Source organism: Eretmochelys imbricata, chromosome 1 (assembly GCF_965152235.1).
Source record: "Eretmochelys imbricata isolate rEreImb1 chromosome 1, rEreImb1.hap1, whole genome shotgun sequence".
NCBI lineage: Eukaryota > Metazoa > Chordata > Testudines > Cheloniidae > Eretmochelys > Eretmochelys imbricata.
This window is the reverse complement of record NC_135572.1, coordinates 335,449,061-335,558,955: the sequence shown is the minus strand read 5'-3', so window position 1 is coordinate 335,558,955 and position 109,895 is coordinate 335,449,061. Positions and strand designations below refer to the sequence as shown.

At 42.0% G+C, this 109,895-nt stretch overlaps 2 protein-coding genes across 4 annotated transcripts; one reads left to right on the top strand and one right to left on the bottom strand.

Moving 5' to 3' along the window:
- Nucleotides 1–1,967: 1,967 nt before the first annotated feature.
- On the top strand, nucleotides 1,968–31,694 carry ARMC10 (armadillo repeat containing 10). Of its 2 annotated transcripts, XM_077835938.1 has the most exons (7): nucleotides 1,968–2,350; nucleotides 5,025–5,170; nucleotides 6,689–6,823; nucleotides 8,364–8,540; nucleotides 15,617–15,688; nucleotides 18,552–18,740; nucleotides 31,027–31,694. In XM_077835938.1, exons 1-7 carry the CDS (start codon nucleotides 2,122–2,124, stop codon nucleotides 31,093–31,095), a joined length of 1,017 nt encoding a protein of 338 aa, XP_077692064.1. In that variant the 5' UTR covers nucleotides 1,968–2,121; the 3' UTR covers nucleotides 31,096–31,694. The 2 variants fall into 2 exon arrangements, with proteins under 2 accessions (XP_077692064.1, XP_077692057.1); XM_077835931.1 differs by lacking the exon at nucleotides 31,027–31,694 and having other exon boundaries at nucleotides 18,552–21,221.
- On the bottom strand, nucleotides 22,557–62,107 carry NAPEPLD (N-acyl phosphatidylethanolamine phospholipase D). Of its 2 annotated transcripts, none has more exons than XM_077835911.1 (5): nucleotides 61,802–62,107; nucleotides 43,025–43,337; nucleotides 30,146–30,792; nucleotides 26,321–26,435; nucleotides 22,557–23,513 (listed from the first exon to the last, which is right to left on the bottom strand). In XM_077835911.1, the coding sequence occupies exons 1-5, from the start codon at nucleotides 62,002–62,004 to the stop codon at nucleotides 23,385–23,387; spliced, it is 1,407 nt and encodes a 468-aa protein (XP_077692037.1). In that variant the 5' UTR covers nucleotides 62,005–62,107; the 3' UTR covers nucleotides 22,557–23,384. The 2 variants fall into 2 exon arrangements, with proteins under 2 accessions (XP_077692037.1, XP_077692047.1); XM_077835921.1 differs by having other exon boundaries at nucleotides 61,929–62,068.
- Nucleotides 62,108–109,895: the final 47,788 nt, after the last annotated feature.

Here is a 109,895-nt window from a genome sequence, read left to right as displayed (position 1 = left end):
TTTTTGGTTCAAAAGCTATGATCACCATTTGTTAAAGTTGCAGTTTTTTCAGTGCAAACACCATAAAAAAACAAACACCCCAAAAATAGAAACAGGATCTAAACTCCTATTTTGTAACTGACTAGATCAGTGGTTCTCAAACTTTTTTGTTTATGGACCACTTGCAAATTGCTGAGGGTCTCGGCGGACCAATTATTGATCTTTCCAAATGTTCTTTGTACCATTAGCTAACTCTGGTAAAGCACTTTGGATAAAAGCGCTATCTAAAAAAAACTTAATAATAATTCACTTTTTTTTGTTCCACAAATAAAAGCACACAACTCATATTTTAATATCAGTAGTCTTACCTTTCTAATGCAATGGATGTGCCCTCTCTTGCCTGCTGGGGCAGCCCCCAAGCTGGGGCTGGGAAGGAGGAGGGTCTCCCCTCATCCCAGCAGCCACAGAGCTGAGGCCAGGAAGGAGGGCCATCTCACCCTGGCAGCCACAGCCCTAGAGCTAGGGAAAGTCACCTCTTTCTCTGGCCACTGCAGCCCTTCACATTCCAAATTCTCCCCACCCCCTCTTCTCACCCCACTGCCCCCTCCCATCTACCCCCTATTCCCTCCAAGGCCACCACCTCACCTTAGATGTGCATCTTCTCCAGGGTGGAGGCACCTAATTAGTGGAGCCACACCTACACAGCTCCACTAATTAGGTGCATGGCCCATTCATTCTCTTGTGTGCAGCCACCCAGGAGCGCACCTTAGAGGGAACTATCCACGGACCACCTGAATGGAGCTTGTGGACCACTCTTTGAGAACCTCTGACCTAGCTCCCAAGGCTATACTGCAGATTAATTAATTTTTTGTGAAGTGATAGGGGGATTCTTAGCCAGAAGGTGTTCCTGTGGCCTACTGGATCCAGCATAGGATTGAGACTGAGAAAATTAGGATTGTAGTCCCAGTTTGGCTCCTGGGTGACCTAGGACAAGTCCCATTTCCCCATCTATAAAATGTGGATAATGATGCTGCCCTCCTTTGTAAGTGCTTTGAGATCCGTCAAAAATTGCTGTTCAGGAGCTGGTTATTACTATATAGTAGTATTAGTAGTTTTGTTCATATACTGTTACAAGTTTTTAAAGTTTCTGCTTAGCTTCAGTTAGTTTTCATGTTTTTAAAAAGGGCTGAGTGAAAAATGAAGAGGTGACAGTGGAGTTTTTACTACCATTTTTCTCTCTTATATCTGATTGCAATGTCTCTCCCATGTGGAGATTATCTCCCACCCTCTTCTTTTGGGGAGATGATTATAGTTGGAGTTTTTAAGTAAGAGCTACCTTGAAAATGTTATTATTTGTATTGTGGTAGCACATAGGAGCCCCAGTCACTGATTAGGATCCCATTGTGCTGTGTAAAAAGAATAAAAAGAAGGTCCAGGCCCCAAATAATTTATAATCTGTGATGGGGGGCGGGCTGCACATGACTAGCCTTGAAATTAGATCAAATCAGATGCCCTCATGAGATTTTGAGAGGGGTTGGTTTTAGTTTCCAATCATGCCGACATTTTGGTTACCATTTAAACATAATGGATCATGCCCACATCTGAGGTACTTTTCCTGGTGTGCCGAGTAGGCTGGGGAGAGGGACCATCACCTGGGCTGTGCAGTAGGCGGTAGGTTTTGGGTGTGAGCAGTGGCGGACTAGCCAAGGGGCCCCGGGCAATCGGGGCGCCCCCTCCGCGCGCCCACCCGGCGCTCCTGCCGGGGACGGCGGGAAGCTCCAGCGCCCGGACCCCGCTCCCCGGCAGGAGCACCGAAGGGGAGAGACTGCGGGGGGGCACAAACCCCGCGCGCTGGGTGTGGGCCGATCGCTGCAGCGCGTGACGGGCGGCGAGTGCCCGCCGGGGGCGTCTGCCTGTCACCGCCTCCGCGGCGCGAGCCGTGGGGGGGGCAGCACGTCAGCGTAGGGGGGCAGAGGTCAGAGGGGAGCTTTGCCGCCGAGCGGTTCCTCAGCGCAGTTGCGGGACGGGGAGGGACGTGTCCCGTTTCCGCCAGGCTGGGCTGAGGCGCGTCCCGCGGCGGTGAAACGGGCGCTTGGGCCGGCCTCAGCCTGGGCGCTCGGCGAGGCCGAGCACCAGCGGGGCATGGGCGAGGCCAGGGGGGCGGCGAGAGCTGGGGCGGCGGCGGCGGGGCTGGTGCTGGGAGCTGGCGCGTGTTACTGTGTTTACAGGCTGACCGGGAGCAGGAGGGCGGGAGCCGCCGCCGGGACAGAAGGAGCCGCTAGCGCGGGGTCGGCCCCCGGGGGCGGTTTGCTGACTCAGGTGTCCGGGCTGTCCGGCCTTACCTGGCGGGGACCCTCCAGCCTCCGCTCAGGTGAGATGCAGAGGGGCTCACGCCGGCAGGCTGTCTGCAGCCAGGCTGTGCCCCCCCCCGACCTCCCGCCCACTGGCGGGGGCTTTGTCCAAAACACCCTTAGTTACTCTCACACACCAGGGGCGTTTTTAAACATTTGTATTGCCGACAAAATCTAGGCTTTGTAACAACGCTGCCTGATGCCTTAGCTGATGTGACCTTCCAGAGGTGGCATGAAAGAAGAGAGGGGAGAGTTGTGGGGGTAGGAAAGTGAGGTTATTTTGTTACTCTTTTGGGTTATTGTATGTTAGCATTTCCTGGTATCCTGACAGTAATGCAGCTAGCGAAGTCTCTGTTAGGGATCCAGCCGTGCTTTACATCTCTTTTCTCACCTAGTGTAGCATTTATTTTTACAGAAAAAGCACTTCTAGTTCATAGTCTTCTTCAGACTACTTGAATAGGTCAGTTTGATTAGAGCTGGATTTACTATCTGAAACTTTAGGCACCTAAATACCTTTGTAAATCTGGCCCTAATGGATGTAAAACTTACATCAGTGAGAGTCTGTTTGATTTTTAAAAGCTGACTAGACTCCCTTGAAATCATGAATCTTACCAGTTGCCTTATTGAAAGTGCTTTATTGGGTATCTTGCTTGCCCCCTGTTTTGTTGTTCATGATTTGTATAGCCTTGTAACTGATAAAAGCACAGATCAGTATAGTAAGGAAAACATTAGCATTTTTGCAGGCTAACTTTTGGATGTTATGTTATCTTCAACTTTTGTTTCAAATGAAAGAATGTTGAAGCATGTGTTGTTATGAGGGAGAGGAAGAATGCATGCACAGGTTTTGAAACCAATAATATAAAGAAGTTAACCAACTTCTGGATCTTCACAGTCTGACAACAGTCTTTTTAAGGGATTGATAATGTGAAAGAAACAGACTGAGACTGCATTGGACACCTGGAGAAAATGTTTTGCCACTTCTAATGTGAGTCTAGATTTGTCCAGCAGGATGGCAGTGGTTCAGTTTCCTGAGCTCTGTTTTTCATAAGAATTTCAGGTTACACTTTGGTCACAGTCTCAACTGAAATGCTAAACTATCTTGCCATTTTTGTAGTTTGATGCTGATGAGCCACTATTTGCAGATAGCATAACTGATATTGGTAAAAATGTAGGAAAATAGGGTTCAGAATAATTGCAGCCTAGTGAGAGTGTAACAAGGCAGTATTTGTTGTAAAATCTTTTTTGTGTGTGACTGTCAGTTTACACTGCCACCAGTCTGGCAAAAGTCAGTAGGATCTGTACATACTCAGTACTGAAAATCAGTGTCTTTTTTTTTTAAGTGGCTAAAGCCCTGGTTCTGCTACTGAATCTACTTGGGCAGACACCTGACCTTGTGTGAAGCCATTCAAGTCAGTGGAGGTCCACAAATGCACAGGAATCCTCCATGGAGATCTGATTGCATGATCAGGACCTATATCTGGAGTTCAATGCTTAACTTCATGCACTTAAGGTTGAAAATTTTAGAATTGTTCAAGACCTTTTAAAAAACCCCAACCTTTGTCACATTCAATGGCTAACCATTGTGCATAAAGATTCAATAATGAGGAATAATGTTAATAAATCAAGAGAGAATCTCATGAAGAATAGGATCTGCTTCTGGGCAAGCTGGGGAGTTTCACAAAATCGTAGTATTTATTAGACTACCACTTCCTTTATCGCAGATCCTGGTCTTCATAAAACCATTTAGCCAGCTCAAGAGCTTCACTCCTGATCTGGCTGATCATGAACTTTGACATTAGTAGCGTTTGCTTTCATGAAGACCAGGTACTGTATGACACTCTTATGGTTAGCTGACTTAGGAGCAGAGCTCTTCAGTTGGCTGAGTGTCTTCATGAAGACCAGTAACCTTAACACAGCAGCTGTTTCTTTGTCAAAGATGCTCAGCTCAGCTCAGATGTCCTTGGACTAGCATATTCTTCATTCACCCTGTTAGTCCCCCAATTCTGGGAGGAATATTACTGGAGATAAGTCAAATTTCTACTCTCCTCCTAAATTGTCCAAAAAAAGTTGTCACATTCCATGTCAGAAATGGAAGTAGCAGACATTTTAAAAAAAAAAATCTCCATTGGATAACTGCAATGAATAAGGATCCAGTTATGATGAATAGTGCTAACAGAATTATTTCTTTGTTAATTAGCAAAATCATTACATAACCCCACATTCTTACAATTTTTTTATACTTTCTACACTTTTGTAGTTTTGAAACTAGAGGGGCTCAAAGTCATGCAACTCAGAAAGTAAGCTTTTTTTTTAAATATTTTTTTGGCTAGAAATCAGAAACTACTTAATTTACTTAAAACCTAAAAAAAAAAAAAAAAAAAAAACACCCACCCACTCACCCCACCAGGCTTTACTCAGATTATATGCTGAAAAATTGGGGCAGATGCATTCTTTTAAAAATATGTGTATTGAAATCCTGTTTTAAATGCAAAATAGAACCCAGCCTTAACTGGTATTGCAGTGGCTCTGCCATAATATCATAGGTGGATCAGTGAATCCTGGGACTACAACTGACATGCTCTCCATAAGTATGTGGGTATAACACAGCTCTGTAAAAGGTGTTATGTGCTTTGGTTCAGTGAAATGATTCAAAGTTGATTTGAATTTTTTTTTTAAATTTTTAAACCTTGGCAGACACCGATCTTCCCAAATCACCCAGTAACTTGGACGCCAATCATCTACAGAAGCTTATTCATTTGCTTGAGTCCACAGATGATCCGTTAATTCAAGAACAAGCCTTGGTCACTCTGAGCAACAGTGCTGCCTTCTCTGTAAATCAAGTAAGTCATGTTCTAAAGAAAGCAATTATATTTCAAAGTGAGCCAGTATAGAAAATGAGACTGCATTTTGCTGAGGAGTAAGCATGAGATAGATCTAGAAACTCGTGTGTTCTCATCCTAATTTAGTGACTGTCACCCAGATCCTCAAAGGTATTTAGGTGCCTAACTCCCATGCATTTAAAAGGGAGTTAGGCACTTAATTTTGTGGATCTGGGCCTCGTTTCAGTCATTTAATCTCTCTGCCTTAATTTCCCCATTATTACAATAGATAGAAGAATAACTACTTTAGTGGGCTGTTATGAGCATAACTAATGTTGGTACAGAGCTTCATATTTTCAAAGTGCTATTTTATGTGGACATTATCACTAACAGTTTTGTAGTGTCAACTGAAGAGTTTGATTTGAGAGGTGCTGAGCACCTGCAACTTCCATTATCAGGCCTGAAATTTGCTATGTCTAACCCCTCTGCTATCAGGGTATTCCTTGGACTGGGAATTCAATATGACAAATTTCTTTGGGAGATACATGGGTACAGGAAAGCATAAAGGGTTAATTTTCAAGCTTTCACACTTCTCTTGTTGAGGTATTTCTCGCAATTGTAACCATAGTTTCTCAGTTATTCTCTGGCCTCTAATGAGAAACTAAAAATATTATTTCTTACTAAAAAAAATCTTTATTCTTTCCCCCCAGACCCCTACTAAGGTGACTGGGGTGTCATGAAGTTCTGAGATTTTTCATAAGGAGAACTAAAACAATTGTGTTGAGTTCAGTTTTGGGGAGGGGAAAGTAGGGTTTTGGCAGGAGGAGTAATATATTTTTAAGAGCATTTGAACTTTGTAAATTTAAAGGAAAATAAGCTAAATTTTAGAACCTGCTAACTAATTTTCAACCTGGTTCTGCAAACCTGCATGCTGAATTCCTGCTGAAATCCTACTGAATTCAAAGGGGAATTCTGACACAGAGGGCTTGAATAATAGAGATATTTTGCTCTTTTAAGATATTATGCCATATTCTAGCCTCAAATGTTTAAGTAGGGCTCCCACTGATTTCAATGAAAGTAGTGTAACCAAAGCCAAAATATGGCCTGTTGATGGCATATTTTACTACACTAAATGAAAAACACAGTAATTGTTTAAGTTGGATTAAACAAAAACATAACTGATGCTTCTTTCTATCTCGAGAAGTGAGCAAAGCTTTCTTAATTCGGATAGTTTTTACAAGATTTGAGAATTTTAGGAGTGACCCTGCAGAAACGTGTATCTGTCCTATTTGTTCTCATTTTATCTATGAAAAAATTTGGTGATAAACAAGGTACATACTATAAATTGGCATAAAAGTTTCACAATGAATGTTGTGCATATTTATTTTGTATAGGCTGGTATGTAAAGAAAAAATATTAAACTGCTGATATTCTCTGCTTAAATATCAGACCAGATCCTGAAGGCTTTACTCCGGCAGAACTCTCATTTGGTTTAAGATTAACAGTAATATCTTATATATTTATCTGTTTATCTTTTAGGATATAATTCGAAATTTGGATGGCCTTTCTGTTATTGGAAAGATGCTCTCAAATTCCATTCCCAAAGTTAAAGAAAAAGCACTAAACACACTTAATAACTTGAGTATGAATGTTAAAAATCAAGAAGAGATAAAGGTAAGTGTACTAAAAGGCACCATAACTGAGGCAAAATTGAACAACAGAATGAAGTATGGACAGCTAGGAAGCAATAAAGACCTTTCAATATAGATGTTGATTAAAAGGATCGTACAGCAACATTTTGGAGAACATGAGTATATACAAATCAGCAGATCCAAATGATCTTTAAACCCTAAGGCCAAGAGAAATAGCTAACAAATTTATTGAACCACTAGCAATTAGTTCTAAAGCATTTTAGAGAACCAGGCTGATTCCAGAGGACCAGAAAGAAAATTAACTTGATACCAATATTCAAGAGAGGAAAAAGATATCCGATGGAGTCAGGATTATTATTCTAAATTCAATCTCAAATATATATTATAAAATCCATTCGCAGATAGTTCTGCTTTTTAAATAATACAAATGCAAAAATGTAAAGGGATAAGGTCAATTTCAGACTCACATTTTCCTAATATTCAAACCTATCCCTCTACAACTGTGAGCCCTTACAAAAGCTATGTTCCATTGTAAATGGAAACTATTGATCAGTAAGTGGAGATGGAGGATTTTCTCAGGAGCTGGACCTGAACTATGGAATCTGTTGCTACATGGTCATTCTTATCTCTTGTAACTAACCCACTTTTGCAACTAAATGCAAAACTCATTTCTTCTGCTTAGCTTTGCCTCCATAAATTTATCACATATACAAATACATAAAACCCTATAAGCAATTCAATTCCAAGTGCCTATTTCTTGAAGTGAAGGAAGAGACATTTCAGTTCCAGTTTTTAAAATACTTGCGTAGGGGGTGTGTTCAGATACTATGGGATGGGAATATAATGCCTAGTCTGACAGAGCCATTCAGTGTTATTACTTTGGGCCTGTCCAAAAGGCCCTTTTAAATTTATGTAGAGCAGGTATTTTTTTTTGTTTAAATCAGAACATATTGTTTAAAGTAGCTCTATCAGAAAACTGATTTTTTTTTAAAAAAAAACTAGTCTTTACAAAAAATTCAAATTGATAGTTTCTGCTAAAATTTAAGGTAGCTTATTTAGCTGCTAGTGTCTTACTTATGTGTTCTTGATCAAAGATGAGACTGATTATACATAGTTTTATTTATCCCCTTGCTGCTGGGAATCATGATTTTGAGCCATCGTGACTACTGACACTGGGATGTTAACTGAACTTCTTTGGCTGGAACAACAAATTGTAGAATCATAGAATATCAGGGTTGGAAGGGACCTCAGGAGGTCATCTAGTCCAACCCCCTGCTCAAAAGCAGGACCAATCCCCAATTAAATCATCCCAGCCAGGGCTTTGTCAAGCCTGACCTTAAAAACTTCTAAGGAAGGAGATTCCACCACCTCCCTAGGCAACGCATTCCAGTGTTTCACCACCCTCCTAGTGTAAAAGTTTTTCCTAATATCCAACCTAAACCTCCCCCACTGCAACTTGAGACCATTACTCCTTGTCCTGTCCCACCACTGAGAATAGTCTAGAACCATCCTCTCTGGAACCACATTTGTACATTTAACCATTTCTTTTTTTGTTCTTTAAGGTATACATTTTACAAGTCTGTAAGGAGATTGAGTTATCACCTTTGAACTCTGATCTGCAGCTAGCTGAACTTAGATTGTTAACAAACATGTCTGTTACCAATGACTACCACCATATGATGACAGATGCAATTCCGTGCTTGCTTCATTTGCTTTCAGAAGGAAACGAAAGGACACAGGTACTGTTTATTGTACTATCATAACCAGATACCAAGGTATTTAACTTTGACTGACATGTCTTCTAGTTTAGATTTGCTTTCTTTATTTAAACCATCAGTTTCTAAGGTACTCTGTGGTGTTTGATTGATTGATTTATTTATTTAAAGAAAAATAATTTTACAATTCAGTAGCTATAACTAGTGGAGAACATGTAAAGGATTTGCAAACATTGCCCAACTGTCCTCTCCGTGGAAATTCCCGCAGGAGGGAAGAGTCCTTCACAAGAATCTTCTTGCAGAGTTTCTCACCCCAAATCATTCCCATCGTGAGGTATTCCCCCTCTCTGGAATGAAGCCTTGTTTTTGCCCCTGTATTGTTGGATGCTTTAGGAGACCAGAGCCATCCACACAGTAGTCCTCTGCCTTTGCACTGGCTCTAGAAACCCCACCACCCCCTTCCACTGTCTGACCTGTCAGGGAACATGGAGTCATGCTACCAGTGCCTCTGTTTCAACTGCCACACGGATCCCATTATAAAGGGGGTTGCCCCTGTACAGAGATGGGGAGAGCATGGAATATACAACACCACAAGCTTTATTACCTTTCCTAGCTAATCTCTGGTGCTGCTGTGGGAAATAAAGCTCCATTCAGCTCTTTTCTGCCTCTGGCCTGTAGGATCCCAGTAAGTAAATAGTGCCATGGAGGTAGGAGACCACCACCACCACCACTTCAGCACAGGGCAAAAGGAGATCTGCATGTGGAGGGTTCCACTGTTGCATGAATCTCTGGGGATAGCGAGCAAGGGTTTGCTCTCAGAATCACATGGTGATCTTAACGAATGTTCTTTATCTAACATCTGTTTATAATATGGCTCTCCTGGAAGTTGTATATGCAGGGAGAGTAGGTCATCACAGTCAACAGCCATCTTGTGAATCTGAGAGCTGAAATTTGCCTTTTGACTTACAGAAGACTCCTTATTATGTAGGCCATAATAATGTGACCATAATTACTAGGAATATAGGATCATCTGAATTTTTGTCAGAGTCCCACTACTAATAGAAGACCTGTGTGCACATGTACCGCTTCTTAGTGGTATTTGAAAAAAGGAAAATTGTATATTTGTAAATTACTATCAGAAATAATGGGAATCTTTTCTTCTCCTTATGATGCTTCCTGGGGGTACCCAGGGTTATGAGGCACCTCGCTACCAACTGCCCTTAGCATGAGGAAGCCTTGTCTGTGTCTGCTGTATCCCCAAATCCATAAGCCATGGGCAACACAAATACTCCCCTTCTAGACTTATGCAAGCCTCACGGTCTCTCTACAGGTTAGTGATGGGCACTCTCCAACTTCTGAGCCCTCTGAGTATTCCCCTCGAGTGTCCAGCCCTTGTTCCACTAGACACTTGCAGTATTCCCAGGTTCACTGCTTCCAAAGAAGCAGTACATCCCAGCTTACTAGTTTCATTCAGATCACTACTCTGCTTCACATGCGGCATGTAGATATGTTTATATTGAAAACAAGTAAGTTTATTGAACAAAGTATAATAAAAACAGTTCAAGTGAAAGTAAGTAAAAGTATTGGAAATAAATGTTTACATATAAAATCATAACATGCACTCCAGAACCTAGACTTAACTCAACATTTTCATGTCCTAGAGCAATGCCCACCTAAAATCCTTCCAGTATTTTACAGCCAGCCTTGGCTGTGACTGTCCATTTATAAGACAAACACTGTTTGCCTCCTCAGTTGAAGGATTCAGGGTATGCCTTTGCATCCCCAGACATACCCCAAAAATCTATTCTCATTTATTTCTTACTGCAAATTTCCTCTTGAAGATTTTGCAATGTTTTGATTGTCATTTGGCTCAGTATGCAAACAGGCATCCATTGTGAGACATATAATGACCAGTATACTCATGGCCAGACAGAGATCTGTCTGTTACCTCCTGCCTGAAAGGAACCTGTCCAAAACATGTCACCTGCTTTAAGGACAATTTTCTGTACAGATGTTACTACTTAAATATTATCCATACATACATTTTGCAGTGATTATGATGACCAGAGGGCTCTAGGCTCTTACTCTTGGTATAAACCTCACCTGACACCCTTTAGTGAATTATGCATATATCTGATCCAGTGGATCCTGGTAAAAAAAACTCTATGCATGCCCTATGCCCTCTGCCAGTTGGCACTATGAGGTTCCTGGGTTACACTCGTCCATTAGGGACAAAATTCAGAGCTAATCTAAGTTGGAGCAATTCTATTGACATCTGTACATCCACTCACACCAGCATTTAAATCTTGCTCACTCTTCTTATATAAATAGTTTCATTGATTGATCAGGGTTACTTACATGAGTTAGACAATCACATTTGGCCCTTAATGTAGTAGTACATGCTTTAAAGTGACATGTCAGTGCTACAAGATGGCAATTCAAGAATATTAGCCTCAGAAATAAAAGGCTAGAAATGTGCTCATTATGCATTCAATCAGAGTTGAAAATGCAGTATTCAAATAATCTGTAGTTATGGCTAACACAAATCCAGCTTGCTTTATTCATTGCAAGTAGTCTCCCAGAGAGACTACTTGCATATGTAAGGCAAGTAGGATTTGGCCCTAAATATCTGACATCCCTTGTCTTTATCAAGGCAACAGCTGACTTTGAAGGTAGGGTCCTTTGATGCAGAAGCTACTGTCAAGTGCTCTGCAAAGGCTAAAGGGAGTTGCTGCCGTGTCTCCAATTATGGTGCTTACTGTAAATCACTGGATTAAATATCTTTCAACAAACAGGCTTTCCAAATCTCTCGCCTCTGTGATTTCACTCCCAGTAACCCGGTGGGCACCAGTCAGATTTCCTTGTTCACTTATCCAGCACACAGCAAGAATCTTAAATTGTTTTAGCTCTGTCGCCCCATATAATCAGAGTTCACTAAGTTTAAAAACTAAACCTTCTTCCTAAAATAGCCTGTTTTATTTGTATCTGTGACACTCCTTGGAGTGTTACTGTAGATGTTGGCTTAGTGAAATGTTGCACAGCACCTCACTGCAGGTACACACGTCTCTAATTTCATGAATTTAGATCTTTCATCCCAAATTCTGGGGATTTCATGAACCCCCTTCTCGTAATACCAAGGACTCTCAAATCCACCATTCCATAATAAGCTAGTCAGCCCAAAGTGTATCACTGATGTAATAACTCTCAATCCTTTCCTGTATAGCTCCTGTTAATAGCTCAGATACTGCACCTTAAGAAATGTAGCATATCTGCATCTTCCCCCAAAAATACACAAAAACCAGATTGTAAAATAATCACGTTTATATTTCCACATAAATCATAGGCATGGACTTGGAAGGATTATATTTTAATCGGGAAATGTCATTAAAGGTAATTTTTTTTTTACTGTACGTACACAGACTGATGCAAAAATATTTTCATCAGTGATACTTCAAATTTCTAGATAAATTCTCAAGCAGCATTTTTTTTACTTTGTCAACATCACGTCAAAATATACAAAATAAATATCCTTAGGCAATGTGTTAACAATTATGAAGCTTTAACTTTTTGAATCTTAATAATTAATGACAAATGTTAAGGCTGCAAGTCTTCCATGGAAGTCACGGATTCTGTGACTTTCTGGGACCTCCGTGACTTCTGCAGTTGCTGGTGCGGCTGACCCCAGGGCTGCCCAAGCAGCTGGGGTGGCCCCAAGGCCTGCCGCACCAGCCACTCCTTGAGCAGACCCAGGGCCAGCCACACTGGCTGCTACTCGGCCGCCGGAGCAGCAGCGCCCCAAGCCACACACCCCCACCTCCCTACCCCAAGCACCTAAGATTTAGTCAGGGGTATTTATAGTACAAGTCATGGATAGGTCACAGGTCAATAATTTTGGTTTATTGCCTGTGACCTGTCCATAACTTTTACTAAAATACCCATGACTAAATCTTAACCTTAATTATGGTCTGCTACCCATCATAATTTCACAATTGAATTAATAAAAATAAAATTAAAAACAAACATGAATATTATCTCTCAGAACTATTTAAAACAAAAATAATTTCTGCAAAGCCTAGTTATGTGATGGGAAAGGAGAAAAGATCAGAGTTAAGCCTTATTTGGCATTTCCAGACACCTATTTAGTTTTTTAATACTACAACATTGTAACAAGACTGTAAATACATATTACTGAAGAAAAAGTTTTAAGATGGGAATTATTTGTTATGCTCACTTCAGCATTAACTGAAGGGCAGTTCAGAACTGTACTGAAGGGTAGAGAAACACAGATGAGTAAGTACATCCTAAGACCTCCTGAAAATGCACTTCTTCTACAAAGCGTATTGATTCCTGTCTTAGCTGCCTTTCAGGGAGTTTGAGAGAATTTTAAAATATGGAATTAGGAGATATGTGCTGAACATCACTTAGTCACTGGCTTTTGTTGCATCCCATTCTTTATCTGCTCATTGTCTACTTCGATTGTAAACAGAAGTCGGAGTTACTCCCCTCCCCCCAAAAGCCCAATTTGCATGGTTGCAATTTTAAAATACTAAGATAGCTGCAGTCCTATATTTAACACTTGTCCTGTGCAAGGCTGGTGTCAGTGTCTGGTATGGCTTATAGCGGAGAGTGCCAGTCTCAGGGCAGACATGCCAAACTGGTGGTATATCCAAGAAGTAGATTTCTTCAAGCCAGTAGCAAACGTACACTGTATTAGTCTTGCCATGGAGCCACAGACAGTCTCCTTAAGTTCTCCAGCCCTTCTTTGCCACCCAGACAAACTGGACTTTATGATGATAGATTATTAAAACCAAGATTCACCACACATTAGGGTACTCCCAACCCCAAGAGGCCAGTCACTTACCCCTGGTCAGTGGATAATCTTGATCTGACCAAAGACAATGCTGTAGTCAATTTCTCTAATAAACTAAAAATTTATTAGCTAAGAAAAAGAGTTATTGAGAGGTTAAAGCAGATAAAATACATTACAGGTGAGTCTAAGTTTGTAGTCCAGTTGATAGCAGAGCTGTAGTATCTGCTAGTTCTCTAAGTTTCTCAGGGTTGCCCAAAATAGCTTTGGGGACCTCTGTCCAATTGCTCAGAATTCCACCCTGTCAGAATTCATCAGTCCAGAGATGGAGAATCGCTCCCCAGGTCCCTTCTTATAGTTGAAAAGAGTCTGGCAAGCGTTCTCAGCACAGCATGGACTCTTGCTTTGTTGACTACGTACAAACGTCTGTGAATTTTCCATTGTTGAACATTGAGACCCGTGTTCTGAAGTTAATGTTTCTTCATTTACAGTTTTGAGGCTTCAGACCCATTTAATGGACAATTTGAAGATAATGCATTTAGTTACAGCCATCCAGACAATCTTTCATAAATTATCAGGGAGTTTTACATATTAAATGAACTCATATCTAAAAGCTAATACATCCGTTTGATCTACAACTAAATAAGTACAAGGTAATTGTGACATAGTTCTGTCCTTGTCTCAGTGGGTCTTGCGTTTCCTGGTGGATTTTGGTAGCCTCGGAGGCTCACTGTGACCCTCCACGTAGCCCTTCTCTCTCTAGAGGCAAGGGTCACAGCCTATTGAGCCATTTGCATCATAAGCCAACAAGGGAGGTGCGGAGAAGCTACCCTCCCTTGCACAGTCTCTGCTGTCTCCCAGTCTCAGTGATTAATCAGGGGCAAAGCAGGGAAGCCCAGGCCTGCCTTCTACTCTGGGCTCCAGCCCAGAGACCCTAATAGTATCAGCTCTGGTAGCTGACTTTTTAAGAAACCGGACACATACAATTCCCTGGGCCACTTCCCCACAACAGCCCTCCTCCTCCTCCTCAAGATCCACTTCACCCTTACCTCAGGGCCTTCTTCCTTGTGCCTGATATGGTTTGTATTTGCTCAGTCTCTCCAACAGCACAACTTCTTCCTACAGCTCCTGACATGCACACCCACCTGATTAACTGGGAGGCTTTTAACTAGTTTCAGCCAACCCCTGATTGGCTTCAGGTGTCCCAATCAACCTAGCTGTCCTCCCTGCCTTCTGGAAAGATCTTAATTGGCCCCAGGTTTCTTAATTGACCTGGAGCAGCTGCCATTTGTTTAACCTGGTAACAGATATATTTGCACAGGCTAAACAAATCCCTGTCTCACATTACTTTACTATAGCCATCTGGCCTTGTCCCATCACAGTAATACATGATGTATGTAATGAGATATCTATAAACCTGTTGACTGCTAAGTGAAGACAATGCCATTAACATTACACTAATTTTCATGAATTTAGAGTAAATGTAATTACCGGGACATATGCCATGTAAATGTAATATGATAACATCTGCCTTTGTTCTGTTCTAACAAGTGAACTGGCTTGAACACACTATGATCTCTTAGCATTTCTTTGATATAAAGACACCAGTCAATTGCCTTATTGCTCTAATCTGAACCAGTCAGACAGCATCAGAGAGCTAGTAACCTGTTAGACAGCATCACAGCTGGTTTACTAAACAGTGGATTCATTTAATGCATAATCCTGCACTACTAAAATCAATGGAAGCTACATCACTGATTTCAGTGAGTGGAGGATCAAGCCCTTAGAGATGAAAGGCCAAGTTCTCCTCTGTTTCATTGTGTAAAAACCAGAGTAGCTCTACTGAACTCAGTAGAGAGAGCACACTGGAGTTACTACAGATTGACACCAATGTAAATAAGAGTAGAATTTGCTCCTGCAGTATTTTTCCTCGTCAGCTGCTTTAGCTACAATGAATTAATTGTTAAAGGCTGACAATTTGCTTCTCTCTGTTCAAAAGCAGTAAATGAAGACAGTCCTGGTACCAAAGAGCTTTCAGATGTAGAGAAAGCAAGGACACACTGAGAAGCTTAGAGGTGGGTGGGAGGTGGCTCTTTTCTTGTGAACATCACTGAAGAAGTTAATCTTTATGTGGAACTAGAGGGTAATAATGTGGCAAATTCTAGTAGGGAGACTGTTTCATGCAAAGCTGCGGGGAGGAGGGAAGGCATGGGCGAAGAAGACAGTGAGTATTAACATTCCCCTCCCCTTATTTTAAGTTTTTCCATGTGAACTATTATGTTCCTCATTTCAGATTCAAGTTCTAAAAGTACTTGTGAACTTATCTGCAAACCCAGCCATGACAAGACATCTTTTCAGTGTTCAAGTAAGACTTCTGCCATTTTCAAACTGCGTCAGTGGTGAACATTTTAGTACAAAAGTTCATGATGCTCTTATTAAATCTACACTTCAAATTGTATGATTCTTAGATAGCTGTACATTTAATGTTAGAATTTTACTTTACATAGCCAAAGCAGGCTGAAATCAAGAACGGTAGCTGAAAGCATGCTAAGCCTCTCCCAGGTTGTGCTATATCAGAGATATCACATTCACATATGAAGATTCACCCAAGTGCATGGTTAACATGTTCACTATATGGCCACTGTTGATCATGCTTCCTGTATATAATGCAGAATGATAGTGGCAGTTTGCAGAAGTCCTTTCTCTCCATCCCTTCCCACCAAACAAGGGCATTGGTTGCTGCTCATACATGAGACACAAAATAACATACCCAATTGTCACTTTTCACCTATGTTCATCTCCAAAGGGAACATATAGCCTGAGGATGTGCTGCAAATCATTTCAAATGCATCCAATGTTACAAATTATTCTCACTTTCTCAACAACTGTTGTCTCAGCTGTCATAACATTTTCAGCTGAGAAAGGTAGAAAATGCAGTATACACAAAACATCTCTATCCACAGATGTACTGTTTTGATAAGACATCTTTATGAACACAGTACCACTCCCAATGCAGCTCCCAAGGCAAAGGCGGTTTATGGATTTGTGGGGCCCTGGGCCAGAGCAAGTGGGGGCCCCTTCCCACCCCTTCCACCTGCAGTCCCCTCCCCATCCCCGCCCTCCTCCTGGCGCTCCTGCCAGGGAAATGGGGCTGGGGCGCGGGGCCTTGCCCTGTTCTGCCCACCCAGCACTCCTGCAGGAGCACCAGGTGGGTGGACGGAGCTGGTCGGGGTATGGGGGCACTGTCCCAAGGTCTTTAATACATGAAGTACTTTACCTTCCAGCACCTGTTGGTGCCCTCAGTATGCAGGTTGTTGCATCCATTTCAGCTATATGCAAAAGAATGTCGATATGGTAACAAATGAAATGTAAACCACTTCAAGTTGCCTTTTAGCTGTACTGTTTTTTACTCTCAAATGAGCTTCTCAAAACAAAATCAGACATCACAATATTTGGTTTCAGTACTCCTATTTTAAAACCCCTTTGTGGGAGTTGCAGGCACAAATAGCTAGTCTGCTGCCCTACAGATACCATGTCTTACCACAGCTCCAGGTCAAAGTAAAAAAAAAAAAAAAAAAGTGGACTTTTGTTCTCGATGAACTTCCACTTCATCTGACTATGGACTGCAGTTTTTTCAAGGGGCATCGTAAGGTCAAATATGAGCCAAAAATGAAGTAGATGTATAAACAAGCTTGTATAAAACCTGAGACCAATAAAAATGTTTCCATTCATTAAAAACAATGTTTACCTCCTTCCAACAAATAAATATTTGTATTCAGTGTTTGCCTCCCAAATGTTGTAACATGATCCTAATACCTTAGAACCTCAGAGAAAATTACCGTTCTTTTTAATCCAAAATGAAAAGGTCAAATAAGTGTAAAGCACGCTTGACTTTTCAAATAATCAGTTTAAATAATCTAAAGCATTCTTAACAACATAAGTAAGGACTTTTAAAAAAAATTAAGCTGACTGTCCACTTAAGAACATCAGTATAATGTATGTTAAATGAATTTATCCATCTCAGTCCAGTCCCAATGGACATGCTCCATAAATCAACATAAATTAGCAACCGTGGTGACAGTCACAGTGGAAGTTATAGATGCTGACTTTCTAATGTGCCAGGGGGTGCTCCTCCCCACCTCGGCTCTGCTCCAGGTCCCACCCCTCTTTCCACCCCTTCCCCCAAGGCCCCTGCCTCTTCCTACTCCACCTCTTCCTGCCCTGTTCTGACCCATCACTGATCAGCAGGGCACTGATTGGCAGGGCCGCTATTGGATGCAAGGCGCTGGGGGGAGGGAAAGGTGCTGATAGGGGAGCTACCAGTGGGTGCTCAGCACCCACCATTTTGGAGTACCCCTGGGGTCAGCGCCTATGGATTCAAGGGCTGTTCCTGTGATCCTCCAAAGACACATGTGCCTAACTTTAAGCATGTAAGTAGTCCCAGTGAACTCAATGTGCATGTTTGTAGGATCAGAGCCTCAATGTCTAGATGACATCTCATTGGCAGGGGCAGGATGGAGAAACTGGCATTGCCACTGCCCATTCTGTGTCAGATCTGTTGATAAGCACACTTCAGTGCAGAATTGTCAATCCAGTACCTTTTTGATAGTCCTGCAAATTAGGATAGTAGTATGTAGTTGTGATTACATGCTAAGGCTTAAGTTTTTGAAAACTAAATTAAAAAGTTAACTGTATTTAGTCTTGCCCCTGATTTTTACCTGAACCAATATTTAAGTAGCCAAGGTCAGTCTTTAGTATACCAAAATAGTATCTTTATCCTGTCTGCACTTTAAAACACTTTCTAAATACTTGACAAACATTCAGTCACTGTTCAAGGCAACTGAAATACAATTCAGAATGAAAACAGTATTCCAGCTCTTATAAATGAAAATGGGAATTTTCCAGACAACCACATTATAAAGATTGAGTACAAAGCATATGTCAGGTTGCAAAACACAAGCCAATCTTTTCCAAAAGGAAAAATGTGCAGTCCTTGCAAGTCTTTGACATGCTTTTATAGCACATGGTAGCTGTAATGTGTATATAGACCTAAGGTTTCTATTTCAGTGAGTTTTAGTTAGAAGCTGTCTGGTATGTGGATCAATATTTATTTATTTATTTATTTTTAAATAAATCATTGCTGTTTGGGGGGGTTACATCAGGAATTTTTCACACATTTACTTCTCAATTGATGATTAAGAATTACTTTTATGTATTTAATGTCATAGGCACCATCATTGCTTTCACTTTTTGACAACTGCATAAACAAAGATATTCTGCTTAGAGCCCTGACGTTTGCTGCAAATTTGAATGAGAATATGAAAAATGAAGAGGGCATCATTACCCAGGATCAATACAGTGAAGATTCAATTTTTTCTCTGCTCTGTGGGCATTCTACCCAATATGCTAAGAAATTGGTATGTTTATTGCATCACCATGATACAGAAGTGAAAGAACAAGTTGCCAAAACAATAACACAATTAAGAGGAGATACTAAGACCAGATACTCTGGTAAATTACAGTAATAGAAAGTGTTTATATTCAGTGCTAAAATGAATTTCCTTTCATGAAAGAGTGAAGTTTAACCCACCACTCTTATTTTGCTGAGCACAATTACATTACTGTAAGCAAGACAGCTTACAATGCATTTAATACACAGTCTGTTAGAGATTCTTTCAGAGTAATGTAAAACAATGGTCTGTTTAGTACTGACAGTCTCCTGACAGCACAAAACTAGTGTGTGTACATGATAGAGGAAAGGCACTTTGGGGCATGGAAATATTTTCATTTCAAATTTACAGTAAGTTATGAAACAGTGAGCTCAACTTTTAAAAAAGTGAACCTTAAAGTGACCTGTTAATTTTGCAAACAGCATTTTCACTTATGCAGCTGTAAACATTCACTCTAGGCTGTAATGTGTGATAGATTTTGAGCAGTGAATTTGTCACTTTAAGAAAGGTTAGGCCATTTAAATTTTAGCAATGTAATTCTATTAATTTTACTATACACTTGCAGGGAAATACTGGAACATCTATTAAGTAAAATTAATCTCCACATTATTACTTGGATGAAAGCATAATGAGATTAGTCAAATTATATAAACATCTTTTGAAGGGAACTAGAAACAAATTTAACAAGTAGTTTATAAGCATTATATTACCCTCTTAATTGCAAAGTTTATCAACTCAAAAAACAAATGCAGACACTTTGAATATAGAATGTAGAACATATAGTAGAAAACATCTCGTACTGAAACTAAGCCACTAAAAATCCTTGAGCAAAGAATTATAGTGGCACAGTTATGTCACTATAGTTAAGGTTGCATCTCGACTTTTGTTTAAAGGTCAGCCTTTCTAAATTCTTTAAAATCAACATGCTTAGTTGGATTCCTCTGAAATTTGGTGTGCCTTGGGCAATGAAGGGCAGGGTTATTGATGTGGAGATATAAGCCCCAGAAAAAGTTAGCATTTTTCAAAATGGTATTTTTGGTTTTTTGCACAGAGCTAGGGCTCAAACTGTTGATGTGGGTCAAAATAGTCTGAGTTTTACACAAGCTAGTGCATGGCACCCACTAAGTCTTAGGGGAGGCCAAAATGAGTGGTATTTAAGAATGTATATTTACAGTGCAAATGCAACCAATACAGAAAAATGTTTCTGCCATTTTATATGCTTTATAGCTCAACTATTGTAAGTGATCTAAAATCAGAAAGGTTATTTGAATGGCTTTGAAATTTGCTGTGCTCATGGGGGCACAGAGTAGTGTTAGTGACCCTAACTTGGAGTCATTTGACCAAGGGGTTCCTGAGTTACAGACCCCCACCCCCAAATAATTGCTTTTGCTGCCATATTCTGTTAAACTGAGAGGTACTAATGACTGGATAACTCACAGACCTCATTGAGATTGATGGGTGTGCACTCCTCCTTCAATTAACATAGCCAAGGATAAGTAAATCACAAGCCCCCACCTAAGACAAATAAGAGATTGTTACAATTTCTGAGTCATGGGTGGCAGGTTGTTGAGGGTTTGTTTTTTTTTTGGTGGGGGGGAATATAATCGTTATCTTTGGATGGGGGCAGGGGGGAAGAAGTAGACATGTGAATGCTTCCTGGGAGGGGAGAGGTATTCAGGGGCAGTGGAATAGGGGGAGGGAGTTATATGGGGATGAGGGAAGTGTGGCACCCCCAAACTGCCAGTGCATCTCAATCTCCCTACACGTCACAACTCTGTCAGTGTGTCCCAACGTATGCACAAACTGCACACACCCACCATTTCAATTAGTCTGTGAGCTCTTTGGGGCAGGGACTGTCGTATAGTGGGGCAGGAGCACCATTGTACTTAAGGTTATGTCACATTTATTTAAAGGTCAAACTTTCTAAGTCTTCTAAAATTGACATGCTTAGTCAGATTCCTCTGAAATCTGGTGTGCCCCAGAAGACTACAAAGTAGGGTTAGTAACCCAAAGGTGGGGCCATTTGAGCTAGGGGATATAGCGATATAGGCCCTGAAAACAGCTATTTTTCAAAAATTTTAGATGGGTTTTTTTGGTGTGTTTTTGTTTTTTGCACAGAGCTAGTACCTGAATTATTGATGTGATGGCAAGTCAAAATAGTCTGTCTTTTGAGTCTTACCCAAGGTAGTGCATAACACCCACTAAATCTTTGAGGGACCCGAATTGAGAGTGGTATTCACCTTTTCACTTGTGTAGATGTGTAGTCTGGAAGGATTGCAGGGAGTATGCACCAAAAAAGAAAAAAATGTGATGGGGTTTCTATGCATCCACTTCACGTTTGCTTCAGTCATCAGAACGTGCCACTGCCATGGCCCTGGTGAACTACCCCCAACTGGTGGTTCCAGTCCAAACCTTTGTACACCTGTGTAATAAAGATTTAATAATTCATCTTGCTTGCTACAATTTGCTCTTATGTTATTTTATGGGGAGGTTTAATTTGAACACAGCAGAATGGTCAGCAGGGAGTCTAGCCAAAAGTTTTGTTGTATTGGATGGGGAGGAACTGAAAAACCAAGGACTTCAGGGGGAGCAGGTATAAGGGTTGTGGCTGCAGAGGGGGCAGGAAATGAGGTATAGGCAAGCCTTGTATTGGTTGTTAGGGAAACATCTATTTCAATAGCTCTGGTGTGGTGGGAGGGCAGATTTATGTAATGTCCCCAAAACCACACAGCATGGAGGTTTGGAACTGACAGCACAAATACCTTGCTTGATGAAGGAAGAGAAATGTGCATGTTGCCAGCATGTGGATTCTGGCTAATTACTGGATCACAAGGTTGCAGCAGTGTGCAGGAGAGCACAGAGGACATGTTCAGATGGGCTTGCTGACAGCAGACTGACTTGAGTGAAGAGAGATGGTCTGTGCTGGCATTTTTCCTACTCTGCAGCATCTAACTACTGACTTTAGAGATTGTGAAGTGGTTCTTCAGTTGTCTGTGGTATTCTTTCTGGGGAGTTGGCTAAGTGTGAATATGCAAAAGGACCTGAATCCTATAGGGCCAGGGGACAACGAGGGTATATGCATACAGAGGCTCTGCATGAGAAGGGAAGAGAGAAGGTGGCAGGGATTATCTATGTTGATGGAAAAACCCCTTCTGATGTAGGGAGTATCTGCACTATGCTGCTGCAGCTGTGCCACAGACATACCCTTGCTCTTCCTTACTGTTGCCACAGCCTTCAAATCTCTCTCCTGCTCTACATTTCCCAAAATATATTTTAGACAAGTGAAAAGTTCAGAAGGTGTAGCTACAATGTATTAAACCACTAACAAGAAAAAAAGTGGGGGAAGTCCACCCTGAGACAGTCAACCTATGTAAAAATTTGTCAGAGGATGTTGTGAAGGCCAAGACTATAACAGGGTTCAAAAAGGAATGAGGTAAGTTCATGGAGGATATGTCCAGCAATGGCTATTAGCCAGAATGGGCAGGGACGGTGTCGCTAGCCTGTTAGCCAGAAGCTGGGAATGGATCACTTGCTGATTACCTGTTCTATTCATTCCCTCTGGGGCACCTGGCATTGGCCGCTGTCAGGAGACAGGATACTGGGCTAGAGGCTCGATGGACCTTTGGTCTGACTCAGTAGGGCCATTCTTATGAATTTAATGTGCAGTGCGCTCCCAGAACAAAACTATCCATACGCTGCAGTCAGACTTATGTTTTGGTATAACTAACAATCCTGTAAGTAGTATAGCAACTTTTTACAATGAAATGTGAGGGAAAGTTACAATTTTGCTGGCAATAACTTTATTTTGTAACTCAGTATGGCAGTTTGATAACAGATGCATTTTGCCAAGTTTTACAATACTGCACAAATTTAATCCCACAGCATGCTTAGTAAAACCATATGGAAGCTGTGAAAAGTCTTCCATCGCCTGTATTTGAGACAATGCCATCAGTACCCCTGGTTATTTGAAAAAAATAAAAAATACAGAAATAAAAGGCTAAATCATGACTTCAGATAGGAGCAAAATGAGTTTATATACTGTACCTGACAAGGAAAACCAACCAATCTCAAAACAATAGAAATATTTATATCTATGATAAAGAGTAATTTTGAAATAATGAAAGAGTACAGATATCCTGGCCAGCAGTAATAATTATGCATTAATGATGCAAATCTTAAGTAATATAGCTCTTTAAAAAGGCACATTTCTTTAGCTCATTTTTAAACTCATTTTTAGTTTCTCCTGAAATGCAAACATACAGGCATTTAGTAAGATCAGTATTTTACTTTAAACATGCTTTCACAACAGTTGGAAGACTCCACCCCATAAAACCATATATGAAAAAATTAAAATAAAGCTTTTTTTGGTTGATGTACATAGTTGAAACAAGGCATTTATAGACAATGTCTTGTACATTAGCCAGTGTTTAAATCATCTCTCAATATGCCATTCAGTTTATAAGCAATTGTGTGATCAAGCAGGTATACAATTTTTACCTTTGAAATTAACAAACCTGGAGTGTAAAAATCCAGTACAAATTTTAGAAAGTTTCATAACCCTCTAATGAAATTATCAATCAAAACAAGCTCAAAGAATTGGCAGATTTTAAATTATTCAAATCCATCATTGTTTATATTCAAGTCTCGTGATTCGCCATGGTGCAAGACAAAGAAATCCTCAGGTTTTAAGCCATATCTTTCAAGGGCTTCATTCAGTTTAACTGGAGGATCCAAGTAATACTGGGGATGGAGGGGAGAAAGAGATACAATACCAGCATTAGATAAAAGATGACTTTCAAGCTCTACACTAGTGGTTCTCAACCTATTTATATGGCCCACAATGTTATTTGGGCCACATCCAATAGTACCTCTGTGGGCCTGATGATGGCTCTGTGTTGACTGGGCCACAGGTTGAGAACCACTGCTCTACACAAACTGTTTACATTTTAGATATAATGGGCAATGTGTACCGGGTGTACATTTTCTGAGATTAGGTGAACATGAAAGTTTTGAGGCTTATTGGAGTTTTTTTATTATTTAAAACACCCCACTGAAATTATACAATTAGTAACAGGCAACAGATGACCTATAATCTTTACAATACTAGCTAAATATGGATCTATCACTCAAAATCCATACTACCTCATACCCTATTTGATAAGAGTTCTTAAATAAACCAGGACCAGCTCACTCCTGGGTTGGGAATCATGGGGAAAAGTTAAATACTGGAGGAAGTGGAGTTGGTGATTCAGTAGATGGCACTTTCTTTCCCAATTTTAGAAAAATGCATTCCCTGTCATATCATTAACAAAAAATAAAGACTTCCCTCCCCCATTTAAAGGTTATTCAGTTTAATTGTTCAAGCAAGCAAATTGTCATTTCAGTGTTATCTGCTGTGAAGTTGCCCCATTACATTTTTAAAAATAAATTTAGATAATATGAACTCTTCATCTGAAGAAGGTATACTATGCACACAGCATTTCTAGGCAATGCTATCTTGAATACAAAGCAAAGCATGTTAAAAAAAAAAGGCTTAGGGGAGTATTCAACATGTATTCAGAATAATGAAAAAAGCACTTCTTATACCTTGGATACTAAAGGCATAGACCAGGGGGTGGCCAACCTGTGGCTCTTCCGAAGTTAATCTGCGGCTCCTTGTCTAGGCACCGACTCGGGGGCTGGAGCTACAGGCGCCAATTTTCCAATGTGTTGGGGCGGTGCTCACTGCTCTGCCACAGGCCCTGCCCCCATTCCACCGCTTCCCACCCCCTCCCCTGAGCCTACTATGCCCTTACTTCTCCCCCTCCCCCCAAGAGTCTCCTGCACACCACGAAACAGCTGATCAAGAGGTGCAGGAAGGGAGGGGGAGGCGCTGATCAGCAAGCTGCCAGTAGGCAGGAGGTGCTGGGAGGGGGTTGATGGGGGGCTGCTGAGGTATTACTGTGGCTCTTTGGCAATGTACATTGGTAAATTCTGGCTCCTTCTCAGGCTCAAGTTGGCCACCCCTGGCATAGACTATTCAAGGTAGCCTGGATGTGAAATGCTGTATTAAAGATACTGTGTTTACATATGTTGCACCCTTAATAGCTCAGTAGCCAGGTTACTAATTACAAGATAAAATCCATATAGATGTTTTAACAATAATTTTCCCTAAACTACAATTTTACAAAAAGTGGCAATATATTACCTATATTAGAAACTTGTTTATGAAGTTAAAAATTGAGCAGTATAACAGGATATGAAATTGTCAATAAAGTGTACCTCAAATAAACTATAAAAGGAACTGTTAATTCTGCAGGATTAGACAGTTAATCACATTTTACATGTTTAGTAAAGTGTTATATACACCTATAATATTCTAACTTTGGCCTGTCTGCAAATGATACAGCAATAAAAGCAAACTTAGCAGTACACATGCATCTGAAGAAGTGGGGGCTTTTACCCACGAAAGCTTATGCCCAAATAAATCTGTTTGTCTTTAAGGTGCCACCGGACTCCTTGTTTTTGTGGCTACAGACTAATATGGTTACTCCTCTGATACTTAGCAGTACACATTTATTCACATTTCTGCTGTTCCTGATTTTAGTATACCTAAATTACTATCCATGTAACAGAACACTCCCATCCTCCATTCCAGAAAGTTATTTCACCCTGTGACTCAATTTAATCTATAGTGGTAATAAAAACCATGATTATCTGTTTTAGTCTTGCTATCTAGCACATTTCTATAATATCTGATGATGTACTATTGTAAATATTTTCCAATTTGGGGCATTCAGATCTGAAGACCAATTGCAGAATTCTTTATCTTCTGTGTCAATTTCTCTTTCTGGATTTCTAACACAAGCTCTTCTTTGTCCTGTCATCTGATCTAGATTTGTGTCCCAAGTGTTTGATGATTCCAGGCATGGATGCAAAATTTCAAATGCTGGACTAGAATTATAGTCTCTCTCTTTCTGGGCTTCTCTTATTCTCTCCCTCAACTCATTTGTCATGAATTCTATTACCTGTATGACTTATCTCTGGTCATTTACTACATAAGCAGTCTCATGTCAGGTTGATGCTAACCCAGTACCACAAATCTGATGACAAGACCTGCTCTTTTAACATGCAGCATTGATCTCTCCTGATCAAGCATATTATGCCTGCCCCTTTTTCAGTACACAAGTTCCTCTGCCAATGGAGCAAGTATTCCAAATCTGCCTGCATAACAAAAGCTCCCAATGTGCTGATATTTTTTCACTGCCTTATCTTGAAGTATTTGACATTTACAAGAAATTCAGCTTTATTGAGAACAATTTTAGTTCAAGGTATAAAATATTAAGAAAACTGAACTAGTTTTTGTATTAAAAGATTGTAGAATTTAGTCTTAATTAAATACATACAATATGTAATTGGTTATGTAAGGATTAAGGCAAAGTAATCTTATAATTCTGAGCTCTAGATAATCCACTTATAGATGTTTGTTATAACATGAGATGATTAAGCTTAATTACTGTTTCCATACTTAGAAAATTTGAATGCATTCATGATCAGCCCAAACTCACCTCATTTGCTAAAGCAAAGGTTCCCCAATGAATCGCTACGGACTTCTTTGTCTGAACATCAATATGAATTCTTACAGCTTCTTCAGGATTCACATGCTGGTATTTCATAAACCACCTAACAAACACAAAATAACTTACATATCTAGTGTAACCTTTTGTATTCAAGATATCTGTTCTTTATTAGGGTTTTTAAATAGGCAAGAGGTGTTAAGATATCCTCAGTTAGTAAAAAAAAAAGTCTAACACCGTGAACAAGTTACAGAGACTGTAGAAATCTATTTGCTAGAAATGACAGTAGCATTCCCTCAGCTCAGGGGTGGCCAACCTGTGGCTCTGGTGCCACATGTGGCTCTTCAGAAGTGAATATGCGGCTCCTTGTATAGGCACCGACTCTGGGGCTGGAGCTATAGGTGCCAACTTTCCAATGTGCCGGGGGGTGCTCACTGCTCAATCCTTGGCTCTGCTGCACGCCCTGCCCCCACTCCATCCCTTCCCGCCCCCTCCTCTGAGCCTGCCATGCCCTAGCTCCTTCCCCTCTCCCCCAGAGCCTCCTGCACGCCACAAAACAGCTGATCGGGAGGTTCGTGGAGGGAGGGGGAGGTGCTGATCAGCGGGGCTGCCAGTGGGCAGGAGGCGCTGGGAGCAGGACAGGGGAGCTGATGGGGGGTTACTGAGGTATTACTGTGGCTCTTTGGCAATGTACATTGGTAAATTCTGGCTACTTCTCAGGCTCAGGTTGGCCACCCCGGCTTCAGCTAATTACAATAGATGTATACAACAGCACTCACATCCACAGAATTTGTAGGGCTATTAGTTCTGTTTATTAATTGGTATTCTTTATAGAGGTGGGAAGTTTTCCCAATATATTCAGCTTAAGGATTTATGGGCCATCTGCTCTGAAGCAAGTTCATGCTATCACCATAATCAATATGTTTGCAGAATCATAGGATACACCAAAAGAAACATGCTTCAGTAGATAGCACTCTTCTCTCTGAGTCAGTATTGAACGAACACTTTGCTTGCTACTGGAGGTGCAGTATTTTGAGTGAGATGTCAAGTCCCAGGGTATAAGGCACAGGATTAAAATTACATTGGTTCAACTTCTAGAATTTGCTATAATTGAATGCGGGCCAATGTCAAAAAGTATTACTAGTGTAGGGGTCAGTGACAGTCCAAGTCTCTCTAAAGGGGAGCACAGAAGCAGATTTTGCACACCAATGAGAATGCTAGCATTTATTTCTGAACCGGTTCATGAGAAATATTGGACTTTAATCTCACCATTCTGATTTCTTTTTTGCTTCCCCAGCCTACCCAGGCTTCATTTCTGACATTTTAGCAACTGTTATCTTGAGAACTGCTAAAGCTAAAAACCAAGGCTATCAAGCGATTAAACAAATTATTCGGATTAAAAAATAATAAAATACCATTTATTTAAATATTTTTGGATCTTTTCTGTGTTTTCAAATATATTGATTTCAATTACAATACAGAATACAAAGTGTACGGTGCTCACTTTATATTTTTTATTACAAATATTTTCACTGTAAAAAAACAAAAGAAATAGTGTATTTCAATTCACCTAATACACATACTGGAGCGCAATCTCTTTATAATGAAAGTTGAACATACAAATGTAGAATTATGTACAAAAAATAACTGCATTCAAAAATAAAACAATAAAAAACTTTAGAACCTATAAGTCCACTCAGTCCTACTTCAGCCAAATCGCTCAGATAAACAAGTTTGGTTACAATTTGCAGGAGATAATGCTGCCCACATCTTGTTTACAATGTCACCTGAAAGTGAGAACAGGTGTTCGCATGGCACTGTTGTGGCTGGCATTGCAAGATATTTATGAGCCAGATATACTGAAGATTCATATGTCCCTTCATGCTTCAACCACCATTCCAGAAGACATGGTGATGACGGGTTCTGCTCGATAATGATCCAAAGCAAAACGGACCGATGTGTGTTCATTTTCATCATCTGAGTCAGATGCCACCAGGAGAAGGTTGATTTTCCTTTTTGATGGTTCCGGTTCTATAGTTTCCACATTGGAGTGTTGCTCTTTTAAGACATCTGAAAGCATTCTCCACACCTCATCCATCTCAGATTTTGGAAGGCACTTCAGATTCTTAAATCTGGGGTCGAGTACCGTATCTACCTTTAGAAATCTCACATTGGTACCTTCTTTGCATTTTGTCAAATCTGCTGTGAAAGTGTTCTTAAAACCAACACGTGCTGGGTCATCATCCAAGACAGCTATAAACATGAATATATGGTGGAATGCAGGTAAAACAAAACAGAAGACATACAATTCTCCCCCAAGGAATCCAGTCACAAATTTAATTAACGCATTTTTTTTTAACGAGCATCAGCAGCGTGGAAGCATGTCTTCTGGAATGGTGGCCGAAGCATGAAGGGGCAAATGAATGTTTAGCATATCTGGCATGTAAATACCTTGCAGTGCCCTCTATAAAAGTGCCATGTGAATGCCTGTTTTCACTTTCAGGTGACATTGTGAATAAGAAGCACTCAGGAGTATCTCACATAAATGTAAAAAAACTTGTTTGTCTTAGCAATTGGTGAACAAGAAGTAGGACTTAGTGGACTTGTAGGTGCTAAAGTTTTACATTGTTTTGTTTCTGAGTGCAGCTATGTAAAAAAAATTCTACATCTGTAAGTTACACTTTCACGATAAAGAGATTGCACTACAATACTTAGGAGGTTAACTGAAAAATACTATTTCTTATTTTTACAGTGCAAATATTTGTAATAAAATAATAATATAAAGTGAGCACTGTACACTTTGTATTCTGTGTTGTAACAGAAATCAATATATTTGAAAATCTAGAAAAACATCCACAAATATTTAATACATTTTAATTGGTATTCTATTGTTTAACAGTACAGTTAATCGCAATTAATTTTTTAAATCACAGTTAATTTTTTTGAGTTAATCATGAGTTAACTGCAATTAATCGACACCCTACTAAAAACCAATGCTTTATCCCATCTGAAAGCTTAGATACCATGTGATGAGGAGGACATAGATGCCCAGACAAACACATTTTTCAAATGCTATAAAGCATTCACAGTCATGTGAGAACTGAAATCGGGAAAGTAACATGGTAATTAGAATAATATAGGAGCACTGTAAATTGTGTGCATGTAAGAAAAGGGATTTCAGACTGGGTGATCTTTGTGGCCTTTCCTATTCCTACTTTCTTTTCATATTAAAATAATGCCAGGCTGTGTGTATTTTTTCAATAGTTTTTGGGGTAATGTCTGATTAAAAAAAAACCACCACATTTCAGCTTCTTTCCCTCTCTTTTCTACATCTTGGCTCTGGTGTACACTTAAAATGTAGATTGACTTAGGTACATCACTCATGGGTATAAAAAAATTCACATCCCAGAGCACCGTAGTTAAGCCGACCTAACCCTCGGTGTAGACACAACTAGATCAACAGAAGAATTCTTCTGTCAGTCTAGCTTCCACCATTCAGGGAGGTGGATTATCTACATTGATGGAAAAACCCCTTCTGTTGATGTAGGCAGCATCTGCACTATGCTGCTGCAGCACTGCAGCTGTACCGCCCGTAGCACAGACATGCCCTTGCTCTCCCTTATTACTTCCACAGCCTTCAAATCTCTCTCCTGCTCTACATTCCCCAAAATATATTTTAGACAAGTGAAAAGTTCAGAAGCTGTAGATACGTTAGTATTAAACCACTAACAAGAAAAAACGTTATTTGAAGTCAGTATATCATTTCATTGATATAGTTTACATATCTTTTGGTCAAACCCTTTGAAATTTGCTTACCTTGGCTCATAAGCTCCAATGGGAATAGCTGCAAGATCAAAAGGTCCAAATCTTTTACCTATCTCTTCAAAAGCAACACAGTAACCAGTATCCCCTGCAAAGAAAAACCTATTCCAGGGCCCCAAGACAGACCAGCTGCCCCAAAGAATCTTGTTGTCATCTGTTGCAGTCCTCTTGCACCAGTGTTGAGAAGGAGTAAAGACAAAAGTAACTGCGTCATGACCAGGGACACAGTTCTCTTCCCACCAGTCCAGTTCAATCACATTTTCACAGCCACATTTCTGCATCCATTCTAAAAGACCCAGGGGCACAAACCATCTCAAGTCAGTGCCAAAGCGCTCGTTTAAACGCTCTACAGTATTATAGTCCAAATGGTCATAGTGGGTGTGGCTGATCATCACTGCATCTATTTTTGGCAGCTGATCTACTGTGCATGGAGGTCCTCGGAAACGTTTTGGACCCACAAACTGTGCTGGGGAAGCCCGCTGGCTGAAGATGGGGTCAGTAAGAATTACAAGTCCATCCATTTCCACCATAACTGAGGCATGTCCTAACCATGTGACTCGCATGCCAGTTCCAGTCTTACCAACTAGTTCAGGGTTTGGAATGAAGTAAGGGTTTAACACAGGAAGCTCTTTATCAAGTTCCTAGCAAAACAACAACAAAAAAGTTAGAAAGCAAAGCACACACAGAACAAAAAGCCCAGAAGGCACCAATCACCAAACAAGGCTTGTACTTCGTGTACATCTTTAATTTCTAGGAAACCTGCAAGTAGGTGCACAGAGATACCATTTCCAGTGACTCCCATTCCCAATAGCTTCCTATTAAATTAAAATCATTAATCTTATTTTTAATAATCATTTAATCTTTCTTGTCTTTAGAACATGCTTTCGAGAGCAGGAGAATTAGGCCTGCGGCTCTACAAAGGAAACAATTCAAAGATGTGCTGAAAACGACTTGCAGACTTTTACTGGAATGAAATAGAATTGCTCAGAATTAGCAACAAATTCTGATATCTTGCCCCTATTGCCCTGAAAGAGAATTTTAGTGCTGCTGCTGCTACTACCACCACCATCTCTTGGAGTTTGGCCTTTAGCTTAAATATTAGAGCTATAGCTTGTGGATCTCAGCAATATCCTTCCAGAGTCCCAGCACAGATAGATTTATTACAAGGTACTTATTAGATTGAAGAGACTTTAATCTGCTAGGCGGACCACTAATATGCTACCAGCAGTGTCATAAATATAAAGGGAAGGGTAAACCCCTTTGAAATCCCTCCTGGCCAGGGGAAAGCTCCTCTCACCTGTAAAGGGTTAAGAAGCTAAAGGTAACCTCACTGGCACCTGACCAAAATGACCAATGAGGAGACAAGATACTTTCAAAAGCTGGGAGGAGGGAGAGAAACAAAGGGTCTGTCTGTCTGTATGCTGGTCTTTATCGGGGATAGACCAGGAATGGAGTCTTAGAACTTTTAGTAAGTAATCTAGCTAGGTATGTGTTAGATTATGATTTCTTTAAATGGCTGAGAAAAGAATTGTGCTGAATAGAATAACTATTTCTGTCTGTGTATCTTTTTTGTAACTTAAGGTTTTGCCTAGAGGGGTTCTCTATGTTTTTGAATCTAATTACCCTGTAAGATATCTACCATCCTGATTTTACAGGGGGGATTTCTTTATTTCTATTTACTTCTATTTTTTATTAAAAGTCTTCTTGTAAAAAACTGAATGCTTTTTCATTGTTCTCAGATCCAAGGGTTTGGGTCTGTGGTCACCTATGCAAATTGGTGAGGCTTTTTATCCAACATTTCCCAGGAAAAGGGGGGTGCAAGTATTGGGAGGATTGTTCATTGTTCTTAAGATCCAAGGGTCTGGGTCTGTAGTCACCTAGGCAAATTGGTGAGGCTTTCTACCAAACCTTGTCCAGGAAGTGGGATGCAGGGTTTTGGGAAGTATTTTTGGGGGAAAGACGCGTCCAAACAGCTCTTCCCCAGTAACCAGTATTAGTTTGGTGGTGGTAGCGGCCAGTCCAAGGACAACGGGTGGAATATTTTGTACCTTGGGGAAGTTTTGACCTAAGCTAGTAAAGATAAGCTTAGGAGGTTTTTCATGCGGGTCCCCACATCTGTACCCTAGAGTTCAGAGTGGGGGAGGAACCTTGACATGGTGGCTGCGGTGGGATTAACCTGAAATCATTTTGAGATCCAGTTGAGATTTTCTGAACTAGAAATACAGATTTTAAAAAGAAATTTTTTTTTTTCCTGTGGAAAGGAAGTCCAGAAAGCAGCTGAAACTGAAAGCAGCTTGTTTTTTCTCTGCTTTGTGGCCAAGCAGAGACAAAAGGGGATTATCTTGTGAATTGCAGGTTTTCTTTGCCTGGAGGCAGGGTACTTAACTCCTGCAGGGAAATTCACAGTCTTCCAACCCAGAGGTTTTTTTTTTTTTTTCTTTTCTTCGTAAAAGTAAATAGGGTGTGTGTGTTCTACCCATTTGCTTTTTCTTTGGGCTGGGTAAGCAGGTTTCCAAGTAGTTGGAGGTTTTTTGCTTTAATTTGGGCCCAGAGCAGAGACAAGGGAATTGTCTTTTTCTGTAGGCTGACAATCACTATCAGAGAATAGGTATTCTATTCCAGCACAGAAAATTTTACAGCCAAGTTTTGTTTGTTTATTTCTAAACCTCGGGTGTAAAGTTAGTTAAAAACAGAGAGGTTAGAATGACCAAATCCACAGCTCGACTACAGCTGGAATTAGCCAAATTTCAGGCTGAGGAAAAACAAAGGGAACATGAAAGACAGATAGAACTCATGCGGCTGGAGAAGGAGGTACAGGAGGCTGCCCACAAGAGGGAAATGGAGGCAAGGAAGCATGTGGAGGAGGAGAAGGAAAAAGAGAGGAAGCATGTGGAGGAGGTGGAGAGGATAAAGGCCCAGCAGAATATACCAACAAACCCTAGCAATCCTTCTCCAGGTACCACTTCCCATCCCAGAAAGTTCCCCACCTACAAGGCAGGTGATGATACTGAGGCCTTCTTAGAAAACTTCGAAAGGGCCTGCCTTGGGTACAACATCTCTATTGACCAATACATGGTAGAGCTGAGGCCGCAGCTCAGTGGACCCTTAGCTGAGGTGGCAGCTGAAATGCCTAAAGAACACATGAACAAGTATGAACTGTTTAAATCCAAGGCGAGAGTCAGAATGGGGATAACCCCCGAGCAGTCTCGTCGGAGGTTCAGAGCCCTAAGGTGGAAACCAGACATGTCATTTACCCAACATGCCTACCACATTGTGAAACATTGGGATGCCTGGATATCAGGAGCAAGTGTTGAATCTCCAGTAAATTTGCCCTTCCTAATGCAAATGGAACAATTCTTAGAGGGTGTTCCTGAGGAAATAGAAAGATACATCCTAGATGGGAAACCCAAAACTGTAATCGAGGCAGGAGAGATTGGAGCCAGATGGGTGGAGGTGGCAGAGAAGAAGAAAACTGGTCGCAGTTGGAGCGGAGACCAGAAGGGACCACCCCAGACCACACCCTATTACCGGGGGCCGCCCAAGGCCCCACCTACCTCCCAAAGAACCCTCCAGACCCCTTATCGTCCTGCCACCCCATTCTCCAGCAACCCTCCTCGCCCCAGTGACCCGTCAGCTGGACGATGTTTTAAATGTAACGAGCTGGGGCATGTAAAGGCCAACTGCCCCAAGAACCCCAACAGATTACAGTTCATTGCACCGGAATCACACCAGAGGTCCACAGGCCCAGATACCTCCCAGATACCCTTGGAGCGGAGGGAAACTGTGAGTGTGGGCGGGAAGAAGGTCACCGCGTGGAGGGACACCGGAGCACAAGTGTCAGCTATCCATGCTTCCTTAGTGGACCCCAATTTAATCAACCCAGAGATCCAAGTGACGATTCAACCCTTCAAGTCCAACTCTTTCAATTTGCCTACAGCCAAGTTGCCTGTCCAGTACAAGGGCTGGTCAGGAACATGGACTTTTGCAGTCTATGATGATTATCCCATCCCCATGCTGTTGGGGGAAGACTTGGCCAATCATGTGAAGCAGGCCAAGAGGGTGGGAACGGTCACCCGCAGCCAGGCTAAACAAGCCGTGAGGCCTAGCTCTGTTCCGGAAACTTCTATCAGGACCCAGTCAGAGGTGATGGACCCGGACCCCAGGCCAATGTCTGCAACAGCAGTAGTGGATCCAGTCCCAGAGACCCAGACGGAACCAGTCCCAGAACCGGAACCAGCCGAACAACCAACACCAGACCCAGTGTCAGCACTGAATCCAGTACTTGCAACCTCAACACCAGAGGGCCCCACCGAACCTGAACTGGCAGCAGCCGATAACCCTACACAAGAGGCTCAGCCGGAGCCTGAATCCCAACATAGTGCACCAGCAGAGAGCGGTTCACAGTCAACAGAAACAGCTCCATCCCCTATATCGCTTCCCGAGGGAACAAGCCTAGGTCCCCAATCCAGTGAAGAACTGATGTCTCCAGCATCAAGGGAACAGTTCCAGACCGAACAGGAAGCAGATGAAAGCCTCCAGAGAGCTTGGACGGCGGCACGGAGCAACCCACCGCCTCTCAGCTCTTCTAATCGATCCAGGTTTGTTGTAGAAAGAGGACTTTTATACAAGGAAACTCTTTCTGGGGGACTCCAGGAAGACTGGCATCCTCAGAGACAGTTGGTAGTTCCAACTAAATACCGGGCCAAGCTCTTGAGCTTAGCCCACGATCACCCTAGTGGCCATGCTGGGGTGAACAGGACCAAAGACCGTTTGGGGGGGTCATTCCACTGGGAGGGAATGGGCAAGGATGTTTCTACCTATGTCCAGTCTTGTGAGGTGTGCCAAAGAGTGGGAAAACCCCAAGACCAGGTCAAAGCCCCTCTCCAGCCACTCCCCATCATTGAAGTTCCATTTCAGCAAGTAGCTGTGGATATTCTGGGTCCTTTTCCGAAAAAGACAGCCAGAGGAAAGCAGTACATACTGACTTTCATGGATTTTGCCACCCGATGGCCGGAAGCAGTAGCTCTAAGCAACACCAGGGCTAAAAGTGTGTGCCAGGCACTAGCAGACATTTTTGCCAGGGTAGGTTGGCCCTCCGACATCCTCACAGATGCAGGGACTAATTTCCTGGCAGGAACTATGAAAAACCTTTGGGAAGCTCATGGGGTAAATCACTTGGTTGCCACTCCTTACCACCATCAAACAAATGGCATGGTGGAGAAGTTTAATGGAACTTTGGGGGCCATGATACGTAAATTCGTAAATGAGCACTCCAATGATTGGGACCTAGTGTTGCAGCAGTTGCTCTTTGCCTACAGAGCTGTACCACATCCCAGTTTAGGGTTTTCCCCATTTGAACTTGTATATGGCCGTGAGGTTAAGGGGCCATTGCAGTTGGTGAAGCAGCAATGGGAGGGATTTACACCTTCTCCAGGAACTAACATTCTGGACTTTGTAACCAACCTACAAAACACCCTCCGAACCTCTTTAGCCCTTGCTAGAGAAAACTTACAGGATGCTCAAAAAGAGCAAAAAGCCTGGTATGATAAACATGCCAGAGAGCGTTCCTTCAAAGTAGGAGACCAGGTCATGGTCTTAAGGGCGCTCCAGGCCCATAAAATGGAAGCATCGTGGGAAGGGCCATTCACGGTCCAGGAGCGCCTGGGAGCTGTTAATTATCTCATAGCATTCCCCACCTCCAACCGAAAGCCTAAGGTGTATCATATTAATTCTCTAAAGCCCTTTTATTCCAGAGAATTAAAGGTTTGTCAGTTTACAGCCCCGGGAGGAGACGACGCTGAGTGGCCTGAAGGTGTCTACTACGAAGGGAAATGTGCTGGTGGTGTGGAAGAGGTGAACCTCTCCACGACCCTTGGGCGTATGCAGCGACAGCAGATCCAGGAGCTGTGCACTAGCTACGCGCCAACGTTCTCAGCCACCCCAGGACTGACTGAACGGGCATACCACTCCATTGACACAGGTAATGCTCACCCAATTAGGGTCCAACCTTACCGGGTGTCTCCTCAAGCTAAAACTGCTATAGAACGGGAGATCCAGGATATGTTACAGATGGGTGTAATCCGCCCCTCTGAAAGTGCATGGGCATCTCCAGTGGTTCTAGTTCCCAAATCAGATGGGGAAATACGTTTTTGCGTGGACTACCGTAAGCTAAATGCTGTAACTCGCCCAGACAACTATCCAATGCCACGCACAGATGAACTATTAGAGAAACTGGGACGGGCCCAGTTCATCTCTACCTTGGACTTAACCAAGGGGTACTGGCAGGTACCGCTAGATGAATCTGCCAAGGAAAGGTCAGCCTTCATCACACATCTCGGGCTGTATGAATTTAATGTACTCCCTTTCGGGCTGCGAAATGCACCCGCCACTTTCCAAAGACTTGTAGATGGTCTCCTCGCGGGATTAGGAGAATATGCAGTCTCCTACCTTGACGATGTGGCCATATTTTCGGATTCCTGGGCAGACCACCTGGAACATCTACAAAAAGTCCTTGAGCGCATAAGGGAGGCAGGACTAACTGTTAAGGCTAAGAAGTGTCAAATAGGCCTAAACAGAGTGACTTACCTTGGACACCAGGTGGGTCAAGGAACTACCAGCCCCTACAGGCCAAAGTGGATGCTATCCAAAAGTGGCCTGTCCCAAAGTCAAAGAAACAGGTTCAATCCTTCTTAGGCTTGGCCGGTTATTACAGACGATTTGTACCGCACTACAGCCAAATCGCTGCCCCACTGACAGACCTAACCAAAAAGAAACAGCCAAATGCTGTTCAGTGGACCGGAAAGTGTCAGAAGGCCTTTAACAAGCTTAAAGCGACACTCATGTCTGACCCTGTACTAAGGGCCCCAGACTTTGACAAACCGTTCCTAGTAACCACAGATGCGTCCGAGCGTGGTGTGGGAGCAGTTTTAATGCAGAAAGGACCTGATCAAGAATTCCACCCTGTAGTGTTTCTCAGCAAAAAACTGTCTGAGAGGGAAAGCAACTGGTCAGTCACTGAAAAAGAATGTTATGCCATTGTCTACGCTCTGGAAAAGCTACGCCCATATGTTTGGGGACAGCGTTTCCACCTGCAAACCGACCATGCTGCACTGAAGTGGCTTCACACCGTCAAGGAAACTAACAAAAAACTTCTTCGGTGGAGTTTAGCTCTCCAAGATTTTGATTTCGACATCCAACACATCTCAGGAGCTTCTAACAAAGTGGCTGATGCACTCTCCCGTGAAAGATTCCCAGAATCAACTGGTTAAAATCGTCCTTGAGATGTGGAAAATATTGTTAGTCTTTATGTACTTGGTAGTATATTTAGAGATGCATGTGTCTTATTAACTCTGTTTTTCCTAGAGCTCCAGGAAGAAATCCCAGCCAGTGTTTCACCCTAGCTGAGATTTGGGGGGCGTGTCATAAATATAAAGGGAAGGGTAAACCCCTTTGAAATCCCTCCTGGCCAGGGGAAAGCTCCTCTCACCTGTAAAGGGTTAAGAAGCTAAAGGTAACCTCACTGGCACCTGACCAAAATGACCAATGAGGAGACAAGATACTTTCAAAAGCTGGGAGGAGGGAGAGAAACAAAGGGTCTGTCTGTCTGTATGCTGGTCTTTACCGGGGATAGACCAGGAATGGAGTCTTAGAACTTTTAGTAAGTAATCTAGCTAGGTATGTGTTAGATTATGATTTCTTTAAATGGCTGAGAAAAGAATTGTGCTGAATAGAATAACTATTTCTGTCTGTGTATCTTTTTTGTAACTTAAGGTTTTGCCTAGAGGGGTTCTCTATGTTTTTGAATCTAATTACCCTGTAAGATATCTACCATCCTGATTTTACAGGGGGGATTTCTTTATTTCTATTTACTTCTATTTTTTATTAAAAGTCTTCTTGTAAAAAACTGAATGCTTTTTCATTGTTCTCAGATCCAAGGGTTTGGGTCTGTGGTCACCTATGCAAATTGGTGAGGCTTTTTATCCAACATTTCCCAGGAAAGGGGGGGTGCAAGTGTTGGGAGGATTGTTCATTGTTCTTAAGATCCAAGGGTCTGGGTCTGTAGTCACCTAGGCACATTGGTGAGGCTTTTTACCAAACCTTGTCCAGGAAGTGGGGTGCAGGGTTTTGGGAAGTATTTTGGGGGGAAAGACGCGTCCAAACAGCTCTTCCCCAGTAACCAGTATTAGTTTGGTGGTGGCAGCGGCCAGTCCAAGGACAACGGGTGGAATATTTTGTACCTTGGGGAAGTTTTGACCTAAGCTGGTAAAGATAAGCTTAGGAGGTTTTTCATGCAGGTCCCCACATCTGTACCCTAGAGTTCAGAGTGGGGGAGGAACCTTGACAAGCAGAGTCAATAATTCAATGAATATTGCTGATAATTTTTTTTAAGGAGCTGCCAAGTAGAGAGGTATAATGCAGCACCACTGCTGCTACGTTACTTATGGAGGGTTATCTTAAATGTGAAGTCCCATGGAAGCTTAGTTAAAAATTGAAATAGGGATTTCAGTTCTACTGAAACTTTTTTGAAAGGTAATGATTAAGTGTAGTTCCCTTCAGATCAATATTCCAATCTGGAACTTCATTGGAGCTGTAGCTGGAATAAAGAACTCCGTTAAAAAGTGTTACAGAAACACCCTGAATGTATTTTTCTTAGAAGGGAGGTGATAAACATCGTATTATTTGCCATTAGACATTTATCTCCCTTTCACAATAACTATGGCAATGCTCTCTGAAAAGAAGATTAAACCATATTTGATCCACTTGACCACCTTCCAACTGATGAGGGTGCAGAAGAGAGCCCCCAAAATAATTTGAGAGCTGGAGAAAATGCCTTACAATGAGAGATTCAAAGAACTGTAGCTCACGAAAGCTTATGCTCAAATAAATTTGTTAGTCTGTATTCGCAAAAAGGAAAGGAGTACTTGTGGCACCTTAGAGACTATCTAAAAGAACTCAATGTGTTCAGTTTATCAAAAAGAAGATTGAGAGATGACTTGATTACTTTCATGGTATTATAGTGTTCTTTGATCTAGCAAAGAGAGGATAACAAGAACCAATAGCTGGCCATTGAATCCAGATGAATTCAAATTCGAAATAAGGCACAATTTTCTTTTTCTCTACCAAGGGAAGTGTTATCATCTCCATCAGTGATATCTTCAGATCAAGACTGAATGCCTTTCTGGGAGATATGCTTTAGCCAAATACAAGTTGTTGGGCTAAGTGCAGGGATAACGGACTGAAATTCTGTGACCTCTATTATATAGGAGGTCAGACTAGATGATCAAATGGTCCCTTCTGGTCTTAAAACCTATGAATTAATACAAAATTATGGAACGGCATTAGGGCAAAGAATTTTCAGGTTTTCTTCATAAAACAGAATTTTGTTCTTTGATGTGTTGAAAAAATTTCTTCATGACTGTCTTTTTTAAATGTTCAAATTTTGTACTAAAAAAATAGGTTTTTCCAAGTCATTTCATTATTCAAATCACAAGTACTTAAAAAAAAGAGTGTACACAACTTCTGTTGCCATATATTCCATACTAAATCATTTGACTTGCACAATGAGGTAAACAATGAGGTGGATAAAATACACAATCTTATCCAGATTTAGTATTAGCATACTAGTATTACTGTGGTGACATAGTTGCACGATAGATGTTTGGTTTTGTTCCAAGAGCAATGGCAGATGTTTGAAATATGACATTAATGACAAATTGGCTGTAGACAATGATATCTAGCGATAAATATTTACTACTCACTTATTTTCATTTCTGCATTAATGTGAAATCCCCACCTTCCCGCCCCAAATGCAAAGCAAGAAGAAATGCATGACTGGCTTTAGTAAGATTGGTTAATTAGCTTCAGACTTTGGAGCTCAATACATATTGATGCACCATCTGATTTTATTTTAACTGAGATTTGTGGAAGAACACAAATCAACAGTTTACGTTTACAATACATGGTGATTAAAGCCATCTCAATGCCATTTAGAAAAGTCCTTAACAAAGCCAGTAACACACAGAAAGTCTGTGGTCTAGATTCCCAGTTAAAAATGGAGGTTTGTTGTAATAATTTAGCAATAGTCTGTAGTTTTTAACAATGAAGTACGTCATGGGTGTCATACAATTCCATATGCAAAATACTGACTGATAAGATGAACCAGTTAAGGGTGTCAGCTACTGAGCATGTTCTTAAAATCAAGGGGTTGCAAACTAGAATGCAGAGGAAGCAGCAGGTTTGTATTAAAGACACGCTACAGCTGAGCAGTGTCAAGGGCAGCATGGAACCCTCAGCTTTAATTTTAAGTAGGCTCAGAAATACTTTACGATTTAATTCAGAGGTGATGCAGACAATGGTGAAGCAAGCAGTGAAATGGCTCAGGAGCTGAGAAGTCCAAATAATAATGCTTCATCTGTCTCTTTGCTGCTTCTGACTCACTTTAGTGACTCTCCTACTGTCTGCTAGTTCTTATTTCACCATCTGACGTGCAAACTAGGAAATCAGAGTTGGAATGTACAAATTGGGTCAGTTAGCTCTGCAACAGGCATAATGTAAATTCCTTCTTGACCTTCCCTTAAGTCAGGAATAGTGATCCTGCAGCTCAAATGAAACAATATTGCAGCTCTCAGTTGCATGCACACACACACACACATACACACACACACACACACCCCCCACACCAAAGCACTGACCCATGTCATCAGTCATTAACCAGACTCACAGGCTGGTGGTCACCCTTTTAAGTAAATACATCTCTTTGTCATAGGTGGGGTTGCTCCATAGCGTCTCTTGCAGGGCCATGTGTGGTGCTGTGGGAGCTCTCTGCCTTAGTCCACAAGTTGTGGCCATCTACTCAGAGCATTGCGGTCTAAGCTGTGAACTTGGAATCAGTCTTTAAAAAGTTAACTAAGGATAACAAAACTCAGAATTTTACTGGCTGTGCATTTAAAGGCAAGTGCTTAGTTGTAGCGCTTGAGGCCAAAGCCCTGACCTGGTCCTAAGGATCTGGGCCAGCAGTGACCAGTTCCTGCTCTGTCCAAGTGTCACCCCAGACAGCTCTTTAGAAGCAGGCAAACCTTTTAAACTGGCCTGCTGGCTCCCGATTGGTCAGTGTCTTCTCCTTCCTGGCCCTTCTAGGCCTCTGAAGGGCTAAATCTTCTTGGTAGCCTGGTCTGAGTGGGTTTTCCTCGAGCAGCCAGGTGTCAGTGCAAGCCAGGATGTGAACTCCGCATAAAATAATGTGGCAAGCCAGAAGAAACAGCTTGAGCCTTTGCAGGGAGCGTGGCGCACACATAGTGGCCAAATGCCCTGGGCGTGCATGTTGGATGTTGTGGGACTAGCAAATTTAAAATGGGTTAATTAATCCTGGAGAACAGTGCCCAAAGTGCTGTCAGACCAACTGTCTACAGATTTAATCTGTTCCTTAAATAGATTCCCTAGCCCTCTGAAATCAAACAACTCTGAGCCACTGCCACTAAAAACGCGATATACAGACTTATTTTCTCATCAGAAGAGCTGTCAATTAGCTATCTTCACAGTTCATTCATAGATCAAGCAATGAAAGTCTGCCACATGCTTCAGATTGTGAAGCATAAACTCTTATGATTGCCTCCTGGAGCAGAAAAGTTTTAGCAACTTGTACTGGCTCAGAAGTGCATCTCCAATCAGAGGCATTTAAGACCAGTATCCAGTCCTCTTTGTGGCAGGAACTATATTTTCTTTCTTTTGTTGTGGGGGGAGGGCAGGGGGAGGGTTTGTAGTTTTTTTTATTTTTAGGGGGTTTTTTTACATTATGATTGTATACAGTACTAGCACAATGAAGCCCTGAAACTGACTGAGACCTACAGGCACTGATGCAAGACAAATAAATAATAGTGTCTTTTCCCAATAATCTGACAGTGTCTTAGATAAATGTCAGCTCAAATTAGCCTCAGTACAAAAACTTACTCTCTCTGAGAGAATCTAACCTAAGGATTGTGGCTGGCAAAAAAAGAGAAAATTATCATTACAATTTAGTAGGTGTTTTATACCATCCCATAGCTATATAAAGTTTTCACCGCCATTCAAATCATACAGTAACATTTTTATAATTAAATGTCCCATGAGTAATAACTCCAGCTTGAATAATGTAGTGGATATCCTACAAATTGTAGACATGTCCAATATCTATTGAAAGAGAAACATGCAATAACCTGTAACCATGCGAGTTCAGACAAATGGTGTTTTGGTATTTCCTGAAGTTTCTCTCAACATAACCTGAACTGGCTAGATTAATTTATTCCAAGTTTATAGGCATAACACACCAAATTAAAGATTTCACAAAGGTAGAAATGGATGGCTTTTGAAAAGAATAATAAAAAGAATTAAAAGATATGACAAAATAGTGACACTGGTGAGTCTCCAAAATCAGTCGAGAGCAGTGGTGGGCAACCTGCGGCCCAACAGGGTAATCCGCTGGCAGGCCACGAGACAGTTTGTTTACACTGACCATCTGCAGGCACGGCCACCACTGCTGCTGGTAGCCATGGTTCACTGTTCCTGGCCAATGGGAGCTGCAGGAAGCGGCACGGGCCACAGGGACGTGTTAGCCGCCACTTCCCACAGCTGCCATTGGACAGGAACGGAGAACCGTGGCCACTGGAAGCTGCAGGTGGCGATGCCTGCGGACGGTCAATGTAAACAAACTGTCTAGCAGCCCACCAGCAGACTACCCTGGTGGGCTGCAGGTTGCCCACCACTGGTCTAGAGTCTCCAAAAGAGGCCTAAGAAGACTTATTTTAAAATCCTCTTATTTTAAAGATAGGAATTGAGAGCTCTCAGTGCCCCACAGGATTAGGGCCTATATCTTGGAATAGTAAACATGCAAATAGTTACCTGCTTTGAAGATGGGATGTTGCTGTTATTTTTTTCCACGAGGGCCCATTTCAAAATATTTGGCAAGGATGGAGATTTCCATGTTGTCCAAGGGTTTACAAACTTTCCATCCTTATCTCTCTTTGATTTAGTTACATCTTCCTCTAATCGGTAATCCAGTCTGAAGCTTTTTCTGGACGTCCTAGAGGAGTCACTGCCTCTGGAACCTCGACTTGAATTTTGTCGTTTCCTTACTGCCTCCTTAGGGTACTGGTTACATGCAGTCAAAGGTTGCTCTTCATCTGCCTTCTCATCCATGTCTTTTGGTGAAGAGCTAAAATATATTTTTTAAATTAATAAATCTTTTCTTTCACTAACATTAACATTCATAAAATTGAAAGCTTTCCACACCACCACAAAAATAAAGCTGCCCTTTCCATTTTGCAATTAAACTTACTTTTCCATACAACTTTACTTTTTAAAACAGTTACAATTACATAGAAAGCTTAAAAAACATGTCTTGGCAAGTAGTGTAGTTCAGGCAGAATCTTCCTTCCTGATATGCATAACTTCAGAACCCAGCCCTATGACATATGAGGTATAAAAGAGGGAGATGTTTTTTAATTTATCATTTTGGAAGAGTACCAAACTCCTCCTAAAGTTCATTTAACACCTGATGTAATTTGATCCGGCAAGCTCAACCTTGAGATTCTTGAACTATGAAATATTTTATGACCTGACATCGTACCTTTGTTCTGTAATAAAAACTGCAGTATTATGTGGCAATAAAGATACTTCTGTTTAAAAGACGCATCAACAAATAATGCATCTCTGTATAATATGAATAAAATGTACGAACCACAAGAGGTATTTGATGCCTCAAGATAGCTGTATTTTAGACAATACAGGTAGGCTGAAAATTCAATTAAGCTTAACTGATATACCTGTAGTTAAAATAAAGTCAAATGTCTGAAGGACAATCCAAGTCCCATGAAACTTGTCATCCCAGGGATGAGCTGCAGAAGTCTGGTGTCCATTAAGTAGGCTGGTTCCTGGACTTGGGAGTTTACAATAGGTCCAATGTTTATGTTTTATTTGCAGCATTTAGTATTTTAGATCTTCAAAGTGTTTTACAAACAGTAGCTTAATTTCAGCAGCACTGTGAGGTTAATAAATATCCTTATTTTGCAACAGGAGAAACAAATTAATTTCCCTACAGCTACAGTTTAAGTCCATTTCATAGCAGCAATCAGAATATGGGAGCCAAGAGCTCTTAACCCATGCTGCATTCACACTATTGTCAGGCTGAACATGCATCCTCTACAGTTTAGGAATTTAGATAAAACAATCCAAACTCAACAGGATTCCAAGGTGGGTGGAAAACCCATGCAAAGTAATAAGTGAGCCCTGGTGTACACTACAGAGTTACAGGTTTCAGAGTAGCAGCCGTGTTAATCTGTATCCGCAAAAAGAAAAGAAGGACTTGTGGCATCTTAGAGACTAACAAATTTATTTGAGCATAAGCTTTCGTGAGCAACAGCTCACTTCATAGGATCCAAAAGCTTAGGCTCAAATAAATTTGTTAGTCTCTAAGGTGCCACAAGTACTCCTTTTCTTCTTATTACAGAGTTAGGTCAAATTTAGCTGTGTGAGGTCGATTTTATAATGAATGCATCTACACAAGCAACCCCATTCTGTCGACCTAAAGGGCTCTTAAAATCGACTTCTGTACTCCTCCCCAGCGAGGGGAGTAGCACTAAAATCGACCGTACTGGCTCGAATTTGGGGTAGTGCGGACACAATTCAATGGTATTGGTCTCCAGGAGGTATCCCAGAGTGCTCCAATATGACTGCTCTGGACAGCACTTTGAACTCTGATGCACTAGCCATGTACACAGGAAAAGCCCCAGGAAACTGAATTTCATTTCCTTTTTGGTCAGCGTGGCAAGCTCAGCAGCACAGGTGACCATGCAGTCCCCCCAGAATTGCAAACGAGCTCCAGCCTGGACCAAAAGGGAGACACTGGTCTGATTGCTGTATGGGGAGAAGAATCTGTGCAGGCCGAACTCTGATCAAAGGAAGAAATGCTAATATATATGACAAAATCGCACAGGGCATGATGGACAGAAGTTACAACAGGGACACACAGCAGTGCCGTGTGAGCGTCAAGGAGCTAAGGCAAGCCTACCAAAGACAAAGGAGGCAAACGGTCACTCTGGGTCAGAGCCCCATACATGCCGCTTCTATGATAGCTGCATGGCATTCTAGGGGGGGACCCTACCACTACCCCACCATTGTCCGTGGACACCTGCAAGAGGAGAGTCTCACGCAACACAGAGGAGGATTTTGTGGATGAGAAGGAGGAGCAGGAGGAGAATGCGCAGCAGGCAAGCGGTGAATCCGTTCTCCCCGGCAGCCAGGACCTTTTTGTCACCCTGGAGCCAGTACCCTCCAAAGGCAGGATCCCCGACCCTGAAGCCGGAGAATGCACCTTTGGTGAGTGCACATTTGTAACTACAGTACAGGGTTTAAAAGCAATAGTGTTTAATGTTTGATTTGCCCTGAAGACTTGGGGTGCATTTGCGGCCAGTACAGCTACTGGAAAAGTCTGTTAATGTGTCTGGGGATGGAGCAGGAATCCTCCATGGACATCTCCATGAAGCTCTCCTGGAGGTACTCTGAAAGCCTTTGCAGAAGGTTTCTGGGGAGGGCTGCCTTATTTTGTCCTCCATGGTAGGACACTTTACCACACCAAGCCAGTAGCAAGTAGTCTGGAATCATTGCAGCACAAAGCATGGCAGCAAATGGTCCTGGGTTTTGGTCACATTCAAACAACATTTGGTCTTTATCTTTCTGTGTTAGCCTCAGAAGAGTGATATCATTCATGGTCACCTGGTTGAAATAGGAGAATTTTTGTAAGGGAACAGTAAAAGGACCCCGGTCATGCTGGGTTGTTTGCGCTTGGCTAAAAGGGATCATCCCATAGCCACGCGGTAGGGGAGGGGTGAAGGGATCATCCCAAATAGCCATGCGGAGGAGTGGGGAGAGGTATGTGCTGCACATCCACCTGAAAACCACAGCCCCTCCTTTTAAATGGCAAACCCAACCAGCATTGCTTGCTATGGGAAAGGAGGACGCTGCAGTTTGAAAACATTCCCACATGCTATGAAGCCGTTAGAAGCCAAATCCGCATACCCTTTGGCTTACCATGGCTGCCTGGAAACCAAATTCTGTTGCCCAGCCGTGTGTGTGTGTCACCATGCTGGCAGGCAGTCAATATAAAAGGCAAAATATGACCTTGTACCTAAAGCACATGTGCTGTCTGCTGTGAATTGCTTGATTCACTGTGAAAGTCTCCCTTTTGTTCTCAGAAATGTATTGTCTTAAATTTTACTCTCCCTTTGTATCCCGTTGCAGGTACAAACGTTTCTATGTTCCCCCTATCATCTCCATCCCTGAGGTTATCGCAGATTAAAAGGAGAAAAAAAACGCACTCGCGATGACATGTTTTCCAAGCTCATTCAGTCCTCCCACACTGATAGGGCACAGTTTAATGCATGGAGGCATTCAGTGGCAGAGTCCAGGAAAGCATTAAGTGAGTACAATGAGAAGAGGCAGGATGCAATGCTGAGGCTAATGGGGGAGCAAACGGACATGCTCAGGCATCTGGTGGAGCTGCAGGAAAGCCAACAACAGCACAGACCACCACTGTATCCACTGTACAACCCCCTGTCCTCCTCCCCAAGTTCCATATCCTCCTCACCCAGATGCCCAAGAACGCGGGGAGGGGAGGAGGCTCCGGGCACCCAGCCACTCCACTCCAGAGGATGGCCCAAGCAACAGAAGGCTGTCATTCAAACAGTTTTGATTTGTAGTGTGGCTACAATAAGCAATGTGCCCTTGCCCTTCCCTCCTCCCTGACCCCACCCGGGCTACCTTATCAGTTATCTCCCTTTTTTTTTAATTAAGAAAGAATGCATGTTTTCAAACAATAGTGACTTTATTTCCTGTGCCAGCTGTGATCGAAGGGGGGAGGGTGGTTGGCTTAAGGGAATTAACATCAACAAAGTGGCAGGTTTGCATCAAGGACAAACACACACAACTGTCACACCGCAGCCTGGGCAGTCATGAAACTGGTTTTCAAAGCCTCTCTGATATGCAGCGCACCTACCTGCACTCTTCTAATCGCCCTGGTGTCTGGCTGTTCAAAATTGGCAGCCAGGCGATTTGCCTCAACCTCCCACCCCACCATCAACATCTCCCCCTTATTCTCAGAGATATTATGGAGCACACAGAAAGCAGTAATAACAATGGGAATATTGGTTGCGCTGAGGTCGACCCTAGTCGGCAAACAGCGCCAGTGAACTTTTAAACGTCCAAAGGCACATTCCATCACCATTCTACGCTTGCTCAGCCTATAGTTGAACTGCTCCTTACTACTGTTCAGGCTGCCTGTGTATGGCTTCATGAGCCATGGGATCAAGGGGTAAACTTGGTCTCCAAAGATAACTACTGGCATTTCAACATCCCCAACAGTAATTTTCTGGTCTGGGAAGTAAGTCCCTTCTTGCAGCTGCTCAAACAGCCTGGAGTTCCTAAAGATGCGAGTGTCATGCACCTTTCCCGGCCATCCCACGTTGATGTCGATGAAACGTCCCTTGTGATCCACCAGTGCATGCAGCACCATTAAGAAGTACCTCTTGCGGTTTATGTACTGGTTGGCAAGGTGATACGGTGCCAAAATAGCCACTCGCTTCTCAACCGTCAGGGCAGCTCTCATCTTGGTATTCCTGTGCTTCAGGGTGGAGGAAAGCAACTCACAGAGTTCCAGAAAAGTGGCCTTATGCATGCAAAAGTTTTGCAGCCACTGGGAATCATCCCATACCAGCAACACTATGCAGTCTCACCAGTCTGTGCTTGTTTGCCAGGCCCAGAATCGGCGTTCCACTGTACCAACCAGCCCCACTGCCACCATGATGTCCCAATTGCCACATCCCACGCTTTCAGGAATGTCTGTGTCTATGTCCTCCTCACAATCGTCCTTGTGCTGCCATCTCTTAGCCAGGTTCTGCACATACTGCAGTATAATGCACGAGGTGTTTACAATGCTCGCAACAGCAGGAATGAGCTGAAGGGGCTCCATGCTTGCCGTGCTATGGCGTCTGCATGGGTAACCAGGAAAAAAGGAGCAACTTGATTGTCTGCAGTTGCTTTCATGGAGGGAGGGAGGGGAGACTGACTATATATACCCAAAACCACCCGCAACAATATTTTTGCCTCATCAGCCATTGGGAGCTTAACCCAGAATTCCAATGGGCAGTGGAGACTGCGGGAACTGTGGGATAGCTTCCCACAGTGCACCGCTCCGTGAGTTGATGCTAGCCACGATAGTGAAGACGCACTTTGCTGACTTAATGCGCTTAGTGGGGACATACACAATCGACTGTATAAAATCGATTTCTAAAAATCGACTTCTTTAAAATCAACCTAATTTTGTAGTGTAGACATACCCTGAGTGGCTTAACAGGTTTAGTTTAAGAAACTCTGTCATACACTTATTTTGAATTACATTTTTAGTCCTCAACCAATGTTAAGACAAATGTTGGTTTGGTGTCCAGTTATTTAAAACAGAAAAGTACTAAAGATTTCAGACCTTTACATGATTAAAAACAATAAGTGACCAGAGGCAGACAAATAGCATTGTACATTGTTTAGAATCAGTGGAACACTGTTAAGAGAGATATGCAAACAAGAAAAAAATTAAATGGCCAGATGGAAACGGCATTTGTATTGGTCTTCAATATGTTTGGAAACATTCTTATAGGTTAATGTCTTGATTAGATACTTCAAAACAATGTGGGGGGAATTTTAGCATTCATGAATTAAGATTGATGGTACTGACTAGAAGTAACAATAGAGGTACCAGTATCCAGCATGCAAACTTCCCTTTACAGTTCCAGAGCTACTATACCTTTTATCACAGTCGAGAACCATTCCTACACATGGGCTGGGAATTGTACTGTTTAGTGATATGGAACAAGTCCTCCACACATTCTGGACTACATAAACTTTTCACCCAATTATCAAGCTTGACCTCAGGTATCCATTAGAGATATACTTGTACATTAACTGATTTCCAAACTTTGTGTGCTCAAGGATCAGTTCCAAAAGGATGGTTTTAAATAAGGCCACTCACTTACAAGCAATTTAAAATAAAAATTTCTCCATTGTACTTAGCATGGTTTTAGTCAAATTAGTTAAGAGAGGTGTTGTTCCTTTGACAAAATGATTTTCAAGTACCCGAGTGGCTAGAATTCACTCTGCCCTTGTACAATTAAATACAAAAATCTATGTTAGTGTACCATTACAGCTGAGATTTTATACACAGACAAAAGGAATGTAATGTTACTACAACCCATCAAAAATTTATGTATTGGTGGAGCTCTGACTTTAAAGGTAGATTCCTCTTTTCCTTCTATAGGAACAGCCATTTGAAAATTAGTGAGATTGCTTACCTGTGACATAACAGATAACATAGCTGATAAGGGTTGGAGATACACAGATGGTTCCCGCACCAATCATTACTCTGCCATCTTCCACAGACATAGACTATTAAGGCATTAAAGACAACACCATGTGGTAGCAGAAATATCTCCATACGTCCACAGCAGGGCAGGGTTACTGCTACTGGCTTTTAACTGTGTAAAATCTCAACCATAATGTTGGATTAAATTAAGTTTCTTTGCATTAATTTTCTTGTGGTTTTAGAGAGATCACCCAGTGTGTACATTTGCTAATTAACAATCACATAGTCTAGTAAATGAATTCGTATATTAAACAACATTTAATACAAATTGTGTGCATTCTGAAAATATGCACGCCACTCTAGAAAAGTATGCAGAACTGTGGTATATAGAAGAACGAAGGGAGCACAAAGGAGAATTAAGGGTTGTGTGCAGATATATGCAGTTACACAGTATGTCTTTCCAGGTACTGAACTATGCAGTATACATGCTAGTGTTTGCACTCAGGGATAACCATTTTTTTAAAAAATTCCTCACAGAGGACTACATGCCAAGTCAGAAGTTTTAATTACATATCATTTTTTAATTAAAGCATGCAAACAAACAGCATAAAACCACATCTGAAAAATTGCTAAAAGACGGTATGCAAAGGTAAAGTATCAAATTCTAGTAATTTAGGTACTTAATCCCAGTAAATTAATCAGTTACCATTTCAATAAACCACCCATTTCAATTTTCTTATTCAAATACATAATGACTGTGGTCCACATAAGCTACTGTAAAGTCAACATACTACCATTGTTACTACAAGCTAAGGGATGACTTGATCACAGTCTGTAAGTACCTACAAAGGGAACAGAAATTTGATAACAGGGCTCTTCAGTCTAGCAAACAAAGGTATTACAAGATGCCATGGGTGAAAGTTGAAGCTAGACAAATTCAGACTAGAAATAAGGAGCAAATTTTTAAAGGGGATTATAATTAACCATTAGAACAATTTATTAAGGATTGTAGTGGATTCTCCATTACTGGAAATTTTTAAGTCAAGACTGGATTTTTAAAAAAATAATACATTCTAATTCCAACAGGAGTTAATTCAGGGAAGTCCTATGGTCTGTGTTGTACAGTAGGAAAGACTACATTATCGTAAGGGTCCCATCTGGCTTTGGAATCTATGAAGTAATTTTACATTAAAAGAGCTCCAAAAGTGTCTGAGGCATTTTTAAAAGTTTTAGTTTATCTATTACATTCATCTCTCAAATGGGTGAGTTCGATTTTTGCTTAAATACACATTTGATCCTGCTCTGAAATTTTTATATTGAAACAAATTATCAGTGTAAGGGAAGAGGGAATGGTTGTACTGACAACAAAATGGGTGCCAAGGCATTTAAGGCACTGCAGGTATCCATCTGCCAATATGTTTTCCACCTGATGCACCTACATGGCTTTCATTAGCATTCCATAAGCATTTGAGGGGAGTACAGACCTCATCAGCCAGAACTGACTGAACTTAACCTTTTTACATACATAAAGAAAATTATGAATTTAGAAACAGTTAATCTAGTCAAGTATTCTCTGAACTGTGTATTCCTTGAAAGTCTCTCTCTTGCCTCTTAATTTATGTTTCTCTTGGAAATATGTAGTGGATATAACGCAGTGTGTCTGAAATGCAGCAATTTTGCTCTGTACAGCAGTTTTGATACTGCTTAGGGTATAGCAAACGAAAGCTAATTTTTTCTCCTTAAGGTAAAGAGGAACATTCTTTAAAAATCCAGCATGCTTCAACTTTTGGCTTAAAATAAAACCTGGCAGGTTGTTTGTCTACAGAGGTTCTTGGTATTCTAAACAAGAAAGCTTCTAAATCTGAGATTTGGTATCTATATCTTGAATATTACAAAGTACTCAATCAGGGATGAGTCAACACTTCCTCCCTTCCTCTAGAGCTCTCCTTGGGGGCAATTTTAATTTTCTAGCACCAAACAACCCCCTATTATTATTTTAAGCCATTGGATTGTCTGTCAATATGTATAAGTGAGCTAGATGTTGCAATCAACCAGCCTTCTGTTAAATCCTATCTGTGTGTGGGGAAGCAATAAACAGACTTTAAAAAAAATCCTGTGTAGACATCCTGCAATTGTAGACTTGCACAGGTAATCTTGTATGCTTGACCCTTTTAAACAAAAGTGAAGAATCTGCCCCTATATATGCAAAACATTAATCAAATGCTGGATGCTTTACTCACACAAGTTGTCTTACATCCAAAACCACATGCCAGTAGGCAAACGTGATATATTTCAAAAGCACAAAAGGGATGCAAATACTGTTTGACTGTTATGAACATTTAAAACAGAGCAGGAGGGCTTTTTCAAATTAAGAAATATTTTAATAGCCAGGTGCATGTAATCATAAAAAAAATTAATCATCATCAGTTTGTGGAAAAGTGACCTATAATTAGATCCTTGCTAATGTCTGATGAAAAGCTTTCTTTAGAAAAGAAATATGTTAGAAGCAGGGTTTGAAAAATCCACTCACATAGGTGAGCAGAAATCTCTCAGGCAAGTGCCAATAGCTTCTGCAGAAGTAAAGATTCTGTTTTAAAAAATTAAGTTCCTAGCCTTTATGCTTGCAAAGAAAACATTCATTGTAAACCAAGTGTAATCAATGTAGTGATGTCTTCCTGAGTCTATACAGAGAACTCTAGTTCTGACACTGCAGAGGGTATAGAGAGTAGAAAGCTGCCACTGCTGTTATACAGGGGAGCCCTGGCCTCCAGGACATCTTAAGATGAGGAATGCCCTGGAGAAGTTGCCAACCTCATCCCTAGAGCAGGGAATACTGGAGAGGAGTTTTCGAGAGGGGTCGGTTCCCAACCAACCCAGCAGAGAAATCTGTGTGTGGAGGAGCCCCATTCACACTCTGCCAGGAGAGGATTCTAGGGCTAATACCCACAGCTGCCCCAGGTCAGCTGACTGAGGTTCAGGCTGCAGGGCTGAAAAACTGCTGTGTAGGACATTTGGGTTTAGGCTCTAGCCCAAGCTCTGGGACCCTGCGAGGAGAGAGGGTCCCAGAGCCTGGATCTCAGCCGAAGCCTGAACGTCTATACAGCAGTATTCAACCCCGTAGCCCAAGCCCTGCAAACCTGATTCAGCTGACCCCTGGCCAGCTGCGAATGTGCCTTGGGTCTTTTATTCCAGTGTAGACATACCCTCAGAGGGAAGAGAGGGGCAATATTAATTGATAAATATGTTGTGGTGGCCCAGCATTCATTTGGGACTCAGTTCATCCAGCAATATACCAAGGTTTTCAGGCCAAAGCAGTAGGGGGGGGTGGGGGGGGTGGAAGGGACTTACCAGACAAGAGGGGTTGCGGCTCAGGAGGGGCATGGTTTGGAGAACCTGTGTATTTTGGCCTCACATTTAGTCTTTGAGCTATTAGGTGTTGGATCAATTTTGCAAGCCAAGTTCAAAGCTGATAAACAACTGAAAATGCACATGGTATAGTTTCATATTGGAATTAACCATTAACTTTTAGGAAAATAACAGTGAAGTGCTCAGTAAAATCTTAAAATGGATTTTACCTCACACCTTTTACAAGTGGACCTTAGAAATATAGAAGTGAAAAATTACAAATACACATTATCAGTATTTCTCCTTAAAAATGCAATTTTAAACATTACAAAGTTTCAAGTGTGAAAGCGTTTCTTTTAACTTCAGTCAGGAGAATACAGGCAACAGAACATGGAATCTCTTATTAACGCTTGCATGTAGATAAAAACCTCCTCCCATCCACTACCCAGTACCACCATCCACTACCATACTGCATACAGGTATAACTCACCACCACACACACACTTTGGACATGCTAACATCTGAAGGAGTGGAGCATTAATTTGTTGGGCCCCAAAAGATTTAATTTGAGAGCAGGGCTCCCGTTCTCTAGATCTTATGTACCAATTCAATTTAAACTTTTGACTATAACAGGATTCAAAAAAGGACTAGATTTGTTCATGGAGGATAGGTACACCAATGGCTATTAGCCAGGATGGGCAGGGATGTTGTCCCTAGCTTCTGTTTGCCAGAAGCTGGGAATGGGCGATAGAGGATGGATCACTTGATGATTACCTGTTCTATTCATTCCCTCTGGGGCACCTGGCATTACATAGAAACTGAGAGAAATGGCACACAATAGCCAGTAAGGGGCCTGCTTGTTCTCTACCCCACTACCACTGCCCTAGTGGGCCCAAAATATCCGAGCTGAGGGAGTTCTACCACCTTTGTGCCAGGAAACATATAATTCAGCAGCTTTCCTTCAAGCATTCCACAAACACAAAAAAAAAACAAAAAAAAACCCACATACCTTTGGGCTGAGCCTAAGCATGAAAATTTTCAACTGAAAAGGAATTTATTTGCAAACATTAGAAAGTGTGGAAAGAAATGCCCCCTGCAGTCTTAACTATGGATAGTCATTGGCAGCTAGATTTTACTCACAGTGTTCTTTTCTTTCATTGTTCTTTAGCACTGAAATTGCTTAGGGCAACTATTGGATAGTTTGAGATTAGATGATTATGAATGCAGTTAAACTTTTATTATAAAGCACTTGAAGCTGTTCAAACCAATCAGAACAGCAGATTGGCTGAACACTCCTAGCCTTATGATTTTGCCTCAAGCTGTGGAACTAACCGGTCTTCAAAGAATTCTTTTAGTGTGTTGGACTGTTCCATTTTAAAACTGCACAGAAAGGGAGAAAAAAACATTGCAAAATGATTTACTCACGCTATTTCATATTTTAGTGACTAGTGAGAAAATGTGTACAGTGCCCTTATGTCCGTATCACAACGTCTGAAGAACCTACCACACAATTTTCTGTCATACTTTGAAGCATACATTTTATATCATTCTGGTTTCCTACTAATGTGGATGGGAAACACAGTGTTTTGACTTTAAAATAATTGTTGTTCCACTATGAACACTGTAAAACAGGAGTAACTGAGTTGATTTCAGGAAATTTTATAAGTACTGAATATACATCGTTAAGGCATGCAAAGGAAGAGGCTACAAATTGTTTACATCTACATCTGTTTCATTAATATGAATAACGTGAATTTCTGACGTTTATTATCAAAATAAATGTGCACCAGAAAACATATTGGCCAGAAGCTATTTTCTCTTTTCTTTGTTATTATATACTGTATAGGGAACATTAAGTTACTGTACTAGGAACTTAAAGTATATTAATTTTAATGTCTAATTGGGACCATTTAAATGCTAACATTATTAAGCACTGACCATTTGGTTTTTAATAAAAACAAAATATTAATGAATGCTAAAGTAACATTTAAAAGCCACAAAAAGTCAGAAAATTCAGAGTTAAGGTTCTTATAGCAACATTAACTCGTTGCACATATGGAGTATTTTACTATTTTTTTGCCGAAGACCTAGATTGTCACTATGATCTACCCATTCTAAAGGACAGAATAGCTGATTCACCATCAGCTCAGGGTTAAACAAAGACTGTGAACGGCTAGCCAACTACAAAAACAGTTTCTCCTCCCTTGGTGTTCACACCTCAACTGCTAGAAGAGGGCCCCATCCTCCCTGATTGAACTAACCTCCTTATCCCTAGCCTGATTCTTGCTTGCATATTTATACCTGCCTCTGGAAATTTCCACTATATGCATCCGAAGAGGTGGGTATTCACCCACAAAAGCTTATGCTCCAATACGTCTGTTAGTCTATAAGGTGCCACAGGATTCTTTGCCGCTTTTACAGAATAGTGATTCTGACTCAATCTGCCTCCTGATCTCCCCCTTGCTTTAAAAAGGAGCAGGATCCAACACAGCATACTTCCCCCCCAGTGCAGCTATGCTGGGTGGCATGCTGGGGGTGAGGGTTGTGGAGCCAAGGCTATACCAATTCCATTCCCTCTTGCCCACCAGCGCATAGAAGAGGGGGTGCAGCAGTTCTGGTTCCCTTCCCTGAGTCTGCTTCCTTATGCTCACTGTGTAGCTTGCACACGGGAGTACAGTCCTTTATACCCTGATGCAGCCAAGCCAAAGCTCAGTCCTAAATATGTAGATTAATGTGTTTTACTAAAACTATATGTTTTAATAATGATTTACACTTAACCAGAAAAATACAAATAGAAAACAGTACACATGAGCAACATAGACCAGCTAAGCTATCATTGCTGTTGGAATCGACCTGCAACTGGATCCGCATACATGAACCCTTGTACCAGCATGGAGTCCCAATAAAATCAATAGTGCTCTATACGAGCATAAAAGTCGGTCCTCACAGATCAAATGGTAAGATCTGGCCCTGAATTTTTAAATTTCCTGACTCTGACCCCAGGCCTACAGAGATTTACGCATATGAGCAGTCCCACTGAAGTCAACAGAATTACTCAGGTGAATATAGTTAAATACAAACATAAATCTTTCCAGGACTGCAGATTTTGGTACTTTTAACTGTCAAACTTTAATGGTGCATAAACATATATTAAATGCCTACGTGTATTATTTGATTAATAATCTCACATGGTTTTATTTTTATTTAATGATTATTATATATAATGTGATGTTAGGGTGCCCAGAGATTTTACTTAATTAGGCTTTATCTAATTAAAAATCTAAATAAATACAAAAGGTTGTGAATTTACAGGGTGCCATGAAGGTACTAAGATAACTGAAGGTACCTTAGTTTGTATTAATGGTTGCTCGATTAACTTTTTAGGTTAATTAGATGAGATTAGAAAATAAATGGTTCTATCCCAGGTGAAATGGAATTAAGGGCTCCATCTATAGCATAAAATGAACCAGGTTAGTATACAGCTTTCTGCCACATTCTAATTTTTTTTCTTATCACTGTGAACAGAAAACATTGTTATATAACAGTGTCTTGGAAAGGTGCTGTAACCTAGGTCTACAGGTATCGTTATACAGCAATATAGGAGCAGAAGCAGTCCATTTATGTTTAACTTCAGATCTTTTATGTCTAACTCTGCAATTGCCATCTCTAATTTATATTTTTATGCTTTAAAAAAAATCTTTTTTTGACAAAAGAGGACAAACACACTACCATGCAAACCTCTCCCATAGATAATCAGAGGAAGAAAAAGCCCTCCACCTATCAGAGTTTGTAAGAGCAGTCAGTTTTATGCCTGGGAATAGCTAATATTCCTTCAATTCATTAAATGTATGTTGTCACTCAATTTTTGCTTATATACGTTAATATTCAGATCTAGGGACTCCACCACTTCAGTTTGAAGTCCAATTCCACCTCTTCACTTCTCTCTAGAATATACCTCCTTAAATTCTTCTGACTTGTTCTCTCTTAATTTAAACCTGTCCCCTAATTTCTGGTTTGTCCAACTAACTCAAATAGGTCACAGTTAATTTTATAAAAAACATTAGCTACTTTACATACTTCTACCATATAACCTCTTAATCACATTTGCATCCAAGTACAACCAATTTTGCCTTACTCCCCAGAAGAAATCCATCCATTTCTTTTATTTTAGTTTCACTATGCTGTCTTTTCTCCAGTGTAACCATTCAAAAAATCATACACAAATTTTTCATGAGAGTTACACTAGCAGATGCTCAACAGTGCTCTGTACTCCTCATACTCTTCCTGAACATGACAGTTTAATTTCTGAAACTCAGTGAAAAGCCAGTAAATGCAGAGATAAGGCTCTCCCATTTCTCCTTTACAGGAGCATCACATTTAAAACAAGTCACAATGATAAAAAAAACCAAGAAATGTAGACATGAAATGTCATTTCACATGCTGCACAACTATAGCTCTGCTCCCAAAAAGAAAGATACCAACTGGAACTTGGAACACCACAGTCCATTGCCCCTTCCTAACCAAACCTGCCATTTTCACTGTGTCGATCACTCCAAATCAGGATTGTTCTTCATACACTCCAGTGGGACCTTCAGTATGGTTTGGTTAACATCATTGAGTGGAGGAGTAGCACTTTTTCCACAGGACAACAAAGGCACATCGCTAACACCAAGGCGAACGAAACCAAATATTTATTTCACATGGTCAAACAATGTATTTTTCCCTAATTTCATTCTTGGAAATGGCGGAAGCATTTAGGCTGAATCACGTACACACACTCAGACCCCCAGCATGGGACATAAGCAACTGAAAACAGGGAAGCGTCAGGTAACCTTAAGTATAGATGGTGCTACGAGCTCCAGCTATAATAATTTACCCCTAATAACAAAAATCTTTTCATACATGAAAGGGGTAAACAGTGAGGTGGCAAAGTTTGCAGATGATACTAAACTGCTCAAGTTAGTTAAGAACAAAGGAGACTGTGAAGAACTTCAAAAAATCTCACAAAACTAAGTGATTGGATTGGGCAACAAAATGGCAAATGAAATGTAATGTGGATAAACGTAAAGTAATGCACACTGGAAAAAACAACCCCAACTAGACATATAATATGATGGGGGTTAATTAGCTACAACTAATCAGGAGAAAGATCTTGGAGTCATCATGGATAGTTCTCTGAAGACGTCCATGCAGTGTGCGGCGGCAGTCAAGAAAGCAAATGGGATGCTACGAATCATTAAAAAAGGGATAGAGAATAAGATGGAGAATATCTTATTTCCCTTATATAAATCCATAGTACACGCACATCTTGAATACTGTGTATAGATGTGGTCCCCTCATCTCAAAAAAGATATACTGGCATTAGAAAAGGTTCAGAAAAGGGCAACTAAAATGATTAGGGGTTTGGAACAGGTCCCATATGACGAGAGATTAAAGAGGCTAGGACTTTTCAGCTTGGAAAAGAGGAGACTAAGGAGGGATATAAAATCATGAGTAGTGTGGAGAAAGTGAATAAGGAAAAGTTATTTACTTGTTCTTATAAGAACTAGGGGCCACCAAATGAAATTAATGGGAAGCAGGTTTAAAACAAATAAAAGGAAGTTCTTCACTCAGTGCACAGTCAGCCTGTGGAACTCCTTGCCTGAGGAGGTGGTGAAGGCTAGGACTATAACAGAGTTTAAAAGAGAACTACATAAATTCATGGGAGGTTAGGTCTATCAATGGCCGTTAGCCAGGATGGGTAAGGAATGGTGTTCCTAGCATCTGTTTGTCAGACGGGGGAGATGGATGGCAGGAGAGAGAGATCACTTGATCGTTACCTGTTAGGTTCACTCCCTCTGGGGCACCTGGCATTGGCCACTGTCAGTAGACAGGATACTGGGCTGGATGGACCTTTGGTCTGACCCAGTATGGCCATTCTTATGTTCATGCCAACATCTTACTATTATTCTTTAATACAGTAGACTATGTGACTTCTTAAATGTACTGTACCCTATCAGCCTATTCTCTAGGCAGGGAAATGATGGCACATGTCCTAATACTGTATCTATCTGGATAACCCCTTCACCTTATTATTTTTTTGATTTATCCAAATCTTTCTGTAGCCTCTGTAGTGTCAGTCCATTTCTATTGTGTAGCTGTGTCCTTTTTATTTTATTATATGCTATTCACGGCCAAGACTATACCTTCCTATATATTTGTAGAGCACCTGGCATATTTTATGTGCTTCTGTAACACAAATAAGCAGTAAATAATATTCGCTTGTTATTCCTGTAATTTATTTTTCTAAGAAAATTCAGATCAAATGCAGTATATGTTTTTTAGTGAAATTCTTCTTTTTGCCTAATGCCTGCAACTACACTTAGGCGCACGCACCCAGACCCACAAAGCTATTTCCTAATGGAAGTTAGGAGCCTAAACAGCTTTGTGGATCTGGGCCAAGAGATTTACCAAGGCCATACTGTGAGCTGTGGGGATTAGAATTGGGACCCTGCTAGAATTCAGTGGTACCCTAAGCATACTACAGAGCTTCTCACTAACATTTGTTAACAAAAACAAAATAATGAAAACACAAGACCAAAAATGATTTTATAGAAGACCAGAACAAAATAGAAAACAGTTACAGCAGGTGTTATGCATGAAGGTACTAACTGTTATTGCAGCACCTGGTGTTTATTAATCCCAAAACAATCTCCTAACCAGTTGCAGAAAGGGCAAGAATCTAAAAGTGATTCTGGGAGGCTCAGTCACTTAGCTTACTATGTATGGAGAAGTGCTAGAACACTAGATTTCTCTCTAGGCAATTCCAGAAAGTCTAGCTAGCTACCAATATCCAACAGTTGTATTAGGATATCAAAAATTTTGTGAAGGCTGTTGCTTATTCATCTGCAGTACATGCCTTTTGCTTTATTTAAACTAGGTTGAAATCCATCAGACAAAGCCCATAGCAGATTTAACCATTATTTCCCTTTCTGCAGTTCTACTCCATCCCACCTCCTTACATTCTTATGTCTCTGACCTTCCCTTCCACTTTTTCATACTCTGACAGTGGTTCTGAATGTAGAGATTATATTCCAGGGAAAGTCAAATTAGGCTTTTACACCTTCAGGCACTAAGATTAATATCAGGTGTTTGGATTTCAGAAAATTTCAGTACATATGCATATCAGGTATTTCAGTTGTGGCTCATTTCTGGTACAATACTTTTTACGGAGCATCTCATCTGTTCAATAAATCAATCCCCAAACTTTACCCTTAACTGATGATCTATTAGACAAAAAAGTTAAGACAGCTCTCAGAAGTCTATTAGGGAAAAGACTCTCTAAAGGCCAGTTATTGCCTTAGCCCAATATGAAATTAGTCAGTCTTGTTTAGAACAAAATAAAACATATGAACAGAGAGCACTTTCTTGGCTGTGTTGCTGTGTCTGCTAGCCCATTTAAAAAAAAAATAGATTTTCTGTTTGCTGAGGGGCAGAGTAGAAGTAATGTATTAGAATCACATTTCATTGATTTTAAGTTATCACATGAAAACTTATTTCCTGCTATTGTTTAAAAAGAGTTTAGTAGCATATAGTTAATCACATTTGACAAATACTTTGCTTAAATCTGTACTTGAGATAGTTACTGATCATCCAGATTATTTGGTTAAACAGACTATATTAAGACACTTTATTGATATTTTTCTACTTCACATCTGAATTCTACAAAAGAAAGAAAAAAAGGTTTCTGTTTACAGTGCTTCTTTTTAATAGTGAAAATGTTAAATAAAATGACAATACTGTGAGGTATACAAATGTTTTTAGGAGATTATGTAACATGTTTTCCTGAATGACACTGCAGCATATTACCATGTCAATGAAAAAGAAGAATAAAACTATAGCAACTGAGAAAACAGGACCTGCTCTTCCAGGATTTCATTCACCAGCCATAGATAGGACTCTTGGTCCCAATTTTTAAAAAATGACACACTAATATGTGGTCTAATCAAGATTTTTCATTAACACAGAATCTGCAGTATCTTTTTTAGATGCAATCCATTTCAGTTTCTCTTAAGGAGCTGGCTTTCTGTACTAAACAGAACTAACAGCAAAATCATATATAAAATCAGAACGGACAAAGCACTTGAAAACACACTGTAGTAAACCGTGTTCTGGCAAGGAGACGGATTTAAGTGACTCAGTAGGTCTTAAACATCTCTAACTTTTTTTTTGGACATCAGTAGGAAACAACTCATTTACTCATTGACACAGCGGCAAATCCTATAGATCACCCATCGTCATCTACTCCAGTGGTACAAGGTTCGCCCACACAAGCTGCAAGAACGAATAAATTATTCTGAACGGGTTTTTTAAACAACAACAACAACAACAACAAAAACCCTAAAAACCACCATACGCTCGCTCTTCTGCCTTCCACCCGCAAGCCCCCTACTCCTGATTTCTTAACTTTCAGGGTAGCAAGAGAGACCGACCAAGATCCTGTGCAGCTGCCAAGATGCTGTCTATGCAGGGCACACGCTAGAGTGGTTCAGGAAAGTTAGAGAAGGTGGGGGAGGCAATCTCTCCTATTGGACTAACTTCTGCTGCTGGGAGACACAAGCTCGGACGGTCAGTGCTTCGTGGTGACCGTTTTTAAAAACCTCTCCCCCACCGCTTGAGCAAGCGCCTGAACTGAAACACTGCAGCGAGCAGGGGAGGCAGAAAGGTGGGCAGGGGAGGCGGGCCATCTAAAGCACTTCGCTGCCTTTCTCAAAGCGCAGGGTTTGCCCTGGGTACTTTGTGTCAGAAGGGAACCCTAGAGCCGCGGGGCGAGTCCCCACCAATCCCTCCCCACCCCAATGTCGGTCCCACGCCCCCTCTCCCAGCAGCTGCGCCCACTTGAGCTGGGGCCCGCAGCACAGCGAGACCCCAGGCAGGGCTCTCCTCACCGCCCGGGCTGCGGCTGGGCGCTCTCGTCGTCCTCCTCCTCCATGGCGCGGCGGCGGCTCCTCTCCCCCGGCTGCGCCGCGACTCCCCGGCAGGCGGAGTTACGCGGCGGCGGCGGCTGTCTCCTACCTGACAAACCACCAGCCACTGAAGGCAGCGCCAAAAGCTCCAGGCAGCAGCTCCACAGCGCCCTGCTCCTCACCATGGTGGCGCCTGCGCGGCAACGGCAGCCCGGCTCCCCCTCCCGGGAGCCATCACCTACCCGACCCCCGCGTACAGCTCAGGGAACTCGCAGGACCCGCTACCGCCGCCTCCCTGCGCCATCGGGAACATGCAGGAGCCTGGCTTCCGCTACCACTTACCTTTACCAAGATGGCCCCCCGGAGGGTAGTTGGCGCCGCGGCCATCTTGGTAAAGGCCAAAGCATCCAGCCCGCCGCTGGCAGTGGACCAGCGGTTCAGTGAGATGGAGGAAGGCTGCGTGATGAGTCAGGGCTGCTCTGACATCGCCCGAAGCACCCACCGCCTGCCCCATGAACTCTGCACCAGGAGTCCTTGTGCCGGGCCTGGGACAAGCCCAGTTTCCATGGAGGAGCCCTTGGGAATCTGTGAGTGGGAGGAGGCGCAGCCACAGGGTGGCCCAACGTGGTCCCAAGGAAGTGCCCCCGGTGAGGATGAAAGCAGCCTGCCTGGGCTCCAGGCCCTGTGCCAGGAAGGGGGTCCAGTCCAGCAGCAAATCAGTAAGCTAGGCAAAGCCCTTTGGTGCTGGGTGGTGACAGGCACGCAAGCCCCGGGGAAGAGGTGCAGCGCCCTCGGAAGTCACATAGCGGATTAACTCTAACTCTCCTGTGGGGCCAGGGCGATTAGATTTTCTGGAGCCCCTGGGGGGCTGGAGTCGGGGAGTGGGCTCAGGGCTGGGGCAGGGGATTGGGATGCGGGTGGGTATGCAGCTCTAGCTGCGGGGGGTGCTCTGTGGTGGGGCTAGGGATGAGACAAGGGGTTTGGGTGCAGGTGGGCGGGGGTGGGGTCTGGGAGGGAGTTTGGGTGCAGGAAGGGGCTCTGGGCTGGGGTAGGGTGCGGGGGGTGGGGTCTGGGAGGGAGTTTGGGTGCAGGAGGGGGCTCCAGGCTGGGGTACAGGGTTGGGGTGGAGGCGCTTACCTCAGGCGGCTCCTGGTCAGCGGCGCAACCGGGCTAAGGCAGGATCCCTGGCTCTGCGCTGCTCTTTTCCCTGAGGTGGCCAGCATGTCTAGCCCCTAGGCAGAGGGGCCCGGCTGCTCTGCAGAGTTCACACTGCCCATGCCTGCAGGCACTGCCTCCGCAGCTCCTATTGGCTGTGGTACGCAGCCAATGGGAGCTGCGGAGCCGTCGCTTGGGGCGGGGGCAGCGCACAGACATTCCCTGAAGGCTCCTCGCCTAGGGGCCGCAGGGCCACATTGGCGAGCCGGTGCTCGTGGCTCCAGCTCGGGGGGGTGAGCGCCAAGGCTCGGGAACTGGTGTTCGGCCCACAGCGCAGAGACTTGCCACAGGCCAGATGTAAAGAAGCAGTGGGCCACATCCAGCCTCGGTGGCCCCCCTTAGCCCGAGACTCTGGGCTGCAGCCCCTGCATTAATCCGGCCCCGCATGATACAGCCTAAGGCATGGCAGCACCCAGGAGGTGTATGGCTCAGACGTGACTAGGGACACTAGTATACACTGGCAGCTGCCCAGTTCATGGGGCTCAGTATTATCTTAGCCAACCTCTGCTGTAGGTGGAGCTATGCTCCGTGTACACTACATATAAAGAGGCCAATTTTTGAAGGCCATAAATAAAGACAGTTGACATCTATGTCTGCAGTTTTTCCATGGAGAAACATCTCTTAGGTGTAAGAGCTGACAAAGGGGTTGGTTATTCATCATATTAACATGCAGCTGTGTCCAATACTGCATGCACCATGCAACGTCAACCTGTGTAATAGCAACATAAGAATGGCCATACTGCGTCAGACCAATGGTCCATCTAGCTCCGTATCTTGTCTTCTGACAATGGCAGGTGCCAGATGCTTCAGAGGGAACGAACAAAACAGAGCAATTATCAAGTGATCCATTCTCTGTTGTCCAGTCCCAGCCAGGGGCACTGGAACAGGGGGAGTCAGGGCCCCATCACATTTAAAATCGATCACTTTTTACCGGCTATAGGGGTGAGCAATGGTGGTTAGGGGGTGGAGAGGAGTGAGCAGGAGGTGGGATCTTGGGGGGAAGAGGCAGAACAGGGCCTGGGGGCAAAGGGCCACTTTTAGGGAGCTGCCACCACTCCTGATTCCAGCTTCTGCCATTTGAAGGTTTAGGGACACCCAGTGCATGAGGTTGCATCCCTAACCATTTTGGCTAATAGCCATTGATGGATCTACCTCCATGAACCTAATTCTTTCTTGAAACTAGTTATAATTTTTGCCTTCACAACATCCCCTGGCAATCACTTCCAGCAGCCAACTGTGCATTGTGTGAAGAAGTACTTCCTTATGTTTGTTTGAAACCTGCCAACTACTAATTTCATTATGGGACCCCAGGTTCTTGTGTTATGTGAAGGCATAAATAACATTTCCCTATACACTTTCTCCACACCATTTATGATTTTTATAGACCTCTATTGTATCCTCCCTTCATCATCTCTTTTCTAAACTGAATAGTCTCAGTCTTTTTAATCTCCTCATATGAACACCGTTCCATCCCCTTAATAATTTTTGCTGCCCTTCTTTGTACTTTTTCTAATTCTAATACATCTTTTTGAGATGGGGTGACCAGAACTTCACACAGTATTCAAGGTGAGAGCGTACTATGGATTTATGTAGTGGCATGATGATATTTTCTGTTTTATTATCTTTCCCTTTTGTAATGGTTCCTAACATTGTGGTAGCTTTTTTGGCTGCCGCTGCACATTGAGCAAATGTTTTCACAGAAATATTCACAATGACTCCAAGATCACTTTCTTGAGTGGTAACAGCTAATTTAAACCCATCATTTTGTATGTATATTTGGGATTATGTTTTCCAATGTGCATTACTTTGCACTTACGAATATTGAATTTCATCTGCTATTTTGTTGCCCATTCAGCCAGTTTTGTGAGATCCCTTTGTAACTCTTCACAATCAGCTTTGGGTTTAACTATCTTGAATTTTGTGTTTTTGACTCCCTCATATTCACAAGTCCCAATCAATTAACAGAGAACTTTAAAATACTTTTCTGTATTTCCTGGAAGCTCTGAGTCCCCTGTTTCAAAGGGAGCCTCATATGGTCTCAGGCCAGCTTAGCTGTCCTGATCCTGCGAAGTCTTATGCACATGTTTACACACCAGAAATAGTCCCACTGAGTTCAATTAAAGTAATTCCATGTGTAAAGTTCCACATGTGCTTAAATGTTTGTGCAAACTTCTCCCTCTGCTGAGCTTTCAGGGAAGGGGTCCAGGAGACACCTGGATACCTCATGTTACAGCTAGCATGGTCAGTAGACTCCATGGAGTTGGGTCTAAGCAGTAACTGTCAATCAGGGGAAGTCTCCAAACCAGTATGTGAGGTGAAGATCTTGGTTGACACGAGCTCTGAGAAAGGGGGTTTTGTTGTCACTTTGCAACCTCCTTTTCTGTTACTGTCCAAAATGGGTCTAGATTGTCTTATTGGTAACTGGAAAGACTTGGGAGCTCCTTCTTCCTACAGATAGTCACAAGAACAGAGGAAGAGTGGATCCGGGGTCCTCCATGGGGCAATGTATTTGTTTCATTTTCTCACAATAAACTCTAATTTAATAATTGAAACATGATAAACTTCATTTTCTTTTCTTTAAAAAAAATCTGTGTTCAATATGTGTTATTAATATTTCTGTTGAGTTTATTTATCATTTTGGTTCATTTGATTAATCACAGAGGTTTGGAAGGATTTGCTCCATAGCTGAGTCAATAGATAGTCCAGATAGTGTTTGAGCCCAGCCAGCTTGTGCACAACAACAAGCACCTCTATTATATTTGCAAGATCAGAGCCTCAGTAATAATACTCTTGTGTAATGGCATTACTCCCTCAGAGATAGTGGGAGTATTGCTGGTGGTGTAACAGATTATCCAGCCTGAATACAAATTTCACATGCAGCTTGCCTAGATCAAGGCTTGACTGTCCCATACAGCAGCCCTTTGATTAGATCTACAAACTACAGTATTAATACTTGTTTATTCCGTGTAACTGAGTGGTTTGGCATATGCTGTGGGTGGGTACTGATTCCATATTACCTAGAACAGCAAGTACGTTTTTATTTAAAACTAGGGAAAAGTTTCAATCAAGCTAGCTCAGCTGAGCTATTCTAACTCAATTGAAAACCCTACTTAATGCCAGTGTAGACACATCCTTAGCAGCTGTTAAGTTATTGCCCAGAGTCCAGTAGGCATAGTGTACACTAGAAAAAGTTTGCTGATATAGCTGTATCCTCCTAATGTAGTCACAGCTTATAGCTGCAAAATAGTGTTTTTGCCAGCAAAGCTTATACCAGTTCTCCAAGCAAAATAAATGAAAAATACTTTTATGACAGTATAACTGTATCTATATTAGAGCTTTTACTTATATAGAAATGTTGCCAAAAAAACCAACCACATCCTTAACTGACATTGCTGTACTTATCCCACGGGCTAAGAGGGAAGGTGCTCTCATGGATCGGTAACTGGTTCAAAGATAGGAAACAAAGGGTAGGAATAAATGGTCAATTTTCAGAATGGAGAGAGGTAAATAGTGGTGTCCTCAAGGGGTCTGTTTTGGGACCAGTCCTATTCAACATATTCATAAATGATCTGGAAAAAGGGGTAAACAGTGAGGTGGCAAAATTTGTAGATGATACAAAATTATTAAAGATAGTTAAGAGCCAGGAAGACTGTGAAGAGCTACAAAAGAATCTCTCAAAACTGGGTGACTGGGCAACAAAATGTTGATAAATGTAAAGTAATGCACATTGGAAAGCTTAATCCCGACTATACATATAAAATGATGGGGTCTAAATTAGCTGTTACCACTCAAGAAAGAGATCTTGGAGTCATTGTGGATAGTTCTCTGGAAACATCCACTCAATGTGCAGCGGCAGTCAAAAAAGCAAACAGAATGCTGGGAATAATTAAGAAAGGGATAGATAATAGGACAGAAAATATCATGTTGCCTTTATATAAATCCATGGTATGCCCACATCTTGAATACTGTGTGCAGATGTGGTTGCCCCATCTCAAAAAAGATATATTGGAATTGGAAAAGGTTCAGAAAAGGGCAACAAAAATTATTAGGGGTATGGAACGGCTTCCATATGAGGAGAGATTAATAAAACTGGGACTTTTCAGATTGGAAAAGAGACAGCTAAGGGGAGATATGATTGAGGTCTATAAAATCATGACTGGTGTAGAGAAAGTAGATAAGGAAGTGTTGTTTACTACTTCTCATAACACAAGAATTAGCGTAGGGGTCACCAAATGAAATTAATAGGCAGCAGATTTAAAACAAATAAAAGGAAGTATTTCTTCATACAACGCACAGTCAACCTGTGGATCTCCTTGCCAGAGGATGTTGTGAAGGCCAAGACCATAACAGGGTTCAAAAAAGAACTAGATAAATTCATGGAGGATAGGTCCATCAATGGAAGGAATGGTGTCCCTAGCCTCTGTTTGCCAGAAGCTGGGAATGAGCAACAGGGGATGGATCACTTGATGATTACCTGTTCTGTTCATTTCCTCTGCCCTTTGCACTTAAGCTTACAGTTAAAGACAAGATACAACGACAGGTATAACAAACAGTAGGAAGAAGCAAAGGAGGTAGGATATGGGAAACAGCAATAAGAAAATGTATTAATGTAGACCAGCTATTTGCACAGCGAGGTTGTTATGAATGTTTTAATTATGAGTTATAAATCATTCAACATTATACTGCTTTAACGGGGGTGGGGGGGAAGAGATTATGAGAATTAAACCGCTTTGCTTTTGTCAGTGTATTACTGGAAGATGTCTCCCTTAGATTTGTTATAAGCAAAATCTTATGTTAATTGTGCTTACAATAATCACATTTATTTAAGGGAGTATTTCTTGTGGATTGTGTGAATTCTTGACTGAGACTGTCTGTAACTATTATGACCTTAAATACATCCTTGAGGTTGGTATCCATGTCCCCCTTAAGGCCAAAGACCCAGACACAGATGGAAATCAAAATATTCCTGATTTAGGTTCAGGAACCAGGCAGCTATTCTGCCCTGACAAAGAGACAAGGGGCTGGAGGTCGGGTTCACTAACTGCTATGCAGTATGGCCCTCTGAGCACCATATCAAAGTCTGACCTTAGGCTCTGATTCTGAAAGCATAGAGGGACATTCTTTATGCATTGATCAATCCCATTAAAATTCTAGATTATAGAGGTGAAATCCTGAGTCCATTTAAGTCAATGGGAGTTTTGCAATTGACTTAAGTGAAGCCAGAATTTCACCCTAGAATCAGTGGGACAACTCACCTGTCTAAAGATAATCACATCTGTAATTGTTTTCGGGATCAGAGCTGTCACAGTTATGGGGCTGATTGCACCTCTGTCCCCTTTCTGGTCTCTTTGAGAGACCCCCTCAAATGTTAGGCCTTGTAGTGTTTACCTGTCTTGGGGTGGATTATTGCAATTCCGTCTCTTTTAGACCAGAATCTGGGTACAATATGCTGTCCCATGTCAACCATGTATTACCATGCCAGTCTGACTGGACACCTTTCTTCCTTTCAGGACCTTGTGACTAGTACTATACAGAGACAATTGCCTTAAAACGGGTAGCTTTATTTAGCAAATGGAACTGAGCATTAGAGAAAATGATTTTAAAACAAAACAGCCCACACCTGTTTAGAATCATTTGCTCTTATGCTTCACTACAAGCTAAGTTAGATGATCTTCCCTCTTGAGTTACAGGAATAGAACAGACTCAAATTTTAGCAAGTCCAGGAACCCTTGGGACCCAGCCTGAACGAAACAGTTTACCTTCCAGAGAGTTTTCTAGTCTGTTTCCCCCTTTCAGGGAAACTCTCCTTTCTCAAAGTGCCACCCTCTGTATGAACCTAAGTCTCATTTCCATATTGCTCAAAGGTCTTTGTTACAGATCCTAGGTGTGAAGTCTTCCCTGGGACTCCATATGTCTTCACTGCACAGTTAACCTGACCAGTGTTGCTTACCCATCTGGGGGTGTAGGTTAGAAACCTGGCTCCACTTTCACTCAGGATGCAAGCTATCTACTTTGCAGTGAGGGCACAGGCAAAAAATCACTTGTATGCTGATAGCCCTCCAATGCCTTCCCACAATTTGCCCTTAAAAACAGACCAGTTCTTCTACAGTTGACACACTTGACTAGAAAAAGAATCCAAAAGCATCTCAGCACAAAAATATAGGGCATGCCCTCACACATACATTGCGTGAATACAGAAAGAGTGAGGACCCAGTAACTCAGGTCTTTGCAGTGGGGATTGTTAGAGGGCTTATTCCTTCACCCACTTACTTCCCTGGTCCTTCTCACATGAACAGAGAGCAACAATACCCAAAGTCCAAAGGTGCAAACAGTTCAATGTTTATTGGGGTGAACTTCCAGCAGGCCTGATTCCAGTTTCCTTCCTTAGTATCCTCCTTCCCAGCTCTGACACCACAGAGCCTTACACCTGTGTCCCTGTTCCCATTCCTACCCTTAGCCAAACATGATTCCAACTTCCTTACTCCCATTCCCTGTTCCCATTTCCCCCTTTAGCAAAACATGATTCCAGTTTTCTTACCCCCATTCCCTGTTCCCATCTCCCCCTTTAGCAAAACATGATTCCAATTTTCTTACCCCCATTCCCTGTTCCCATCTCACATGCCCACCCCCGCCCAGTCACTTCCTCACTGACTACAGATTATATAGTAAAACTTGAGTTCTGCTTAGCTATACCTTAACCAATCATTTTCCTGAAATTTAACTAACCAATCCTAACATATTGTAACATGATTATGTAACCAATTATATCCCACCACCTTAATTAGTTTACACCCAGCAAAATTAATTATACAGCAGACAGGAACAATCACAAAACCAGACAGAGATTATACAGACAAACAACAGCAAAGTGGGAACTATAATGACAAGACAATACAGAAGTGAGGATTTCACATCCCAGCTATTGATAAGTGAGTTCTTGCCAGACAGGATGCTATCAAACTAAGTTTCCTTTTACATTTTCTAGGCACTTCCCTTTCTCTGGAGGTGATAGGAACTATCAGGACAGGATTGTATTCCTAACAGCCGAATAGCACCTTATTTCAGTGTGACTAGTTTGGAATGTGAGGATGTGACTGTTTGCTTCCCAGCTTATGGCTGCCTCTGCTGCTTAGCCAAAGGCCTTAGCCTAAGAACAGGGCCTCAGACTGTCACAGTAAGAGAAGGCCCTTACACCAGCAGACAGTGATTTTGATTCTTTCTTTTATACCTCTATCACTAGCCAAGTGATAAGAATACACCTAAATTCTTAGAGTATAGGCCTTTACAGACAGGCCTGAATATCTATATCCTAACAGGGATGCTCACACTCAGGTGAAGCTAAGCCAGGTGCTCAATGCCAGGTGCTGATCAATTGGGTTAACTGTGCAGTGTAGGCACACCCTCAAACTATTTTTTCCCAGTTGACCAGCCACCTCATCTAAAATAATGCCCCTGTAATGGTTGCTCAGACACATTCAGCTGGTATGGCTTGTAATCATAGGCCCTGTGACTATGGAAGGGTGTGCTAGAACTGTCTGGCCCCTTGACCATGGGCGGAGGAGCCCCAGGACAACTGAAGCCATGAGCGCCCCTCCCACCAACAGAAGAGCCCTGGGCCAGGTAGATCCCTGAGACGCTCACCCCCTGTGGCCAGAGGAGCCCCTGGACAACTGGAGCGCCCCCCCAGCCGCGCTGCGCCTCCCTGGACACCAAGCCACCCTGTGGGAAAAGCTCTTCTTTCTTCTGGGAGAAGAACCAGAGCTTTTGATATGCGCCATTCAGGTTCTAAGGCAGCTGAGGAGATGGTATGTGTTACTCAGCTTCCTAAATTCATCAGTAATCTCCCTGGAATCTAGGGAGATTACTGATGAACCCAGGAAGCTGTATAGCAGATACCACATTCTCGGCCATCCCAGAACCTGCATGGGGCATAATAATAAGCAAAACCTTCCCCCCCAAACCCACAACAGCATCCAGTGGCAGCGGCTACACTTGGCCTATTATACCCACTGCCCATGCCCCTGACATTACCAACATACTGTAACCGTTCTGCCAGGTGGAGCCAGCAGCAACAAGGGCAAGGTTCAATATCTATCTGCTTTCCTGTATTCCTACAATAATTACAACATTGGTACCCATATTTCACTACCCCTGCATTCAGTACAAAGGTGATTTGTACCCAACACCAGCCAAAGGTGATCACTTTTTGCTGAATATGTAAGCAGAGCAGGAGCAAACTATATTTACATAAACTGTATTTACATAAACACACCCACATCTCTCCTCCTCCCAGCTAGCTGTCAGGGAAGCATTCATTCAGATCCTGCTTACAATACTATCTGCGAAATTTTATACATAGACCATTTTTTAACGTACTCTTCCATATTCACCACCAAACACTGATTCCCCCGCTCGCAACGCATCACAAGATTAGACTGTAAACTCTTTAGGTCAGTGTCCTTGGGCCTGATTCTCCTGTCTCTTGTATCAATGTAAATCAAGGGTAATATCTTTGAAGTCAGTGGAATTATACCAAGGTAAAACCAGTGGAAGTGTGAGTAGAATGAGGTTCTTTGTCTTATATGCTTGTAAAGCACCATGTAAAATCAATACTAAATAATAATTAATAATAAAATAATACTCCATGGACTTGGTCTTGCTTTATGCCAGGTGGGTACATACTGTCACATATAAAAAAAAACAGCTACTGTAGGCAGGATTAAGTGCTAATTTTCATGTTTTTAAAACACTACAACTTTTGGATTGTAGTAAACAGCATGTTGCTAAATTAAAAAGACTGAAAACTTACTGTAAAGGAGCCACTGTGAAAAAGAAAAGGAGTACTTGTGGCACCTTAGAGACTAACCAATTTATTTGAGCATAAGCTTTCGTGAGCTACAGCTTGAGCTGTAGGTGCCACAAGTACTCCTTTTCTTTTTGCGAATACAGACTAACACGGCTGTTACTCTGAAACCTGTCACTGTGAAAAAGAAATAGGATGCTTGATGGTCTTAGGGAAAATCTGACAGAGTTCACTATGTGTAAATATTCAGGTGAGTCAAGAACCATTCTTCGCCTCTCTCTCTTCCCCGGTCCTACGAACTAAAATTTTTCTGGTTTATATCAAAAGAGGCTAATTTACATTGGGAAATCAGGAGGCTTCTCTAGTTTAATCATGTCTGAGCTACTGACATGCTGCATGACCTTGGGCAATTCTCTGAGCTCCTTGGGTCAAATTAATCTATGGTGTAATTCTGTTGACTACAATAGAGTAACTCCAGGGATGAATTTGACCCAAGAAGCTGAGTCAACAGAAAAAGAAAGAAAGAAAGAAAGAAAGATAGATCATCATTCATAAAAAAAAGATGCTGCATCTTAATGGAGCCTTTCAGGGTAATGACATTTCAGAAAAAGTAGAGAAGAACCCCACACTTATTTGAAATATATGAAGAAATCTTAATACAGTTTAATGACAAGGTAAATACTAAAAATATAACTTCCAGAAATTCTCTCCAGGGTAATTAATCTTTTCCCTCAAAGTGTTACGTCTTTTTCAAAAGGGAGACCATCAGTTATAACGTGGGAGAGCTGCAATTTCTTTAAAGGTTTTAGATTACAGATACCAGGTTTTCTTGAATAAAGTCATAAATTACTCTAATAACAATACAGTGCTGAAAATTTTATTTTGTTAAATGTTTTCCATAAATAGTAAAAAGAAAAGGAGGACTTGTGGCACCTTAGAGACTAACAAATTTATTTGAGCATAAGCTTTCGTGAGCTACAGCTCACTTCATCGGATGCATTGACTGAATGCATCCGATGAAGTGAGCTGTAGCTCACGAAAGCTTGTGCTCAAATAAATTTGTTAATCTCTAAGGTGCCACAAGTACTCCTTTTCTTTTTGCGAATATAGACTAACACGGCTGCTACTCTGAAACCTTCCATAAATAGTGTATCCCAAATGCTTTGCAGGAGTTAGATAATGAAATGACGAAGTTAAATAAGAAAAGATAATAGAAGCAGGCAAGAGTAATTAAGAGGAATAGGCAAGGGAGAAAAATTTAAATAAAACAGAGAAATTGCAGGAAGGTTTCCAGACAGATGGAACTTTAAAGGCACAATTACACTAAAAGCCAAATTGCATTCACAGAGAAGAATTCAGTGCAGTATAAATTAAGAAAGCAGAGTGTGGTATAGAGATTTGGTACCAGATTCTGGTTCACAAGGTTTATGAAGTAATCTGGGAGCTTTTGGAAACTGGGAAGGCAATTTTAAACTGGATTCTGAAGTGAATGGAGAGCCAGTGACCTGCAAACAAGTTTACGCCATATTTGGTTCTTCCTGATGTGTACAAGTAATAGAGGGTTTTCTTTAAAATAAAATAAATAATAATAAAAACTGTGTTTCATCTTGGAAATATCAGGAATTTCAAGTGTGGTTTACTTTAGTTTTGCTGGGGGACTTATTGGAGGCCCAGAAATGTAGATTATGAGCATTCTCAGAGTTTAATTGAAGGAAGTGAGGAGTTGAATTTAAAAAAAACAAGCAAACAAACTTCTTATTTGCACAAGTGTTAGTCAGTTGTTTAAGTTAAATGTGTTAACAAAAACGACATCATCCAAATAAAATTAACTTCCATCTTCAATTATGTTTCATTTTCTCTTTACCTGAAATATCATCATCTTGCTACCTCCCAAGTCATCAAAACTGCTTCTGGGGAAAACAAGACCTGAATTTCAAATGTAAAAACAAGCAGAACAAAACCCCAAACCCCTTAGACTGTTTATACAACATAAAGAGGACAAAAGGGCACAAACCCTGGTTTTCCTTCTTTGCACTGCACTTTTAAGGATGGGGTATTGTGGTTACATCTCTGTACACATGGGAAAGCAAGCAGCAGGACTGAGTATAAATTGGAGTCTGCAGAACTTGAGATTGGGAAAGCTATAAAGAGGAGACTGCAGTAGGTAAGGTGAGAGATGAGATCATGGATGAGGGTTTCAGCAGAAGTGGAGCTGAAGCATATCTGGGAAATGTTGTGAAGGTAGCAATAGGCATTTTGCAGATATACAGCAGAAGTATGAGGGTTACAAGAGTTCAGGGCGCAAGGACACACCAAGAATGTTATTACAATATTTTTACATGTAAATTGTTATAGATATTCATGACATTTTTAAAAACACTGAAAAAGAGACGGTTCTTGCCTTAAGACGGTAAAATACAAGGGTTAAACCATGCCTTTTAGTCACCATCACACATTTGAGGCAACACAGAATCTTCTCTTCTAAGAGTGCTCAGGAAGAGATCAGGTGCGTCATTGACAATCCCTTGCTGAGGATTGCAGTATGTAGATTGCCTGCAACATCCTTTAGGGTGGGGCAGCCTGCTCTCTCTAGATCAGGGGTTCTCAAACTGGGGGTCGGGACCCTTCAGGGGGTCAGGAGGTTATTACATGGGGGGGGGGTCACAAGCTGTCAGCCTCCACCCCAAACCCTGCTTTGCCTCCAGCATTTATAATGGTGTTAAATATATAAAAAAGTGTTTTTAATTTATAAGGGGGGGGTTGCCCTCAGAGGCTTGAAATGTGAAAGGGGTCACCAGTACAAAAGTTTAAGAACCACTGCTCTAGATGCATCTGGACCACCGTGGGTGTGTGGGGGAGGCAGGTGAAGGGTCATGAATCTACCTCTCCAACCCTCCCTGCCCTGTTGAACAACATGTACTCTTGGGAAGCATATGGAAAGGACAGTCCTTGTTCACCATCAAATGCAAGGTCTGCAGCTGTCCTTGTCCCTTACACAGAGTGTGCACCTTAACGAGGATGAAGGGGATTTTCCATCTCTTGGACTCTTAAAATAAGATTGGGTGTCTCTTTCTAAATGCTATGCTCTAGGTCAACCAGAAGTTATGGGCTTGATACAGAAGTATCAGCCTGCGATATGTAGGAGGTCAGACTAGATCAGCAGTTCTCAAACTGGGGTCAGGACCCCAAAGTGCATCGTGACCCCATTTTAATGGGGTTGCCAGAACGGGCTTAGACTTGCTGGGACTCTGGGCCAAAGCCCAAGCTCGAGGGCTTCAGCCCTGGGCTGCAGGGCTCAGGTTACAGGCCCCCTGCCTGGGACTGAAGCCCTTGGGCTTTGGCTTTGGGCCCCTGGCCTGGGGAGATGGGGCTTTGGCTTTGCCCCACCCCCGGGGTGGTGGGGCTTGGGCGGGCTCAGGCTTCGGTCCCCCCTCCTGGGGTCTGGTAGTAATTTTTGTTGTCAGAAGGGGGTCGCGGTGCAATGAAGTTTGAGAACCCCTGCACTAGATTATCATAGTTGTCTATTCTGTCCTTAAAATCTAATTTAATAGTGGAGGAAGTCAGCGTGGTTGCAGGACTTTCACCACTGACACTCGCGGTATGAGCGCAGGAGCTGAAAGCAGATGGTAGGGATGAGCCCAGGCTGCTGTTTCTACTAAAATAATCACATAATTGAAAATGGAATGAATTGTAACACTCTCATTTACTTTACAGAGCATGTGATCCAGTCTATTAAACAGCTGACTCAGAGACAGGAAAACTATGTTCTATTTCTGTCCACCTTCACCTTTAGCACGTCACTTCGTCTCTCTAGAGGCCTGAGCCAAAGCCACTGAAGTAAACAGGAGGGTGTTTTGGTTTTTTTTTCTGTTGACTTCTGTGGGCTTTGGATCAAGCCCTATGTCTCACTATCCTTGTGTGTAAACTGTGGATAAGAATTCCTACCCACAGGTGTAAATCATGTAGGACCCTGATCCAGCACTGCAAACGATGTGGGAGGACATCTTCATCCATGCAGATCTCCCTTGACGTGAGTGGGGCTTCATGTAGATGGGATCTACCCATACAATTTTCAGCAAAGGATCAGGGCCTTAGAGAACTATCGACGAAAAAACTGGATGCAAGTGCCAAGTATTATTTTCTTCATTCAGTCAGGGAGTGCTGTAATCTTGTAATATAATTGAAAAGAACAGTTTATAAAACTTGTGGGAGTTTAGAGGTGATTAATAAACCCTTGGTGATTATATATATCTACAATTATAGTAAATACTTGCCTCTAGGGCTCAAATTGTTATTGCAAAACAAAAGACGACGTGTAAATGGTGTGACTGATAGAAAGCCAAGAACGGAAACAATGGAATATTCTTGTAGAAAAATTGTGGGAAAGTCACAAAGCAAAACTGAGATTTGGCATAGCACACAGCTGGCAGGAAGTTCTAAAAGTGTTCTGGTTTAATTATTATCCCTGCCTGGGACAAAATGTTGCAAAATAAAATAAATACATTACATAAAATGGAAAGGGTAGACGTGTCAAGATAAACAGACTGTCAATGTGATTGATAGCCATATACGGGTTAATATAATCACATGCAGCTGCAATCATTGTCAGTGCGGTAACTGAAGTCAATCAGAAAGTAGGAACCAATAAACTGAATTTGCTGAACCTACTTAACAGATTATATGGATTCCTATCCCTCTCTATTTGTTTGGCACACACTGTAGCTCATCAGATACAAAAAAAAGACAAAGTAGAGTTCCAAAACGGGCAATTCCTGTGTAGGCAGAGAGACGTATTATCACCAAAATTCTTCCTTGTATGTATGTTTGGTCAGGATTTTCACACAAAGAAATATACACAGAGGACAAGTATAATAGTTTTGGCTACTGTGGTTGGTTATATATATGGTAAATTACATAAAACATTATATTTGTCTGTTGTGGGCTTTGCTCAGCGTCCAGCAGGCCTAGTGGTGGTCAGGCCTCAGTGAAGCAGTCTCTGGATTGCTCTTCTGGGCAGCTCAAATCAGTCCAGTTTAAGTCACAGTTCATCCCCTGCCTCCTCCCCAGAACCCTATGGGATCTCTCAGGCAGCTGGTGGGTAGGAACAGAATGGGGCCCCAGCCCCTCTCTCTCACCCAGGTCCAGATCCAGAGCCCAAGAGGAGAGAGTCAAGGGATGGCTCAGTCCTTTCTGGCTGCTACCTCAGCCTCCCCTAGGCTGCTTCTACCTTCCTTGTTTTCCTTTTAGTTTGGGGCCTGGCCCCTGCCCTCTGTTTACCCAGTCCAGGGGGAGAGGGTGGAAAAAGAATCTTCCCAGCTCACTCTGAGTCCAGTTGTTCCCTCTGGTTGGGAAGAAGGGGAAGAAATGGAGGGGGATGTCAGACTTCCTAGCCAAGGTTTGCTCTCAGTCCTTGTCCTTCCCATGTAGATCTCTCTGTCCCAATGGCCTTCTTGCAGCCAGTCTCTCCTTCATTCTCCCCCCTTCTTGACTGCCCGAGCTCCCATTTAATCAGGTCCTCAACAGGGAGCATGTACAGCAGCTGCTGAGGGGCGAGGTCTTCTTGGCCCAATACTACTCTACCACTCCTTTTTAAGCTTAGTGTAAACCCCATCACATACCCTTCCCCTCAGGCTGGGTGCCACAGGGTTGGTCTGCATGTATGGGTCTCCCATGAAAAGAAGTCTGTGTTCTTGCAGCCGCATCCCAGTCAAACTTGTATGGCTGCAGTGAGAGATATCAGCACATAATCTGCATGTTATGGTCTTTCATAGGGTTGCCAACTTTGGTTGGCTGAATTCCTGGAGTTTTCATCACATGACATTATCTTTAATTAAAAATTAATCTTTAATTCCTGGAGTCTCCAGGACAATCCTGGGATGGTTGGCAACTCTAGTCTTTCGTGGTGTTCAAGGGGAGCATGATCTGTAACAAGATGGAATGGCTGTCCCCATAAGTAATAGGGGAGTGCTTCAATGGCTCATTTTACTGCCAAGGCCTCCTTCTCCATTAATGAGTGTGCCACTTTTCTGGGGAACAATTTCCAGCTGACGAAGGATTGGGTGCTTTTCTCCCTGCACCTTTTGGGACAACACGGTCCCCAGACAGACATTGGAGGTATCCGTCTGCAGGAAGAAAGATTTCAAAAAAATCAGGGTGGGCTCCTGAGTCAGTTAAGTTTTCAATTTCTTGAAGGCTGTGGCGCAGTCCCCAGACCACTGGACCGTCATGGGGGTTGCATTTTTCACCAGGTCCGTCAGCAGGGCTGCAACTGTGACAAAATCCAGAATAAACTGCCTATAATAGCCTGCCTCTTGGTGGTGGGTTTTGGGCATTCCGATAGAGATTGGCCCTTTCCCACCAATAGGAGCAGTCATCCTCACTGCACTGTATACCCCAAGTACATCACCTCTTGATTGGCTAGCCCACTTGGTGGGGTTAGTCCTGCAAGATCGCTGCAACATGTTTTAAATGCTCATTCCAGGACTTGCTATAGATGACAATGTCATCAATCTATGTGGCTGCATACTGGTTGTGAGGCTGAAGCACCTTGTCCATTGACCTTTGGAAGGTGGCTGCCACACCATGTAGGCCAAACAGCATAGTCTTAAATTAGTGTAAGCCAAATTGTATGTAGAAGGCAGTCTTTATTTGGAACTTTGGGATCAAGGAGATTTGCCAGTAAACTATAGTTAGGTCACAGGTGGTGATAAGCCAGGTGGCCCCTAACTTCTCTAACAATTTGTCAGCCCTTGGCATTGGGTAGGCATTGAATCTGGACACTGCCTTGACCTTTTGGAAGTCTATGCAGAATCTGATACACCAGTCCTGTTTAGGTACAACACTATAGGGATCTAGCACTTGTTATGTGACTTCTTGAATACCCTGAGATCTAACTTAGCTTGCAGTTCCTGTAGTACCATTTCCCAAGTAGTTTTGGGAATGGCCAAAAGTTTTCTCTCACCTTTTTCTCTGGTTTAGTCTCTGTGATTAAACACCAGGTGAGTCTGGCCTGGAACTGCAGAAAAAGAATACCAAGAAGGACTGGACAAAATTTTGATCTGCTGCTTTTCTTCTGCCTGCAGGTTTTCTCCCACTGGCACTTGGTTGGAGCTGGGGGCTACGGGCGCCTGGGTCCCTGAGTTCCAGTTATGAGGGAACTGTGTAGCCTTTCGAAGATAAGAGCCTTAAGAATATCAGTGTGCCATTCCCAATCAGACAGGCTGGGAGAGAGATTTAATGATACCTTGCAAAGTGTGGTGCAGAATTTCATAGCCTCGGGATACCATGCGGCATAGTCATAGGGCTACTCCCATGCAGATCTCCTCATTGTGGTTCTGCACAATCAGTTGCACTGTTTTATGGGATAAGGGCGCATATCCCCATGGATGGACTGCAAATAGATGCTGCCCAGGGGAACCATTTCAGGCCCCACCAGACTCTTCCTCACCAGAGTCTGGCAGCACCCTGAGTCTGACCATCCTTGTGCCTCAATGGCATTTACCCATAATGGCACTAGTAGTTTCATTGGCCCCTTCTTATCGGCCCTGGATTCAGTCACCCATACTTGGCTGTAGAGGCAGTACCCATGTGGGCAGACATGGTGAACATGTCCTAGCGCCCTACACACAAACCAAGCCCCCATCACTGAGATGGGCCTTATGGGAAACAGGTAATTCTCAGCCAAGGTTATGGCCTCAGAGAGGGTTTGGGGACAGTGGCGTGTCACCCACTCCCATCCTCTGGGCTGCGAGAATCTGTATGAAGTGTTCTAGGACAATTCTTTCAGCTATTTGGGCTTCCGTCTTTTCATTGGGCTGGAGACACCACCACCAATGTTCTCTCAGGCCCTGGGCCACTGTCCGTGGTCATGCCCCAGGTGTGAACCTTTCTTGTCACAACTGCTGGCAGTATGTCTCAATGGAAATATCAAAGACGTCTAGGATGGCTGCCTTAAGTTGAGGGTAGTCTTGTGCAGCTATCACGTTGAGACTCTGGTACACAGTCTGGGCTGTTCCTATCAAATAGGGCACTAACAGAGTGGCCCAGCCAGCTGCCATGGCAACCCTTTCAAAGGTTACCAGGAACACCTCTGAGTCGTCCTCTGGCCCCATTTTTGTTAGCTTCAGTTGAAGACTTGGGGCTGGGCCCAGGCCTATGCCGCCCACTGCCAAACTCCCTGGCGTACTCTGGACTGAAACAATCTGCTGCACTAGTTGTTGCTGGTGATCTCTTTTCTGGGCTGCTAACTCCCTGAGGAGTTGCTGCTAATGTTGCTGCTTCATTATTTGCTGGTGTTGCTGGGTGGTGAACTGCTGGAGCGATTGGGTCTGCTGCTGTTGTTGCTGTTGATCCATAACCCATTTCAGCAGCTTGTCTAAATCCATCTTTAGCTTGCGCTCCTTTTTTTTCCCTAGGTTGCCTGCATTCTCCACTGCTTTGAAGTGGACTTTGCTTGGAGGCCAGCAGGCCTAATTGTCAGGCCACGGTAGGTTTGCCAACCCTCCAGGATTGTCCTGGAGTCCTCAGGAATTAAAGATTAATCTTTAATTAAAGATTTTCATGGGATGAAATCTCCAGAAATACTTCCAGTCAAAACTGTCAACCCTAGGCCATGGCCAAGATGTCTTTCAAAGACTTGGGATGGCTCTTCTGGGCAGAACAGAGAGGGCCCAATGGCCAAGTCACAGTTCACCGACCGCCCTTCCAAAGTCCTCCGAGGTCTCAGATCAGGCAGCAGGGGTGAGGAGAAGAGGGAGGAGGACCCAGGCCTTCTCTCTCCACCAGGTCCTGGCCCAGGGACCAACAGGGAAAAGAGATGAGGGATGGCTCAGTCCCTTCTGGCCACCAATCCAGATCAGCCTCCCCTGGACTGCTTCCTACCTTCCCTGTTTTCCTTTCAGTTTGGAGCTTGGCCTCAGACCTGTGCTTACACAGTGTCAGCAATTCAAAGACTCAGCTGGGAGGGGGCTTCCCAGCTCACTCTCAGGGTCCAGTTGTTCCCCCGGGTCAGGGAGAAGCTGCAGGGGAGGGGGGAAATGGAGGTGGGTATATGTGTCAGGCCTCCCAGATGCATCTTACTCATTTAGATCTCTCTGTCTCAGCACCTGTAGCCTGTCTGTCTTCTTGCAGCCAGTCTCTTCTTCACTGCCTCCCCTGCTTGACTGCCAAAGGTCTCTTTTAATCAGGTCCTCCATAGGGACCAGGCCCGGCAGCTGCTAAGGGTGGGGCCTTCTTTGCCCAATATTGCTCCACTATTCCTTTTAATCCTAGTGTTGGGGCTGTAAACCCCATCACATCATCTATTACCTATAGGATACAACTAACGTTATAAGTAGACTACCAGATCTGCTACAGTTAAGGTTTACATTTAAAAAAATAACTACTACTCTCTGTCAAGGCAAGGCATATAAAATGAGTTCAAAATAAAGAAAAAACCCGCTTCTTGTTTGACTACATTGGGATGATGATTGTTTTTGGGTGACATTATTCAGGGCACCATGTATTCCGTGGCAACAGAATTTGCCATGGAAACTACCTTTCGACACAGAATTATGCAACAAAACTAATCTTTCATTTACAAAGAATATTTCTGTCCCTTATTGTTTTGAAGAAAACCTTGAAAACATGTACATAAAGACCCTGGATTCAGTCTGAAATAAAAACCTTGAGAGAGATGAACTGTCAAATTCATTTCGTTAGGGTATAAACTGAAATTTAAAGATGACAATTTAAATATCAACATTAATGATTTCACTGATGATGGTCTGAGCAGAAACATTCAGCTAATGTTGTTATGCCACATTCCTAAACTCCCTCCCATGGCTTCTAAGGTTACAAAAGTCTCAGTTACTATCTAGCCAACTATCAACACCCCTAGCTTCCCCCCTTGAAGTTATGCATTTCCAGTACCAAAAAAAAAAAAAAAAAAAATCAGTGCAAAATACAAATGATACACTGTTGAAAACTAGGTTTGTGGGACCATCATAAAATAAACTGACTTGTTATAAAAATTAGTAACACACGGGATACTCTGCTGGTTATTTATGTTCATATTTAATTCATGAAAAAACTCAGTTTTTAAATTTACATTAAGCTGCTGCAGAGTTTCCCATCTGCTGCACTATAATGCTGTAGAATCCAGGCAGGGATCATGCAGAATTTAAATCCAGCCTGCTGTGAAATACATGGCCTATAGTTTTTGTTTTGACTGATGAGAGCCTTGAAATTTGGATTACTAGTGGAATACAACAGGGCTATTAAAATGATTAAATTAATTCATTACAGGATGGAGATTGGCCACCTACAAAATCTTATGACTGAACACCAAAGTCTAAGTTATCAGAGATAACGTGATTTTCGGAACAATACCAGTAAAGACTTAACCTTCGTGGTGAATATCTGATCAAGAAGCAGAGGGTACAACAGAAACAGCAAAATTCATCCCAGTGGAGAAAAGCCACATTAGACCCTTTGGTAGGGTGCTCAAAGGGCCTGGCAGCCTAGTGGTTAGCACACCCAACTTCTGACCCTTTGATTCTATGACCAGGCAGCAGAAGTGCTTGGTTCCTGAGCTTTGGTGGGTGGAGACCAAAAGATTCCCTGCATCCAGGCCTCAGCCCTGACAAAGATTGGTCGTGGGACCCAGGCCCTCCCTCTCCACTGGGTCCCAATCCAGGACCCTGTGAGAAGCAACAATGGCAGGTCCTCCAGGAAGAGAACCTAGTTCCACTGCCCTGGGCTTCTTCGTGTCTAGGTCCCTGCAGTTTAGGGCATGGCCCCTATAGTTCAAACAGTCTGTAGTGGCTTGCCTGGAGTAGCAACCTGTTGTAGCATCCTGCTATGACCTCAGCTCCTTTGGGATGGGGCTGATGTAAGGCTGAAGGAACCTAGCTGCACAATGTCCTTTATGTCAATAATAAAGTCCACTCACTGCTGTGTGCTCCCCGGTTTTCTCAATGTTCTCTCAGTCAGGGACACAGTGCTGCTCCTCTGGCAGCTGTCCTGGCTGTCAGGCTTGTACTGACATTCCCTTCATGAAGAGAAGGAGAGCCACCCCCTCCTCTTCACCATTCAGCCCTGATCTGAGCCAGATTCTCTCCTTTTCTTCCCCTTCCAGGTCTGGCAATGACCGCAGGTATAACAAGGCAGGGCTTGCTGGGCTCACAGGTCTCTTTAACCTTCTTTTGTCCCAGCCTGCTCACTTGGCAACCCAGCAAGCTTACCTGGAACCAGTGAGTCCCCTCCAAATGATTGCACTTCCGGATTGGGTAGGGGAGCCACTGGGCAACAGCAACAGCAGCAGCACGGCAGCTGCTCAATGCACACCACGCCCACAAACACAATTATCCTGCTCTCACTTCTGCTTCCTGCTCCAGCCTGCAACACCAAATACTGAGGTTGTGCCGCAGCTCCACCATGGCATGACTTTTTGGCCACTTTAACTCTAGGAATCTGATTTTCAGCTATTTCGAGTGGCCAACATTACAAAAATATATTACAGACTATGTTAGGGTGTCTGACCTCTGCACTGACACTAACAGGCTGTACACGAGACCAGTGGGCCTTCTCCAGATCCTTCCCATGCTCTTGGTCCACCCTTTTCAATGGACTTCGTTTTGGGACTGCCTTGCTCCCAAAGGCACTTAGTGATCCTGGCCTTTGTGGACCTCTTGACAAAAATGGCTCATTCATCCCCTGCCATACCTCCCAGGAGTCTGTGAGATGGCCCAGCTCTTCTTGGAACATGTCTTCCGGTACCTTGGCATGCCGGAACATATCATTTCTGATCAGGGCCCCGCATTTGTCTCCCAGTTCTGGTAGGAAATCCTCTGCCATCTCACCACCAAACCCCTCATTTCAACTGCCTACCACCCTTAGATAGCCAGACAAAAGGGTCAGCCAGACATTGGAACAGTACCAGTTTCCTGAATTTTCACCAAGATGACTGGGTTTCCCTATTATCTTTGGCCAAATTCACCTACAACAACTCAATCCACACATCTACCCAACTCAGGCTGTTTTTTGTGAACTTTGGTTTTCACCCCCTGGTTTCACCCTGAACTAGCAGAAGAGCCTTGTTCTCTATCTCCTCCAAATTCATCAGGAGCTTATGGAGCATTTGGCCACTGCCAAGGAGTGCGATAATAGCTATGCCGATTGACATTGGCAAACTACCCTTGACTTCAACGTAGCTCACGGCCCAGAATTTTAAGTCAACCCTTCCCTCTGCCAAGCTTGACTACAAGTACTTCAGCCCCGTCGGGGTCACCCAGAAGATAAATCCAGTGGCCTTTAAGCTCCAGCTCCCCAAGTCCCTCAGAATCTACCCCATCTTCCATATCTGCTTTCTCAAGCCATTCTTGGCAACCCCTTTCCTGGGCAGATGGATTCACTACCACCACTCAAAATAGTCCAGGGGCAGGAAGAGTATGAGGTCCATAAAATCCTTGATTCCCAAAGGGAAAGGGGTAAGCTCCAGTACCTAATGGATTGGAAGGGGTACGGGTCAGAGGAGAAATCCTGGAAGCCTTTAGAAAACATCCATGCTCCCATCCTGTTACAAGAATTCCATCAATTCTCCAATAAACCAGCACCAGTGGTCCCTAGGAGGAGCCCTGAGGGAGGGAGTATTGTCAGGGGCACAGCTGACTCCCAGCTTGGTCACTAGGCAACCCAACAAGCTCATCTGGAACCAATGAGCCCCTTCGAAAGGTCTCGCTTCCTGATTGGGCAGAGGAGCCATCAGTTTGCTATTTGAGCCTTGCAGCTGTACAGCAGCTGCTCATTGGAGCACCACACCAGCAGCTGCACTTACCCTGCTCTCACTTCCACTTCCGGCTCCAGCATGTCTCCAGCCTTAGTCTAAGCCCTGCTCCTGCCTTACTCCCAACCCCTTTCCTGTTCCTGCTCCAGCCCCAACCTATACCTGCTGTATTCTGGTTTCTGACATCTGGTTCCAATTCTTGACTTCGTACCTGACCACAACTCCATCTTACCCTTCAGCTTAGGCTTTGGCTTCTGACTCCTGGCTCTGACCTGTGGTTCATCTCTGACTATGACTCCAGCTTACCCTTTGGCTTAGGCTTTGACATCTAATTTGGGTTCTGACCTTTGTCTTGGCCCCTGGACCCTGACCTCAGCTTCACCCTTGGACCAGTGCCTTATTCTTGGAGCTATGCTTGTCATTATCCAAACTGCCACCTCCTCCATCAGGCAAGATCCTGCTCCATCCACTAGATAGGCTGCCCATGTCCCAACAGTTTACACTTTTCAGTTGGTGTGAAGTTTCTTTGCTCCATCACACACACACACACCCTTTATGACTCCATTTGGGGTATGTCTCTCCCCCAGCTCACAAAAAATAATCCATGTACAGGTGGGCTCTTCCAGTCTGGTGTTGGACATGGAAGGAGAAAGGCTATAGGACCAGGTACTACTTCGTAATTTGGGGGTTAATGTCCTTCCTGGCATGAAGCCAGTGTAGAGGGGCGTGATCCATGACTAAGGTGAAGCAAGTGCCCAGGAGGTAGCATCAAAGTGAGTCTATAGCCCATTTCACTACTCCACATAGCAGTGCTGCATGTTCGTTGTGAGAAGGTCTCTGTCATGCTGCTGGCCAAGATCCATAAGAACAGCGACCTGCCTTTGTACACAGACTTCTTCAACCACCCATCACCTAGCCTGTTTTCTAGATGCCCTGTATGTTTATTTATGCCAGCACCAGGACATGATGGTGGAATCTGCTTAGTACTATGAGTGGTCAGCATCAATAATCATTAGTCACTCTCTTGTCACTGACCCAACCATCAGTCCACCAGGTTTTGATCTGCCAAGCCACCATGGTCACCTCTGAACTGGTTTCGAACAAGTCAGGGCAACTGTATGGCCAATCTCTTTAAATGGGTTTTTTCTAATGACCCATGATGCAACCGCGGTCAACTTCGGACTATGTCACATATCCTTGACAAGTACCACCTACTTATTTTGATGGTGGGCTACCGGCTCTCCACCTGTCTGATGATAACGCCATCAAATGGCTGGGCACATTGTACATATGCTGAGAGATTTCACTGCCAGAGCCTCCTTTTCAATTATGGAATAAGCCTTCTCCCTTGGGAACAACTTCCAGATAATGCAGAGGATGAAGTACTCATCACCTTCCACTTCCTAGGATAAGATGACCCCTGATCCTGCGTCCAAGGCATCCATCTGTAGGAGGAATTCCCTGGTGAAGTCAGGGCTATATAAGACTGATTCTCGGCTGAGCTTGTTACCTGCACAAAATTCTCTGTTACTCACACAATCTAGGGACACCCACCTTTACCCCATTCCTAGGGCTCAGGCATAACCCTGTCAATTTAGGCACCCACCCTCACCCTTCTGTGGGCATAACCTTACACTCTGAGGTTTGCGGGCTCTTTTACCAGTGAAAGAGCCTTACACAGTAATATCTTACTTAACCCCTATTTATTAACAATCACCAAAAACGATGCACACACTACACATACAATGCTCACCACTCCCAATAAGACAGATGAAGTTTTCCCTGCTGGCCAGTCAGGATCAGGTCCATCTCAGGAACGCCAGTTTCTGCATGGTGTCATTGGCAGAGTGTTGAGGTCTGGCAGCTCTGTTCTTGGGGTTGTGTCCTGGAGTTGGTTTCCCCAAAGAACTTTATTTTGGGCCCAGTTTATATAGTGAAGCTTGAGCCCTGCTTAGCTATACCTTAACCAATCATTATACTACAATTTTACTAACCAATCCTGACTTATTGTAACAAAATTAATTAAGGTGGTGGGGTAGGATTGGTTAATTAATTTACACCTAGCAAAATTAATTATGTAACAGACAGAAACAATCAAAGAACCAGACAGAGATCATACAGACAAACAATAGGGAAGTGGGGACCTTAATGACAAAACAATAAAGAAATGAGGATTTCACAACCACAACTATTGATAAGTGATTTCTTGCCAGACAGAATGCTATCAAACTAAGTTTTCTTTAACCATCTTAAGATCTGTTTCTTTATTTGGTGATAGTGGGTGCCATTAGGACGGGGTCTCCTTCTTAACAGCCCGATATTACATTGTTTAATGTAATTTAGATGGAATGTGAGGATGTGACTTCCTGCTTCTCAGATAATGGCTGCTGCTCTTCTAATCTGGCTGCAGACAAAGGCCTTAGGCTTTAGGCCTTACAATATGGCTACAGGCCTTACAATATGGATACAGGAAAAGGCATTATCCTTACAAGCTGGGCCTTCAGGGTTTGAAAAGCCCCTTCACGAGCCTTGGTCCTCTGCATCTTCTTTGTGCTATAATTTTTGAGGAGATCTGTAAGAGGGGCCAGAATGGTCAAGAACTCAGGAATAAACCATCGGTAATATCCTGCCAGCCCTAAAGAACAGTGTACCTGTTTCCTTGAGAGGGCATGGGGCACATCAGGAGGGCCTGGAACTTACTCACCAAGGGTTGCACTGTGCCCTTGTCCCAGGTGTACCTGAGACAGGTTGTCTCGTTCTTGCCCAGGTGACCGTTAGCGGAGTTTGCTGTCTGATTGGCTCCCTTGAGTCAGGTTTTGCCAGTTTCAACTGTAGATTACAATGTTGTCTAGATATGCGACAGCATAACAGTTATGGGGTCATGTTGGGCTTTCCATGGTTTTTAAAAAGTCACATAGTACATTTATTGAAGCTTTTGCACATACAGTTCCTGGATTTCATAATTCACTGGCCCCTTCCATTGTATCACCTCATATGGCCCCTGCCAGTGGGCTAACAGCTTTGATTTGGAACTGGGAACTAGAAGGAGAACCAGATCACTGGGTTGAACCACCCAGAGGTGGGACTTTTTATTATAGGCTGCTTCCTGGGTATTCTGGTCATATAAGATGTTCTCTCTGGTGAACAAGCCCAAAGCTTTATGCTCCTCTCACAGGTTAAGGATGTACTGTAGCATGTTATTGGCTCAAGGGGTTTGTTCTTCCCACATTTCTCAATTGAGGTCCAAAATCCCTTGTGCCGCCCATATAACGGCTCAAACAGCTAGAAGCCAGTGGAGGCCTGTGGTACCTCTCTTACGGCAAACAGGAAGGGAGGGAGCAACTGGTCCCAGTGTTGGACATCTGTAACAACAGATCTCCTGAGCACAGTTTTTAGTATTCTATCGGGCCGTCTGTTTGAGGATGTGCACCGCCAACCCAAGGAGGGTAGTGTGGACATGCACCACTGCAGTAATTAGTCGATGGGTATTGTTTGGTGGAGATATGTGTTTCTTTCTGTGAGCAGACCCAGAGGCAGCAATGAGCCAAGGAGACAGCCAGAACAAACACAGGATGTGTGGGTCTGAGAAAAAGTCTAGAGAGAGCTTTTGGGGCACTGGGGCAGAGTTTTGCTTACAATATCCTTTTGTTTGATTCCTGCTGTTTGAGAAAACAGGGCCTTTGTATGTTTTTTCAGAATAAACCCGATTGCATCAAAGGAATACCTGACTCCATCACCAGTTTTCTCCTTCTAACTGAAACAACCTGCAAAACCCTAAGTATTGGCTAACCACTTGGATCAAAAAAGGATAACATTATTAACAAAACCCTGTTGGCTACAGTTCATGCTTCAACAATCCACCAAAAGGCAAGTGGGGAGAAATGGAGATTAGGCTCTAAGAGACTAAGAATGCAGAGCTTAAGAAATGGGATGAGAGATAAGACTTTAAGAGAACAGAAGAGACCTTGCCAAAATGTCTTGTTTGTCTGGATATTGGACTAGTACTGTACTATACATTTACTCTACTGGGAGGTTGTCATAACTGGCATTAACAGCCTTTACATCCAAGGGAAGTCCTGTCTTCACTATAGAATCTTTCAGGAAAGGATGCTGACTGCTCTGCTGTTGAGAATCCTTTACTGGTTGAACAGAGAAAAAAGAATAACGTCTGTCTTGAGGAAGATTGTGGTTCAAATTCTGATCTCACATTAGTGTAAATCTTGAGTAACTTGATTGACGTCAGTGGAGATACACTAGGGACAATTTTCAGAGTAACAGCCATGTTAGTCTGTCTTTGCAAAAAGAAAAGGAGTACTTGCGGCACCTTAGAGACTAACCAATTTATTTGAGCATGAGCTTTCGTGAGCTACAGCTCACTACAGCTCATGCTCAAATAAATTGGTTAGTCTCTAAGGTGCCGCAAGTACTCCTTTTCTTTTTACTAGGGACAATGTGTTTCTTTTCTGGAGGGAAACGTTCCTGTAAAGGGATTAGCAATAGGCTCCTAAAAATGCTGCTTTGCATGTGCTTGGAGGTATCGACATTCACTGTCAAAATCAGAATAACTACATGGAATTGTGCACCAAAATGTTACTCTACATAGAGGTAAGAAAAGAGCACTTTACAAGGATGATCCCTTAAAGAAAAGCTCATTTCTAGTATGATTGTTTTACAGCAAGCCCTGTAAATGCCATGGGGAAATCTATTTGTTTTTATGAAACATATAAACTTCCGCATAGTGTTTCAGCTGCTGCATCAGAATGAGTCTTTTCATTTCCCTCTTTTTTTCTTAGGAAAAGAACTACTTCTATTAGCACCTAGCAGGTACTGAACTGTTTGGTGCTTAATATGACAGGTTTCTTTTTATATTATGTGGCTTGCTAATATCCATGAGAAAAAGAGGAGGGTGAAGACAGTGCAGTTTAATATTCCCTAAAGGAAATTCCTAATCACCAGCTTCAAAAGAGAAAGCTCTGTTAATGAGTAACAGAAATGGCATTATAGGCTGAGCCAACAGTCTTTATCTTTTACTTAACCAGACTTCCTTACAATCCAAGAGTACAATGGATCAATGTCAATTGCCTATAGGCCTATGCAGTTGCTGCCCTGTGATTAACCATGGGAAAGAAAAACTATTTGCAATTTAATTATCTGGAGGACAACCTATAAATAAAAAATTGAATTAATGGAGGCTAATGAACAGCTGTGCAAAGAAATGTAAAGTTACACAACACAATTTCCGTAAAGCAAAATGATATATACATTCAGTAGGCCACTTTATTCCCATAAAACTCTTCTGCAATAAACTCTCATTTGTTCAACCTGTGTTTTTAGACTCATTTGAACATTGCTTGTTTTGCTCAGTCCAAGGCAATTTCAGGTAGAGGTATTTCACCATACTTATTAAGTACAATGATATATCATTGCTTTAATAATATATAGCAGATTATTGCTGTATTATTATAGCTGTGTTGGTCCTACAATATGAGAGAGACACGATGGGTGAGGTAGTATCTTTTACTGAACCAACTTCTGTTGAGGAAACAGTCTCTGGTCCATCTTGTCTCCCTCATGTCCTGAGTTGTAAGTAAACATCCATCATGGTGACCGTATAAAAAGCAAAGATACGAACAGATTTAAAAATGTTATTAAAGCTAATGTTAAAATCATATAATACACAGGTTAAGAAAAGCATGTCTGTACATCTGGGTGTAGTGCTTAGATTATCCAAAGTACAAAATTACTAAACAGTATCTTAGCCAAAGGGAATTTAAATCTTGAATGCATTTACTGGGTGCTGTCTTCAGCACTTTTCTATTCTTTTTGGCTGACCGGTGTTGTTTTGATTCCGTGCTGCACTCTGGGGTGATATTAACCTGTCACCCCACAGGATTAAATCTCTGGCTTTACTGCAGGGCAGTATGTCTTACAGATAAGAACTTTATTTTTATTTTGGAAGAAATTTCTTTAGGTAGTTACAACATTTAAAGAAAAATCCTCTGTATTTGATCATAATTTGCCAATATCAAGACTGCTGTTCTAGTTTACAGTGACTGTATTTACAGCAGTTCTAGTCTGTTAACCAATCCCCAGATTTGAACATATTTGTGCACGCATGCTTGTGTTCTCTGGTGTGCTTTGCAAGAGAGATCTGGACTGCTTTATTTTTTCCACTTTTAGCCTTCAAACCTTTACTAAATGGGATTTATAAAAAGTGCAAATAATAATCCCTGAATAAAACCCCCATAATTTGGGCCATATTTTACCACTGATTTTTAGCAGAATTCCTGACTTTAATGGAGATTTCTGCTTTAAAAAATTGAAATGATAATCTGACCCTTTTCCATCAACCAATCTAACAGGGAGACTAATCTCAAATAGTTGCTACCATACTTAGGGTGAAATCCTAGTCTCAGTGAAATCACCGGCAATTTTGTCATTTACTTCAAAAAAGTCTGGATTTCACCCTTAGAATCTCATCTATGTGGGCACTGTATCTGAGACGGCTACATGGTCTAAGTGCTTATGAATGCAATATAAAGACTAGGGAAGTGTATAGAACTCCCAAGTGTTAATCCCAATCCTTCCATAACATTCCTGTGTGACACTGGGTGAGTAAAAACCTCTTTGACCTCTTTTCTTTTTGCGAATCCAAACTAACAGGGCTGCTACTCTGAAATCTCTTTGACTCAGTTTCCTCATCTGTAAATTGCAGATAATATTATTTACCTAGTTTAAAGGAATTAAGTGAGAATTCATTGTTTTCACAGTCTTTTAAGACTATAAAGTTTCTCAAATAATCTTTTAGAAAAATAGTGTTACATAGGTAAATACCTGTTCACAAGCAAATACTCCCTCTTATGATATCTTCAGTTTTTATTGTTACAGCACAAGTATTCCTTTCATTTTATGGCACTTCTTGCTGGATAACTACATATCTTGACTTAAACTTTCATCTAATTTTTCTGATGACTTGTGCTGCAAGCTACATCTGAGAATATGTTTACATATGAGACACTGCTGTTTTGTTAAGTAGGAGACAAGCTATGACGATAATCAGTTTATCTTGAGCTTTAACGCTGTGTCTAGCAAGCATTCAAATTTCTGGGCTGGCTGATGGCTTAGTGGAGTCTGGTAATATGCCTTGAGGATAAACCCCAGTATAATGAAATAATTTAGACCCACCAGTACAAAAGAAAGATTTACTTCGTTTTAATTTTAAAATTCTACCTTGCACAGTTCAGATGTGCTTTTCTACTTTTTGGTTATGTCCGCAGAAATATATTTAAAATCAGACATGCTAGAATGTAAATGGCTCTTTCTAATTTGCTTTCTTAAACTGTAAAGAAAGAAAAATAGCTTCATACGAGGCTATATTTGTATTGCATCTACATTATTTTATAGGAATTAATTTTCTTAGATTGTAAGGTCTTTGTAGCAGGGATTGTGTCTGCACGCTACCTAGCATACTGGATGTCTGGCAATAATAGCAACAATAATTCCATTTCAACCTATGAAGTCCATACATAGCAACAGTTAAAGGGTCATCAACAAACTGAAAATTAAGCATCAGCCTTTGTTGATTGTCGGTATCTTAAAGATATAATGTTTGCAGTCCACTTTTGAAATGTATGCAATTTCTCATGCATTTGCTTATACAGTATTGTGTTATTTTCATGTGAATGTAGTGTGTGTGAAAGACGCTGGATTAGAAGCTCTGGAAAATGAAAACCTCGTTTTCATCCACAATGCAAGTGCAGCACATGTGGACTGCCAAAAAACTTCCACCCTGAGCAGGAAAAAAAAAGCCTTTATGGTTAAGGGCTTGTCTATACATTAAAGTTATTCTCCAGGACAAGGTAGAATGTGAATTTAAAGCAGAATAACTATTCCTGAATAACTCCATGTGGGGACATTCTTAGTTCTGATTAAATTTAGGGAAAGACACTAAAGGCCCAATCCAACTCCTATTAACATCAGTGGAAAGACTTCCATGAATTTTAATGGGAACTGAAATAGTGAGAACTGAGTCTCTTGAACCAAGACTCTCAGATACTACAGTGATGGGCTTGGCATGAAACCTAAATAGGCCAATGTAAAAATAGTCATATAAGTGCTGAAGTTATTGAAGGGAAAACTGCTGGCATAATTTCATATTTTGCCCATAAATGCTTATCAGCCTAAATGACTTGCCAGTATGAGTTTTCTCAAAGCTTCAGCCTATGAATAAGATTCACAGGGACCTTTGAAAACAAGACAAATAGAAGACTAATACAGTGAAAGACATTCCCACAAGTAATGTGGTACCGCCGCTCCTCAGACAAAGGGTTCTGCCAGACAGTGTTATCTATTCAAACCACAAAATCATTACACATCCCTGTTTGTCATGCTTTTCTGAATTATGTCTACAGTAGTCTTCTTTTCCGTGTCTCTGTTCACATTCTTTAAATCAACTAAGCATTGATGTTTCATTCCAAACTACAGAAAGGGCCTAAAAGGACTGAACTAAAAGGGTTACGTATAGTTGAAATCACTACTTAATATATTTTTTAAATGTTCATAATACATGATAAAAATAAATATTAAGTATTTTCATAATAGTACAATATATTAATTCTCTTATAATATAGACTGTTGCCCAAGTTGGCCATACCTTGGTCTAATGACCAGGACACTGGAGTGGGAGTCAGGCATCCTGGTTCTTTTACTGGCTCGGCTACTGAGCTACTGTGTGACCTAGGGCAAGTCACTTTACCTTTCTGTGCCTCTGTTTTATCTCCAATTCTTTGGTCTTTTTAGAGCTAGGCTTTTCAAGGCAGGGACTGTCTTTCAATATGCATCTGTAGAGTGCCCAGCACAACGGGGCACCAGTCTCAGCTGGTCCTCTGGGGGCTACTAAATCACAAATATTAAAATAAATATAAAAAAAATTGGGGCTTCTTGTAGGTGCCAGGGCATGTCTGTGCAGATCTGATTGTAGGAGTGGGACCTATGTAATTAAGTTCCCTAATTAAGCCAGATCCTAAGAGGACCAGAGAAGCCTCAGCTCACATTGAAATCTGTGGACATTGAGAGGACACAGTCTTCTTTAATTCTGCAAGGAATGGCCAAAAGAGACTCCCCAGTTTATGTGCTCTAAGAGGCTCTCTGATAATTTAGGACCATTGCAGGCATTCCAATAGAGTATTTAGTTTAAAACATGCTTTCAATGCCCAGTATTTTAATTACTTTAAAAACCCTTAAATTCCATTTTCTGTTTCTCCTTCATAACTACATCACTAGAGATATTTGAAGCTGCACCTCCATTCAAATGTGTGTGACCTTTCTCCTTAATTGGTCCTAGTTTCTTATCTACACATTTACATAATTTAGATTTTGCTTCAATCAGTTTTGCTGTCACAAAAATATGTAGCCTTTATCATAAGATTCAATCTCCATTCTCCAGGATCAATGTTTTTATAACCTCCTTGTATTTAATGATGCCTTCTCCTTACATGTGATATCCATCAGGAGAGTCCATTGCCCCGTTTGGGGTATGAAATGTTCCCCTTTCCTTTCTTTTTTTTATATCTGTGGGGTGTGTGTGTGTCCTTTCAATGGTGAAGATTATTTGTGTGTTTGAGTGTTTTTACTGTTATATGGCTCAGTATCTATGTATTTTAAGAGACTGTCCAATTAGGGTGACCAGATAGGAAGTGTGAAAAATTGGGCCTTTTTTTTTTCTTGGGAGGATGAGGGGGGTATAGTTGGCTATATAAGACAAAGTCCCTAATATTGGGATGGTTCTGATAATATTGGCACATCTGGTCATCCTATGTTCAATATAGGTATAAGCTCTACAAACTAGGAAGGTGTTGTGGTAATAAAAAATGTTATGGTCAAAGGAGATGGGAGAATATAAAAAACTCGAAAGGACATGGTCAAAGAAGCATTCTTACAACTACAATACCCACCTGCTGAAGTGAAGAAACAGACTGACAGAGCCAGAAGAGTACCCAGAAGTTACTTACTATAGGACAGGCCCAACAAAGGAAATAATAGAACGCCACTAGCCATCACCTTCATCCCCCAACTAAAACCTCTCCAACGCATCATCAAGGATCTACAACCTATCCTGAAGGACGACCCATCACTCTCACAGATCTTGGGAGACAGGCCAGTCCTTGCTTACAGACAGCCCCCCAACCTGAAGCAAATACTCAGCAGCAACCACACACCACACAACAAAAGCACTAATGCAGGAACCTATCCTTGCAACAAAGCCCATTGCCAACCTTGTCCACATATCTATTCAGGGGACACCATCATAGGGCCTAATAACATCAGCCACACTATCAGAGGCTCGTTCACCTGCACATCTACCAATGTGATATATGCCATCATGTGCCAGCAATGCCCCTCTGCCATGTACATTGGTCAAACTGGACAGTCTCTACGTAAAAGAATAAATGGACATAAATCAGACTTCAAGAATTAAAACATTCAAAAACCAGTTGGAGAACACTTCAATCTCTTTGGTCACCCGATTACAGACCTAAAAGTTGCAATTCTTCAACAAAAAAACTTCAAAAACAGACTCCAACGAGAGACTGCTGAATTGGAATTAATCTGCAAACTGGATACAATTAATTTAGGCTTCAATAAAGACTGGGAGTGGATAGGTCATTACACAAAGTAAAACTATTTTCCCATGTTTATTCCCCCCCACGGTGCCTCAGGCGTTTTTGTCAGCTGCTGGAAATGGCCCACCTTGATTATCACTACAAAAGGTGTCCCCCCCTCACCCCCCGCTCTCCTGCTGGAAATAGCTCACCTTACCTGATCACTCTCGTTACAGTGTGTATGGTAACACCCATTGTTTCATGTTCTCTGTGTATATAAATCTCTCCACTGTATTTTCCACTGAATGCATCCGATGAAGTGAGCTGTAGCTCACGAAAGCTTATGCTCAAATAAATTTGTTAGTCTCTAAGGTGCCACAAGTACTTCTTTTCTTTTTGCGGATACAGACTAACACGGCTGTTACTCTGAAACCCTCCTGTATTAAAAACCTCCATATGATACCTTTGTTATAATCATTTGGTACCGCATGGCCTTGATATAGATAGAAGAATGGATTCCAATGAACCTAAAGAACCCACTGGACTTGCTAGTTTCATAGATTCATAGATATTAAGGTCAGAAGGGACCACTATGATCATCTAGTCTGACCTCCTGCACAACGCAGGCCACAGAATCTCACCCACCCACTGTCAACATCCGTGAAAGCTGCTCCCTAGATCCCTTTCCAAAAAGAAAAAGGAACTCAACTGACATCCAGAGAGGAAGTGCATCTAGCTGTTCTTGTCCAATCTAAGATATTACTTCACCCACCTTGTCTCGTTAATATTCTGGGACCAACATGTCTACAACAATACTGCATATAAGTCTGTCATGTACACATATACCCTGAATATAGCACTCCCATAATAGTAAATGGCTCAAATGAGCACTAATTCATTTGTGAGTGCTTATGTCAGTAAAAGTCACCATCTAGCAATTGTTACTGCACAATTACCCCCAAATACATTCTATTAAATATTGGGGGTAGTAGGGAGGGATGTTAACTCTTGGCAAATGATGGCTTTTTGATGGCAACTTTTGTGCTTGTATTTTCAATCTCACTTAACAAGTAAAAGACTCATGGTTTTAACACAGAGGTTTTCAAACGGTGGGGTGCGCAGTACTGCGGGGGGGCATGGAGGAATGTTCGGGGGGCATGATGCTTAAGGCATTTTTTACTTTTTAAAATTATTATTACATAACAGAAGCATGACATTGAAATAGTATGAGTAAACATTTTGTGACTGATTTACTCAGAATGGACTTTTTTGCCAATACAAGGCTGCTGGTGCATTACACAGGAGTGTGTTAAAATTTACATTAACAGATTATTTCATTATCAGTCGATCATCATTTCTATAGCAACAACTGCCTTTCCTGCCTTCTGGTTCAGTAACTCATATTCTGCCAATACAACAAGCAGTTCTTCAGTGCTTATTCTGCTGGTCAGTTTGATTTTTTTTGTGAAAAATGGATCAGTACTTATTGCCAAAAGATGGTCGTGCCAAAACAAAAGGCAGCAGCTGAAATGGCTAAAGTCAAAACAGAGAAAAATCTGCAAAAGCAAGAAAATATGATGATCCATATTTGGACTTTGGTTTCACTTCCATTCCAGTTAAGGAAGAAGAAATTAGGCCTCAATGTGTAAAGTGTGCAATAATGTTAGCAAACTCTTAGCCAGCAAAATTAAGATGCTATTTAGAAACAAAACATGGCGATCTGGTAGGAAAGAATAGAGATTTTTTTCAAACAAAAGCTACAAGAAATTAACAAACATAAAAACAATGAAAAATGTGGTATCCACTCCTGCAAGTGCTTTAAAAGCATTATATCAAGTTGCATATCACATTGCTAAAAATAAAAAGCCTTACACAACTGGAGAAAACCTGATTCTCTCAGCAGCAACTGACATTTTCAGGACAATGCCTGGTGATAGTGTGGCAGAAAAGTTTTAAATGACCTTGCTGTCAGACAACACGGTCAGCTGCCAAATCTTTGACATGTCATAAAATATCAATGCACAGCTGATCTCTGTTGCCATCCAGTTTATTTGCAATCCAGTTGGATGAAGCAATGGATATCTCGAAAGAAGCTAATTTAATTGCTTATCTTCAGTACTCTCATGAAACATCTGTACTAGAAGATTTTTTGTTCTGCAAGGCAGTTAAGATGCGTGCAACTGGATCTGAACTGGTTAACATTTTAAATGACTTCCTAACTTCTCACAAGTTGAAGTGGGAAGCCTGCATCAGAATCAGCATGGAGGGACCCCCTTCTATATCTAGTGGGTTTGAAATTACTCCACATATATCGTGGATTCATTGTATGATACGCTGTGAAGCCCTTGCAATTGGAAACATGGATCAGGATATTCTGAGTTCTGCTATTAAAATTGTAAACTTTATCAAGACACAGCCCACAAAGTCTCTTTGTACTGCAGTGCAGAAATGGGAGCGGAGCACAATATTTTGTTGTTTCACATGGAAGTCAGGTGGCTATCGGGGGGAAAGTGTTGCAACACGTTATGAACTGAGAAACAAAGTTTGACTTTTTTCTAGTGAATTTGAATTTCAGCCATGCAGAGACGCTGTGTGATCCCTGCTGGTTGTGCTTTTGGCTTATCTTGCTGATATTTTTGACAACTGAATTCTCTAAATGTCTCATTGCAAGGAGCAGAAAGTACTATTTTTGTCCCATACAAGAAGATATTGTCATTCAAGAGAAAGCTAGATCTCTGGAAAATAAAGATCGAAACTGGTTTAACCGTTCCAGTCCCCTTGTTACCTGACGCTATTGACAAAACAGAATCTGAACTATTGAGTGTTGTAGAGCCAATCAAGAATCACTTGTCTTCTGGAGTACTTCACAGCACATTTTTGTAAACTGCTTATTCCATTTTATTGGCCTCACTGCAGGGATTACAGAAGACTAGACTATTGGGTTGATCATTTTTCTTCACATTAACAGACTGAGTTTAGAATGGCAGCAGCTAACCATAAGGGTACCCAGGCTAGTGAATGATGCTTCATGGAAAACTTTTCAACGTTAAAGCAGATTCTTGTTTATGGAAGGTACTTTAGAAATTGAGGACTGAAAGTCCCATTGAAAGTCAATGGAATATGTGCTCCTAAATCCCCGAGATGTTTTTCAAAGTCTCCCCCATAGCCCCAATGTCTTTCCTCAAGACACACCCTGTATCAACAAGCTGTGCACTTGGCTGGCCCATGGAGACAGAATTCTCTCTCCTGACTGGAGACTATGAAGCCAATAAAATAGAGCATCTCCGTAGCCTCTGTATGCTTCCTCTGTAGTAGTGGCAGATCATTTTCCCTGCCCCACTTGTAGTAGAGTTAGGGAAATATACATATTAGGGCAAGTGAGTTACTGTGGAGCACAGTTCCACTGGCAGATAAGGAGTGTAGACTTTCACAGACACTTGTTGAACTTCAGAGGCTTCTGTAGCCTCCACATGAGTGAGACGATTTGGCCTATTGATGCACATATGTCAGGTGGTTTTGTTCCCTCTTTCTTTGTCTCTGAAATATTTCGGAAAAGCTGATCTTTGTTTTGAAGAGCTTGTCTTTTGTTCACTGCTCACATCACAGCATCATACAGAATCCTAGTACACTATTAGAAAAGGAAAAGATCGATTGTTCCATCAGCAAATGGTGGGACTGGATAGGCTTCATCTTAGACTACAAAGAACTAAAACACAGAACTGGTCAAAAAAAATTTGATGGGACAGTTTTCCTTTGGAATATGGTGTTCTGACAAAATCAAAATGTTTCACAGGAATGTGTTAATTTCGACATAGTTTCCAGTGGAAAAGTTTTGAAACTATTCAAAATGAAAAACTGAGTATTTTGTTTTGTTCTGACTTTTTCATTTCATCCTGTCTTTGATAATATATTAATTTTAATATTAAATTTACTATGTATATATTTAGTATATATTTAATATTTTATATCAATGTACTGACATTCTCAAATAAAAATGTTTTGAGATAGATGCTTTGATGTTTCAAAATAAAAATATTTCAGCATTTCCATTCTGCCAGATATTTGAAGATTTTAACTTTTTGTCCCAATGCGGGACAAAAAAATAAATCTGAAAATGGCCAGAATGTCCCACAAGATGGAAATTCTGTATTCTGACCAACTCTAATCTTAAATTACAAATACCCTGGCACCTAAAACTGATGCTGCCAGATGAATGGCAGTGTAGCTGTCCTGACCAGGCAATTATTGTATTTGGTTCATTACAATGGCTCTTTGTATCCATGCCCACTGCTGCTTATTTTAATTTTTTTTTCCTGAGAACTGGATGTTATGTTACATGGTATGTTATAAAAAAAGAATCCTACAAAAAATGGAGACTCGGTCAAATTTTGGATGAATGGATGAATATAAACAAATAACACAAGTATGTAGGGACAAAATTAGAAAAGCCAAGGCAAAAAATGAGAACAAACTAGCTAGGGACAGAAAAGGAAACAAGAAAACATTCTACAAATACATTAGAAGCAAGAGGAAGTCCAAGGACAGAATAGGCCCGTTACTCAATGAGGTGGGAAAGACAGTAACAGAAAATGTGGAAATCGCAGAGGTGCTTAATGCCTTCTTTGTTTCGGTTTTTCAGCAAGAAGGTTAGTGGCGACTGGACATCTAACATAGTGAATGTCAGTGAAAATGAGGTAGGATCAGAGTCTAAAATAGGGAAAGAACAAGTCAAAAATTATGTAGACAAGTTAGATGTCTTCAAATCACCAGGGCCTGATAAAATGCATCCTAGAATACTCAAGGAGCTAACTGAGGAGATATCTGAGCCATTAGCGATTATCTTTGAAAAGTCATGGAAGATGGGAGACATTCCAGAAGACTGGAAAAGGGCAAATATAGTGGCCATCTATAAAAAGGGAAATAAGGACAATCCAGGAAATTATAGGCCAGTCAGTTTAACTTTTGTACCTGGAAAGATAATGGAGCACATAATTAAGCAATCAATTTACAAACACCTAGAAGATAATAAGGTGATAAATAAGTCAGCATGGACTTGTCAAGAACAAGTCATGTCAAACCAACCCAATATCTTTCTTTGACAGGGTAACAAGCCTTGTGGATAGGGGAGAAGCGGTAGATGTGGTATATCTTGACTTCAGTAAGGCTTTTGATACTGTTCTGCATGACCTTCTCATAAACAAACTAGGGAAATACAACCTAGATGAAGCTACTACAAGGTGGATGCATAACTCGTTGGAAAATTGTTCCCAGAGAGTAGTCCTCAGTGGTTCACAGTCATGCTGGAAGGGCATAACAAGTGGGGTCCCACAGGGATCAGTTCTGGGTCTACTTCTGTTCAATATCTTCATCAATGATTTAGATAATGACAGAGAGAGTACACTTATAAAGTTTGTGGACGATACCAACCTGGGAGGGGTTGCAAGTGCTTTGGAGAATAGGATTAAAATTCAAAATGATCTGGACAAACTGGAGAAATGGTCTGAAGTAAATAGGATGAAATTTAATAAGGACAAATGCCAAGTACTCCACTTAGGAAGGAACAATCAGTTGCACACATACAAAATGGGAAATGACTGCCTAGGAAGGAGTACTGCGGAAACGGATCTGGGGTCATAGTGGATCACAAGCTAAATATGAGTCAACAGTGTAATGCTGTTGCAAAAAAATCAAACATCATTCTGGGATGTATTAGCAGGAGTATTGTAAGCAAGACATGAAAAGTAATTCTTCTGCTCTACTCCGTGCTGATTAGGCCTCAACTGGAGCATTGTGTCCAGTTCTGGGCGCCACGTTTCAGGAAAGATGTGGACAAATTGGAGAAAGTCCAGAGAAGAGCAACAAAAATGATTAAAGGTCTAGAAAACAAGACCTGTGAGGGAAGATTGAAAAAATTGCATTTGTTTAGTCTGCAGAAGAGAAGACTGAACGGGGATGTGATAACAGTTTTCAAGTACATAAAAGGTTGTTACAAGGAGGAGGGAGAAAAATTGTTCTTCTTAACCTGTGAGGATAGTACAAGAAGCAATGGGCTTAAATTGCACCAAGGGTGGTTTATGTTGGACATTAGGAAAAACTTCCTAACTGTCGGAGTGGTTAAGCACTGGAATAAATTGCCTAGGGAGCTTGTGGAATCTCCATCCTTGGGGATTTTTAAGAGCAGGTTGGACAAACACCTGTCAGGGATCGTCTAGATCTTAGATAATACTTGAGTGCAGGGGACTGGACTAGATGACCTCTCGAGGTCCCTTCCAGTTCTATGATTCTATAACTTTCTAGGGTAAACAAGCCCCTGCTCACCAATACTCATGGACCTTTATATTGACAATAAAGTCAGGCTCTTGTTAAGGGGAAAGAGAGATTGCCTCTCCACAGGAGAAATTACACTCAGATACTTGGCACTCAGATGAAGACCCACAAGTGTGGCCGTGGGATCAATTCCCTCACTTCATCAGTTTCTTCCAAACTACCAAGGGAAGTGGTGGTTTCTCCATCTTTTGATGTCCTCATAAGATGCTTTTCCGGAGTGTGCTTTGGTCAAAAACTAGCTACTGTGCTATACAGGAAGCCTGTGATATACAGGAGTGTCAGATTAGATGATCTAACAGTCTCTTCTGGCCAAACTGTCTACAAATCTATGAAAAGCTGAGTCTGGCATGTTGAACAGCCTCTGATGTTTTCATGTGTAGCCTGCTTGATCCCCAGAACTAACACTGAGTGGGGTGACACAGGGGGAGCAGCTCAAACATCCAAAGGGGCAGCCCAGGGGTCAGACATTAGCCCTGTAGTGAAATCACAAGGGCCTTTTCAAAGGAGGTCAGGAGGTGGTGACCTCAGAGAAAGACTCTGACAATGGCCAGGCAGGAAAGGCTGCAGAATCCCTCTCAGAGACCCCCATGGCTTTGCTATAGCAAGTCTCTTCTCAAGGACTCTCCTTGAGGACTGAGAGAGAGTTCAGGTTCCCGTATGTGAACATGAGGAGGAGCCTCCTTCGAGTTTTCTCCTTTCCCAGTACTAATTTTGCTAGAAAACAGATGTCCCTGTTGGGAAGGTAAGAGCTTCAGAGAGGTTTGGAACCTATTCAGCCTGATCCATCTGGTGCCGGCCAAATTCTAGGCACGGAAATCACTAGGTTAAGGGGGCAGAATTTTTTCCCAGATAGGCCTTTTTCTCTTAGAATCACTGAGGACATTGGGGTTTGTCTTTTTTGGTTTCCCTTTTCCCTACTTCCCTCCCTCCCTCACTGTTTGGGTTGACAAAACTTGGTAGTGTAGACAAGGCCTAAGGCTATGCCTACACTGGCAGTTGAACGACAAAACTTTTGGCTTCCAGAGGTGTTAAACCCCGCCCTGTGAAAGACAAAGTTTTGCAGCAACAAGTGCCAGTGTGAACAGTGCATTGTCGGCAGGAGCACTCTCCTGCCAACAATGCAAACGCTGCTCGTTGGGGGTAGAAGTTTTTTTGTCAGCAGGAGAGCCAACAAACAGCAGCTACCCTGCGTGACTTTTAGCGGCACGGCTGTGATGACACAGCCATGTCACTAAAAGCTGTGTAGTGTAGACATAGCCTGAGATAATGAGTTTGCTTCAAATGCTACCTAAAGAACTACTTAAGCAGTAGATGCTTATGCTTTCAGTACAAGAGATCCCGGGGTTCAGTTCCCTACAGACAGCTTAGAGTTGTTGATCATCAAAACTTGAACCCTGTCACATGAATACATGCTTACTTTATGGGAACAGTATAACCTCAAGATCATATAGAAAATCTCAGTATAAAAGCAGGACTCCTTACACATGATTGGAGGAAACACATGGCAGGGGGAGAGAAGAAAGAAGGGGAAAAAAAGAACTAAATCCCAATTTCAAAACTTTTCGAATGCAGAGGTCTGGAAAAGTAACCCAGTGAAGTGACTCAGCATTGCTAAGTTATTAATTTGCTCAACTGCTTTCTGCCAAATTTTGGAGAACATTTTTGGTCTATTTTCTTTACAGTAAATAGTGTTCTTACGGCAGAAGACTGTGTCCTTTCATTGCCAAGATTAATTCCTTCACCATCAGCCCATCAAAGCAGCTTTTAAAAACCACAGTTATTTATATAAAGGTACAAAGTACCTGTACTCAAGGCATGCCATAAAATGACTGCTTTGTGTGATGTTATCTGATTAAAATATGACTATGTAGAGTAGATCATTATTGCTACCACTGTAATATAATTGCAACAAATCTTATACAAAGTGTAGCATGTAAGGAGTCAATAGAAATGTTTCAGAGTAACAGCCGTGTTAGTCTGTATTCACAAAAAGAAAAGGAGTACTTGTGGCACCTTAGAGACTAACCAATTTATTTGAGCATGAGCTTTCGTGAGCTACAGCTCACTTCATCGGATGCATGAAATGTTATGATTTGCTGATGGGAAGGTGGCTCCTCTCTGCTGAGCCAGGGCACCGCTTTTTGGCACCCCTAACCACTTGGCGCCCTAGGCAACTGCCTAGTTTGCCTAGTGGTTGCACCAGCCCTGTGTACCTGTATTTCAAATATGTTTGCTTCTTGGTAACACCAACAAGATATTTAGCCAGCACATTGTGAAGGAACTATTCAAGTTGAATGGCCCATCAAAGAACACTTAACTCACAATGGACCATGGAAGACGCCTATCTACACTTAATGGGCTTTCCTGTGAATGTGCTAACTAGAATATGGGTCTACTATGACTAAGCAAAGCATGCATAGACATGTGACTTGCCAAACACCATCTTGTTACTGTAGTTTTCCACTGTGAGAATAATGAGTTTCCCTTCACTTGGCAGAAGTGTGATGTCCTGAAAACATCTCCATTTTGCCTCTTTCTCGCTTACACCTCTGGACTATGGACTTATACTAATGGGAGCATTCTAACCAAAGGACTCAGGACCTTCCAATGATTTGGAAGCAACCAGAGACTTAACAAGCCAGCAATTTATTCCATCATTGCTACAAGTCTGATCCAAAAGCTTTGCAATTATTGTATGTATTTGATTCCTTTAGCCAATTTTAACTTTTCTTTCTTTCTTTCTTTCTTTCTAAAATAAAACTTTAGATTTTAGATACTAAAGGATTGGCAACAGCATGATTATTGAATGAGATCTGAGTTATACATTGACTTGGGTATGTGGCTGGTCCTTTAGGATCAGAAGAACACTTTTGTTTGATGAAATTGGTTTTAAATAACCACTCATCATTAAGTCTAGTGTCTGGATGTTGAATCCAGGACTGGAATACGTAAGGAGGCTGCATTTCTGACTTCTTGTTAACCAGTGTGGTGAGACAGAAGTTTACTTTTGTTACTGGTTTGGTATATCTCATGGAAGAATAACCACCAGTTTTGGAGTGTGTCTGCTTTTTTTCCCAGCAGCTTGTCCTGAATTTGGTATTCTCAGTTGTGACTCATGGAGGCACGGTGACAATTTGGTGTAAGGATACAATTCATAGTAAGTATTTTATTAATATAAAAAAATTCCAGTACCTTCCAGTGACAATTCCTTACAATTCCAAAACATATGTTAACTTCCCAGAATTGGTTTTGCATCTCTAGCACTCGTAGAATAAATGATTTTACCTTTAACATATTGCAAGAGGAAAAGTCACTTCTGATGATGATGTTGCATTGGACTGGTCTTGGAATCTGCTGTCTACTGCAAGATTATTACTATACTAATATCCCTTGTGGTATTGGTTTCTAAGCTTTTTAGACATTTACCAGTAATGGCACTCCAGGGGCCTGCAACTCTTCCTACCCATAATGAGACTGAGGTTTGACTTAACTCAATTTTTTTTTCAAGTTCAAAGATAGTGTGTTCAGTTTGAGCATTGTATGATGGTTCATGTAAAAAAACGGTCTTATCCCTAATTCTGAAGCAAAATTACTACAGCTTTTTTAGCTTCTTAGCATTGTCTAGTACAGCAATGAATACATTGTCAGCATTTAAGGCATGATAATAAAATAAGTAGAGCTACTGTACCAATGATATGTTCCTACTCTACCATATACTTGCTTCATAAGATGAAGACTGCTTTCCCCTCCCCCTCAAACTGTACTAAAAAGTGCAATGCAGAGCTTTGAAACCACTCATGATTATGGCCAATGACCAGAGCACACAACCAGTAAGACCATGTGCACACTGTGTCACTAATTTATACAATATAGATTGCACTGTGGCTAGTCATGTGTAGATGGCTTTTGTCCATGGTCCTCCAAGAACAACAGAACCAAATATGTAGCTAGTTGGATACGCTTCTTTCAGGTGCTTTACTTCCTTCCTTTGCTGCTCTTCAAATGCTTCTCCCCTCATTAAACAAGGTAGCAAATTTTCTGTGATGGACAGTGCAGGACGGACAGCTCTGGAGGCTGAAGTGCTCTGTTTCTCCCTAGAGCATATTTACCATGGGTTATAACTGTACAAGCTTCCATTTGCTCCTCAGCCCTGACCTAGAGTGACCTAGTGGTGATAAGGGTAGTTCAGCATCCATGTGCACACAGCCTTTGACTCCTTCAGAAGACAGCCAACAACAGTGCCAATTATTGGAATTTTTTCTGGATTTTGTTTGTTTATTATACAGACATCTGCTCATGAGGATCTAAACTGAGACTATCAATCCATTCACATGGGCCAACAACTGCTCCATTGTTCCTGGCCTAGTTTGACCAGTGTATATGGAAAGGTTTCCATGTGTTATAGTTTATTTTCTTTTTTAAACGGTAAAGTATAAACTAGAGCATATGTTTTTTCATGGATGACATGGCTCCCAAGTCATGAAGGTCTAGCAGTGTCCCGGGCCCTTAGTTACCACTCATTACAAGCCTTTTTCACGTTTCCACAACTGTCATCGAAAGGACAGGTGGAGAAATGGGAAACAAATATGTATTATATATAAGGCCCTACCAAATTCACGGTCCATTCTGGTCAATTTCACGGACATAGGAAACCTGATTTAAATCTGAAATTTCATGGTGTTGTAATTGTAGAGGTCCTGACCCAAACAGAGTTGTGGGGAGGTCATAAGGTTATTGTAGAGGGGGTTGCGGTACTGCTACCCTTCTGTGCTGCTGCTGACTGCGGAGCTGTCTTCAGAGCTGGGAAACTGGAGAGCAACGGCTGCTGGCTGCGATCCCAGCTCTGAAGGCAGAGCCACCGCCAGCAGGAATGCAGAAATAAGGCTGGCATGGTATGGTATTGCCACCCTGACATCTGCACTGCTACCTGCAGAGCTGGGCCCTCAGTCAGCAGCCGCCACTTTCCAGCCATCCAGCTCTGAAGGCAGCAGCGCCGAAGTAAGGCTGGCATGGTATGATATTGTCACTCTTACTTCGGCACTGCTGCTGGTGGGGTGCTGCCTTCAGAGCTAAGTGTCCGGCTCTGAAGGCAGCATAGAAGTAAGGGTGGCAATACTGTGATCCCCCTAAAATAATCCTGCAACCCCCCTGCAACTCTCTTTTGGGTCAGGACCCCTAATTTGAGAAACGCTGGTCTCCCCTCGTGAAATCTGGTCTTTTGTATACTTTTACCCTATACTATACAGATTTCACGGTCCATGATGCATTTTTCATGGATGTGAATTTGGTAGGGCCCTAATTATATATTTATGTGTAAGCAGGGTCTGAATGAACTCTCCCTTGACAGCTAGTTCAGGAGGGGGATATTATATTGTATATAATATCTGCTGCAGTTTCCACGGTATGCATCCGATGAAGTGAGCTGTAGCTCACGAAAGCTCATGCTCAAATAAATTGGTTAGTCTCCTAAGGTGCCACAAGTACTCCTTTTCTTTTTGCGAATACAGACTAACACGGCTGTTACTCTGAAACCTGTCATTAAAATAAAAGTTAGTGTAAAAGTTCAAGGACTTGAATACCCACTTTCAACAACCGGGACAGCCAATGAATGAAATTCACTCATGGTGCAGAGGATTGGTGTGCAAGGTCCTCCTATTTAAGCCCCCGCAAGGCCTAAGTGGATGTCTACCATCAATTGTACAGAGGAACATGCACAGCTCTTCAGAAACAATCTCCATGGCAGCAACACATACCCCATTGTGGAAAGCTACAAGAGAGGTGGATCAGCTTATGCGTGGGTTTCAGTATCCCACACAACTAGCACAGGGAGAGTAATGTATGTAAGGGAAGAACTAGAAAAAGTGTCCCCAATGACAAAAACAAACAAACAAAAAATCTTTAGGCTTTGATCCAGCAAATATCATGGGTGAAATCCTGGTTCCACTGAAGTCAATGACAAAACTGCCATGGACTTCAATGGGAACAAGAATTCACCCTATGGGCTTAGGGTTGCCAAACCCCCAGGAATTAAAGATGAATCTTTAATTAAAGACTATGTCATGTGATGAAACCTCCAGGAATACATCCAACCCAAATTGGCAACCCTAGGTTTAATGTTATTGATGTGATTAAGTAAAGTTTGCAGGCTCGTGCCCTTATTTTTTTGCACTTAGTGCATATATAGAACTGCCATTTAAACCCTACACTGCTGAATTCATAGCTATCACGTGCAACATGAATGCGAATCCCACATTCAGAACAATTATATTCCACCCTTAGGTTGAAATCCTAGCTCCCATGAAGTCAATGGGAAAATCCTCCATTGACTTAATGGAGCTAGGACTTTGCCCTCAGTGTTTACCCAAGACTTCTATGTGATGCCAAGGAGAGTTTCATTTAAGGGTAGCAAATACAGGCTGTCATCTTGCTGTCATTCCAAGAGAAAAATTCCTACTGGACACTTGAAACACAGAGGACCTTAAGTTATGATGACAAGAAAAGTTATTGAAAAGAGTTAGAATAAAACTGAGTATCCTTGCCCACCCCACAGAAGAAAGTGAAGAGTTTTCAGAGATAATCTGCAGATCAAGTGCATCAGGAAATAAACTATCTGCTGCCTGATATACAAGATACTTCAGAGACAAAGTCAAATAGTTCTAATAAAATTTACAAATAATTTAAAATGCTACGGTCAAGTTCTGCTCCCAGTTCAGAAGAGTCCAGTGGAGTTACACTGGATTTAAAACCAGTGTGAATAAGAGTGGAATTCAGTTCCCTGTTTGAGAGAGCACCACCCAAAGCCTTGTGAAAATGAAATGGGTAAGTTGTGCTATTAAAAAGCTACTGTTTTCCATTTTGATGGTGGGAAGAAACAAAAATATACATTGTGCATAGAATCCAACCTACATTAATATTATGGTAAATATTTCTAAACGCCCAGACCACCAACATATGTCTGCTCTCTTCCTAGGCTTGGGTCAACAGAGTAAAGTACAATAAAACCTTCAGACCTAAAGTATAATGGGTTCATCCATAGCTATACTGTATGTCACCAGAGACTATGAGTTTGCTAAAATATTATGGGCCCCTTCTGAGGTTTAGAAGAATTGGACTCCTTTAAACTGTCATCCAAAGGCAGATTTATTCTTGAATTTTGTGCGCAGACTCTGTAACTTATATATAATTGGGCTTTTTGTTCTAATCATGAACATTCAAGGCTTAACTGTTATCATTTTGTGTTTGCAGAGTTTGAAAGAACTTTAATGGTAAGCTGAGAAAGATAATTTCTCTTTCAACCCTGCCTTATGCATTTTTAAATGTTTTTTCCTGATTCCAGAATAACCTATTTAAGCTTAGCATCCCATTTCAAAGCACATAAATAACCAAAAGCAAGTAAATGATCCTGTGAGTGAGTCATGCATACCCCTTTCTCATGCAAGTAACCCAAGGATTACTCAAGTGAATAAAGACTATTTGTATTAATAAAATTTTGCAGCATTATCTGAATTCTATTTTAATAATAAAGAGCCTGATCCTGCAATCAATCTGAACTCAAAACTTCCATGTCACTTCTGTAGGAGAAGACAATGTATTTCTTGTTACTGTTCACTGTATTTAGGAGTCTATTTTTTTTAACATTTTGAGTAATATTAAGATCAAATCTCCTTTGCCTTACTTGTACAAATAGCCCCACTGAAGACATGCTTGTTTACAAAATTTGCAGGACTGAGTCGCATAGCTGTCATTAATTATTAAACCAGAAAATAAATGGCCTTATCATGAGCTTCAGATATTTTTCATATTTTAATAATAATACTAGTTATTAAAAGGACATTGTCAACCACTTAGGCTCATTTAAATTTTGTAAAATAAAGTGCTGTCCTGAGAGAATTGGAGGGTGGAGGTATGGGGGTGTGTGAAATTTACAAAACTTGATCTGAATATAAATGCAAAAGAAGCCAGTGAAAGCCATTTTGTGTTGCTTATTTTAACATACGTAATTAATTCCCCGAGCCTTAAGTTGTGTGCTGACAGAGGCTTTTATAAGTCTACAGAGAGAAAGCTGCAATATATCTGGCCCATCACGTACGTACTCTACTAGCAAACTAGAGACAGTACGGATTACAAACACAGCTCTGCTGCTAAAAGCCAGATTTTCCAAGAGAAGGTTTTAACACAACAGTAAATTCATTCTGCTTTGTCCTCTCAATTCGGGGTCACGCCGATCCTAATTCTTCTTCCGCCACCACTGACCCCCGCAGCCCAACGGTTCGGGCCTTCTGGTCCCACTAGTCGTGGGGCACCGGCTAACACGGGCAGCGCAGCCCACTGCGCCACCAACGCGCGCACACCGGCCCTGCAAACACC

What these genes read in the sequence shown, in the direction of transcription:
- ARMC10 (XM_077835931.1), top strand. Translation starts at nt 2,122, where the DNA reads ATGGGCGAGGCCAGGGGGGCGGCGAGAGCTGGGGCGGCGGCGGCGGGG. An exon ending in CTGCCTTCTCTGTAAATCAA is followed by an intron (nt 5,171 to 6,688) that starts GTAAGTCATGTT and finishes TTTATCTTTTAG; the next exon opens with GATATAATTCGAAATTTGGA. An exon ending in AAAATCAAGAAGAGATAAAG is followed by an intron (nt 6,824 to 8,363) that starts GTAAGTGTACTA and finishes TTGTTCTTTAAG; the next exon opens with GTATACATTTTACAAGTCTG.
- NAPEPLD (XM_077835911.1), bottom strand. Translation starts at nt 62,004, where the DNA reads ATGGTGAGGAGCAGGGCGCTGTGGAGCTGCTGCCTGGAGCTTTTGGCG. An exon ending in GCCCAGCCGCAGCCCGGGCG is followed by an intron (nt 43,338 to 61,801) that starts GTGAGGAGAGCC and finishes AATATATTTTAG; the next exon opens with CTCTTCACCAAAAGACATGG. An exon ending in ACATCCCATCTTCAAAGCAG is followed by an intron (nt 30,793 to 43,024) that starts GTAACTATTTGC and finishes TTGTTTTGCTAG; the next exon opens with GAACTTGATAAAGAGCTTCC.